The 119423-nt window shown below is 37.9% G+C and overlaps 5 protein-coding genes, 3 long non-coding RNA genes, 1 other non-coding gene and 1 pseudogene across 21 annotated transcripts; 6 read left to right on the top strand and 4 right to left on the bottom strand.

Moving 5' to 3' along the window:
- Window positions 1-1084: 1084 nt before the first annotated feature.
- On the top strand, window positions 1085-10579 carry LOC126632919 (uncharacterized). Of its 6 annotated transcripts, none has more exons than XR_007626872.1 (4): window positions 1085-1442; window positions 8265-8424; window positions 8530-8598; window positions 9296-10579. It is a non-coding gene; the product is annotated as an uncharacterized LOC126632919 (long non-coding RNA). The 6 variants fall into 6 exon arrangements; XR_007626875.1 differs by lacking the exons at window positions 8265-8424; window positions 8530-8598 and adding an exon at window positions 1791-1859 and having other exon boundaries at window positions 1085-1685; window positions 9296-9457; window positions 9506-10579; XR_007626873.1 differs by lacking the exon at window positions 8265-8424 and having other exon boundaries at window positions 1085-1685.
- Window positions 2633-6909, top strand: LOC126632920 (uncharacterized). Its single transcript, XR_007626876.1, has 2 exons — window positions 2633-2718; window positions 2767-6909. It is a non-coding gene; the product is annotated as an uncharacterized LOC126632920 (long non-coding RNA).
- A 443-nt stretch (window positions 10580-11022) lies between the features above and the next one.
- LOC126631395 (probable sucrose-phosphate synthase 1) lies at window positions 11023-109297 on the top strand (annotated as a pseudogene).
- Window positions 15389-15478, top strand: LOC126633641 (small nucleolar RNA U54). The gene has a single exon (XR_007627121.1). It is a non-coding gene; the product is annotated as a small nucleolar RNA U54 (small nucleolar RNA).
- On the top strand, window positions 21521-22904 carry LOC126632480 (probable glycosyltransferase At5g11130). Its single transcript, XM_050302905.1, has 2 exons — window positions 21521-21874; window positions 22242-22904. Exons 1-2 carry the CDS (start codon window positions 21530-21532, stop codon window positions 22902-22904), a joined length of 1008 nt encoding a protein of 335 aa, XP_050158862.1. The 5' UTR covers window positions 21521-21529.
- Window positions 44931-48170, bottom strand: LOC126632911 (ACT domain-containing protein ACR2-like). Of its 2 annotated transcripts, XM_050303449.1 has the most exons (7): window positions 47916-48170; window positions 47375-47446; window positions 47115-47281; window positions 46904-46971; window positions 45952-46695; window positions 45579-45683; window positions 44931-45433 (listed from the first exon to the last, which is right to left on the bottom strand). In XM_050303449.1, exons 2-7 carry the CDS (start codon window positions 47443-47445, stop codon window positions 45077-45079), a joined length of 1512 nt encoding a protein of 503 aa, XP_050159406.1. In that variant the 5' UTR covers window position 47446; window positions 47916-48170; the 3' UTR covers window positions 44931-45076. The 2 variants fall into 2 exon arrangements, with proteins under 2 accessions (XP_050159406.1, XP_050159405.1); XM_050303448.1 differs by lacking the exon at window positions 47916-48170 and having other exon boundaries at window positions 47375-47906.
- On the bottom strand, window positions 50823-59225 carry LOC126632908 (uncharacterized). 2 transcript variants are annotated; one of them, XM_050303441.1, is made up of 10 exons: window positions 57704-59224; window positions 56686-57159; window positions 56291-56592; window positions 54705-55427; window positions 54347-54625; window positions 54002-54163; window positions 52949-53887; window positions 52636-52851; window positions 51682-51942; window positions 50823-51483 (listed from the first exon to the last, which is right to left on the bottom strand). In XM_050303441.1, the coding sequence occupies exons 1-10, from the start codon at window positions 59115-59117 to the stop codon at window positions 51136-51138; spliced, it is 5118 nt and encodes a 1705-aa protein (XP_050159398.1). In that variant the 5' UTR covers window positions 59118-59224; the 3' UTR covers window positions 50823-51135. The 2 variants fall into 2 exon arrangements, with proteins under 2 accessions (XP_050159398.1, XP_050159397.1); XM_050303440.1 differs by having other exon boundaries at window positions 56291-57159; window positions 57704-59225.
- LOC126632922 (uncharacterized) lies at window positions 65943-70450 on the bottom strand. 2 transcript variants are annotated; one of them, XR_007626879.1, is made up of 3 exons: window positions 70253-70450; window positions 69699-69807; window positions 65943-66799 (listed from the first exon to the last, which is right to left on the bottom strand). It is a non-coding gene; the product is annotated as an uncharacterized LOC126632922 (long non-coding RNA). The 2 variants fall into 2 exon arrangements; XR_007626878.1 differs by lacking the exon at window positions 65943-66799 and having other exon boundaries at window positions 69543-69807.
- Window positions 72739-75623, top strand: LOC126632914 (protein FAR1-RELATED SEQUENCE 6-like). Of its 5 annotated transcripts, none has more exons than XR_007626869.1 (3): window positions 72739-72895; window positions 73384-73532; window positions 73632-75553. XR_007626869.1 is itself a non-coding variant. In XM_050303454.1 (2 exons), exon 2 carries the CDS (start codon window positions 74812-74814, stop codon window positions 75529-75531), a length of 720 nt encoding a protein of 239 aa, XP_050159411.1. In that variant the 5' UTR covers window positions 72739-72895; window positions 73632-74811; the 3' UTR covers window positions 75532-75623. The 5 variants fall into 5 exon arrangements, 2 of the variants coding, with proteins under 2 accessions (XP_050159411.1, XP_050159410.1); XR_007626867.1 differs by having other exon boundaries at window positions 72742-72905; XR_007626868.1 differs by lacking the exon at window positions 73384-73532 and having other exon boundaries at window positions 72748-72905; window positions 73632-74218; window positions 74352-75553.
- Window positions 75695-77580, bottom strand: LOC126632915 (vesicle-associated membrane protein 711). The gene is made up of 4 exons (XM_050303455.1): window positions 77190-77580; window positions 76904-77094; window positions 76619-76782; window positions 75695-76061 (listed from the first exon to the last, which is right to left on the bottom strand). The coding sequence occupies exons 1-4, from the start codon at window positions 77404-77406 to the stop codon at window positions 75971-75973; spliced, it is 663 nt and encodes a 220-aa protein (XP_050159412.1). The 5' UTR covers window positions 77407-77580; the 3' UTR covers window positions 75695-75970.
- Window positions 109298-119423: the final 10126 nt, after the last annotated feature.

The raw sequence follows: 119423 nt of genomic DNA, 5'->3' as shown, positions 1-119423 counted from the left end.
TTAGAGCTAGACTATAAAGGGACAACACCTCTCTAACGTATTTTATCAAGCAGTTGAAGGGCATATATGAAGGGCAACTCCAACCTTCAAAGGGGCAACACCCAAGTCATCCATGGAGATTCACTGGAGTTTGGAGGGTTAGTTAACCCCCCCTTGCCCCTAAGTCGGTTCGCCCCTGCCTGTGAGGACCTTTGAGTACCACTTAACAATCTGGGCAAGTGGTGAAAGAGAGAAGACGACCATGACTTTGTGGATATTGTACAATAAAAGCTTTGAACCAAAAAAAAGATCTAATTTCAGATGAAGAGGATGATCATCATGGCTATGCTCTTGGACCTTGGTTCCAATGAAGAAGAAAGACGTTCTTTATTCATTTCCCACGCGACCAACTCCCAATTTTTCTTGTTCTTTTTTAATTATTGTTCAATCAAATTGTGCCTCCTAGCATTTTAATTAATAAAGGTATGGTGTACTACTCAACCAGTACTTTTTTAAATCACATGTTTGACACCTTTAGTTCATTTAAAATTTACTATAAATTCATATGGCATGTGAAAAATATATCGTAAAGTACTACAAACTCGTAATTACTTAAACTTTATTCTCATACCATCAAATTCACTAAAATACTAAACTCACCATCTCCCTCTTAGTGTAAATACTATGGTCTGTTAAAAAAAAAAAACTCAAACATTAAATGAGAATATGCTAGTAAACCAAAATTTAAGCTTATCTACAACTCCATTAATAAAATCTTCTTTGTCAACCAAAATAGGGTATAAAGACAATTCTCTCTAAGAGCATCTCCAAAGGAGATGCCAAAATATACAAATAAGTTATAATAGTAAAAAAAAGACCACACTAATATTCTCCAACCGAAGTGTCAAATCCTATGTGGTGATGACATATATTGGCAGCAAAAGAGGTTGCTGTCAAATTTGATTGCAGCTTCAAATGTTTTTTTATTAATTATTAAATATATTTTATTAATTTTTAATTAGTTTAATCATTTATTATAATTAATGTTGAGTTGACCGATGCAATTATTGTCACAGCCCGTCCCGGAATTTTTAATTCTGAGGACATGAAATTACGAAAATGTCCCTAATACGTGACTAAGGTATAATTTTCACGTTCGTTATATCTAAGCTCCAAAAAAATTTGGTAATTAGAGTGGAGACTTAGACTTAAATTTTATGATGGAATTTTATGAAATTGGGATTGGATTGGACATGTGGGATCCCCACACCTCAAAACCCTCCCCATTTCCCGTATACTGTCCTTCATACTCTCTCTCTTCCTCAGACCTCACTCTCTCTCTCTCTCACCCTCTCGAACACACAGGCAACCACCCAAAACCACCTAAAACTTATACCAACGTCGGATTTAAAGCTACCATGGCATTCCTGAGGACTCCACGATCACGTAGACACCAATTTCAGGTAAGTTTTACTTCGGAAAACCTAGATTCTAAACTCCCCGTGAAAGTGCACTGTTCATGATCTTCGAATTGACTTTGTTTTAGGACAATCCAAGCTCATAGAAAGCTTGGTGAGGTCCCAAGGAAGCTCGGAGTGCTTCGTTGGAAGTTTTTGGACGTAAGAACACGGAGATCGACAAGTTCAAAGTTTGGCCGGAGCTTTCGAGGCGTTTTCCGGCGAATCCCCGCCGAGTTAGGAGTCAAGGTAGGTATCAATTTTTTCGTCTCGTCAAGTACTACAACTTTCCTTTTTGTTTCACTCAATTTCGTTGAGTATTGAAGAAGTTATACTCATTTGAAAAATACCCAGTTTCCGGCGACCTCCGAGGCTTTCGAGGCAGTTTCCGGCCAAACCACGGCGAACTAGGTGTTGTGCAAGGTACCATTCTCTTTGTCTCTTCAAGGGCTACAACTTTCGTTTTTGAATCACTTGATTTCGTTGAGAAATGACAAAGTTATAGCAATTTGAAAAACTGCCCGGAAAACGGCCGCCGGAAAAACCAGTCCGGCGACCCAAGGAAGAAGAATGTGCTACAGTAAAAATAAAAAATAAAAATAAAATTATTTTAAAAATATGTCGACGTCCGTGACGTCGAGTAGATCACTGTGGTATATTCATATACCTAAATTGAACACCGTATGAGAAAGTTATTGAGGATTGTTGGTTAGGTGTTCAAATAACGTTTTATAGTTTTCACATTAGGTGAAAATGTGAATTGATGATCCGACCGTTGGATCATCACCAAACTTTGATACGTTGTAATACGTAATATTTGAGGATTATTGGAACTTACAGATTGGGAATCCGATTTGCGGATCTTCCGGAATTGGAATTGTAAGTCCATAATATAAAATGTTAACCGTCACTTAGTTTTGGAAATTGACGGAGATCCGACCGTTGGATGGTAATGAAATTTTAGGATGTTGTCCTAGAGGTATAATGTGGACCTCTGGAAGTTATGGATTTAAAATCTGAGGGGTGGATCTTCCGGATCAATCTACGTAGTGACGTATTTTATATAAGTTATATATTCTATCGGTATGAATTCTGAGGTTGGAATTGATTATTGTTTTAGGCGCCGATCGTCATGACGCCTTGGCGTATTGTGCTAGGGAGTTGTAGGGCGAACTCCAGGTGAGTGGGCCGTTTTGTTTTCCGTATATATATATATACTTGACGTTTCCCAGAAATTGAATTGAAATGAAAATATGTTTAAAATGAAATGCATATGAGTTATGTGGAAAAACGGGAAGTGAAATACCATGCATAGAATTGATATGAAAAGTATATAGAAATGTGAGTTGAAATGCCATGCATGAATTAATATATGATGCATATGTATGAATTGGTGCGGTGGACGCACAAGTAAGAATTGATTTATGATGCATATGTATGAAATGGTGCGGTGGACGCACAGGTGAGTATTTAATTACTGTTATGATGATGATGATATATATTGAGCTCAAATCCTGCACCATGGTTTAGTGCTTATAGTATTCACCGCATCGCACGCTCGCCTTGGATCCAAGTAGATGCTAGTCGTACAGTCCACGCGGAGTGGGTACGACAGACCAGTCGCGAGAGTGTTAGTGAGATTCCGACTGGTGGGTGACCTTAGATTATGTGCACAGATGATTTATGAGAAGCACTAGAGCGTAACTTGCGTGCAGAAGGCCGGACGGGTCACAGAGGTGACTCCGGTAGAGTGATAATGATAGATTTTGAGCTCTAGGTTCAACCGTACAGGGCTATTAGAGGGCCTACGGTTGATTACTTTCTTGCACCTGATATGATTATGTTGATGCATTCATACCTTATTACTGTTGAGATGATGTGGCATGGCATAATTAATATGAGAAATGTTGAGATGATGTGGCATGGCATAATTAATATGAGAAATGTTGAGATGATGTGGCATGGCATAACTGATATGAAAAATGTTGAAAAAGTGAAATGAAGTATTGAGAATATATATGTATATTTATATTTTACATTTCTGGGAAAGTATACAGGTTTTACGGAGAGGGGTTACAACGTTATGAGAAATGTTTGGATTTGGAAAAGAATTGTTTTACTGACCCACTCAATTTTGGTTTTGCGCCCCTCCAGGTTCAGGAATCATAAAGGTGTGGTGACTACGAGGAATACGGCGGGGTTCTGACATATTGGACAAAATTAGGACTCACCTTCGGGTGTATCAACTTATAAATTGTATCTTAAAGCTTCCGTACTGTGCAAATGGTTACGTCACTCTCACGTGACGGCCAGCATGCCCTCCTTCGGGACGGGGTGTGTCAGTTGGTATCAGAGCATGGTTGCAATCTTGGACATCTTGAGAAGTTTCTAGTGAATTCTGTCAGAACTACACCGCCTCGTAGCAAACCACGTAGTTAGAGGAATTTAGTCTCCCTAATATAGCGGTTTTGGGGGAAACTATTACTATGGTGATTCAGTCTATTGTCTAAAGGGGCATTTTAAGATGGGTTATGAGTTGAATTTGAATCACTTAAGAGAAATGATGAACCTGAGGGAGCGAAGTAACGGTTTAACCATTTGGAAAAGATGTTTCGGATTATGCAAGTCAAAGGAATCTTCCTTCTGACAAGGGGTCGAGATGACTACCTGGTTTGAGTTATGAACGTGTATCCTGATGGAAGCAGGAGTATTAATTGTTGTCACCAGAGGAATCAGTCGATTTAAAATTGTTTAAGGACTTGTTTAAGGAAAAGTTTATCCCTCCGGCATTTATCGATGGTAGTAAACAAGAGTTTACAAATATGAGACAAGGAAGGTGATGATCGAGGGATATTATAGAAAGTTTTCAGACTTGCCTCGTTCCATCCAGATATTGTTGTTAATTTGGTGGAGGTGTTATGTTGTTTTAAGCTGGGTGGCAAAAAGGGAAGTGGTATTTTGGGTGACCACTATCCATTATACTTCTTACCAGGAATATACGAGATGCTGTTGAGTCTTGAGGACTCTGAGAACATGAGCAACGAGAATAAAGAAGAATAAGAAATGAATGGGAATTAAAAGAAGACGATAAAGTTAATGATTCGTCATATCAAGGAGATAGAAAGATTCAGAGCTTCGAAAGAAGTGAAGCTAGAGTTAATTCTTCCAGCTGAGGTTTTAATGTCGCTGGTCAGAGTAAAAGTGATGGATATACTGGTAATCCCAGATATTTGAGACAAGGTGTCTCGAGTAAAGGAAATGTACCTTGTGCAGCAGGTACAAAATTAACACTTTGGGAAGTGTGAAATTAATGAATGTGTTTATGTGAACAGAGGGGACACAGAATTGTGAATCGTCCCTAGAATCAGTTGTACCCAACAGTTTTCTATGACATCATAGTGTTGATTCAGCAGAGTTATGGATTTAGTAGTTTGGTCGGATTGACCGTGGGTACAGAGAGATTTGATGAGTTATATGTTCAGTCGTACAGACCATGAGAAGTGGATTCGATTGACACATGAGAAATTGGTGAGTTATAGGCTCGGCCGTACCGACCACGCGGAGTGGATCCGGCTGACGTATTATTGAGATAAGAGTTGAATCAGCCGTATTGGTCATTCTAGTTGACTTCGGCTGATATATTTCTTATTATGTATGTTATTACCTAGAGAGTAGTAAATAAATGTAGTTGAGACGAGTGTATGTATTTTGCCTTGAGTAACAAAATAGTAATGTTATATCTTTGAGAGTGGTTGCCTACTTATCGAGACAACGATGATTTATCAGTATTGCGGGCTGCAGACCGTAATATTAATAACTCATTCGTGGATTCGTTAAGCAAGCAAACCGGTAGGTTATTTTATGTTAGTGTTGTACTTATTTAGAATGCTTAATAATAATAGAATATATATTGTATCAGTTAATTCTGTTCCATTAGATTGGTTGGTTATAATTGTGACAAGACGGAATGTTACGGGAAACCAGTACTTTCCATCGATCTGGATGACCAGAGATTACTTTTGTAAGTATGCAAAGTGGATTGAGTCAGACCGTTATTTATGCTGTGAGAGCAAAGAGATTGTTTTCGAAAGGCTGTCAAAAATACTTAGCTCATGTGGTGCTAAATGATGTTGTTTGGAGTAGTGTGAATAATGTCGAAAGAGTTAGACTTTTCTTGATGTCTTCCTTGAAAGTATACCTGGATTGCCTTCAGGCAGAGATATGAGGTTCATTATTGATTTGTTGCCAGGTATAAATTTATATTGGAGATTGGTTCAGGATGAGTTAAGGGAATTGGAAATTCAGTTGAAAGAATTGGTTGATAAAAGTTTCATTCAACCTAGTACAACACTTTTGAGGAGCCCCAGTTTGTTGGTGAGAAAGAAAATGGACTTAGAGATTGTTCATTGATTATAGACAATGAAGTCGGGTAACGATTAAGAACCGTTATCCATGGTGATGTACTGATGTTTATTTAACCAGCTCAGAAGTAATTGCGAAGATTCAAAGATTGAATTGAGATATGGTTACTACCAATTGAATATTAACGTTGATCATAAGATGGTTTCTGGACTTGTTATGGTCCTTATGAAGTTTGGTGATGCTATGTGGATACTCATGCTGTTTTATGAGTTGATGGATGAAGTATTCCAATAATGCCTTGATAGATTGATATCATTTTCATTGAAGATATTCTGGCATATTCTGAGCCAGAGCAGAGCATGTAAACGTATTAAGTCGGTGAACCAAAGATTGAGAGAACGTTGGTTGTATGCTAAGTAGCAAATGCTAAAGTTAGACGAATCAGGTGGCATTCTGAGATTTGTTATATATTCTTAAGGTATTCAAGTGAATCCTTAAAAGATAGCAGAAATTGAGAAATTGGAACAACCACGAGCTGTAATTGAGATTCGGAATTTCTTAGCTTACCAGGCTATCTTGGATGGTTGTGAAAGATTTTTCAGTCATTGCTTTGTCATTGACGAGACTGTTGAGAAAAGAGGTTATGTATGAGTGGGAAGGAAATTGTGAGCAAAGGATTCAACAACTGAAGTATTTCCTCACTCATGCACGTATTTTGGTATTCCCAAAGAATAATGGTAATCATAAATTTTTAGTGATGTTTCTTGAATGGTATTGGAGGCATGTTGATGCAAATGTTAGGGTGATTGCATACGTTTCACGATAAAAGGAACCTCATGAGATGAATTACCCTACGGGTGACTTGGAAGTCATGATTACCATTCTTGCTGTGAAGTTATGAAGGCATTATATTTGATAAGAATGCAAGATTTTACAAATCAAAAGAGTCTTCAATATCCATTACTTGGAAGGATTTTGATAGGAGGCAGCGAATGTGAATTGTATTGCTTAATGAACATGATTGTACGATCAGGGTGATCGTAAAGTTTGTTCTAGCTCAAGCACTTGGTGAGAAGACTACAGTAAGATTAATGTCTGGCACGTTTGCCAAGAGTATCATCTTGTGGATTGAAAACCAATGGAAGAAAAATTAAAAATGCAAGATCGAGAAGAAGTTATACTTGTTAAATTTCAAGTTAGGCATTTTTAGTAAGTTCGTACTCGAAACTTAAATGTTTGACGAGGAAATTTAAGAATTAACCAAGGCAGAGAAAGAAGGGAAAAAGAATGAGTACATGATTCGTGAATCAAATGGTATGTGGATACATGAAAACAAAAAGTATGTGCCTAATGCTGAGGATTTGAAGCAAGCAAATATTGGACGAAGTTCACTGTTCAACTTCTGCAATATTCCAAAACTAATAAGATTTATCATACCATTCGACAGTTTTATTTGGTCAGCAGATTGAGGCAGAAAGAGATAAACCTTTGGATTGAGATAACTATTTTCTGTTTCGCAGTGGAAATGGAAAGATATTACTTTGGATTATGTGTACAAGTTTCCTTGTACATAGGATGGTTATGATCGAATTTGAAGTGATAATTGGTCAATGTACCAAGTTAGTACAATTACTCCAGTGTTGAGTAATAAATTTTTTTTCAGACAGGGCAACGGTACTTAATGTATTTGTGTTCGATGCGTTGTCACTAGGTGGCACAGTCGTCTCATGGAATTCTGGTGCAACTATTGAGAATTAAATTGGATTCGACTTGATAAGGAACCAAGGACGACTTTGGATTGGAAAAAGAAGGTCCTGAGAATTAAGACAGAGTAAGTAGTAAAAGCTTTGTGAAGGAAATCATTCAGTAGAAAATTATGTGGGAGAAAGAGAATCGGATGAGAGAGATTTATCCGAGGCTATTGTATGAGTATAGATGATTTAGTTGGTTGCTGGAATTTCGGGGACGAAATTCTATAAGGAGGGGAGATTGTCACAGCCCGTCCCGGAATTTTTAATTCCGAGGACATGAAATTACGAAAATGTCCCTAATACGTGACTAAGGTATAATTTTCACGTTCGTTATATCTAAGCTCCAAAAAAATTTGGTAATTAGAGTGGAGACTTAGACTTAAATTTTATGATGGAATTTTATGAAATTGGGATTGGATTGGACATGTGGGATCCCCACACCTCAAAACCCTCCCCATTTCCCGTATACTGTCCTTCATACTCTCTCTTCCTCAGACCTCACTCTCTCTCTCTCTCACCCTCTCGAACACACAGGCAACCACCCAAAACCACCTAAAACTTATACCAACGTCGGATTTAAAGCTACCATGGCATTCCTGAGGACTCCACGATCACGTAGACACCAATTTCAGGTAAGTTTTACTTCGGAAAACCTAGATTCTAAACTCCCCGTGAAAGTGCACTGTTCATGATCTTCGAATTGACTTTGTTTTAGGACAATCCAAGCTCATAGCAAGCTTGGTGAGGTCCCAAGGAAGCTCGGAGTGCTTCGTTGGAAGTTTTTGGACGTAAGAACACGGAGATCGACAAGTTCAAAGTTTGGCCGGAGCTTTCGAGGCGTTTTCCGGCGAATCCCCGGCGATTTAGGAGTCAAGGTAGGTATCAATCTCTTCGTCTCGTCAAGTACTACAACTTTCCTTTTTGTTTCACTCAATTTCGTTGAGTATTGAAGAAGTTATACTCATTTGAAAAATACCCAGTTTCCGGCGACCTCCGAGGATTTCGAGGCAGTTTCCGGCCAAACCACGGCGAACTAGGTGTTGTGCAAGGTACCATTCTCTTTGTCTCTTCAAGGGCTACAACTTTCGTTTTTGAATCACTTGATTTCGTTGAGAAATGACAAAGTTATAGCAATTTGAAAAACTGCCCGGAAAACGGCCGCCGGAAAAACCAGTCCGGCGACCCAAGGAAGAAGAATGTGCTACAGTAAAAATAAAAAATAAAAATAAAATTATTTTAAAAATATGTCGACGTCCGTGACGTCGAGTAGATCACTGTGGTATATTCATATACCTAAATTGAACACCGTATGAGAAAGTTATTGAGGATTGTTGGTTAGGTGTTCAAATAACGTTTTATAGTTTTCACATTAGGTGAAAATGTGAATTGATGATCCGACCGTTGGATCATCACCAAACTTTGATACGTTGTAATACGTAATATTTGAGGATTATTGGAACTTACAGATTGGGAATCCGATTTGCGGATCTTCCGGAATTGGAATTGTAAGTCCATAATATAAAATGTTAACCGTCACTTAGTTTTGGAAATTGACGGAGATCCGACCGTTGGATGGTAATGAAATTTTAGGATGTTGTCCTAGAGGTATAATGTGGACCTCTGGAAGTTATGGATTTAAAATCTGAGGGGTGGATCTTCCGGATCAATCTACGTAGTGACGTATTTTATATAAGTTATATATTCTATCGGTATGAATTCTGAGGTTGGAATTGATTATTGTTTTAGGCGCCGATCGTCATGACGCCTTGGCGTATTGTGCTAGGGAGTTGTAGGGCGAACTCCAGGTGAGTGGGCCGTTTTGTTTTCCGTATATATATATATACTTGACGTTTCCCAGAAATTGAATTGAAATGAAAATATGTTTAAAATGAAATGCATATGAGTTATGTGGAAAAACGGGAAGTGAAATACCATGCATAGAATTGATATGAAAAGTATATAGAAATGTGAGTTGAAATGCCATGCATGAATTAATATATGATGCATATGTATGAATTGGTGCGGTGGACGCACAAGTAAGAATTGATTTATGATGCATATGTATGAATTGGTGCGGTGGACGCACAAGTAAGAATTGATTTATGATGCATATGTATGAAATGGTGCGGTGGACGCACAGGTGAGTATTTAATTACTGTTATGATGATGATGATATATATTGAGCTCAAATCCTGCACCATGGTTTAGTGCTTATAGTATTCACCGCATCGCACGCTCGCCTTGGATCCAAGTAGATGCTAGTCGTACAGTCCACGCGGAGTGGGTACGACAGACCAGTCGCGAGAGTGTTAGTGAGATTCCGACTGGTGGGTGACCTTAGATTATGTGCACAGATGATTTATGAGAAGCACTAGAGCGTAACTTGCGTGCAGAAGGCCGGACGGGTCACAGAGGTGACTCCGGTAGAGTGATAATGATAGATTTTGAGCTCTAGGTTCAACCGTACAGGGCTATTAGAGGGCCTACGGTTGATTACTTTCTTGCACCTGATATGATTATGTTGATGCATTCATACCTTATTACTGTTGAGATGATGTGGCATGGCATAATTAATATGAGAAATGTTGAGATGATGTGGCATGGCATAATTAATATGAGAAATGTTGAGATGATGTGGCATGGCATAACTGATATGAAAAATGTTGAAAAAGTGAAATGAAGTATTGAGAATATATATGTATATTTATATTTTACATTTCTGGGAAAGTATACAGGTTTTACGGAGAGGGGTTACAACGTTATGAGAAATGTTTGGATTTGGAAAAGAATTGTTTTACTGACCCACTCAATTTTGGTTTTGCGCCCCTCCAGGTTCAGGAATCACAAAGGTGTGGTGACTACGAGGAATACGGCGGGGTTCTGACATATTGGACAAAATTAGGACTCACCTTCGGGTGTATCAACTTATAAATTGTATCTTAAAGCTTCCGTACTGTGCAAATGGTTACGTCACTCTCACGTGACGGCCAGCATGCCCTCCTTCGGGACGGGGTGTGTCAATTATCCTATTTTTCATCTTCTTTTCAATCAAGGAAGGTGAACACCTTACTGATTAAACTTTAAATGTCCCTTATTAAATTTTAATTAGTTTAATAATTTATTTTATAAAATAATAAAATAATAATTTAATTTGACATATCGATTGAAGAATAAAACTTTAAAAGATGTTAAAGTGCCACATAAGTTGTCAAAATTTAAGTTTTATGTTCAAAATTGGGAGATTGTCTAATTCACATACAACGCAAGGAGAGGCCTAGAAACTTGTGTAGTTGCGCCATGTGGATTGTTTACTTTGTAGCAGAAAGATGAGTGTACATCAAGCAACCCTTAATTTGAGACAAGGACATATAAGTAAATGCACTTACAGATTTTCAAAAAATTTATAAATAAAAACCTTTTCTCTTTCTGTCCAGAGAAATCCCAAACTCGCGGAAAATTTCTCCTCTCTCTCCCCTTTCTCTCGTCCCTCTCACTCTCTACTCCGTCATTGTCAGCAAATCACCATAACCGTCTCACTCTCTCTCTCTCTCTCTCTCTCTCTCTAACTTTCTCTCTCTAAGATCTCCATATTTATATATATATATATATATATATATATATATATATATATATATATATATATATATATATATATATATAGCTGGGAGCAGAGCACTCTGTTTCATGCTCCGTGTAGCCGACCAAGACCGTTGCAATGGCGGGAAACGACTGGGTGAACAGTTACTTGGAGGCGATCCTCGACGTCGGTCCGGGCCTCGACGACGCCAAATCGTCGCTCCTCCTCCGCGAACGTGGCCGTTTCAGTCCGACTCGTTACTTCGTCGAAGAGGTCATCACTCGCTACGATGAGACCGATCTCCACCGCTCCTGGGTTCGGGTACGATTCCTACTCACAACGCCATTTCCATTTTTGAATCGATTTGGATTTTCGACATTTCGTAATTTTATTGATTTGTTTTTGCTAATTCGGTGGCTTTGATTTCAGGCTGCGGCGACGGCGAGGAGTCCGGAGGAGAGAAACACCAGGTTGGAGAACATGTGCTGGCGAATTTGGAATTTGGCTCGCAAAAAGAAGCAGGTTCTTAAATATATATGTTTTTTTTTTTAAAACAATTTGTCTTTTCTGTTGATGATTTCATTGTATTCAGCTGCTAAATGCGTCAATTGAGCGTGTGTTTTTTTATTTGTAGCTGAGCAAATGAAAATAAAAATGAAACCTTAATAAAAAGTTAAAAAAAAAAGTTAAAACAGAACGAAAATTGAATCATACAATGCCGGATTTTGCTGATTACATTGAATCAATGTTGTTCACAGTTAAGATTTTGCCTTATGGTACGAGGAGATTTAGACACTCATCCCTTTGTTTTTGTTTCTTAATTCTCCTTTGATTCATTTATTTTTTTAATACAAGCGATATTACTTTTATTTACACTTGGGGAGTGGGGAGGGTTTGGACCCAAGACACGCTAGGTTGCAGAGGATGGCCCTGACTGCAAGGGCAATCACCGGTTAGCCTCCTTTAATTCATGTTAGAAAAGAAAAAAGGAGTGGAAATAATTTCATGTTGCTAATTATTGTTCAATTTATCAAGGGGAAGACTTGTGCTTGTGAAAAAGCACAAGTGATTACCGACAGGAAGTGAATTTATTTTATTATTTACTTTGAGAAGGGGGCCGCTTTTAAGTTTTTGGCTTTAAAATGTTGCCGTTTGCTTTGCTAATTGATCAGATTGAGGGAGAAGAAGCTCAGCGTGTGGCTAGACGTCGTCTTGAAAGGGAACGAGGCAGGAGAGAGGCGACTGAGGATATGTCCGAAGACTTGTCTGAGGGAGAGAAAGGAGACACGGTGGGTGACATTTCAGCTCATGGTGGTGATAGCACTAGAGGAGGAAGAATGAAAAGAATCAATTCCACTGATGCGATGGAGAACTGGGCTAGTCAACAAAAAGAAAAGAAATTCTACATGGTGTTAATAAGGCATGAGCCGAACTTTTTTATGCATTTAAACTTTTAGACTTTGATTTCATTATCTATAATTCTTCATGCAGCCTTCATGGCCTGATCCGTGGAGAGAATATGGAGCTTGGTCGTGATTCTGATACTGGTGGCCAGGTAACTTTTGGGAATAGAAATTGTTAATTACGATATTTATCTTGACGTGGTTGTGCACTCAGTTGATGATTATTGAAAACATTTATAAACTGGAATTAAAAGCTTCCATATTACTTGCTTTGGAGTATAAATGCTTTCATCATTATCAGGTCAAGTATGTAGTAGAACTTGCCAGGGCCTTAGGTTCAATGCCTGGAGTTTATCGGGTTGATTTGCTTACAAGACAAGTGGCAGCTCCAGATGTGGATTGGAGTTATGGGGAACCAACTGAAATGCTGAATCCATTAAACACTGAGAATTCGAAGGAGGAGCTTGGGGAGAGTAGTGGAGCTTATATAGTCCGTATACCATTTGGCCCAAGAGATTAATATGCCCCAAAAGAACTTCTTTGGCCCCACATACCTGAGTTTGTTGACGGTGCACTTACCCACATTATACAGATGTCCAAAGCTCTGGGAGAGCAAATTGGAGGTGGGCAACCAGTTTGGCCCGTTGCAATTCATGGACATTATGCAGATGCTGGTGATTCTGCTGCTCTTTTATCTGGTGCCTTGAATGTCCCAATGGTATTTACTGGTCACTCACTTGGACGAGATAAGCTTGAACAACTTTTGAAACAAGGACGTCAATCAAGGGAAGAAATAAATACAACATACAAAATAATGAGACGGATAGAAGCAGAGGAGTTAACCCTAGATGCCTCTGAGATTGTTATCACAAGCACTAGACAGGAGATAGAATCACAATGGCGCTTGTATGATGGCTTTGATCCAATACTAGAACGCAAACTAAGAGCAAGAATCAAAAGGGGTGTAAGCTGTCACGGAAGGTTTATGCCTCGCATGGTTGTAAGTATCAAATATTTTTCTCTTCATATTATTTTTATCAAAATTTTGCCCTTCTTTCTTGAAAAGGATAAATATTAAGTGATAGAAATGTTATTCAGTTTCCCTTGTTTTGGTTAGGTAATACCTCCAGGAATGGAATTTCATCATATTATTCCACTGGATTCTTTGACAATATTCTAAAAGGATAATACTCGTTCAAAATCTCAACAAAGATAAAAATTAATGCATCTAGACTGTTAAATTTAAACTATAATATTTGTATTTTTTTTACAATCGCAATACTAAAAGTGAAACATATCAATCACAATACCGTCCCATATTATAATGTAGGAATACTTTGAATGCGGTCCCTAGTCTCTAACATTCTTTGACTAAAACTTTAATGGTATTCAAAGTTTAATCAAAGTCTTTTGACTTTGTACACTTCATTATATTACTATTAATATTTATATTTTTATAGTTTTGACATTAATTGTTTGATATTTTATGAGATTTATAATTATATAAATTTAAAATCCCTCATTATAATACTATTAGAAACGACTACAATAAAAAAAATTCAAACATTTTAATTGAATAAATGGATAAAAACTATGTAACAATAAGTTATAATAAAAGGAAAACTAATTAAAAGGGCTGGAAAATTTTAAATTTTAACCAAAAACCATGTTAAAAGTTTATTTAATGGTTAGTACAAAACCTAATATCAAATCAACCCAATAAAACTGGCCCAACCAAAATAATTTATTGTGCTTCCAATTGTACCCCTAACGTCAAGTTTCCTCACCCGTTTATTTGGTCCGTTTCCTTCATATGCAGAGAAAAAGTCTATAAACTCAGATTACTTTATGTAATTTTCTCATTACATCTTGCCATCATCCGATCTTCTCCGTCAAACTCTGAAACACCCGAGAAGGCCTTCTAAACGATGATTTCTTGGAAGAGTGTATCTCTATGACTCGCAACCCTCAACAACACCGTCCTTTCTATTGTAAAAGATGCCTACTTGAAAGAGTCAAGAATGATGATTGTTTAGAACCATGCAAGGGCCACTTAAAGAGGCAATTTATTAAAGAATGCTGGAGCAAGTGTGGCTGCCATAGACAGTGTGGAAATCAAGTCGTCCAGAGAGGCTTAAATTGGAAGTTGCAGGTTGGAATCTATTTAAAATGCTCTTTCTGATTATTGTTACTTGATGGAGTGGGGAATTTGTTTTCTTATTAATGTAAATCTGTACATATATTGTTCATGAGTTTTAGTCGTTATATTCTCGAAAGATGTGATAAACAAGTGCAAATCTTGGTTCGGAAAAAAGCGGAGATGTTGTATGACTTTCCTAATCTACCTTTCGTCCGAAAACTAGCTAGTTGGATCATCGTTGCCGTACCTGAGGTGCAAGCATTACTGAATACATCCTTCATCATCTGTTTATGCCCGTCCCCTTGGATCCTCACCGGCATACTTCACGGCGTCCTATGCTATCTGGATATCGTTTCTATTGCGCTGTGACAAATCCAATATCGGCTGCCGACCAGACAGAAGTCGATATTCAAAGGACATTAGTATTTGTGCTATTGAATTTTGATTTGGAAATATTGATTATTTTTCGGTTCTTAATGTTCGGGTTGTGATATTTTTTGTTTTTGGGTGTTTGAAGTTTTTGGTTTTTAAATTAATTTGCAAATTTAGGGTTTCAAGTGTGATATGATGAGGAATTATTGGTCCATGTTTCTGATTTAACCATGACCGACAACCCTTAACCATCTCTGATTGTTCTTCCATTTTTACCAATTTCAAAATTTCATTTAAAATATTTTTAGTTTTAATTTTTTAATTCTGTTTGAATTTTGTGTTTATCTTGCTCTGTGATTATGTGCCTACAATGGGCAATATACATTATTCTGATTCAGAACATGACTGGATAACTTTTGAGAGAAATTATGAGAGCAATTAGTTTCTAATTGTTGTTTAATTTTTGTTTTTGGGTTTAATCTTTATTTTTTTTACAATTTAATTTTGCAAATTAAAATTTTTGTTGCTGGGCTTTATGAGAGCAAAGAAGTTGCCAAGAGAGAGGTTCTTCAATGCATTGAGCAGGTGATTGTGTGCTAATGAACTCTTGATACAGTTTGTAGTATTTAGACTTGTTGAGTCACTAAGAGAGAGTGATTAGGAAGTTAATTGAGCTTGTTTCACATTCTCTAACTTAAATTACAAATAATATGCACTTCCATAAGTTCAATTAGGTGGACTTCACTTGCAGTTCAACATGGGCTAGCTGCAATTGGTCAAAATTGATTGCCAATCGTTTTCCTTTAGGCTTTCACATCTCGAAATGCAAATGGCTCAAAATAATTTCAACTTTTACAAGTATGTTTATTTTGTGATCCAAATGCAATCTTCAACCCTCTTAACTATTTTTTTTTTTTTTTTTTTTTTTGCACACAGCCAAATGGAGATGACCCAAAATTTCCTAATTGTAGATTTATCCAGATGCAGTCTTCTTTTGTTTGTCCTATTTCTTAAACGGAACACTAATACTATCATTGTTTCGTAAACTAAACACTGACTATTTCTTAAACGGAACATTAGTACTATCACTGTTTCGTAAACTAAACACTAACTATTTATCAAACGAACACTAGTACTATCACTGTTTCGTAAACAAAATCGAACACTAGTACTATCACTGTTTCGTAAACTAAACATTGACTATTTCTTAAACGGAACACTAGTACTATCACTGTTTCGTAAACTTATCACTGTTTCGTAAACTAAAAACTGACTATTTCTTGAACAGAACACTAGTACTATCACTGTTTCGTAAACTAAACACTGACTATTTATCAAACGAACACTAGTACTATCACTATTTCATAAACTAAGCACTGACTATTTCTTAAACGGAACACTAGTATTATCACTGTTTCGTAAACTAAACATTGACTATTTCTTAGATGGAACACTAGTACTCTGGAAACTTTATTGTGTAATCTCCTGACTATCTCAATATATATATATATATACATATATAACTAAATACTGACTATTTCTTAAACGGAACACTGACTATTTCTTAAATGTAACACTAACTAATTATTGGATCTATCTCCTGACTATCACTGACTCTCAATAAAAAGTGACATTATTGTGTAGTCTCCTGACTATCTCAAACACATAAAAAGTGACTTTTTTTTCTTAAACGAAACACTAGTATTTTGGAAACTTTATTGTGTAATCTCCTGACTATTTCTTGAGACGAAGCTCCTTTTTTTATTTTTTATTTTATATATATACACACTCACACACACGAGTTCAACTTTATAATGTGATAGATCCAAGGCAATTGCATGAGACTTCCAAACATAATTCGGACCAAACATAATCATAAACTAGTTTAAAAAAAACAAAAAACAAAATCATAAACGTTGATGTGAGTCTCGCACTTTTAAGTTTCACTGATCCAAGAAATCTTCCCTTAAACATTCGTTGGTAATTTTAGTGCATTGAGGCCCTTTAACTCCACATCACCTTGCCACACTGTTCTCGAGGGCCTCCTTGTTGAGCCCTCTCACATAGTTCCCCAAGTACCTCTGCAGAAGGTTCGCCACTTGATCCTCCAACATAATCTCTTCGGCCGTCCAATCTTTCTTCCAAATCGCTATCTCATTCCAACCGACTGAAGTTGGAAGAAATCGCAAGGTGAGAGGAAGCTGGTTCGTTGGAGAAGGTAGGCAGCTTTTGAATGACATCTGTTTGGTGGATTAATGAGGAAGTGGCATACTTGTAAATAAAAAGAAGTTTAATTATAACAAATTGGCTGACAGAATGGGAGGCTGGAAAAAAAATTTGTTTCGTTTTGGGCTTTTAATTCATCCCATGTGGGTTTAATTGTTGTGCGCCTCAAATAGATTAGTTTTGTCCTTATAATTAAATATGAAGCCCTTTTGATTAAATAATAATATATGATGGTTTTTGGTTAAATTAAACTTTGTCCAAGCCCTTTTCATTAAAGCTCCCTATAATAAATGGCAAAAGAGTGTATCCATAGTGTTAAAAAAATTGGTACATTTCACATATAACAAAGTGGTACATTAATAAAGAAGAATGTGTACATTCACTGCAAAAAAACTTGCTAAATACGACGCTAAAAACTCGTCGTGTAAAGTCATGAAAGCGTCGTTTATGCGTTTTAACGACGCTCATGCGACGCTTGTGATTGCGTCGCAACAAACCCGTGTCGCAAAAGTTTTCACAACTTATTGTGACGCATTTCAAGCGTCGCAAAGTTATTTTACGACAGCTTTGCAACACAATAGTTAGCGTCGCAACTGCTTTGATGGTGGAATTAAACAAAATATTTGGGACATGTTTGACACGTCATAAATGCTTTTATCCTTACAACTTTTTTGTTATAAATACAAAATGGTTGGAAATGATATTTGTTCAATGAAAGATTGGGTTGCAATTTATAATCTTATTCACAATTATCCTAAGTTCAAAAGTAAAATAATATATGAATCAAAGAATTGTGCTTTTAGAATTCCTAATAACATTGAAAGTACACCATCCGTATATCCCAATACATATAATCCTGCTAGAATCAAATATAAATAATCTCGTCTCAAAAGTTATGAACATATTTTTTTATTTATTTCAAATATGCTCCAACATAGTTCAAGAGTTTAATTATGATCAAGACTCTTCATCACAATCTCCATGCAAACCTGAAAAAATAAGAATTACACAACCATCAATAACATGTGTCAATTGAAAGCTTAATCTTTAGTATAATGTTTTCTTTACAAACCTTTTATGAAAGCAATTGTTTCTATGCTTCTGGGTCTAACTGAGGTTGCTGCTCATTACTCCCATATGTTTCTTGTAGATGGCTTGATATATTTGGAGCCTATATTTAACACCAATAGGACAAATAGAAATCAAAATTGCTCAAATTTTCACACTAATTTATTCTAATAAATTGAAAAGAGAACAAAATCACATTCGAATGTACCTGTCCACTTCCGCTTGGTGTCGTGTTAACATGGAAACCAATATGAGTCATCACGAGATGGAGTTTCGAACTGACTTCACTATACTTGGATCGGAGATCTTCAATTTCAGATTCATGCTTAGCCTTAAGATCATCTATCTTAGTCTTATATTGTCTTTCTACCTTTTCTCGTATGGTGTCCTCATTAACATTGGAAGATCTTGAACTTTGATAAAATACTTGAGATGGAGTTCTGTTCCATACATGTGAACAGGTCCATATGCATCAGGTCCCATAACTCTAGTAAACACTTCCTCTCGATAATCCTTGTCTTGCTCATCCTCTTCCCTTTCTTCCAAGCATTGATTAAATTGATTCTACAAAACATTACCCAACCAGTTCAAATGACCAAAAGATAAAAATAATGCACAATCCAACTAATTAAAACGATGTGAATATGCAAAGTTTTTACTTTGTGAATATGCAAAGATTTTACTTTTAGTGAAAAATATATAAACTAACTGATCAAACATATCATCCACAAAAGCTGATGGAATGTTATTCCCAATACCTTGTTCTGAATATAATGGTTGGTTTGTGTCTCCATGATGAATCCAATTTCTATAATTTGGCATAAACCCATCAACTATTATATGAGCTCTTGCTACTTCCCTTGTAACAAAGTATCAATTGTAACATTTTTTGCAAGGACAATAAATCCTTGTATGACCCTTGTTGTTATCAAATGCAAACTCCAAAAAAAGTTCAAGCCCATAGTTAAATTGATCAAATGACCTATCATTTAAATCTATCCAACTCTTGTCCATACCTAATGTCATCCGAAAATAAAGAAACAACACATTATGTCATCTATTAAAAAAGGGTAGTTATGTTTAACAAGAAAAACAACAACAAATGTAGAAAAGAATACAAAGAAAGTAAGTAAAATTAATCAAAATTTTATTTAAAAGGTGGATAGAAAACATACCGAGCTAAGAATTAAGCACCCTTGATCTGATCTCTATAGTTAATCCAAAATATTTGAACTACAAGAGAAATGTCAAACACTAAGCAATATGAGATAAGTTGTCAATCCAAACTATTCCAAAAACAATATTCTACTTTTGTTTTTTCTACTTTAACACAAAAGAATATGCATTAACGCATGATAATGTGTGAGCTCGAAATAGGCGATACACATACAGAGTTATGTATCCTCTGAACTTTGGGCAACTTTGACTTTTGCATATGATACTTAGAGAAAATATATCTAGAATTTCAAGGAGTGTCACAAATAAGAGATTACTCCAAAGTAAACTTTTAGTCAGCACAGAAAAAAACAATCCTACATCATCCACCTTACTTGTGCGAGGGCCTTCTCCAAGATCTTCCCAATCTATGGAAAAGCAACGCCTGTAAAAGATACACTCTAATCATTCACCATATTTATAAGGAAGAAGAAGAAGCGAAATATTGTTGCAAATGACAACAAAATTACAAAAGAAAAGAAAAACAAAATTGGACAATATGTCCACGAATAAAAAATAAAGGCACATAGAAAATCAAGAAGCACAATCCCCCTAAAGATAAAGTATCTACAAAGACACCAAATATTTATCAACAAGCACAATCGCCATAAAAATCAATTACCATTTGTGTTGTAAACATAATAAGAAAACAGGGTTTGTTTTTAACTAAAATTTTCTGTTCGTGCTGTAAACATATTAAGAAAACCTGCGGCCCAAAACGCATGCGTTGTCCAGTCCAAATTAATAATTGGAAACGGAAACGGTTGCGGGAGAGAACTAAGGTTGAGGGAGAGAACTAAGCAAGATTTATGGAATCACTTAGCAATCAAAGGCGTGGGTTGGGGTTTAACAAGGTACTGAGGAAGATCATCAAACCGATTCTAAGCAGAATGGGTGGAAAAAAGAAAAACATGCCAATCCCAGATGCCAAAGACCCAGGTTTTGGAAGACATTTAGCAGATCTGTGCGCCTTTGACAGAAACCCTATAAATCACTTAGCAAGACTAATGAAATCAGAAAAGAAAGAAGATGGAGATGGTTGTAGTGGCTTACCAGAACTCTGATTGTGCTCCGTAATCTCCGATACAACTCCAAAATTTTTGATTGAATCTCTGAGAGAAAAGGAAAAGGAAACGGAAATGGTTGAGGGAGATAACTAAGGCTGCGTTGGGAAAAAGAAAAAAGGAGCGTGCGAGCTCAAACCCTAATTGCCCAATTTGTTCCCGCTTAAATTCTATCCGTCGTTAGGGGCGTCGCAAATAATCTGTTTAAGACGACATATATTACTGTTTGCGACATTATTAGCGACGTTACTTATAGCAGTGTCGCAAATATTTTCGCGCTAACAAATACCGCGCTAATTTCCTTTTATTTGCGACGGCAATGTAATTTGACGCAAAAACCGTGTCGCAAAAAGGCCTTTTTCTTGTAGTGATTATAAATAAATTAGGGTACAAATAAAAGATTAAAAATTTATGAGTACAAATGAAATTTTAAAAAATATGGGCGCAAAATGAAATTAATACATGGGTACAAATTAAAACTAAAAATAAAATTTTGAAAAGTTTATTAAATTTTAAGCGGTAAACTAACTACATCTGGGTTTTTACTGGAATTATTTGAGTTTAAACTCTAGGGTCTTGGGCGTAGCCAAAAACCCTAAGCACCAAGGTGATTTTACACCATAAGGTAATCAATCTTGTTAAACGGGATTAGAAATGATATAATTCACCATATGTATCCCACCGTGCTAACTTGGGTTGTGCTTAATTAATAGGTAAAATAATGATGGACAAGCCTAGGGTTTATATGTGCAATATTTAAGCTTTTCGAATTGATGCGTTTAGGTTTTTTTGCAGGTATATCAGGTACCACATATAGTGTAATGTTTATTATTTAAACACATAAGCATCATCAATTAATATCTATAATTGATTCATTATCGTTTTGTGTATGTATGTTTTAGGAGCCACATAGAGATGGAAAAAAGATTTCGAATTTGGTCGTACGAGGAAGGAGAGCCACCACTCTTCCACAAAGGGCCGATGAACGACATTTACTCCATTGAAGGTCAGTTCATGGATGAGTTTGAGTTGAGTGGGAAAAGCCCATTTGTAGCGAAAGACCCCGACGAGGCTGTCGCGTTTTCTCTTCCAATCAGTGTTGTCAACGTTGTGAGATTCGTCTACAGGCCTTACACCACCTACTCTCGTGTCCGGCTCCAGAACATTGTCGAGGACTACATCAGCATCATATCGAAGAAATATCCATACTGGAATAGAAGTAATGGAGCTGACCATTTTCTGGTTTCTTGTCATGATTGGGTATGCCACTCTATTTTTGTCCACCTTTTCAGATTGATTTTATAGTGCTACCACCAAAACTTCATTGTGATTCAGATTTCATCTCATAAATCTCTTAACCTAATCAATAAAACTATTTGCACCATATTTACTGATCACATCTAACACAAAGAAAAAACTCAAGTATGTACGTTAGTTTCACATGATTCTTGTACGTGTACAACATGTGATTAATGATCAGTTTGGTAAATGTAACATCACTCAAATGTGATTACTAACACATTTGAATTTGAAGACTTTTGTTAGTTATGACCTGAATTGTTGTCAACTTTAGGGCTTGGCCAAGTTGAATGAGTTAGCGATTCTCCTTATTCGATTGCATTTTTAGGCACCTGATATTTCGGCTGGACACCCTAAGCCTTTCAAGAACTTCATTAGAGTACTCTGCAATGCAAATTGTTCAGAAGGTTTCCAACCAGTCCGAGATGTATCCCTGCCCGAAATCAAACTCCCTTTCGGAAAGTTAGGCCCTCCCCTCCTTACCCATTCCCCTAAAAACCGTTCAATCTTTGCTTTCTTCGCTGGTGGTGGTCATGGCGACATAAGAAAGATACTATTCAAGCACTGGAAAAACAAAGACAATGAAATTCAAGTCCATAACTACCTCCCCAAAACCCTAAACTACACACACCTAATGGCGCAGAGCAAGTTTTGCTTGTGCCCTAGCGGGTATGAAGTTGCAAGCCCTAGAGTGGTTGAGGCCATATATGCAGCTTGTGTCCCAGTGATCATTTCTGATTCCTATGCGTTGCCGTTCAGTGACGTACTTGATTGGTCTAAGTTTTCTGTTCATGTTCCGGTGGCAAGGATACCGGAACTGAAGGCAATTTTGCAATCAGTTTCCGAGCATGAATATTTGAGAAAGCAAAAGAGGGTCATGCAAGTGCAGCGCCATTTTGTGATCAATAGGCCTGCTAAGCCATTTGATATGTTGCATATGGTGCTGCATTCAGTGTGGCTTCGGAGGCTAAATCTGAGGCTGTTGAAATGATGCCAAAGTGGGGGTTTTGTACAATTATGTAGAATTTATACAATTGTGTTTTTGAGTAAATAAATTTTGTATTATCTCAGAAACAACTGCGCTGTATTAGCCATTTAATTAGCAACGTGGAGAAACAAGAATTATTGATTACAATATTTGTGAACAATTTTTTGCGGAAAATTGAAATGTTAATATTGCAGCACGGTATGTGCATTTGTACGTTTTAGGTTATGTACCTACAATAATAGTGATTGAGCGAGTTTGGTGGCTACTTATTCCAATGAGTCCGGTCATGTTTGGTAGAGCCTCTAATGTCGAGTACATATAAGTGGTGGTTTTAGTTCTTATCACACCATTAGGCGTGCAGAGAAGTGACGGAGTCGGGATTTCGTTGCAATGGAGCATAAAATATGAATTTCAATATATTGATTATTGTACTTTCATTTATTATATTTCGGTATGGGTTCTCATATTTTATATGCCAAGTGTGTCCTAGATATAAGTTTAATCTCGTCAAAGTTGAAAGTTATAAAATCATATATTTGACTCCAATTTGATGGTGAAGGTTGTACTAATTCCAACACGTACAGAGGCAAATTGGATCAGCTTTCGGGGCCAGCAATATTTGGTGTGGTTCGGGGAACGTGATCAGCTTTCCAAGTTTAAATTCGAGACGACCTTGTTTAGTATCGACTTGCAACTTTCTAATATACAACTCTATCACTCCATTCTTGTTCATGACAATCAGGAGGTGCACATGCGAGTTGATTATGGCAGCTCACGAAGAAGCAGAAGAAGAACAAGGAAAAAACCTATATGTTTTGGCGAAATGACACGGTTTTTAGAGAAGTTTAAAGTTAGGCATTTTTTTTAAAATACTAAAAGGCCTACCAACTCTCCCTCCTTCCAATCTTCCTATAATTTGAGCTCCGACCCTCTATACACACACACACGCATATATATATACACACACACACATACATACATACATATATATATATATATATATATATATATATATATATTATTAACTACATTGGAAGAGGCATGAAACTATCGAAATTACAAAGAAGAAGAAGATGAAGGTTTAGAAGGAAATCAAAGCTTGTATATCAAGTGGAACAGATTACAGAAAATGAGAGAGAATTTACAATTTATACTAGCCTACAAAGTAACTAACTCTAACCTTCTAACAAACTCTTACTAGACCAATCTCCACCATACATCTATCAATACTCCCCCTCAATCTCAACTGGGGTATCCCAGTTTGAGATTGCTGTTGGAAGTTTTGAGACTCTTGTCCCACATTGGGGAAAACAAGATTCTCAAGGGCCTTTATATAGATTTAGTGCTTTAGTCTAGTAATTAGAATATGAGCCATTTGAAAATGGATTGAAGGCTTGGGCCTTATGGTTGTGTGGATTAGGCTTGTATAATATAGCCTAAATACAATTAATATTAATTAATCAAGACAAGGGCCTTGGAATTTAAAATTAATCTGATTCATTAATTTTAATTTTCGGATTAAGTTTTTAATTAATTTATTATTAATTAAAAACGTTTTGATTAAAAGACACAGCTCTTAGAAAAGAGTTGTGAACCTTCAAATACACTGAACTGGTATTTGAAAGGGTGTGAAACAGCCTATATATCTGCAATCCATGGTATCCAAATGAATCATCTTTTCTTCTTCCTTTTCTTCCGTACAAACTTTCCAAAGAGAGTAAACACACAAAGCAATTCGCTAGAATTCTATAATCCAGTGCGGGTTATAGGATTAGGTAGTTGTATCCTGGTCGAGCAGACGTTATAGAACCACAAGCACAAGAGTGGGACAGAATTACTGTTCAAAGGACATAGCTTTTACGCTAGCCTCTACCTTCTGTAATCAAGTTAGTACCGTTGACATTCTTATATTAATTTCTGTATTTATTGTATACTTTTCATTATGTATAACAAGTACCTTTTGTGAAATAAAAATTGTGAATTTCAAGTTCTGTTTATTTCTGTTATTCTGTTTATTTCTGAATTGTTCTCCAACAATTGCAGCATCTCAAATAACAAACACTAAAATATGGACTCATTGGAGAGTGTTCTTATTCCATTAAATGCATGCATAGGTACTGGAAGTGAAGTGATTTATGGGAGAGAGAAATTGCAGCTTTGGTGATGGTTTCTGATTAAAAGAATTCTTGTTGCCCTGAGATTGCAACAATGTGAGCTTGCTTTTGGTCCTCATTTTCTTCCCTAACTGTGGTCTCCCATATGTTAGACCCCCAAACCAAGCTCGTGGTCAATGGCCAAAATCAAAACGGATGTCCATTGCATATGTGGCACTTTGACTAGAGTTACCAACTTTTGGATTAGCCTGCTACAAACAAGAAAGCACCTTGTCTTCATCCCCAGTTTCTTCACACAACGATATGACATAGAGTAAGCACCCACAAAGCCTATCATCTGGTTTAACCCCTTTTTCAACTGCAACGCCAAATACTCGAACCATATCACAGAATCTTCCCAAAGAGTTTCAGCCGCTCAAACTGATTTCTACACCTCTGTAGCTACTGCAAACCAAATAGAAATTTGCACAACTAGCTTGAAGGCATTTTAAACCACAAAAATGTACATAACCAACTAGTGCTAAACAGAACCTTGTATCATCCTTTCAAACACAAAAACAGAATGAATTCTTCTAGGCAACAAGAGAATGATACTCTTGACAAATTCTATGGAATTAAAGAAAGAATGATACTTTCTTAACCATCAAGAAAGAATGACACTTTCTTGAAATCTTGTAATTCAACAAAATCACTGAATGAAACAGTAGTTTATCTCATATATCTTCAACATAAACCCATATATCTTCAAGAAACTAACTATAAATTCCGAAACACAAAAATACAACAAAATCGCCAGAAAACCACACCAAGAATGTAGAGCAGATATCACCTGAGAAGATCCTATATCACAAGGCAGACACAACAGAGAATCAAGAAACTGACAACATCTTAAATTTGCAAGATCTCTCCACACTAGAGAAGGGAACACGGAGCAGTGACAAATATACTCAGAGAGCTGATTTGCAAACACCACTAAGAAGAAAGAAATAGACCAATAATCTTGCACAATCTTACACCAAGAAACCAACAAAATCACTCTTTGACATTTCATCAAACAGATAATGTGCAAGAATGCACTTGCCAATTAAGAATGACATTTAAAGAAGTTCTTGATGCCGAATTTGATGCGGAGTCAATCATCATAAATGGTGACCCAAATGTAATAACGACATTGTTGGGTGATCGTAAATTGGACACCAGAGGGCATTTAGTGTTCGAAGTCAGGAAGTTGATGATTGGAAACAGGATGAGTAGCAGCAGACACGGTTGAAACACCCACCATAACAACACTCCAAAGAAAAACCAATGCGAGTGGCTTCCCTAACTACGATCTGTGATCCGACATCTCAGTTCATAGCCCAGAAAAACCTTATCGGAATATATTGTTCACAACCCAGAAGTTACGGAACGATTGCGGAAGCACTAAGGAAATTAACGGAAGACACAAAAAATGAAACTAATGAGAAGTGGAACCATCAGAATAGCCTGGTGGCTCTGATACCATATTAACTACATTGGAAGAGGCATGAAACTATCAAAATTACAGAGAAGAAGAAGATGAAGGTTTAATAGGAAATCAAAGCTTGTATTGATAGTTGAACGAATTACAGAAAATGAGAGAGAATTTACAATTTATACTAGCCTACAAAGTAACTAACCCTAACATTCTAACAAACTCTTACTAGACCAATCTCCACCATACATCTATTAATAATATATACATATATATATATATATATACATATATATATATATATATATATATATATATATTTAACTCTTTATTTTATAGGAACTGTTATTAGCATTCCAAAAATCGTATTCTACACTCCTCACAGGTATATTTTTCTTTCTAATTATGGAAAGTTTGGAGTATTGAATGAGACTTTTGGAGTACTAATAACAATTCTCTATTCTATTCTTAAAAACATAATTAAAAAGCATTAAAGGGCTAGAATGTATGCTACACGCATAATGGTCGGCCAAGTTCTCGACAAAATACATCACCGTAAAAACTAGAATTTTTTTCCAGATAATTAGAGTTTAATCTTTACATAAGATATATTTTTTTTATCATGCCTAGTTTTGTACATTGTGATTTCAAGCCTAGTTTTAATTTGAATTTTTTAAATCTAATTTTTAGGTAGAGTCATATATGCACATAAAAGAAAACCCTTATTGCATGTAAACGTACATACTCATGAATATGTTGATATGTCTAAAGAGCTAGATTTAATTATGTACTTACATACATACTGTGGATGCAAATTTCCACCTTCTTCTTTCTGGATGAAAATGCACCTGTAAAACAATTAACATCTTAGGTCAAGGCAAAGAGTCTCACTCACCCACTATGAATGGGGGGAGGGTTTTGGCCGAAGAACCTCTGATGCCAAAGTTAGAATTTGAGGGAAAAGTGTTTAGAAAAAATTGGAGAATTTTGCAAGAGAATTGGAATTAGGTTTTTGGGAGAAATGGGACCTATTTATAAGGCAATGTGGGCCTTGCCGAGGGTGTCTGCTACGGTTGCTTCCGTGGTGGCTGCCACAATAGAGCCTCTTGGTGGTGGTGCCGCTCTACTTTGTTAAACCCCACCCCCGAACTTATATGTAATTTTATATTTTCCCAAAGTTTTATTGAATTTATCATTTTGGTCCCCTAGCTTGACTAAATCTAGACCCTTTATCTAGATTCCTAAACTCCCTCAAACTGCCACGTGGCAGCACCCTAACAAACCTCATCTCTCTCTTTGTCCCCCCCCCGATGACTTCTTCTTCTTCTTTCTGTTTTTACTTTCGCTCCCTTCTCTCTTCTTTCCCTCTTTCACCGAGACACCCACACATACACCCACTCACACCCAACTGCATTCCCTGCTTGAGGAAGACATAACCATCATCATCATCATCAAAACCTCTTCAGTTCTCTCTCTCTCTCTCTCTCATGTTGCTGTAGGGATGACGAAACCCCAGAAACCTTCGGCAAGATTCCTTCATTGTTTCCGGTTAGGTAAGAATCGGGTATATTTCTATCCGTTATAGATCGATGTTTGGATGTGGTTGAGTGATTATATTTCGTTATTTTCAAGGTTTAGATCGAAATCAATTCGGGAGAAAGCTTACCCAACTCCAGCGAGCCCGTGAGTGTCGAAGAGCTTTCCGTTCATCTCAGGCCGTTTCACGGTGAACCAAAGGTATAATCACATTCATCTCAACTTCCTCTTCTTGTTGGTAGCTAGATTGGACCCTAAAGGCTACGTTTACAGTCGGCTGGAGCTGTAGAAGCTCCAGCGTTCTTCTCTATTGGTTTCCGTCGACACCAGGCCCTTCAGGCCACCCACGGGCCTTAGCCCGTATTTAGACCAGCCCAGCTTTCTTTGTTTTGGTTATTTGGCCTGCGGGCCGTGCCTTGCATGGGCTACATGTGTGTGTATGTGTGTGTGTGCTGTGCATATGTATGAGTGTATGCATGTATGTGAGTGCGTGTGAGTGTGTGTGGCGCACGTGTGTGCACGTATGTGGTGTGTATGTGTGTGTGTGTGTGTGTGTGTGTGTGTGTGTGTGTGTGTGTGTGTGTGTGTGTGTGTGTGTGTGTGTGTGTGTGTGTTTAGTGCATGTGTATGTGTATATGTGTGAGTGAATGTGTGAGTGCATGTGTGCATGTGTGCATGAGTGTTGTGCATGCATGTGTGTGTGTATGTGTGTTGTGTGGGTTTGGGCTCAAGCCCAAACCACCCTCTTTGTTCCTAATCCGGATCCAAACCCAAGACCCATTTCCATTTCTTGAAATTCTATAGTTGGGTAGTTTGATAAATTGTACAATTTTGTGCTTAGGTGAAGTTGCAAGTGGGGATTTCCCTAATCCTCTTCCGCACAATTCTTCTGCTACGGAGTACTGTGAGTGGACCCCTTCTAAAATTTACATGATTTCATAGTTTAATTGCATAAATGAATAGCATGTCTTACGAGTTTATGAACTGGTTTTATGTTAAGCATGTTTATGGAATATGTTGTTTATCGTCTCGTTTTTTGTGAGTAATTAATTATTAGCCTATATTAAGCTATAGTTTGATATATCGTATTTTCTATAAAAACCATGAACTGGTAGACTATCTGATGGATGACGATAGGATGCTAGAACATGTTTTAGAAACCCCTCTTTATAATATAGACGATTAATGACTTTATACTATGAAATGGTTATTTATGAGAGGCATAACTATTTGTGCGTACCTAGTGGACACTATGCCGCCTGGGGCGAGGATCTGGTGTTGGCAGATAGGCCGGGAGAAATAATCCCTAGCTACGGGCTGAGGGACACGGAGCAGGCATTGGCCCGAGAGTTGGTAATCTCTGGCTACGGGCACAGAGACCACGGTGTTAGCATAGGGTCGGGAGTTATATTTATTCAATGATCTTTCTAGCAGCACACCGTGCTTACGAGATGATCTGTGAGACGATTGATGTTTTGATTTTCGCGATGTGTCATTAGAGATGTTTTTGGCATGCTAGGGTTTTCAGTAAAACTAGTACTTATTTTGTTAGTAGTTTTCTGTATATAAACTGTGGGGGTTAGTATCTTGATAACTGTTTTATTATTACTGTACATATGAACTTGGTCCACTCACCTTTGTTTTGTGCCCCCATTCAGGTCTTAGAAACAAGGATTACGACACAACGTACGAGGCATACAATCCCGGCATCCAAGCATTTCCGCATCGGTATCTTCGAGTCCTTTCGATGTAGGACCCACTCCTTTGTTCAACCAATTTTTTATATTAATTCTTTTAGTGTTTTAGATTAGATGTGTGCTCTGAACACGTTCCTTAAATGCATATTCTTTATTCTTTTACATTTATAAACCTTATCTTTTCCTTATTCTCAGCATTTGCATTCAATCAATGGCTTTCATCACTTTCGGGTGTCGGCCAACACGTGCCTATCCTGGTATTCAAGGAATATCGGGATCGGGGCGTGTCACACTTGTTGTCACGTTTAGCCTCGTGGATCGTCATGGTCCAATTTCTTGAATGTTGGAATTTCCGTTCGTCGAGATTTCCGAATCTCTTGTCATTGTACTTCTCTTTTACATTTTATCTAAGAATTTTTATAAATAAAAATTCCAAGAGTAAGAACGTACGAAAAATCTACAATTGAACAAGAAAATGAAAAACCTTGAATGCGAGAGTCTTCTACGAGCGTGTGACTCAAGCTCTCAATGAACTCACTAATTTGTGGATGCAAATTTCCACCTTCTTCTTCTTGAACGAAAATGCACCTGCAAAACAATTAACACCTTAGGTCAAGGCCAAGAGCCTCACGCACCCACGATGAATGGGTGGGGCTTTGGCCTAAGAACCTCCGATGCCAAAGTTAGAATTTAAGAGAAAAGTGTTTAGAGAATTTTGAAGAGAGTTGGAATTAGATTTATGGGATAAATGGGAGCTATTTATAGGGGTGTGGCCGGCCCCTATTTGGAGAAAAGGGGTCTGGCCACTTATGGTGGTTTTTGGGTGTAATTGCAAGGTATTATGTCAAAATAATATTTTGCAATCAATTAGGAAATTAATCAATTAATTTAGGTAATTAATCCTAATTTGAATGAATAATTGAGGGTTACCTTGTGGCGATGATTTGATGAGGATGGATGAAATAGGGTTATGCTCGTAAATTCGCTATTATATATTTAATAATTCTCCTTGTTTACACCTTTGTTTTACTCTTCTATATAGAATTTACATTATATTTGTGTTTTGTAGGTTGTAACAAGCAAAGAGTACAAAAGGAGCTAAAAAAGGCTTTTACAATCCTATGTCATCAGCACAGTCTATGCAAAGCAGTCGAGTTCGTGGATTAAACTGTATTGACTCGGGAAGAACTAGGAGATGTTCCATATATTATTGGAAAGCCACGGATGTCTATTTTCCGAAGAATTTTACGGTTCCTGAATATCATTTTTCTAGAGGGAGTTATGGCAGTTTTAGTACATGAATATCAGGCTACGCGCGAATACGAAATTTTCTACATATGTGTTTCAATGTGGCAGATTAAATGAAGATTAAAATTCCTATTTATTAGGAGTTTTAACTAGTTGGAAGAAGCTAAAAAGTCTGTAAGGAAATAAATAAGAAGACTAATAAGATGGGACTTTAAAGCCCATTGAATTAGAATTAAGAAAAGAAGGCTATTCAAGCCTTGGGCTGTTACAAATGAAAATGGGGGTTTTTATCCCTCTTTAGCGCAGCAGCAGGTCAGTGTGCAAAAACAATTAGAAGAAAATAAAAAAAGAGCAGCCACAGTAGAAGAGAGAAAGAGGAAGGACCGGGGCACCATTCCGCAATTCATCATTGAAGAGTTTTTTCTTCTCCTTTTACTTTCTGTTTTGTTTGTCTTTGCTACCGATTAACATTATGAGTAACTAAATTTCATAGTTGAGACTTGGTTGAAGTCCTAATCATGTTTCCTTGAGTATTTTCGATACACTTTTGTTACAAGACAATTTGTTGATGCTTTAGTGATTAATTCCAGTTTTAATTCCAATCTTATTGAGTTATTTTATGCTTGATCACCATAGAATAGCCTTGTAATTGAGTTTGTTACATGGGTAAATTTGGATGATCGAGTCTTATACCTATGCCGAGTAACAAGAGAACTAGTTACGGTTCCTGGAATTCATTATCACGGATAACCGGAATAGATACCATGTTCTAGGATTCGATTTCCATTGTATTATGCTTTCTCGAAGTGCAACTTAGTAGATACCATGCTAAATACTTCAAGAATGAAAAGAGTTAGTGTAGACACCCATGCCTAATTCGTTGTTTACGGAAATCAATAGCTTAAGGAGTAGATACCATGCCTTTAGGTTGACAAACATAAAGCATCAAAAATCTGTTTTGTATCATCGTGTGTATCGGTTGCTTAGGCAAAAAAGGTTAGAGATGGATACCAAAGTCCTAACCGTTCAAACATTATTTTCAAAACCCTTATTGCTAATTACTTTTATTTGCCTACGTTCTTTATATTGTGTTTTACTACTTAAACTTAAGACATCTCAAACTATTTGTTAAACCTTTATGTGCATATTTGCTAGTTTTTGTGAATTAATTAATTTAAATTGTTAGAAATCATGCTCTAGATACATATTAGTGCAATCCTCGTAGGAATGATCTCGTACTTGCTTTCTATACTATGTGTTTGATCTTGTGCACTTGCAAGTTTAAAACGTACGATTAGTAGCTTAATATTTAGGTTGTTAAACACATAACAGCAATCAATTAATTTAGGTAATTAATCCTAATTGGAATGAATAATTGAGGGTTACTTTGTAGGGATGATTTGATGAGGATGGATGAAATAGGTCTTGAATAAATACTTGTTTTGATCACTTTTGACCTTGATTGAGCCGTGATTGTTCGCTACTTGCTCGTGGGAGTTCCAGTGTGCCTCAATGGTAATTTTGTCTTTTTAACCCAAAAATCCACGTGTCGCCTCCATATTTTTCTTGATTATTTTTTGCTCCACACACACACACACAAGGCATATCGGTGACACCACATTTTTTACACAAGTTTTGATATAAGTTCTAGGCCATTAGATTTGTAAACTTTTAATGGTTGAGATGTAATCCATTTAATTCAATTAATTTTTTATTAAAATAATTATGGATTAGGAATGAAATTCTAAAAGTCTTTTAATTAAGATTTTTTTTATTCTCTCTCCATCTCATTAATTGTTTTTTATTAATTTTCTTCCTTTCTTCTTTGACCCTTTCTCTTCATTCTCCTTCTTCAGGGTTTTTTTTAACTTTAATCCTTGAAGAAGATTGAAATTTAATAAAAATTTGGTGTTAGATTATATATTGATTATAGTCCCATGGTGAGTCCTGAATTCAAATTAATTAATGCGTATTTCATTCAATGTCTTCCATTAAATAATTAAATTTATTAATAGGGAAATGTTATTGGCACTCAAACAATCTCATTCTACACTCATCACAAGTGCATTTTTCTGTCCAAATATGAAAGTTTGGACTGTAGAATGAATTTTTGGAGTGCCAATAACAATTCCCTATTAATAAACACATTTAAATTTATTTTTTGACAAAAAAAAACAGTTTTTTTAATTTATTAATTTTATTAAACATTCTTCAAACTTGAAAGACTCAACTAATGTACTTAAATGTTAGTATTGAAATGTATGTCCCAAAATATTAGTACTGGAATGTAATATACTCAATTAATGTACCTAAATGTTAGTACCAAAATGTGTCATATTAAATTAATGTACCTCAATGTGTGTACCGAAATGTATGCACTGAAAATGTATGCACCCAAAATGTATGTATCGAAATGTATTATATAATTAATGTACCTACATGTTTGTATCGAAATGTATATACTGAAATGTGTGTACCTAAATGTATGCACCGAAATGTATTATAATGAATTTAATGTACCTACATAAAGAAGACAAAGTGTATCAAAATATATTGTATAACAAAAATTAGTTTATTTAAAATGTGTATAGCAAAATATATTACGATGAATGAAATGAAAAATATAATTATAATGAAATATAATCAACACATTAAAATTAGAAAGAAAAAAAGAAATAATTAAAACATCAAAATATAATTAATAAATGAGATGATTAATGCATCAAGGGACTAAAATTAGATTTTAATCTTACTCATGGTTTTAATCTAAATGTCATATTTGCCAAGATTTAATCTAATGTATCAAGTTTCTTCTCTTTTCTTTCTTTTTAAAGTTCATCTCGAGTTTATTTTCCTTTTCAAATTAACTAGAATTTTAGTTATTAATCTTTTGTTTACAATCATATTCACGTCCTTTTCTTTTTTTTCAAAAGTGAACGACATAAGTCATACCCTAGTCTAGGAAGAAAGAAATTGATGAATGTTTTGCACTGCAGATTTTTTTGGTTTGCAAAGACTTGAAACGAAAGAGACGAGTGGAGAGAGAAAGAGAGAAAACGAGATGAGGAAATAGGGACAAGGATTGTCTGCCCTCCACTTCCGGTGCCCTCCCCGTGCCCTCCTGTTTGTGTAGTCACAGTTAAGTCACGTTAACATTTTATATTACTATTCATTTTTGTCTTATTATCTCTATAAAAAAAATATAAAATGTTGACGTGGCTTAACCGTGATCACACAAAACATGAGAGCACGGAGAGGGCAAGTGGAGGGCAGACAATCCTTGTCTAGGAAATAGAGGGGAGGAGAGAGAAAAATGTTTTCCTTTAATAATTTGTTTAAATCAAATTGGATTTAATAAAGAAAATTAATAGAATTACATCTCAACCATTTAAAGTATACAAATCTAATAGCCTAGAATTGTCAAAACTTGTGTAAAAAACTTATGTGCCTATGTATATATTTGCGCACCTATAATGCCTATACATATCTATTTGTGTAGCTATATATTTTTCTTTTTTGAAAATAATTTTTGTACCTATATGTATGTATGTGTATGAAAGTTACATTTGTGGCGCCCTTGACCTAGCTCATCCTCTGAGGGACTTTGTGTCCGATTATTTGAGGGTGGTTTCTGTGAGGCACAGTTTTGGAATAGGACTCTTGGGGCGGACCACTTCATGCTCGCCTGTCGTGACTGGGTTAGTTTCTCTCTCGAGCCCTCTCTCTCTCATCTCTTCCTTTAATTGATTTGTTTTGCTTGTGTAATATGCTTTGGTGATCAGAACTTTCTTGGCATGCTTGAATAAATAGTTATGGGGTAGGATGTAAAATGACGTCGTACTTTGAAGTTTCTGAGTATGTAACTCGAAGCATGGGAAAGTTTATAAGTGGAATGGTCATCTAATTAGTGGGCTCTGCAATGGGGCCGAAAAGTCTTGCGGCCTTCCATATTATCATTAAAAATACTGAAACTAAATTAACCAAAATTGTTTGAAACTAAAAAAAGGGAGAAAAAAAAAAGAAATTTGGTATACCACTCTCACATGATCATAAGTAATTATTAGTACTGTGTGAGATGCTTGAAGCTCATGTATTTAAGAATATTTATTCATACATTCAACGTCATTATTTTATTTCTCTTTCTAATATTGCTCATATAAAATAAAATAAAAAGGGGTACGTTATCTAGTGGAAAATTATTATTTACAAACAAAACTAGTCGTTATGTACATCATTATTGAAAATTGCGTCATTGAAAAGAAAAAGTGCAATGAGGACTATCTTAGGTCATATAGTAACTTATGGAACGAGCTTACAACCATTGTGATATTCTGTTACAATAATAATTTGTCATATGAAGAGAAAACAACAACAACAACAACAACAAAGCCTTTTCCCACTAAGTGGGGTCGGCTATATGAATCCTAGAACGCCATTGCGCTCGATTTTGTGTCATGTCCTCCGTTAGATCCAAGTACTCTAAGTCTTTTCTTAGAGTCTCTTCCAAAGTTGTCCTAGGTCTTCCTCTACCCCTTCGGCCCTGAACCTCTGTCCCGTAGTCACATCTTCGAACCGGAGCGTCAGTCGGCCTTCTTTGCACATGTTCAAAATCACCGGAGCCGATTTTCTCTCATATTTCCTACAATTTCGGCTACTCCTACTTTACCTCGGATATCCTCATTCCCAATCTTATCCTTTCTCGTGTGCCCACACATCCCACGAAGCACCCTCATCTCCGCTACACCCATTTTGTGTACGTGTTGATGCTTCACCACCCAACATTCTGTGCCATACAACATCGCTAGCCTTATTGCCGTCCTATAAAATTTTCCCTTGAGCTTCAGTGGCCTACGACGGTCACACAACACGCCGGATGCACTCTTTCCATCCAGCTCGTATTCTATGGTTGAGATCTCCATCTAATTCTCCGTTCTCTTGCAAGATAGATCCTAGGTAGCGAAAACGATCGCTTTTTGTGATCTTCGCTAGATTGCTCCGGTCATTAGTGTGGATAAGTATATAAATGGATAGAGATAGGAAAGCAAACACAAGATGTACATGGTTCACCCAGATTGGCTACGTCCACGGAATAGAAGAGTTCTCATTAATTGTGAAGGGTTTACACAAGTACATAGGTTCAAGCTCTCATTTAGTGAGTACAAGTGAATGATTTAGTACAAATGACATTAGGAAATATTGTGGGAGAATGATCTCGTAATCACGAAACTTCTAAGTATCGGAGTGTGGTGTCGTCTTGACTTGCCTTATCTGTCTCATAGGTAGATGTGGCATCTTCTCTGGAAGTACTCTTCCTCCATCCAGGGGTGGTATCTTTAACTGGTGGAGATGCACAAGGTAATGTATCAATTTCACTTGAAGCTTACTTGTAGTTTCAGGCTTGGTCAAGCGCGATACAAACCATGTAGTAGGAGTCCCCCAAGTCGCCGAGCTAGGGGGTCTGCTGAAAGAGGTGACAGACAAGGTAAGCAATCAGAGCTCCGACTGATTGTTCACCTTCTCCCCATCTTGCAGCAGCATGAAGGATAAAGAGAAGAAAAATGAGAAGAGATGATATGAGATACTTTTGCTTTTGAAGAAGTAACTTTCCACAGGCTTATTCTTGAACTGAGCTGGAGGGTTTTCTGGTTTCCTCCAGAGTATAAGGCCGACTGAAGAATTTGAGGGTCAAAACAAGTCCATCAAATCTAGAGTACGTTCCACCCTGCTGATATGGGATACTTTTGCTTTTGACAGAGTAATGAATGTATCGGCACGTGTGCTGTTACGCTTGTCTCCACATGCTTCCTTGTATCCTTCGCACTTGCCCTATCTGTTCCTCAAGCAGATGCGGAATCTTCCCTGGAAACATAAGATGTTGAAGATGAGTACTCGAGAGCAATGCCAGGTAAGTAATCAGGTAAGGGGTTCCAGGCAGTCAGTTCCTGGCTGGAAGCTTGATTCCAAGTGCTGACTGATTGCTCTCTTTCTCCTTGTCTTGCAGGTAAAAACAAGGCCAAAAGAAAAGACAGGGAAAAAGCATGATATGGGATACTCTTGCTTTTAACCCTGATGATATGAGATATTCTTACTCTAGTATAGCTTGTTTGCAGAGGTATTATCGGGGGGAAAGAAAGCTGAATATTTCGAAAGGCTTCGTTGGGAGTGCCCTCTCAGATATGATGAAGGGTTGAGCATTTTTGCAGGTCTGCCTGTCCGTTGGGGATGGAGGTCGACATATATAGGAGTCTCCCTAACAACAAGTAGTAATGCTATTCCTTTACCCTGCTTGGTCATAGCACGGTAGTGGGAGCTGCCAGTTTCACATGTTTTAACTCTGTCATAGCACTTTGAAAAAGTGGTCTGTGGTATCTGGCTCTCGAGATTCGGAGAACGATGCCTCTTCGATTTTTGAGAAAGCAATCATGCTGGGGGTATGACTCTCGAGATTCGGAGAGCAGTGTCTCTTCGATTTTTGAGGAAGTAATCATGTTGGGAGTCTGGCTCTCGAGATTCGGAGGGCGGTGCCTCTTCGATTTTGGAGCAAGCAATCTTGTTGGGAGTGTTGTCTCGAATGTGAGTAAAGGTTGGGCATGTTTGCTAGTCTACCTTGCCACGAAGCACAAAGGTTGACACATAGGGACTTTCCAATTATCCAGCAATGGTACTGTTCCTTTACCCTCTCTTCGATTTTGAGAAAGTAGTCATGTTGGGAGTCTGGCTCTCGAGATTCGGAGGACGGTGCCTCTTCGATTTTGGAGCAAGCAATCTTATTGGGAGTGTTTTCTCGAATGTGAGTAAAGGTTGGGCATGTTTGCTAGTCTACCTTGCCACGAAGCACAGAGGTTGACACACAGGGACTTTCCAATTATCCAGCAGTGGTACTGTTCCTTTACAGTTGTGGGTAATAATATGGTAGCTAGACCTTCAAAATTTATGTGTCCAAACTTTTGTTAGTGCTGTTTCTTTGCTATTCTTTTACCTTTCTTGGTCAGAGCGATGTAGTGGGAGCTGCAAGCTTCACGTGCTCAACTTTGGCAGAGAACTTTGGCAAAGTTATTTGTGGTACCCATGAGCTATTGTTGCGTGTGGGAAGTGGGTGATTGAACAGTAAGATTCATGTGCTTTCTACTTCACCAGAAGTCTTCGACAGAATGCCTATAATTTCTGCAAAGCTGAGTGTGCGTGTGACAGGTGCTGACAAGGCTAGAAAAGTAGGTGCCTCTTCGATTTCTGAGATCGGCCCTCGTGGTCTCTGAGCAGCCCAGCTTTTGAGAAAGCGAGCGCCTCTTCGATTGATTCGGAGAACGATGCCTCATCGATTTTTGAGAAAGCAATCATGCTGGGGGTCTGGCTCTCGAGATTCGGGGAGCAGTGTCTCTTCGATTTTTGAGAAAGTAATCATGTTGGGAGTCTGGCTCTCGAGATTCGGAGGGCGGTGCCTCTTCGATTTTGGAGCAAGCAATCTTGTTGGGAGTGTTTTCTCGAATGTGAGTAAAGGTTGGGCATGTTTGCTAGTCTACCTTGCCACGAAGCACAGAGGTTGACACACAGGGACTTTCCAATTATCCAGCAATGGTACTGTTCCTTTACCCTCTCTTCGATTTTTAAGAAAGTAGTCATGTTGGGAGTCTGGCTCTTGAGATTCGGAGGACGGTGCCTCTTCGATTTTGGAGCAAGCAATCTTATTGGGAGTGTTTTCTCGAATGTGAGTAAAGGTTGGGCATGTTTGCTAGTCTACCTTGCCACGAAGCACATAGGTTGACACACAGGGACTTTCCAATTATCCAGCAGTGGTACTGTTCCTTTACCCTTATGGGTAATAATATGGTAGCTAGACCTTCAAAATTTATGGGTCTAAACTTTGTTAGTGCTGTTTCTTTGCTATTCTTTTACCCTTCTTGGTCAGAGCGATGTAGTGGGAGCTGTAAGCTTCACGTGCTCAACTTTGGCAGAGAACTTTGGCAAAGTTATCTGTGGTACCCATGAGCTATTGTTGTGTGTGGGAAGTGGGTGATTGAACAGTAAGATTCATGTGTTTTCTACTTCCCCAGAAGTCTTTGACAGAATGCCCATAATTTCCGCAAAACTGAGTGTGCGTGTGACAGGTGCTGACAAGGCTGGAAAAGGCTGGAAAAGTAGGTGCCTCTTCGATTTCTGAGATCGGCCCTCGTGGTCTCTGGGGAGCCCAGCTTTTGAGAAAGCGAGCACCTCTTCGATTTTTGAGATCGGCCTTCGTGGTCTTTGAGCAGCCCAACTTTTGAGAAAGCAAACGCCTCTTCGATTTCTGAGATCAACCCTCGTGATCTCTAAGCAGCCCAGCTTTTGAGAAAGCAAACGCCTCTTCGATTTCTGAGCAGGCGCCTTTTCGATTTCTGAAGCTTCGTCGAGTGCAGATTTTTATAGGGGCTGGCATTAAGTTCCAAAGCACACTTGAATCTCCACCAATAGAAGCTTCATTCTTGCACTTCTAAGATCTTGATTTGTCCGACCTCTTCTCTCTTCAACACCTTTGAAAATGTCTGGCCCCTCCGACCGTCGTTTTGACTTGAACCTTGTTGAAGAGGCAGCCCTGCCTTCTCCAGACAACATATGGCGCCCATCCTTCGTCTCCCCTACTGGTCCTCTTACCGTTGGGGATTCCGTGATGAAGAATGATATGACCGCTGCGGTGGTGGCCAGGAACCTTCTCACTCCCAAAGATAACAGACTACTTTCCAAACGGTCTGATGAGTTAGCTGTTAAGGATTCGCTGGCTCTCAGTGTTCAGTGTGCAGGTTCTGTGTCTAATATGGCCCAACGCCTATTTGCTCGAACCCGCCAAGTTGAATCATTGGCGGCTGAAGTGATGAGTCTCAAACAGGAGATTAGAGGGCTCAAGCATGAGAATAAACAGTTGCACCGGCTCGCACATGACTATGCTACAAACATGAAGAGGAAGCTTGACCAGATGAAGGAAACTGATGGTCAGGTTTTACTTGATCATCAGAGATTTGTGGGTTTGTTCCAAAGGCATTTATTGCCTTCGTCTTCTGGGGCTGTACTGCGTAATGAAGCTCCAAATGATCAACCTCTGATGCCTCCTCCTTCTAGGGTTCTGTCCAGTACTGAGGCTCCAAATGATCCCCCTCCGGTGCCTTCTCTTTCTGGGGCTCTACCGACTGCTGAGACTTCTCCTAAGCAACCTTTGTGAAGGCTCCCTCTTGTGTGCTTATTTTGACTCATGTATATGTACATATTTGTAGCTTATCGGGGATATCAATAAATAAGCTTTCCTTCATTTCAACGTATTGTGTTAAATACACCAAAGCCTTCTTCGCTAAGTTCTTTGAATTTTCTTTTGTTAAAGCTTGTATGTTGAAGCTTTCTGAGTGGAGCATGTAGGTTGGGGTAGTGTTCCCTTAATTTCCCGAGTGAGGAAAACTTCTCGGTTGGAGACTTGGAAAATCCAAGTCACTGAGTGGGATCGGCTATATGAATCTTAGAACGCCATTGTGCTCGATCCTGTGTCATGTCCTTCGTTAGATCCAAGTACTCTAAGTCTTTTCTTAGAGTCTCTTCCAAAGTTTTCCTAGGTCTTCCTCTACCCCTTCGGCCCTGAACCTCTGTCCCATAGTCGCATCTTCTAATCGGAACGTCAGTAGGCCTTCTTTGCACATGTCCAAACCACCGTAACCGATTTTCTCTCATCTTTCCTTCAATTTCGGCTACTCCTACTTTACCCCGAATATCCTCATTCCTAATCTTATCATTTCTCGTGTGCCCACACATCCAACGAAGCATCCTCATCTCCGCTACACCCATTTTGTGTACGTGTTGATGTTTCACCGCCCAACATTCTGTGCCATACAGCATCGCCGGCCTTATTGCCGTCCTATAAAATTTTCCCTTGAGCTTCAGTGGCATACGGCGGTCACACAACACGCCGGATGCACTCTTCCACTTCATCCATCCAGCTTGTATTCTATGGTTGAGATCTCCATCTAATTCTCCGTTCTTTTGCAAGATAGATCCTAGGTAACGAAAACGGTCGCTCTTTGGTATTTCTTGATCTCCGATCCTCACCCCTAACTCGTTTTGGCCTCCATTTGCACTGAACTTGCACTCCATATATTCTGTCTTTGATCGGCTTAGGCGAAGACCTTTAGATTCCAACACTTCTCTCCAAAGGTTAAGCTTTGCATTTACCCCTTCCTGAGTTTCATCTATCAATACTATATTGTCTGCGAAAAGCATACACCAAGGAATATCATCTTGAATATGTTGTGTTAACTCATCCATTACCAACGCAAAAAGGTAAGGACTTAAGGATGAGCCTTGATGTAATCCTACAGTTATGGGAAAGCTTTCGGTTTGTCCTTCATGAGTTCTTACGGCAGTCTTTGCTCCTTCATACATATCCTTTATAGCTTGGATATATGCTACTCGTACTCCTTTCTTCTCTAAAATCCTCCAAAGAATGTCTCTTGGGACCCTATCATACGCTTTTTCCAAATCTATAAAGACCATGTGTAAATCCTTTTTCCCATCTCTATATCTTTCCATCAATCTTCGTAAGAGATAGATTGCCTCCATGGTTGAGCGCCCTGGCATGAACCCGAATTGGTTGTCCGAAACCCGTGTCTCTTGCCTCAATCTATGCTCAATGACTCTCTCCCAGAGCTTCATTGTATGACTCATTAGCTTAATACCCCTATAGTTCATGCAATTTTGTACGTCGCCCTTATTCTTGTAGATAGGCACCAAAGTGCTCATTCGCCACTCATTTGGCATCTTCTTCGTTTTCAAAATCCTATTGAAAAGGTCAGTGAGCCATGTTATACCTGTCTCTCCCAAAAGTTTCCACACTTCGATTGGTATATCGTCTGGGCCTATTGCTTTTTTATGCTTCATCTTCTTCAAAGCTACAACCACTTCTTCCTTCCGGATTCGACGATAAAAAGAGTAGTTTCTACACTCTTCTGAGTTACTCAACTCCCCTAAAGAAGCACTCATTTCATGTCCTTCATTGAAAAGATTATGAAAATAACCTCTCCATCTGTCTTTAACCGCGTTCTCTGTAGCAAGAACCTTTCCATCCTCATCCTTGATGCACCTCACTTGGTTTAGGTCCCTTGTCTTCTTTTCCCTTGCTCTAGATAGTTTATAGATATCCAACTCTCCTTCTTTGGTATCTAGTCGTTTATACATATCGTCGTAAGCCGCTAACTTAGCTTCTCTGACAGCTTTCTTCGCCTCTTGCTTCGCTTTTCTATACCTTTCACCATTTTCATCAGTCCTCTCCTTGTATAAGGCTTTACAACATTCCTTCTTAGCCTTCACCTTTGTTTGTACCTCCTCATTCCACCACCAAGATTCCTTTTGGTGTGGGGCAAAGCCCTTGGACTCTCCTAATACCTCTTTTGCTACTTTTCGGATACAACTAGCCATGGAATCCCACATTTGGCTAGCTTCCCCCTCTCTATCCCACACACATTGGGTGATTACCTTCTCTTTGAAAATGGCTTGTTTTTCTTCTTTTAGATTCCACCATCTAGTCCTTGGGCACTTCCAAGTCTTGTTCTTTTGTCTTACTCTTTTGATATGTACATCCATCACCAACAAGCGATGTTGATTAGCCACGCTCTCTCCTGGTATAACTTTGCAATCCTTACAAGTTATACGATCCCCTTTCCTCATTAGAAGAAAATCTATTTGTGTTTTTGACGACCCACTCTTGTAGGTGATCACATGTTCTTCTCTCTTCTTAAAGAAGGTGTTGGCTAAGAAGAGATCATATGCCATTGCAAAATCCAAGATAGCTTCCCCATCCTCGTTTCTCTCCCCAAAACCATGGCCACCATGAAAACCTCCATAGTTGCCTGTCTCCATGCCCACGTGTCCATTTAAATCTCCTCCTATAAATAACTTCTCCGTCTGAGCAATTCCTTGCACCAAGTCTCCAAGATCTTCCCAAAATTTCTCCTTCGAACTCGTATCCAACCCTACTTGAGGTGCGTACGCACTAATCACATTGATAAGTTCTTGTCCTATTACAATCTTGATTGCCATGATTCTATCTCCTACCCTCTTGACATCTACAACATCTTGTACCAAGGTCTTGTCCACGATGATGCCAACACCGTTTCTCGTTCTATTTGTGCCCGAATACCAAAGTTTAAACCCTGAGTTTTCTAGATCCTTTGCCTTACTACCAACCCACTTAGTTTCTTGTAGGCACATAATATTTATCCTTCTCCTCACCATAACTTCCACTACTTCCATAGATTTTCCCGTTAAGGTTCCTATATTCCACGTTCCTAAACGCATTTTGCTCTCTTGAACTCTACCCTTCTGTCCTAGCTTCTTCACCCTCCCCCGTCTAATAGGATCAAAGTACTTCTTTTGTGTGTCCCGGGTAAAGTTGATAGGAGCATATGCTCCCAAACAACTTTGAGTGGAGTCGTTCGAAAAGAAGTTTCTATGGCCCCCTTGCTCATTTAACACTGCATCCGGGTGCCGATGGAGATACAGCGACCCTTGCTCACTTATCACTGTGCTCAGGCCACACAGCGCGCCACTTACGGGTGACGCCCTAGCTTTAGCGCGATTTTGTTCTGGATTCATTTTCATAAGGATTCGACGTGATCATGGAGTGCCGGCTGTCGACTACCTGACGCCCTCCCCCTCCTCCTTTATCCGGGCTTGGGACCGGCCATGTAAGACATAGGCAGAGTTGTCATATGAAGAGAAACTACACATAAAAATGCATTATTGGAAAAACGTCACATGGCGATGAATTTGTTGCATATAAGTCATTCTTTTATCTTAAAAGATAAAAAATCAAATCGACCCAAAGATAAAAGACTTGGAGGGGGATGGGAGGGATAAAGGGTTTGCTATTGGTTCTCATGAAATGAAACTATTGTACAAGAGATTAAATGAAAATTTTCCAACTAAATTTCAGGCACCGCAGCAGGAAACCCACTCCTCTACGACACATCAATCCGAGTCCTCTGCAACGCCAACACCTCCGAAGGCTTAACCCTCAAAAGGACGTTTCCTTCCCTGAAATTACGGCAGCAAAGTCTCCTCCAAACTCATCTCACCGCCGCCGCTCCACACTCCGCCACCCTACCTGGCCTTCTTCGCCCGCGGCCTCCACGGCCCGATAAGACCCATCCTCCTGGTCCACTGGAAAAACCGCGGCAAAGACCTTCAAGTTCCCGATAAGACCCATAGGCCTAGACTACGACTCCATGATGCTCAAGTCCAAGTTTTGCCTGTGCCCTAGCGGGCATGAAGTGGCCAGCCGTAGAATTGTTGAGGCCATTAATGCCGAGTGCGTGCTGGTGATTGTATCGGAGCACTATGCGCTGCCGTTTAGCGAGGTGCTGAGGTGGGAGGTGTTTTCGGTTAAGGTTGAGGTTTCAGACATTTGGCGGCTGAAGGAGGTGCTGATGGCTGTTCAGGAGAAGTATAAGTGGCTGGTGGAGAATTTGAGGGTTGTGAGGAGACATTTTGAGTTGAACCAATCGGCTAAGAGGTTTGATGTCTTTCATATGACATTGCACTCCGTTTGGCTTTGGAGAATTAACCTTGGACTTGCCGGGATAATTATCTTCTTTTGTTTATATATATGGTAATTGATTACTGAATAACATCACATGCATATAGGTGCACGAATTAAAAGATATAGATTTTTACTTTCCTATATAAATCCGACATGTATTCAAATTTACTAATTACTTAGGGTTGTAAATAATGTTCTTAGGATATTGAAGGATAATGCTTCCCTTAGGATATGCTCAATATTCACATTTACTAGTTACAACCCTAACACGATATTGAAGGATTATCCTAAGAGCATTACCCATCAATATGTGCTCAATATTCACATTTACTAGTTACAACCCTAAGAGCATTATCCTTCAATATCCTTCAATTATCCTTCAATAATTTGAAGAGTTGTATACAATTTTCACTATTGATAAAGAAAAAAGGAAGGGAAAAAACAATATGTACTCAATTATTTTTGTACAAACCTTTGACATAAAAAAAAATTAAAAAATTAAAAAATTAAAAAATTAAAAAATTAAAAAATTAAAAAAAAACTGTTTTTGTACAAACCACATATTCAACCTAGTCCTCCTATTTGATCTTGACAAACTTGTACGAAAATCGTTCAATCTGAGATTTTAGCATGTCTCCAAAATTAGAGAGAGGGGACGACCCTTTTTCAAGTGAGTTCGGTCTCATCCATGTGTCATTCTTGACTTGAAAATCTATTGGATTTTCACCCACTAATTCTCTCTTCATCGACTCGATCAAATCCATGTCTACTACTTCTTTGCCTGAAATATCCCTGACGTAGAAGGCGTTTACGGCCTTTTTTCCTTGCGTTGCTACATCTGCTCGAACAACCGCAAGTCCATTCTCTCGTAGAACCCTAGTTATATCCGAGAGCAACCCTATCCTATTGTCTGCGCATAGTTCTAGCCGAACACCCTGTTAAGTTATATACATAGAAATCAGTGCTGCTTCTAATCAGTATTACTAGCTACTATCACATAGCGCATATATATATATATATATATATATATATATATATATATATCATCTCTTATCTCGTAAATGCGAGCTCCGTACTCACCTCACAAACCCGACGCTCAATAGCAGCCTCTAAGCATTTTATTACTCTTTCCTTCTCACTCTCAGTACACAGGGCATCCCCGTCGATGTGTCGAATAAAATACTCCTATACAAAGAACATTCGTTAGTTAATTAGTCTCCATTAACATACTACATTGTGGTCAATTTACAAGTAAAAGTACAAATTCAAGTGCATAGGGTATACGAAACTATTTGAACAACATATATCGACCACAATATTGCTGATCACTTTTCTAATTGAAGTCAGACTCAACTTCTACTAATTAGGTTGGCTGTGAGGAACGCGGTTAGTAAATGTGGTACAAATAGCAACACTTGCTTGTAGTGCAGGAATCGTGATGATATGAATTTACCTGAAAGGAATAACCTTCTTGGGCACTAGCAGAAGCATGGAAAATTACATATTGCATGTCAGTGAGAGTGCACACAGTATCAAACATGAGCCTCGGCCGATCCTTGCACTCGATAGTCACCATTGAATACCCTTTTTCCTTACAACTCTCAATCCAAACCACTGTCTTCCGACTCTCCTCCTCACTATCCAACCCCAAGGGCGTCCTTGGCGAGCTTGCAGGCCTCAAGTGAGGCCCATCAAAGTCCCTCACAGAGAGCATGAGCTGGTGCAACCTACGGTCCACATTAGTACTCATGCTGCCTTGGTGAATATTATGATTACTATCTCCTCCTCCCATAAGCCCAGAGGTCTTCACTTCTTGTTGACAATTGGGTTCCTTCCCAAACGGGCTGAGGGCTGTGGTGGCACGGAGGACGGTGATGAGGTGGTCTTCTATGGTGGCAATGCGTCGGGGGTCGTGGATTGGGGTGTCGGTAGATGTATCAGATATTTGAGCAACACATGCCAGGCGAGCATTGTGGCTCCATGCATGCGCTTCTACTATGTTGCATTGGAGATCCGCCAGGGCAGCGGAGATCTCTGAAAACAAACCGGGCCGGTCTGTACCGGTCATTTCAATGGTAGTGTGCTCGCTAGGATTTTCACTGGTGTGTTCAATAGGGTTTTCGGGTTCGAATAAAATAGGGTTGTTGTTGGCGTAGGACTTGGCCAAGTCTGGGGGACCTGTGGCTGTACCTATGGCCTGCATTAGTCATTTTATAACTTTCATCAAATTGATAAGCATATTTGTGTGTACTTGTGGTTCTACATAGATAAATCATCTAAGGGCCGGACTCACTGCTTAAGAGATACTCAACAATGTATTCAATAAGTATGATACAAATAGCATTAATTATTCGAAATGTGATTCATGAACAAACCAAAACAAACCAATTAACCAAATTAATTACCTGTTGAATATAGTTAAGGACATTCTGGTCTGTAACTTTGTTGCCAAGTTCATCTTTCACATGAAAAACTGCAAAAGCGTGCACAAAATTAGTGATCATAACTAAGATAGTGATAAACAAATTAAAAAAAAATTATACAGGGGGTTTCTATATATATATTGAGAAATTAATTTACGGGGTTGATGGGTGATGAAGTTTGATATGTTCATACCATCCATGAACCATCCAGCATCAGAAGAAATGTAACTTTTAGTGATGGTGAGGTTCATGTCTGTCAAAACTTGCACCACTTCCAGGAGAAGCCCTTCCTTGTTCACGCTATCCACCTTTACTACTGTGCAATCTTCCATTCCTTCGTTGTCGATGCATACTTGACAACTGCGGAAATTAATTACCGAGAGATCACTTGACGATCAAGAAGTCTTGTATGTGAATGCAATTAATGATCAAATTAATTAAGAGATTACTTACGCAGGGCCATATATCCTCTCTGGGAGATTATCAAAGTCAGGATCAAAGTAAGGCCAACAAACTTTCTTCATGCTGCACATATGAGAGAGAGAGAGAGAGAGAGAGAGAGAGTCAAAACATGAGGGACCAATAATTGGTCAAAGAATTTCCAATAAGGGTTTGAACTTTGAGGCTGTGAACTATTCATGGTTATAGCGCACCACAAATATTAGCCAAACAGATCAACAGATGCTTAAATAAGAAGGTCAATAAAAGTTAGAGCCAAACTACAAAAACTTTCACGATAATTAATGCAACAATTTCGGCCAAACTTAAGAACAAAAATTGGGACGATATCCAATGCTCCAGTAAATCCTCCATGCTAACTATACTTTTTTTTTTTTTTGGCCTCGAAAAACTAATAACATTTCTTTTTTGTTGCAAATGACGGTTTCGAACACTGTATCTCTAGCCTATTTCTACTCCATGCATCCTCTAAACTAATAACTATTAAATATTGAAGAAAAAACTAAAAGGTCCAAGTGAGGTAACAGCAGCTTACACAGGTAATCAAGCAATAGTGGAACAACAAGCGAAGCTTAGCTGATGACCAATTAACCAGAAAAATATTGGGAATGCTAAAAGAGAGAGAGAGAGAGAGAGAGAGAGAGAGAGAGAGGGAGAGAGAGAGAGAAAGAAAGAGAGAAAGAGAGGGAGAGAAAGGGAGATAATTAAAGAGAGAATTTCTGGTTCCTAGTTGCTGGCTGGCGATTAATATTTTGGGGTTGTGGATGATTAGCTTAAATAGGTTGGAAAACTGATGACCGATTCGTGTGGAAGAGATGAGTTCGAAGAAAAATCTATATAGAAAAGATTAGGACACGTACAAAAGTCAAATGAGATTTATCAAGTTATGTTTGTTTTGATTGTTTCTTCTTCCCAGTTATCGTATATATATATATATATAGACCTAGCTAGTTAACCTCCATGCACATATTTTCCACGTTCGTGTATCCCTTCTTTCCACATACATGGAAACCCTCGTGCAAATAACTCACACACGTCACCAAAACACGTCAACGAAACATGTCACCAAAATACCAAATCACGTTGCAAGAATCACTCTTCCTTTCGATAAACTTCAAACTATGGATAATACTACATGCATTAACTATAAGGAAAACTAATGAAAATGGCTTGAAAACTTTGAGTTTTAATGATAAGGACAAAATAAAGGGTAAAGTGAATAGTACCAGGATTGACTTTTTAGTGTAAAAATGTGGTTTTTCGTTAAAGTGAACAGTACCGGGTGTTTTTCGTTAAAGTTCCCTTAACTATATCCCAACTATGTGACACATAATTATTGTTATTTATTGATATTGAATATATGAGGTTCACATGCAGTAGGTGCAAATATAGCCGACACACGTCACCATACTATGTTGCAAGAATCACTCAATTTGTTTTTTTTTTTTTTTTTTTTTTTTTTTTGATAAACTCCAAACTGCCTCATTATTGGATAATATAACATTCATCAACTATTATCTTAACTGAATATGACACGTAACATGATAATTACTTGTAAATATATCAAGTATCAACCCTAGGCCTATAGCTTAAACATAGTAGTACAAATTTGTGAAGAATATGTCCATAATTCAAATTGAGATAGACCGTCGACTTTTTGCAAAAGATTAGGATGTAAGGTGTGCTGCAGAATATTGCACTAAAGCACTTTTAATTGATAATGTCTTTGACAAAAGCACTTTTAACCAAAGCCTTAACCAGCTGGAATTAACCAAAATTTCCGATTAATTATATATATGTTTATCTCTATTTGCACCATGGAAAGTTTAACTTGTCTACCTTTTAATCATTACCCTCGCGGTACGCTAGCAATCTAGTCAAAGATAACGTAATCCAATCCATCTGATCTGTTGGTTATCGATTCATCCGGTTGAGTCATACCTTAGCCGTTGATTAGTGGCGATAATATATTAATGGAAAAATTAGGTTCATATCCTTCTTTTTGTTATTCCATTGATTAAAATCCTATTCATTTTCAATTTTTTATCAAGGTCCTTGGGTATTAATAACATCATTAATTATTTGAATAATAAAATATTTTTATTTTTAAATATATTCCTTTAATGTTAAAAATGTTACAATTAGTATATTTATATTTATAGCTAAATTTTTTTATCATATATTTTTATTTTTAGTTTGTACCTATTTTTAATTTGCAAATATTTTTTAATTTGTACCAATTTTCTTTTCATTTTTAATTTGTACCCATATATTAGTTTTTTTTTCCCCATATTTTTTAAAGTTTTATTTGTGTTTGTACCCATGTGTATACCGTCACGTTATATTGTATATTTAATCAATGATAGAAAAATTACATATGGTATATTTATGTTTTATGCCTAAACTTTGTATCATATATATTTTTAGTTTGTACCCACTTTTAATTTGCAACATTTTTTTTTTAAATTTGTAGTATTTTCTTTTTAGTTTTATTTTGTACCCATGTATTAATTTCTTTTAGCGCCTATATTTTTAAAAATTCATTTGTAGTCATAATTTTTAATCTTTTATCTGTACTCCAATTTATTTCTAATGTACCCATTATTCTTTATTACCACTTTGTTATATGTGAAATGTACCAATTTTTTTAACACTATGGATACATTCTTTTGCCATTTATTATTTCTTATTTTTATATAGTTTTTATCCATTTATTCAATCAAAATATTTGATTTGTTTTTATTGTAACCGTTTCTAATAGTATTATAATGAGGGATTTTAAATTTATAGGATTATAAATCTCATAAAATATCAAACAATTAATGTCAAAACTATAAAAATATAAATAGTAATAGTAATATAATAAAGTGTACAAAGTCAATAGACCTTGATCAAACTTTGAATACTATTAAGGTTTTAATCAAAGAATGTTAAGGATTAGGGACCGCATCCAAAATATCACTATATTAATATATTAGACCTAAGTCTCTCATTTGACCATAGACTAAAATTACTTCAAAAGAATCTTCCCGACTATTTCTGGAAGAGTAGTATTTGAATACATGGTACTGACCACTTGAAAAGACTAAATTTTGTAAACTAAATAGTATGAAAATTGATAATTAAATTACTACGACTTAAGTATTGATTAACATGCTTATTTGTTATCGATGACACATTATTTAATTTACAAATTTAATTTATCTAGCATTACTCTCTTCCTAATGAAGATGGACCCCGTTGATGCATGTTAGATATTAGGACATGGTCTGGTTCGGTTTGCCTTATCAAAGTGATCAGCAACATAATCAGTAAATATGTCATGTCGCTATTCTAGCAAAAACGCTTTATGAAGCGGTGGATAAACCAGTTGATTTGCCTCTGTAACACAACAGAAGAACTACATCACACCCAAAAAATTTAAATAAACCGAACACCGGAATAACAAAAAATTTAAATGAATAAAAAGCCTATAATTGACTTCAAGGGAACAAAAAGGGGGCAAATGAGTATTGGCATTTGCAACTGTTACTTCTATTGGACTCTCTTCCTCACATTTTCTTAAACCCTAAACCTAACTTTCATCATCTTATTCCTTTTTCCTTCTCCTTTCTCTTTTCAACTCGGTTCCGACAGTTCCAACAGCCAAAATGCCAACAAACCGATGCAAAAAATAGCAATTTCACCCCATTCCGTTGGGCGAACCAATGCCGACATTGGAACAAAACAGAGCTGTGAGTCTATGACCCAACCATCTACGAATGGTTGAACCAGGGTCCAACATTACCATTCACATGCCCATTGCTGTGGATTCCGACACCATTTGGGATCAGAGGACGAGGCAATCCTACGGCCATCTGGGGTGGTGTTGAAGGATATAACCCATGACCGTGTTGGAGGGCGTGAGGGCTCACAAGGGGACTGCCGGCTGGACTGCCTTTACGCTGCTGCTGAAGGGTATGGATCTGCCTGAGACCTTCTTCATGGATGCTTGAAAGTGTCTCCAACTCCTTCATTGATAGAGCTTCCAAACCAGCCCCATACAGAGGAGCATGCCGCGACATTTCTTCCTGAAGTGAAGCCTCGAGGGTGTGAATATATTGCTACAGAAGATATGGAGAAGCATTAATAGGAGCGATATTATCCTGAATATTAGATAAATCAAAATATGAAGCTAAATTCAATAAGCACCAAAGCTAGCTGCTTCTGGTGATATACAAATAATTAGAAGACCGGGAAGATTATGGTGACTCAAAATGAACAAAGGAAAAATAGAGCGTTTGCTATTTTGAGGCAAAAACCTGGCAGGCCTGTAATTTTGATTCCATCCCATCAATATACGCCTCACACCGAGCAACCTGCTCTTCCTTCGCCCGTTTCTCTCCTTCTGTTTGCTCCACTGTTTGTTTCAATCGCCGTACTTCATCCTCAAGAGACTGTCGAACTTCCTCTCGGGTTACATTCTCTGTGGCATACCGTTTAAGTTCTTCATCAAATCTTTTACGTGCACCTTCAGTGCTTTTCAACCTTTCAGCAAGAGCATTTTTCTCCTTCACCAATTTCTGTCACATTCATCCATTGTAGTTAGAAAAAGGTATGTCTTAGTAGAAAAAGCAAGACAAAAACATCAAATGAAGAAATAATAAAAAACAAGGATCAAATAATTATGCCTACTAATACTTTCTGCGAGTTCAAAATGAATGAATACTCAAAAGACTTTCGCATGAAAATCATTTAAACATGCAGCTTCTGTAGACGAGATACTGAATCCAAGTTCATATTACCAAAACATGCTCCAGACATAGGAAGGCAAAATCCCTATTGCACAATCCAAAATCACAATTCATAACACGATGTCAACTGAATATTTCAAAACTCAAATGGCATGCACACAAAAATTGAGCGCATATCATAATATATATATATATATATATATATGCTTAAATATAAAGAAAAACTAATGAAAAGGGTTTGAAAACTTTGAGTTTTAATGTTAAGGACAAAATAAAGGGTAAAGTGAATAGTACCATGTTTGACTTTTTAGTGTAAAAATGTGGTTTTTCGTTAAAGTGAACAGTACCATGGCTTTTCGTTAAAACTCCCAAAATATAAAAAGCTAAAACCAATTTTTGATGCATCAAAAACCTGATATGAGAAAGAGCCTTTTGAGAAACTATCAAATACATAAGAACACCAGCTTAGATAAAAGGTGTGAGCTCATTTGAGATGACAAGAAAGAAAAGCAAATTTGACACCTTCAATTCATCACGTTTTCGGGACTTCAATTGAGAGAGTTGTGTCTCTGCATCATGAAGACGATCCTGAAGCACTTTCCTCTCTGTAGTGAGCTTTCTGATTTCATCATCTCGCTCAGAGCGGTACCACTCAAGCTGACTCTCAACTTCTTGTATTTGTTCGGATAGTTCCTTCTTTTCTCGAGCAAAGCGGTCAATCTCAGCCTTCATTTCAGACTGCCACATCATGACATGCATCAATTCTAAAATTCTCCGAAAAGAATAAACAAGATGCAATAATCGTAGCCATATCACCAGTTAAGACGACAAGTACCTTAAGACGAGTGTTAGTAGCTTCAGAGTCACTTAGTTTTTGCGATAGAACAGCTTTTTCTTTAACCATAGTAGCATTTTCGGCTTTCCTTTCTTCACGCATGCAAATTATTTCATCTTCACTGGCACATAACTGGTGCCACAGAGCAGCACGATCAACGTTTGCAAGCTCAGCAACCTCCCGCATCATACTCAAAACTGGTCTGATAATTTCTTGTTCTTCAGAAGCCAAGGTCACCAAGATATCCAAATCTAGATCAACTTCACGGCTACTATCTGTAGTGCTAGTGGCTTGATCTACAAGTCTCTTTAGCATTCTCCCTCGATAAGTCTTGTCAGCATACCATTTAAATAATAACGTATACAGCATCTTCACAAATCCCTTAATACACGGATCTCTAGAGAGGGCCAATGTTTCAGCAAGACCAAGAACGGATGTAAAATCGTCTCGTTGGACTCTCAGCTGTTCATTGGCATCTTCCTCTGCTGCAACATCAGTCTGCTGAAAATTATCCCCAACAAATCTAGCATCAAGATTCAATCTTTGAGCAAGGCGCCTTTCCAAAACCATGGCCACAGAATGAGCCACAATGGCACCACGAGCTACAGCTCTCTCAAATGTTTGAGAGGCTTCAACAGCCAGACAAGGTATGGATAACATCTCAATCAAGATGTAAATGTCAGAAAAGTGACGACTCGCGTGGAAAGTCTGCTTATCCACCAAATGAAACCGTTCAGAAATTGGTCCATGTTCACCAAACAAGAAAAGACCAGAATACAATGTCGAGCAAGTGTCACCAAAATCATCGTCACAATCAATATCTCTCAGTATGGTTTCAGCAACATCTCCCCAGCTATTTACAGTTCTACTCAAAAATTCAAGAACACAAGGAGAAACGTCGGCACCCAAATTCCTTAGCCTAACACGAACCGATCTGACCTATAATAGAGAATAATGATGGTTACAAATGTGAAGAGAAAGGAATGCCAAAAGTAATACAATAATATAAGTGGGCTTTTTAATTTTGAATTAAGAATTACAGCATACGCATACCGCTTCAGGCAGGTGTTGGCACTGGGATGCTGCTTTAAATATAAAATCTATGGTTGCAGCAAGAGGCTCATCATTTGAATCTGGCAAAAACTCAAGAGATTGAGATAAAACTCGTTCCCACACTACACTGCCACAGTCCAGTTGACTAAGAGCACCAAAAACCTGAGAAACAAGATAAAGATACCTTAACAGAAGAACAACATCGCAATAGGCTAAGCTGTGCAAAGTTGCACATGCTAGCTAGATTCCATAGTATATGTAAGATGCTCTGTTTTAAAGAGATATAAATACACATCTGGGGAAAGCAAATTATCTTTGAACGACAAAAAGTAAATAAATCTTAACAGGTGTCCGCAAAGCAGGTTCTGCATCTGGTTTTTGAAGTCGTTCTATAAGTGCAAAAGCAGCAAGTGGATGCTCTGAGTGCTCAACCAACTTGGGCACCAAAGCAACAAGATCGGGCTGCAAATGCTTCGGCGCTTTATCCAGTACAAGAGCGATCTTTTGTGCAGACTGAGGCCGACGTCTTGGTTCAGGACATCCTTGTGGAACAGCTCCATCTAGAGCTCTCAATGAGTTTACAATCAATCCTAAGAGCTCCTCTGATTGCTCAGGCCACTTAGTCTACAATTCAATTTGTTAAAACAGGTCAATACTATCACTTAAGCTACATATTAAATACTAGAGCAACAATGTACTGTACCTTTGAGCGAAGGGTGACATTTTCTGACACCCCGGCAGATGTTTCTGGAAGACAAATTGGTTTCCCAGGAAGAGTTTTTCCAGGTACACCAATCCCATTCACGTCAGAGCTCTGAACAGCCGAAGTGCTGCTGCTAGTTTCATCAGCGCTAGTATCCAATCTTTCACACACAGGACAATCCGAAGATTCTGTAGCTCCATTTTCTCTATCGGATTGCAGCGGACTAGCAGCTCCGCTTCCATCTGGAGACTTTGAGTTTGCATCAGACAAGTCACCATTAGAAGTCCCTTCTGTAGGTTGGCAACACTCAACCATAATGTCCAGAAGTAAATCAATGATCGCCTGCTGCAGAACTTTGACTCCCATTAGCAAATTCATCAAACTAGGGGAAGATTCATCATTCTTTATGACCTTCATTCCATCGCCGCTACTAGAAAGCTTGGTTGGAAGAAGCAGGCGTTTTACTTTAGCAGGGTCATCAAGATAAACACGGAGCCCAGTCAGAAAACCAGCAATAGCACCAGCATCCATCAGAAGCTTTTCTCGTAGAGTGACCTGTGGCTGTGAAGGATTATCTCCGTATGTGAGGTGAAATCCAGCTCTAGAAAGTAGGTTTCTAAAGATATCTTCTTCATCACCACCAACTCCTTCACTATCTTCAGAATCAACTAGCTCATCAGGATCTGTTGTTAATGCATCCTGATCATCATCCAAAGCAAAAACCTGACAGGCAAAATGCATATCAATAGGCAACCACTATGAAAGCGTAGAAGGGAAGTCAAATTCAGTGGTCTAAAAAATGAGCCTTGAGACACGCCTAGGCAGCCTTTGAGGCAGGGTGGTGAGGAAAACACCTCTGCCCAGGGGGAGTAGGCTTCAACTCGCGCAAGCCTGGTCAAGGCGCACGTCAGCTGGGGCTTTTTTTTTTCTTTTTTTTTTTTTTTAAGGTTAGGGTTTCCCACCTACAGAGAAGAAATTTTTTACTTGACTGTTGATTATTCTTCTATAATGTTTGATTTCAACTCTATTGTTGATTATATTATATATATATATATATAACATATATTAATAATTTAACGTCCCGTAAGGCTTCGCCTCACACCTCAAGGCTTTCGCCTAGGCGGGGCTATCCACGAAACGCCTTGGCTTCATCTTCACATTTTAAAACATTGGACAAACTCATTGCTACAGTGGCGAGTTGAAACGTATAGACTGCTTGAAGTTAAACAGAAATTTTATTGCTCAAGGCAGACAGAGACAATAACAGTTAAAAATAAATAATGTACCCTTGTTCTAAATTAAATGTTACACATTTCTATTATTTATTGTTTTTCTTCAAAAAAAATTAAATGTTACACAGACAGATGACGTAGGCAAACTGACATCGTATATCTCAAACAATGTTAGCAAAGAAGAGTAAAAATTAAAGAACCACAAAATACTTCCCAGAAAATTATAAATTCCTTATCATAAGCTCAAGATGGGTGAGCATTAAGAATCAAGAAACTTGAACATCAGATAGACAATATAAATACAACCATGATTAGCAGGCAGAGTGTAACTGAAACAGGCATGTAAACACTAACCTCTAGATCTGAAAACTCAAACCAAGGACAGCAGTCCAATATTTCGCAGACAAAAACAACAGTATCACGAACAAGAAACCCTGCATCTGCTTCCAACATATCTGACACCTTCATGAATTGCAAAACAGAATTGTTCCAAGTCTTTGTACATATAGATGATTCCTTCCACACAGTTTTAGCAGGGTTCTTTTGATTCACAACAGCCATCCTGTATCTAACCCAAAAGTTTTTATCCAGATCACTACCAACTGACTGGTCACTCTCCAAATAAATACATATGGTGTCAAAGGACTCATATACACCTGCATCAAGGAAAACACATGTCAGTAAGATTATGAAATGCAAACAAATGCGACCACCCTTTTTAGTGGAGAAAATGTGTGACTGCTGCTTACCAATTCGAATTTCACATCCACCAGCTTGGAAGAATTTGCTAAAGATTTTTCTAGTCTCCATTATTTCCTTAAAAGACAGGAAGTTCTCCACCTTCCATGTGAAGGAACTTCTTCTCCCGTTCTTATCAATCTGCAAACCGGCATCGCTTGACGCATTATCCTGATCAGTAAACTCCTGCATTATTGATGTCTCCTTCAATATAAGGACCTCCGCGGAGAATACAACAGTGTCCTGAACTAGAAACCCTGAATCTTGATCAAATAGACTAGTAAGCGTCACAAATTCACGCCAGCCCCAGTCCTTTGCAGCTTTGGAGTAGCGGTTCTGAGACTCCTTTGTGACAGACTTCTCCTCCATCCTCTGGTTAACAACCGACAAACGATGGCTCACAAAACAACTCCAGTCACTGGAAGTATTCCGTGAATCAGTAACTTCAAGAAACACTGAAAGGTGGCATGGTGGCTGAGACTGCCCTGATACCACCAAAGATATGGAAAATTTTCATCAGTTCACTCTCTAAAACACAAGCTGAATAGTTGTTATGTTGTCTAACACATTTATAAAACTGTATCATTCCACCATATGGAATTTCAAACCGTTCATGACATACACAATCCTAGGAAAAAATGAGCACGCCTAAGCATAGCTCAAGTAACATCGAGCACAAAGAGCAGATTATAAGCAATATATGCAAATCATGGTGGCTTACGCTAACTTGGCTGCATTCATACATACCATATTTGCAGTGGCCCATGATGCCAAGTAACTACAGATGCAGCTCCCCTACGTTCCCCTGCGTTCAAGTGCTGGGATTGTAGGGAAGGACATGTAAAACCATTTTCAAATAGGATGATAAAGGTACAACTAGTCCTCAAATATCTGTATGAGAATGGTGTATCGCAAGGTTTCATAGCTTTGTAACACATTAAATTCACAAAAGAAAGAGTTATTGATGGTTACAACCGATTATTGCGAATAAAACAACAGAGAATCCTCTTGTGCAATAATGAAGCATACCTCGGGGATAAACTATGAGTCGACAGTCTCGATTTCCAATCTGAAACCTCCTGCTCTTGATGCAGAGACCTGTTATCTTCCTCTTCTTTAAAAGATCCTTCAACCTAGTGAAGTTTTCAATCCTCCAATTGAATTTCCCAATGTGACCATCCAACTTCCTTGCCCCACTACCACTCCTCCCAGTAATTAATCCTCCATTCTTCGAAAAGCTACTAAATTCCTTTATCACATGAAATGATGTACTAAACACTGCAGTATCATCCAATAAAAACCCCGACTCAGTCCCAACAAAATCCGACATCTTCATATAATCATTCCACCCCAAACTAGTGTTATCCCCACTCTTATTATCGGCAGCAAATCTCCCATACGAGTCCCTATGCATGTGATTAGTCGCAGGCTTTTGGTTCAACACCGACATTCGAAACAAACACCAACAACTCCTATCAGACAACACAACCGTCTTGTCCGTGTCCTTGCTCTCCAAACACATTGACAAATACTCCACGCCGTTCACCGAGCTCTGGTACACACTAATCCTCAAATTACACTCTCCAGCAGGAAACACCGGGCTCATTATCTTCTGATTCTTAACCATCTCCTTAAACAAACTAAAGTTATGAACTTTCCATGTGAACTTGCCACTCAACACATCGGAAACCGGCCCGGCCACGGCGGAACCAGACATCATCGAGCCGGCGGACGATTGGAGCTCATTGTTATTGTTATTACTATCTCGCGTAAAATTAACGGACTCATTCAATATCAAGATATCGGCGGTAATCAAAACGGAGTCCGTATTGAACAAATAACCTAATTTCGATTCAAAGACAGTTGAAGAAGGCGTAAAATCGCACCAACCGTGAGATTTCTTCTTGCTCGAGAACCGATGCCAAGAATCGCGATGAATGGTCTTGGAATCGTCGGCGAGGTTAACGATGGCGAGCCGGTAACTCGCGAAGCAGTCCCATTTGGACGACGACGTGCCCCGCGGGTCCATGATTTGGAGGTATATCGAGATGTACCCCGGCAGCGCCTGTGAGTCACCCTTAGGGTATATTAGCAACCGGCAATCGTATCCCCCTACCTCGAAGTAATTGCTCCACAGTGCCCTAGCCTTGATTCTCGGAAAGTTCTGGACCGTCCATCGGCAGACCGCAGAGTACTCGCCCCGCCGATCGACGGTCACGCTCTCTTGTGCCCCGCTGCCGTCCCTGGACCCCACAGCGAGGTCCTCCTGTGCCGCCGCAGGTATCGACGAAAGCTTTTCGGAGGCTCCCGAATTCGGCGATGAGGTGGCGGGCAGCGAATGGTCGGCTGCAGTGGATACGGCGGAGGAGGAGGAGGACGACGACGACGATACCACCTCAGACGATGATGAGCTCTGCTGCTGCTGCTGCTGCTGCTGCTTCATTAGGGGTTTCGTTTCGTTTCGTTTCGTTCGCGTTTCTCTTCTCCTCTCTCTCTCTCTCTCTATCTTTCTCTCTCCTCACTCTCTGGTTTTTATATTCAATTTTTTATTTTTTATCAATTTTTTGGGAGAACAAAGAAGAAGAAGAACGGAGGGCATTTTGGACAACAAGCGGTGCATCGTAGTTAACCTGCGCCGTCGCTCTGCCTTCCCTTTCCTTTTTTTTTTTTTTTTTTTTTTATGTACTAGCCACACATTCCTTTTTACTTCTCACATGCCTCTTGTTAATTTTTGTCATTTGATCGTCTTCAATTCATCCGATCCGATGATCGAAAATTAAAACGGTGTGTAAGAAGTAAAAAATTGTGTGTGGATATCACACCCTTTTTTTTTGTCTTTTTTCCTAATTTTGCGTCTTTAAGGTTTGGCTAGTTCTGATCGTCTACATCCAGGTGTTATTTCGCTACGTGTAAGGCCGTTGATCTGATGATGTATTTGCACGTGCGATGGGGCCCACGTGGGCGGTAGGTCCAATCAGGGGTTATTACAGCACGTGCTGCAGAAGATCCGCTACGGCCATAGCCGTTTTCTTCCTGCTGCTCTAGGGCAGTCATCAGTTCTAAAAACTCTTTTTTTTTTAGGTGTGATATTCACACACCATAAATTAACAAAGGGGGTATGAAAAGTAAAATAGAATGTGTGGATAGCACATCTTTTTTTTTTTGGGAAAAAAGTAATTTCATTACCAACGGGAAAGGGATCCTCTCCAGATAGCTTCCACCAAATCCTACCAATCAACAAATTTGGGCATTGAAATTTAATCCAACAGCTAAAAACATGGAGCTCCTTTAAAAATTGGCTAAATTGGATTAATGGTCCCAGTGATGAGAGGGTAATCGGAAGATAGCCCCCGTGGTAAAAAAATTCGGATTTCAACCCTCGCGGTGAACTCTGTTAGAATTTAAGCCCAAAATTAACATCTTTCTCGTCCGTCTCTTAACCCATTCAACCTTTGTTTATACCATATTTAGGGTCTCGTATTTAGATCTTGTACAAATATTCGAGGAACTTAAATGTAATTATGTGATAAAGGAATGGGCAAATATGTAATAAGTGAGGAGTCCTTATTCTATAAAAAGACCAATCACCCTCACAATTAGGGGAGGCCATTTATGGAGCCTTCTCACCCCTCTCATCCCCTCTCAAAGCTCTCACTCTCATAACTCTCTCTCCCTCACTTCTCAGAGAAATACAATACAATCAATGTGGACGTAGCCCAAACCTTGGGATGAACCACGATACATCTTGTGTTGTTTACATTTCTGCAGATTCACAGTAGGATTTACATTGTTCCAAGACCTCCGGTTTTGTGCATCAACATTTGGCACCATCTGTGGGAAACGACACGAAAAGCTATATCGGTTCTCTTTCATTTTTTTCACATCTACTGTGAATCTGCAGAAACTTAAGAAATAAAACATGGGTTCTCCTGCAGTGTTTGTGCAGCTCTCAGTCCTATTGAGCTGCTTCACTGTCTTCGGTAATGCAATTACCACTTTACCCGCCATTCTTTCACACCACACAGAGCTATCCCAATCGGGGATATCCAAATCAGGGTTCGGACTATCCTAATTGCGGATATCCTAACCAGATTAACCAGAGTCAGAGCTACCCACAACGCGAAAACTCGAATCAGTGGAGTTCGGCTCAAGGGGCAGGGAAAGGGCACTCATCAGTATCAAAACCCTAACCCCCAAAATCTACACTCGTGCAATCTTTCTCGCTCTCTGAAGTCATGGACCGCAGTTTCACGGCCAAGGATATCAGACAAGCCCAACCGAACTCCTGTTTGGGATCCTGACTCGTATCCCTTCGTATGGCTTCAGCACATAACTGCCGCAGTTCCGAGGTAAGAAGAAAGAAAAAGGGAATGTTGAATGTTTTCCGTCAACTAGAACTTGAAAAAAAAAAAAGCTTGTTGAAGACTCCCTGAGTCTGACTTAACCCAATACTTCAGCTTCAAAGAAGAAGGAATCTGCTCTGCTCGAGATTTTAGATCCCTACTTCGAGAAATCAAGCAGCTCCCCACTCTCAATGGCCTCCTCCGCTCGACCCGCTTCAGGCCGGGGCTGAAACTGGACGGAATTGTGTCCTCGTCGTCATTCACGTGAACGTCGAACTTCACGATGTCGTCCACTACGAACTTGAAGCCCTGAATCGCCAACACCTCCTATTCCGCCCCCTTTTCCGCCTTGGTCCTAGACTTCTTTGGCCGCGGCACGATCACGCTGATAACCGAGTCCAGAGTGAACGAGAACTCATTGAGTTCGACGACCCTGTTTGGAGTAGTCTCGACAGTTGCCGATTCACCGAAATTCCCTGTGATTTCACTCATCTTTGATCCGCCGTTTATTCCTAGCCCTCCGATGAGAATGTCTCACCTTGCAAATTGTGGTTTATTCGATGACGCTTTGGATGCAAAGCAAGGATTGGGATTTCGAATGAAGGAAATTTGGGAGTGGGTTTTGGAAATGGGAGAGATTAAAGAAGTGGGTAGGCTAGGAATTGGTGTAGAATGCAAGGGCATTGAGAAAGAAGCCATGGATGATAGCTCGGTGATAACAGCATCTCGGTCCGGCGTTCTCCATGGATGTCGTTGTTCTTTTCCAATACCTACTTTAGTACATGGTGCACATGCATGATAGCTCAGAGACATAAAGAGAGGAAAGTGAAAAGAAAAAGTAAAAGCAAATCTGCTTCTGCTGTTCCACAGGCTCGCAAAGCATCATTGGTTATGTTTTTGGAGATACGCGGGGGAAAGAGAAAAGCAGAAAAGAGGTGAGCCCTATTAGGAGCGGGGAGATCAAGAAAAGCAGCAGTGGAAAACAAAGCAGAAAAGAGAAAGCAAAAAAGCAAAAGAGAAAGCAAAAGCAAAGAATAAACACCCTACTAGAATGATGTGATTTGCTTTTCTTGTTTTTGTATAATGTAATTTATTTTTCCTATCTTTCAGAAACATCTGTATAAACCCCATCAAAGGGTAAAAAAAAAAAAGGGCAAAGCCCATTTATTATGGAGTGCGAAGGCCCATAAGCCCAAAATAGCAGCAACCAGGTGATCAAAAATACGCCCAGTACTCCAAAATTATTCAACAACCTGCCATTATTACCACCAACCAGGTGATGAAATGTACAACCTGTACTCTCCTTCATGCCACCAACCAGGTGATCAAAAGTACGTCCAATACTCCAAATTATACATGAGCATTACTCATGTCATTCATACATAAACATTTATGAGCATCACTCATGACAATCATACATAAACATTCATGACCATCACTCATGTTAACATTCATGAGCATCATTCATGACAACATCCATGAGCATCACTCATGTCAATCAACATAAACATTCATGAGCATCACTCATGTCAATCAGCTTCAAAAGCTTTATTCACAGAGCTCTAGCTTCAAAAGCTTCATTTACAGAGCTCTAGCTTCAAAAACTTCATTTATAAAAGCTCCAGCTTCGAAAGCTTCATTTACAGAGCTCTAGCTTCAAAGCTTCACTTGCAAAGCTTCACCTACAAAGCTTCAATACAGGGTATACAAATACCGCATCTGAACAACCGCCACTTCGGTCCATACATGGATTCAATTTGAAGTCTCCAACCAACAAACTCTATTGACCGAAGACTTGGGGACTACATTATGTACCATACATTGGGCCTCAACTGGGCCTCATGAAAAATACTTGGGGGACTTAGCCCATCACTTGTGTCTTGAGGAGCGAGCCCTTATTCTATAATAGGGACTCCCTCACCTTCATTAGAGAGCAACGCCGCCAGCTGAGCAACCACCTCGCCGCGAACATCAACTCTTAGCCCATCACTTATGTATTGAGGAGCGAGCCCTTATTCTATAAAAGGGACTCCCTCACCTTTAACGCCACAAGCCGAGCCAACCAAGGCAACATAAGCCACGAGCCAAGCAGCCTCACAACATGTGCTACTTCTAATTAAGCATCATATCAGATTGAGCATTGCTTCATATTGAGCATCAGTTTAAGACAACATCTAGTTACTTCGGCCCACACATGGACTGAATTTCAAGTCTCCAACTCTCTTGACTAAAGACTTGGGGGACTACTGTTTATACCATATTTAGGGCCTCGTATTTTAGATCTCGTACAAATACTTGAGAGACTTAAATGTAATTATGTGATAAAAGAAGGGGCAAATATGTAATAAGTGATGAGTCCTTATTCTATAAAAGGACCCCTCACCCTCACAATTAGGGGAGGCCATTTTTGGAGCCTTCTCATCCCTCTCATCCCCTCTCAAAGCTCTCACTCTCATAACTCTCTCTCCCTCACTTCTCAGAGAAATACAATACAATTCGTGTGGACGTAGCCCAAATCTTGGGGTGAACCACGATACATCTTGTGTTATTTACATTTCTGTAGATTCACGGTCAGATTTACGTTGTTCCAAGACCTCCGGTTTTGTGCATCAACAACCTTCATAACCAAAAGAGAAAAAAACTCATTCATCCAAGGCTATGAATTCGTTGAACCATGCTACGATTCCATTCAAATACTGAAAAACGAAATATTGGGTTGTGAAAACTAACTTACAGATTGAGGATGGTGTGGTTGGAGCCTCTCTCCAGTAAAAGAACCTTCAGGATTTGTAAAAATAAGAAAGAACCACAATTTTGGGTGGTAAATATAAACTTACTCAAACTTTACAAAATCTAAAGGTTAATAAATTACAAGGGATTGGAGCCAAAAGCTTGAAACTTCACAACCCATATCAAATCTCAGCCGCAGATGCCACCTGAGCGTGAAAGGAAGCTCATTTTTCTGGTTTTACCGTAAAGAAAGCTCCTTTTTTTTTTCTTTTGGGTATCCTACTTAGAGAAAGAGCTGAAATTTAAAAACTTGCTCGGATTGAATTAACCCAGAGAACACAAAAAGTGATACTGCTTTGGACCAGAAAATTTAAAATCCAATGAAATCTTTGGGGGAAGGGTGAGATTGTTAATTTTGGGTTAACGGAGAGTTCACATAAATGTTAATTTTGGACTTAAATCCTAACGAAGTTCACCACGAGGGTTTAAATCTGAATTTTTTCACCACGGGGACTATCTTCCGATTACCCTCTCACCACGGAGACCATTAATCCAATTAGTCTTAAAAATTATAATAACTTTAATCGTTGAATCAAATTTCAAAGACCCGAATTTATTGATTGGTAGGAATTGGTGGAAAGGATCTTGAGAGGATCCCTTTCCTTACCAACACATCAAATATACAAGGAGGAGGGCAAAAAACATGATAAGCATAAAAGAAAAAAGAAAAAGAAAACAAACGAAAAGTCTAAAAAAACTTTAGTTTTAATGAAATATGACAAATAAAGGTGTAGTGAATAGTACCAAAGAAAGGTAAAAATGTGGTTTTTCGTTAAAAGTGAACAGTACCGGAAGTGTTAGTAAAACTTCCTAAGAGAAATGGACCTCCAACAAAACAAAGTAAAAGACTGAAACAGACACTTGAGCCCAACAAAACAACCAAAACAAACCCTAACAATCTGCACACAGCACCGTCGTCAATGCACTGTAGTCTCTTTTGAATGAGATTAAAATTTCAAAGCATATTAAAAGTGCCAAAACCATAACACATTATAAATTTATAATATTGAACAAGTGCGAAAAATGTCAAAAAAAATATGCAAACGCTCGTTATTGCATCCTTTAAGCTTTGACTAAGCGTTTGGATTTTTAAAACCCAATAAACCCTCATGAACAGTATTTTTTTTGGAGTTCAAAATAAAGAAAATTTCATAATAATAATGTATAGGTGTGCAAAATGTTAAAAGAAATGCAAACCCACATGATTGCATTCTCTACGCTTAGATAATGGTTACATTATCGTTTAGATTTTTAAAACCCTCCAAACCCTCATGAATAGTGTTATTTTGTCACATCCTGGCCCGGGTCCACCACATCCCGGGTCCATTCCACCACTATAGCACAATATTGTCCGCTTTGGGCTTACCATTCCCCCACGGTTTTGTTTTTGGGATCTCACAAGCAACTTCCCAGTGGGTCACCCATCCTGGGAGTGCTCTGACCTTCATCTCGCTTAACTTCGGAGTTCCTACGGAACCCGAAACCAGTGAGCTCCCAAAAGGCCTTGTGCTAGGTAGGGATAGAAATATACATTTAAGGATCACTCCCATGGGCGATGTGGGATGTTACAATCCACCCTCTTAGGGGCCCGACGTCTTCGTCAGCACACTTCCGGCCAAGGATTGACTCTGATACCAATTGTCACATCCCGACCAGGGTCCACCACATCCAGGACCCATTCCACCACCGTAGCACGATATTGTCCGTTTTGGGCTTACCATTCCCTCACGGTTTTATTTTTGGGAACTCACGAGCAACTTCCCAGTTGGTCACCCATCCTGGAAGTGCTCTGGCCGGGCTTACCATTCACTCACGATTTTGTTTCTGGGAACTCACAAACAACTTCCCAGTGGGTCACCCATCTTGGGAGTGCTCTAACCTCCTTTTTACTTAACTTCAGAGTTCCTATGGAACCCGAAGCCAGTGAGCTTCCAAAATGCCTCGTGCTAGGTAAGGATGAGAATATATATTTAAGGATCACTCCCATAAACGAAGTGGGATGTTACATATTTGTTTTAGTACAAAATTAATAAAAATTCATAGTAATTAATGTAGAAATATGAAAAATGTAAAAAAAAAAATATATATATATATATACACACACACACACACAATCATTCGTAATGACACGCTTTACAAATTTGTGAACAAGTCAACCCTAAAATTCAACATCATAATCCATAAACTCTAGATTTTTATTTAACCCCTATGCTCTATTTTTCTCACTGGATTTTATTTTTTAGATTTTCTTTTTTTAAAATGAGATCTTTTAGCGGATGCAAAAAAATGTTCGATTCATATTGTTGATATCACGTTTCAATGTTTACAAATATGAGTCAATGTTATATAGTTTCTAAAGACTTATAAACTCCAAGCAATATTTTCACTAACCGTAAAAATCTGAACGTGATATTAATGATCCAAACAATTCTTCTTTCCGCATCCACTAAAAAAAATCATGTTATCAAAACGAAAATTTGAAAAAAAAAAAACGAAATTCATTGAGTGATCAAGCGAAGCTTCATAAACTCTATTTACATGCATGTCACTTAATTGGATGATCCATATGCTTGCAATCTTCCTCTTCATGATTGATCACATAAAACTCCCCAAATGTTGAGACTCTTAAGTGTATCTATACTGATAAATCTAGCAACGAATGATGGAGTGATAAATTTGATGTGCTAGCCCCTTGGATCAATATAGAATGCTTAAAGTTTTTCTCTCTTTTCCCTAGTGGATAATTAAAATGAACAACCTTTGCATTATCTTTCTGAGAGGAAACACACGAAGTATTTAAAGACTCCTTGCCGTGCCCCCTTTAGCCGTACCTCCCTAGGGTTAGGTGACATGGACTTATCATATAAACAGTGCCTGACATTATACGTCAATCCCACATTTCTTGTATTCCACATAGAAGCACCTAGAGAACTGATCGTTATACTTGAAAAACAACCACTTGAACTGATCGATATACTTGAAAAACAACCACCTGAACAATAAGCACAAATGGATCCAAATCAAAAGAAACAATAATGCACGAAACAACGCGAATGGCTTGTAGCTTAGTTTGTTTTTTTGGAAAAAAACTTGTAGCTTAGTCAAGAGAAAAATGAAAAAAGGAAACCAATTTATCTTTGCTCTAAATATGAAATCCAAATTCAAAAGAAACCCATCATAAAAAAAACCAACAAATTTCAAGAACTTTCATTCACAAATTTTAGAAATAATGACTTGCCTGATAAAAGAATAGCTTTAGGGTGTTGTGGAAACGCAACCAAGTTGATGTGAGTTTTAGGAGAGTAATCTGAAATCTTACTTTGTCAAATGCTTAGAGAATTACACATTCAACAGACCATAAAAAATTTAAAACTCTAACCTATAAATAAACAAATAAAACAATCTATAACCAAAATATGGGATAAAGTGTCGATGGCTCTTCGAGCTTTTACAGCATTTTTTTACGGTTGAATCAGAATATTCAAAAGAGAAAAACAATACAATTAGTTTTACATTAATTTAAGCTAGCTTAGATATAATTGTAAGATTTGAATTGAAAAAATAAGAGACAAATCAAGAATAGGTTTTGCAATTAAAAGTTGAAATAATATCAAGGGTAATTCTCATTTTGAAATAAGATTTCAAACTTTCATACATCAAGTTTTTTTATCCCAATTTCATACCTAGAGTGAGAATTGTGGGACATTTTCATATTTCTGATAGACTTGTCGTAAAAAAAACTCCGTCAATGTGTGACGTAACACCTATGTGGACAATGAATGGATGCCACGTATCATTGTGGGCACATGTGCACATTAAAAATTAAAAACTAAAATAAAGAAAAGAAAATAGCAACAACCTCTCTTCCCTCCTGCCTTTCCCACTGCCACATCTCTCTCACCCATCGTAAACTGCAAACCACATTAGTCACACCATTTTCAACCCCAATTCAGCCCCACCCTCATTCCCAAACAAATTCCTCTATAATAAACAACCAAACCCATAGAACTCCACCTCAGAACTCCAAAAATTCAAAACTCAGAACGAAAAACTTCCAAACCCTAGTACTACAAAGAAGCGGGAGGAACTCCAGGAGAATGTAGGTGATTTTAATTTTCAACACAGGTTCCAGGGAGGATATTGTTCCTATTTTTTTTTTCTCTGTTTGATTTTTAATTTTTTTTTGTTTTTTAATTTTTAATTTTTTGATGTCCACATGAAGCAACAGTGACACGTGATGTCCAATCATTTTCTAAGTGGATGCCACGTCACGTATTAAAGGAGCTTCTAACGAAAGCCTAACAAAAGTATGAAAGTGTCTCACAATCCTCACTTTAAGTATAAAGTTGTGATAGAAAAAAAACTTGATGTATTTAAAGTTTGAAAATATTAGAGAATATTGTTTCATTTCCATTGATAAAAGATGACAAAAGTTGTTCACTGAAACACCAAAAGAAGAAAAGAAGAAAAGAAAAGAAAAACAAAAAGAAAAGGGTGTCATCCATCTACTTGGACAACAAATAAAATAAGGAAAGAAAAAGGGTTTTTATCATAAATGATCCCTGACATTGATCAAACACATCATTTTGGTCCCTGACATTGAAAATCAATAGAAATGGTCCCTGACATTGATCAAACACATCACAAATGGTCCTTCTGTTAAAAACTTTTTGGGCAATTTTCAAAGCTTTGTAATTCAATCGTTTCTTAACCAAATTCGACCCATGATATATCAAAATGAAGATAGAAAAGTGTAGAACAAGATTATACCTATTTGGAAGCCCAATGGTTGCCGGCGATGTCCGGAAAATAGCCTCAAATGTGACTGGTCCGCGAAAACACTGCAAAACTAGCCTGAAATGGGGTAAACTTTAAACATTCATAACTTCTTCAATACTTAATGAAATTGAGTGATTCAAAAATGAAAATCATACTTCTCAACGAGACAAAGAGAATGGTACCTTTATTGACTGCTAATTTACTGTGGTTTGACCGTAAAATGGCTCGAACTTGGATAACCATTTTCGAGTTAGCCAATTTCGAGTCGTTTTCCGGCCAAACTACGATGAGTTAGCCATCAAGAAAGATACCATTCTCTTAGTCTCATCTAGAAGTATGATTTTTGTTTTTGAATCACTCGATTTCGTTGATTATTGAAGAAGTTATGAATGTTTAAAGTTTACCCCATTTCAGGCGAGTTTTCCAGTTTTTTTGTTGACCAGTCACATTTGAGGCTATTTTCCGGCCATCTACAACAACCATTGGGCTTCCAAATAGGTATAATCTTGTTCTACACGTTCCTAGCTTCATTTTGATATATCATGGGTCGAATTTGGTTAAGAAACGATTGAGTTACGAAGTTTTGAAAATTGCCCAAAAAGTTTTTAACGGAATGACCATTTGTGATGTGTTTGATCAATGTCAGGAACCATTTCTATTGATTTTCAATGCCAGGGACCAAAATGATGTGTTTGATCAATGTCAGGGACTATTTATGATAAAAACCCAAAGAAAAAAGATAAAGAAGAGATGGCAGCTAATGACGTGGGATTAATGTCCCACTTTTGACTTGACCTCACTTGATTCTTCTTCTTCGTCCGGTCTGATAATTGAGAGAAAAACATAGAGCTCTCATTCTCTCATCCATATTAGAAATAAGAGAAAATTTGAAATTCTCTCCATACCTCACTGAATTTGGTCTACAAATTCATGGGGAAGAGTAGTATACACGAAGGTAAATTAATCTTGGTTTCGGTCCAGTTTCAAATTATGCTCAATTTCAAATTAAGACGGCCCAGTTTGGAAAAAGAAAGATGCTTTAGCCTTCAGAAATCTGAAAGCCTCCAACGAATTGAAAGCATAGTTCCTAAAAAAACAGGAATCATACATACATGTCAAACTGGGAGTAATCTGGTTGAAGATGTGAGAGACCATTCATTTATGTGAAACCATCACAAGTCTTACTCATCTGCCCCCCAATCTCTTCCACTCCTCCATCATCTGTATTAATGAAACAATCAAAACTTAAGTGACCATCTTGTAGGAACTCAAATTCAAAACAAAATATTAAGTCTCATAAAAAAATATATGAAGTCTTCCTAAAATTCATAGATGTATATGTGAACCCAGATAAAAATTATTCAATTAAGATAAAATTCATAAATGGGTCATCTAGAATCAGAACTATAAACAAACAGCGTACGCAAAAATAAAAATTACTAATAAATTTATAAACAAACATCATAACCCACAACCAACTAACCTAAAAATGCACAAAATCAAAATAATAATCCAAGAAAAAAAAAACGAACAAATCGCACAGAAAACCCAGTAAGAAACAAAACAATCTAACAAATCCCACACAAAAAATCCAAATAAAAAAACCGAAAACAACAAATTATTCACTAATTATTCATACAAAGCTGGACAAAGGTATTTAACATACCGATTGAAGTGAGAAATCCGAGTCCCAACGCTTGCTGATTTTAAAAATTTGTATATACACGAAACGAATTTGTGCATGCAAAAGCTTGAATGTTCACAGAAATGTCGAGGATCGTGGTTTTTTTAGAAAGAAGAACAACGGCGATGGCTTAGTTTTGTGAGAGAAGAAGAGAGCAGCGCCGATTTAGTTTTGTATGTGGAATAAGAGGTGAGTAAAGTGCCACACGTCCCACTAAACACGCGTAAGGATTCCCAGCCAACAACTCACTTAAGGGAAAAATCGTAAATTCACTGTGTAACAATATGAAAATGCTGGGTATGGAAGTAGTTGGAGGGGCTTTGTGAATGCATTGTTGGTGAATAATGTTTCTCAACTGAGTTTTAGTATAGTTATAATGTTGTGACCTAAAATTTAGAGGGTGAAGAATAGGGGTGCGCCAAGAAGGAAGGGAGGGGTGTGAGGAATTGTAGTTCTATTCCTCATGGCTTGTGCCTTTATTTATAGTAAACAATAGGGAGAAAGAAACTTGCTTCCCAAGAATACAAAGTATAATAGGAAAAGACTCTCCTAGACTACATAGTTTCTAAATCAAATCTATTATGAATTTACACAATCATATCATATAAAATATATTTATAACACTCTTATATGCAAATACTTAAGTAGTAGTCGGATAAGATCTTTATGCAAATGTAGAATTAGTTGATGAAGTCGTCTCTTCTAGTTGAAACCAATGGCAGAGCTAGGAAATTTTTACCATATGGGCTAGCTTAAAGATTTAAACAAAGAAACTTAATATTGTATTTTTCAGAGTATGCTCTAGCTTAAGAAAATTTCACAAGGTGAGCTGAGAATTTTCGTTATTAAACAAACACGTGTTAAAATTCAAACAAATCCAAAGTTGTACATGTACAATAAGCGATGAGAAAAAGGATGTAACAAAAAGAGATCGTTTGTAAACTATATTACATAATTTTATATGGTTAAACCAAGAGAATTAAGATTAGTAACTAAATATATAATGGGTTACATTCGAAAATCAATAAAAATTACATGTAAAATATTAGTTTTTTATGAAAAGCTACCTGGGCTATAGCCTAAGGTAGCCCTTAACATGGCTACGCCATTGGTTGGAACAAGTAGCAAGCGCGATTATCATATATAAATTGCAAGTAGGAGTAAGTCTCACCAAAACATTCTATAATACAACCAAACGGGACAAAACCGGACATAAGTACCCAAAAAAGCATACAAGGGTATGACCATCCTACAATGATGTCTCGCCAAAACCTCTTTGGGTTAGCAAAAACCCAGTGGGAAAAGCTCATGATCTAAGGGAAGAAATGTATTAAGGTCAAGTAAGTATACTTCCGGATACTCCCCTTGAGAACTACAAGTATTGAAAATGAGATAGTTACGAATGCCAATTCCTCGAACAAGCTTCTGGAAGGTTGATTCCAGCAGTGACTTCATAAAGAGGTCGACAATATTGTCTCTGTTACAAATCTGCTTGACTTCAATCTTCTGATGGTTTGTTGATGTGATGTAAATGCAATAAGCTTGGTGTTGACTTTGCTGATGCATCATTTCTTGATCACCATACATGCAACATTGTCTTCATAAACCATAGTTAGGACTTAAAGATGGATGAAAATTCCGTAAGTGCTTCAAATATGCTCAATGACGGCTAATATCCACTCACGTGTGGCATTGTGAGGAAACCTATTTCGTCAACAGTGGAATAATCTGGACGTCGTGATCAAGGAGACATGTACTACACCTGCAGGTGTAGTGATGGTGGTGCTCAAGGTCTATACCTATCTCGAAGCCTCGAATTTGGTTGAGGAAGATGGCAAAAAAAAAAAAAAAAAAAAAAAAGCACGGATGAAGCATTGATTCGAACTAAGGTCTATTTCGTGGACCTCCAAAATATTGCTATGTTTGTAATGGTAAATACATAAACCAGTTGGGAACGTGCCTTGTGTTGATTAGACAAGTAACTGGCGTCAACAAACTAACAAGACAAACATCATTTCAGAGACCAAGAGGGTGTGGTATATTTTGAGATGCAGGGGGATAAAATAAGCCTAAATTTGTAGTAAAGGAAGAATGTCTTTAACACTAATTCAATGGTTTCATATGGAACTTCGGGCCTCATAACCTCTACAAAAGTTTCATTTACATCTAGCGTACGAACAACAATGGATTTACTCAAAGATGACACCTACTGGGTGTAGTTCAACTCGTAGACCAGAATACCATCAAATAATATTTTTGTTAAGTACTTGTAAGCATTGCATTCAGTTCACAAATGTTAGACAAAAAGGACAAACTTCAAATGGAAAAATGAAAACATACCCAGGGCAAACAAACTTTGAAATGAATAATTGAAGATCAATAGACAAAAATTAACAAGGTGTGTGAATAACACTGTCTATAAAAACGAATCCTATTGGAAGAGAGAATATAATGAGGTTTTAGCCCACGTGTCAGCGCACAGGGTTGATAGATTTGTGGAAGCTCTGCAATCCCTAGTGTGACTCGCACTTTTCCTTCACCAGCAGCTAACTCGGAGCGCCCCGACTCAGCCCTAATCCTACGAGTCTCTGACAGTTGGTTTCCCGCCCCGGCGACTCCGACCTGGTAAATCGCTGTAAGATCGCCTAAATTCTCACTTTATTACCCTAATTTTCCGTGTTTTAGCATTTAGTTATGAGATTAAGTGGATCGTTTTGACCTTGGACTTGGATTATTAGCAACTGTTTGGATGCCGAGAAAAGGTGGGAAAGTGAAAGAAAGTTAAATTGTGTGTTTAATCTGTATTTTAGGTTTAGAATAAGCAAATTCAACGGTAAATAACGGCTTTCAACTTCTTTAATCCTTAATTATGGGGTTATCGATTGTGCATTTGTCTGTGAAATTGTAAATATATTTTAAATTTTTTGGTTGTATATCTTACTGTAATGTTGTTACTGCTGCTGTGGATTGAAAGAATTGTTTGAGTGGATAAAAACTTTTACCCTTTGTTACTTTGGAGTTTTCTGACAAATGCATGCTCAAAGTGATGAGATTTTCATCCTTTTACTATTTAGATTTTACTACTGATGTACAAAAATGGATGTTTTGTATAGGGTTACTTTTATTGATTCCGTCGTGCCTTAGCCTGAAAGGGGAGGAGGGTTCGTTAGGCACGACGGAATCACTTTCCTGTTAGGCATGACGGAATCACATTCTGTCATGCCATATGCCGCTGGGCGCTCAACTGTCTTCGCAATTCATTGTACATCGTGAAACTTTGAAATTCAAGGTTGCATATGTTGTTCAAACTTTTGGTTTAATGGTGTCTGAAAAGATTTTTCTTGTATGATTGTTATTTCAGATGGAACAAGTTTCTCTTAACACCGAGCCTGTATTTGACGAAGGGGATGACTATGAATTGAAGGGAGATTTTACCGAGCATGATAATGGAACTGGGGAAACACACAGAAAAAGGACCCCTGAGAACCTACGGTGGGTTTGGAGTTCGATTCATCTGATGAAGCCTATGATTTTTACAATATCTATGGGAAAGAGCCGGGATTTGGCATCAGAGTAAGCAATTCATGGTTCAGATCAAAGAGAAAAGAGCGGTATCGAGCAAAGTTAGGTTGCAGCAGTGCAGGTTTCAAGAAAAAGAGCGAAGCCAATAATCCAAGACCCGAAACAAGAACTGGTTGTCCTGCAATGGTAGTTATCAGGCTGGTGTACTCCAAACGGTGGAGAATAGTCGAATTAGAGCTTGAACACAATCATCAGGTGAGTCCCCAAATCAAAAGGTTTTACAAGTCACATAAGAAAATGATCCTTGCTGTCAAAGTGCACAACCGCCACCGGAGCCTGTTACAGAAGTTCATACTATCAAGCTGTATCAAACACCTGTTATGGACGTTGGGTGCAGTGGATACTCAAAGTTTAGCGAAACTGAAGGTTTGAATTCGGCTGATCTCTCTAATCACTTGGAACTTAAAGAAGGAGACGCTCATGCAGTTTACAATTACTTTTGTCACATGAAATTGACGAACCCTGATTTCTATTATCTAATGGATCTTGATGACGACAGATGCCTGAGGAATGTGTTTTGGGCTGATGCTAGGTCCAGGGCTGCATATGGCTACTTTTGCGATGCAGTTGCAATTGATACAACATGCTTGGCAAACAAATTTGAAATCCCCCTGATTTCATTTGTTGGCGTAAATCATCATGGAAAATCAGTTTTGTTGGGCTGCGGCTTCCATGGGCAAGAGTCAGCGGAAAATTTTGTTTGGATGCTCAGGGCGTGGCTCAAATGCATGCTCGGGGGCCCTCCACATGTCTTCATTACCGATCAATGCAAGCCCCTGCAAAATGCAGTGTCTGAGGTTATCCCGAATGCTCGCCATTGCTTTTGTTTGTGGGATATCATGCAGAGAGTTCCAGAGAAATTGGGAGGGCTGAGGGGATACAACGAAATCAAGAGACATTACACAACGCAGTCTATAATTCCTTGAAGATGGCTTCAGACATTGTATGAAGATCGGCAGATGTGGGTTCCAGTGTACGTAAAAGACACATTTTTCGCAGGAATGATCCCTATCCGAGAAAACGAGAGCTTGACTCCATTTTTTGATGGTTATGTACATACGCATATGTCGTTTAAGGAATTTGTTGATAAGTACGATCTAGCGCTACATAGGAAGCGCATCAAAGAGGTGGCGGCAGATGTGGAGTCGAGAAGTTCAATCGTTGAACTAAAATCGAGATGTAATTTCGAAGAACAGCTACGGAAGGTATATACGAAGGAAATTTTCCAGTTGGAGGTTGAGGGCATGCACTCCTGTTTCAACACAAGGCAGGTGAATGTGAACGGGCCTATGCTAACCTACATAGTCAAGGAACGGGTTGAAGTTGAAGGAAACGAGAAGGAAGTCAGATGCAATGAGGTTTTGTATGAAACAACACAGGTCGATATCCGATGCATCTGCAGTTTGTTCAACTACAAACGTTATCTATGCAGGCATACGTTGAACGTTCTTAATTATAACGGCGTGAAAGAAGTCCCATCGCGCTACATTCTGCCGCGTTGGAGTAAAGATTTCAAGTCCAGGTATCTTCTCCATCACGGCTCCAGTAATATCAATATGTATAACCCAGTGTACTGGTATAATCATCTCTATAAACTTGCCCTTCCCGTTGCGGAAGAAGGGGCACAATCGGAAGAACATTATAAGACTACCTTACACAAGCATTGGTGGAGTTATTAAACAAGCTTCATCTTGTAGAGGATATCCAAGTGTAACATACAACGGTATGTAGATATATCCTCTTGAAAGATGACTCTGCTGTTTCTTTTCAATTGCATTCATATGCTCACTCACGAACAAAGCTCTTCGGTCTATTAATCGAATTCATAATGCACGAAAGAACTAGATAAATAAGACCAGCCATAAATATAATAAGCTCATCAAGCTATAGTTTTCAAGAAACATACAACCTTGCGGCCAAAAGATAAAAAAGAAAATACAAGCCCAACCAGTTCAAAACTCCCACGGACTACACACACAAATGAGCGATTTGAAATCACATAAACACAAGAATCTCACAACTTACGTCAGTGGAAGTTCAATTTGAAAAATCTCATATACCCAGATGAGGAAGAAAACGAAGAGAAAGCACGTTCCAATCTCACTTGTTTGTCATTCACTACTTCAAGCAGGAGGGTAGTGCGAGGCCATGGCAAACGAAAGCCAGCACAACATAAATTACTATTAGCACAAGGAATATCAATGCAACCCTGCAAAATTCAAAGCACTTAGGTAACTTGCCAGAAAATTTACGATAAACTGAAGTTTGAATACGTAGTTGAATTGACTTGACAGTCAAGCAATCTAATATGCCAGAGTGTCAGATATAAAACATTACCCGTTACACAAAAGTATAAAACGCTCTTGCCAGACAATCTAACACAAACTGTGGTTTGTATACATAGCTGAATTGACGGTCTAGACTAGCAACATAACATTCCATACCGGCTGACATAAAAGCATCACGGTTGCATAAAACACTCGTGCCAGACAATAGCACAAACTGTGGGTTGAATACATAGTTGAATTGACAGTCTAGCAACGCAACAATTACATAAAACACTCTTGCCAGATAATCAAACACAAACTATGGTTTGAATACATAGATGAATTGACAGTACAGTAATGTGACTGTCTGACATGAAAATGTAACCATTGCACAAAGTACACACAACTCTTTCAAATCATAAGATGAAAAGAAACGAAAAATTGATAATTTCGAAGTTTCTGTAGCTATTGAATTGAGGTTTGAGCTTAGAAAACATACGTGAGCTTAACATTTCTCCACCACACAGTGCTTCTGAAACGGCGAGCTTGCTTTCTGAACCGGAAGGTATTGCCTTGCATATTAGCAGTTTTATCAACCAGCAACTCCAAGCGATCCCCTCTTTCCAAAACTTTGTCAATGTTCTCAATCATAACATTTCGCACCTACAAATCCGAAAACTCAATAAGAAATCAAACCGCAATCAATACGAAAAAGAACAAACAAATTGGAACCAAATTCCACAATTGAACTTGATCAGTTGGTGACAAATTGACATCTTTTTACCTGGCTCATTTCGCCTTTGAGTCGATTGATCCTATCGGCATTAGGATCATTGGAGTAATACTCCATCTGCTGGCTCAAAACCCTAGAAAACTCATCGTTCATGCCGTAAGCCTGAGCCGAATGAACAGCGCGGCCGTAGGTCCTCACGAACCTCTGATGAATGTCTTCAAGAAAAGCGAATGGCATTCTCCCTGCACAAAAAAATCGAACAAAATAAAAAGAAATTAAAAAAAAAGAAATTTGGAGAGGGGAATTGAGAATTGGGTCAAACAAAACGACGACGTACGGGCGGCGGTCTCGTCGGCCATACAGAGGACGGTGAGGCCATCGGTGCGCTTGACGTGGAAGATGTAGCGATCTTGAGAGTAGGAGACGTGGGTGTCGCTGTCTCCGGGGATTTTTTCGAGAATTTGCCTGGAGATTGTGCTCGCGTTCGTCGACGTGCCGCTGAACTCCGCCAGCACCACCGATCCTCGTGCTACCAGCGCGTACAGTATCGCCATCTCCCCACCACCACAACCACCGCCAAGATCAGCTCAAATCTCTCTCTAAAAAATTATGGTGAGCTCGCGACGTCGACCGATTTTCTCGTAACTGAATCAGCGATCTTCGAAAACGAAAGTTAAGAACTTTCACACACACGCACTCTCTGTAAACTCTGTTTTATTTTTTTTATTTATATTTTTCGGCGGAAATTGGTGAAATTCTGGTTGTTTATAGAGCCGGTTCGGTACGGTTACTTTATTAAATTTTTTGTACCAATTATCGTATTACATTTTTGATTTGGCAAAATTTATTACCATTACCGTATCAAACTATTCGTATACTGAAGTTCGGTATTGCCAAATAGTTCGGTTGATATGGTATGTCAATGATAATTACCACTTTAATGGAACAAAATCTGTTTTGTTTTTTTTAACCCAATTCAAGGGCAAAACTTTTTTTTTTTGCACCTTTATCTCATACATTGTAGCCTAAACTCATCTATTATTCATCATTTGCAATTCACACACACAATAATTCAAATGATATATCAAGATTCATGATGAAAATTAAGCTTACAATCCAAACAGAAGTTACGAACCAAAACAAATAGAAGTTAACAATTCAAATAGAAGTTAAAGTTTCAAACCAAATGAAATTGGAACTAAACTTCAAAAAGTAAAATTCATTAATCAATTCTTCAAGCTTGAGATGTTGAAGCTTTTGGAGGAGGCATTGAACTTGTAGAAGATTGAGTTTGTGTCAAGCCTACATTACAAACAAAGAAAACATATTAGTAGCAAGAAGAATTAAAGTTGAAAACCATTTAATAAATAATTTACTAAAAAAATCAAAGTATATCTTACTTGTTTTCACTTCTTCCATTTCCCTGTAAAATTGAAGCATATTTTTCGTTGGTTCCTTGTAGAAGTTTACTTCATTCGCCCTAAGTCAATAGCTAGTACACACTAGTGCATCTACCATTTTAGGAGTCAAGGATGCCCTAAAAGGGTTCACAACCCTCCTCCCTAAGCTAAATGCATTTTCACTAGCAATGGTAGAAGTGGGGATTGCAAAGATATCCTTGGTTATTTGTGAAAGAATTGGGAACTCTTTTATGTTTGATTTCCACCAACTAAAAAAATCAAAGTCACCAACAACAATGCTAATATAAGTAGAGTTTTTTTTTTTTTTTTTTTTTTTTTTTTTTTTTTTTCCAATTATAGAAAATTTGGAGTGCAAAATGAGATTTTTGGAGTACCAATAATAATTTCTTATTATAAATGTGTGTTACATAATTATATATTATATTATATTTTCGGTACGGTATGGTAATACCGTGGTAATGGTATCCATTACCAATACCGTGCCATAAAATTTGGTACGGTACAATACCATACCATTACCGATTGGCACAAAATCAGTATGACATGGTTGACAATTCGGTTGGCACGACAATGTGGTAAAAAAAAATCCACTTTGTAGTGTTTGGCTAATAATTGGAATAATAAAACAGAAGATTCAACGAATGATATGTGGACTATTAAATTTTTTTTTTAACAAACGATATTATTTACACTAAGAGAGTGGGGAATGAACTAAACTTCATAACGGGCTAGTAATAATGTGGTTCAATTCTCATTTGACGAGAATCGATTTACCTACCAGTGAAGAGAAATATCACTAGATCGTAGTATTAAGTGGTGACTATCAATGATTTAAATTAATGAATTTGATACTTGTCGAACCTTAGTATTTGAAGCCTAAGGACAAGGACATTTGGTCTTTAGTTTGTGTGAGAAAAATTGGAGCTCTTGGTTTGTATAAGGCGGACCAGCAGAAGTAAATGAAACATTTAGATTTAATTTGAGTGGTCTAAATTGCACTATCCTTAAGCTCCGAACAGTAAAATTTGTGATGAATATTTGTCCTAAAATCATCTTAAAAGACTTGCTAAACATAGCGGTTGTCCAACTTTATGCGGATGAATGTGTACTGTTGATTGAGTGAGTCAATACAAACGCCTAGAAATTTCCATTGGCCATGCCTTTTGGAGGTTTGGTCCTACCTCACAATGAGTACTTGTTTGGCGGTCATGACTAATGCTAATAACATTTCAGATAACCAAATTACTTGTCACTTCGAACTATAGTTAGTGATATTTTTCTTCACTTAATAAGTGAGAGGTCACAAATTCTAATGTCGTGAATGATAAATTAGATACTAATATATTTTTCCTGCTCGTAGCGTAAATATATCATTGAGAAGCCCGTATTGCCTTTGAATTAGGATAATAGGACTGAGAGACCTAGGGGTGCAAGTAAGAGTGGTGTTTCCGATTCCAACAATAAAATTTTCGAATTTGAATACTTTCTAAAAAAATTAGAATGGAAATTGGAATGCATTAACATATTCTGAAAATTCTGAATTTTTCTTTAATTGTTCCAAACTTATCCTAATAAAAAAAATCTGAAATATTATGATTCTTTATACTTATTTACTCAAATTATATATTTGTAACCAACTTTTGTATTTTATTATGAGTTTTAGATGCATTTTGTTCATTATTTTTATATTAAACATACACTTACATATTAAAAAGGATAAGCATACTTTGGTATTAAATATATGAATTCCGAATCATGTTCTGAAATTTTCAAATTTAAAATTTGTGATCCGAGCTAATTCTAAAATTTTGGAAAAAAATTGAAAATGTTTTTTCTGTTTCGAAAAACACTCGTAGAGAGACCTGTACGAATGAATAATACTATTTATCTTTCAATAAATAATAAGCAACAACACGAATTAAAATTGATTTAATTAAGCCACTTCGTATAAATATATAATTGTGTAAAATAATTATTTAATTATTTTCACAAAAAATTTACTTAATTAAACAGAAAAAAAGTTAATTTATTTATTTGTGTGTTTCTCTAGTTAATTACACATCAATAAATAATCACAAAATGGAAAAATAAGTAAGAAAAGTTAAGTTTGAAACGTATGGGCGGCCAGCTCATGGTTGACTCTCACTGGCCCAATTCCAAGCGGAAAGGCGGGTATGTGAATGTCATGGTCCCATCCCATGGCTTTATATTTCTCCCTGGCTGTCAAATAACCCGCGCATGCCCCATCCAAAAGGTCTTCAGCACCCTCTACAGTGTAGATATTTTATGTAAGATGTTCTTTTATAAAACGATATTTACGCTAAGAGATTTTAAAAAAGGAAAACTAATGAAAAGGGCTTGAAAACTTTGAGTTTTAATGATAAGGACAAAATAAAGGGTAAAGTGAATAGTACCAAGATTGACTTTTTAGTGTAAAAATGTGGTTTTTCGTTAAAGTGAACAGTACCGGGTGTTTTTCATTAAAGTTCCCTTTTAAAAATTGACTTTAGCAGCTCTTTTACGAACTTACAACCAAAAATCTCTCTCTTAGGCTTTTCTTAATGAAAAATACCCCCAAATTACTGTTAGCTTCATACTATCAACAGATAAAAATAAGTAAATACTTCGTAAGACCAAATATTCTTGCATTTTAAAATCATTCATGTGTCACTTAATACTACGGTCTACTGATATTCCTCTTAAATGATAAGTGAAAGATCTTAAGTTCGATTCTCGTTAAAAGTAAATTTGAACAACATTATTGCTAGCCTATTGTGAGGGTTTAGCCCACTCTCTCCTTCTTAGTTTAGTGCCATCAATGTGATGACAATACCATCTTTCTTTCTTCTTTCTTTTCTCACACGTCTTGTTCCATATCATCTGACCTGTCTTCCTTCGTCAATCTTTTGTATACTTCTCTATATATTTAGGGGTTAGGGCTCTAGTAATTGTATCCAACCAAGGCTGCCGTGATTGTTTTTGTTGTATCCTTTCCTTCCCCTTTGTCTCGGAAAGAGTTGCAATGCTTCCGGGCCATATGACTACTACTTCCAGTTTGTTCAGCAATCCCCTTATGTATTCTCCTTTAAGCAATCGAAACTACAATAACCGGCCTCTGCCATTTTTCTTTACAATACACGGCATGTAGCTTCGATTGCTTAAGGTGATCGGAGACTGCTAAGTAAACTAGAAGTACTCGTATGGCCTGGAGGCGTGGCAGCTCTTTCAGACAAAGGTGAAGCAAAGAGTGACAAACCAAACCATCATATACCATAAGGGTTCGGTTTTAAGAATTAGTAGGAAGGAAAAGTTTGGAACAAAACAGGACTATGAAACAAAAGGTAAATAAAAATCAATTGGAACAACCAAATACAAGGTTACATGTTGTGTATTTTTTCTAGGTGTGAAGAAATCAAATTGTATCCAACCAAGAATCAAAATCATCGAGTTCTTTAGACCTTGTACCTGAAATAGACGATGACGGAAAATCATGGACAGCCTTTTCTTCTTGAGTTTGAGACGGACCACGTTCATTAATTAGTATCGATGTTTCATTTATCAAGTTGTCAAGCTCATCATCAAGGTTAGCAGATGAATTTAGGACTTTTCTTTGAGGCTGAATTGGCGCCAGGGAAGCTTCTACTTGTACAGAAAAAATACTACGAGACTCTAAACCAGATGAATCGTTTATCTTGGTCTCACCAAATGAATCAAGAAGCATATCCAGTTCCGCCTCTGCAGTTGATGACTCAAATGATTTTACGCTGATTTGTTTTTCCGACTCTGGCAATTTGTGTTGATACCCTGATTTGCCAAGTTTAGGATCTGATGACAACACTGCACAAAATCAAAGACAGGGAATGAGATTACCAGGAAAATTGAAGAACCAAAGAACACAGAGATATCTTGGGTTGAGTCGCGGACAATGTCGCTTTAATTAAGACGTTTTGCGGCTCTGCCCAAGGTCTGCAAGCAGTCACAAGTGTCACGCCGTCCCCAGGATAAAACAGCCTAGAATCACAACTGAATAGACCTTTCTTTGCATTGAGAAATATTCAATCAAAGCTTTCACCCACTCTACAACTCAATGTTTTCAAAATATTTTTCGTTTTTCAGTAGTGTATTTCCCGACTAGAACCCTAGCATTTATATACTACTTAGAGAGATATTAACGTTGGGATGGTTGAGGAGAAAATGCTCACAAAATCCGGCCATTAAATCAGGAAGCAAATCAGTTAGTTGAGAAAGAATAGGTATTCTTAACAAAACAAAACTTTCTGTTGCAAAAAGATTCTCCATAAAATTAGGAATCCAACGTTAACCTATCTGACTAATTCTAAGTTTTAAATAAACATACAATCCTAACAATCCCCCACTTGGTTATTTAAACTTGAACATTGAGTAAACTGTGATAGAGTCGTGCATAAATGATGGTGTTATTCAACTTGAACCAAAACATAGTGACATTGCTCCAGAATAACAAGAGTAACACTTAGTTTGGAACTCAATCTCTAACAACAAAGCACACACGACTCCTCTTGGGTGAAGCTCGAGGCCAGCACAGTTTGGCCATGTGCTTGTATCCCAGTTTAGTGATAGTGCTAGAAGTTAGCCCTAGGAACTTCATAGTGGCGGCCTCACCTTTACTATCACAAAGGTGAAACTATCAAGGATACTCCTATAGCTAAATATCCTACTCAACTAGAGTATAGTTTTCATTAAGAGTTTCATAACTCACCCTTTACTCGTGCTACAGGATTTCATGCCTTTGCAGACAACTTCTACAAAAAAGTATGGCATGAGTCCATATGACTTCATGACTTGTTATTACCTATTGAACCAATTTCTTGGGATCTCCAGTCCAAAGGTTAGGTTACCATCACAAGTGACTCAACTTATCAAGGGCTTTAACCCCATTCCTCTAGAGGTTTTCCAAACTTTTTCTCGTGCTAATCCTTTCGTCAAAGAGTTAGCAAGATTATCTTCAGACCTGACATGAACTATTCTGACAGTCCATTTGGAAAGAAACCCAGTTACCGTGCTATGTTTTCGACGAATCTGTCGTATTTTTCCATTAAAATATCGATTTTTCACTTTTGCAATAGCTACTGTGCTATCACAGTGAATAAGCATAGCAGGAACTGGTTTCTCCTACAATGGAATGTCTGACAGAAGATCTCTTAACCATCTTGCTTATTCACTAGCTATTGCTAGGGCAATCATTTCAGATTCCATTGTTGATTGAGCAAGTATGGTCTGTTTCTTAGACTTCCACAAGACTGCAGCTCCAGCTATATTAAAAATATAGCCACTCGTGGCTTTAGAGTCTTTTGATATTGTATTCCAATCAGCATAGATATATTCTTCAAGAACAGCGGGAAACTTTTCATAACATAGACCAAAATTGATGGTCCTCTTAAGGTATCTCATTACCCTTTCAATTACATACCAGTTTTCCATATTGGGACTACTCGTGTACCTACACAGAACCCCAACTACATAGGCTATGTCTAGCCTAGTGCAATCAATAGCATATCTGAGGCTACCAATGATGTTCGCATACTCAATTTGCCTAACACTTTCACCAGTGTTCTTAAACAACTTCAAACTAGGATCAAACGACCAGCAGGCTTACAATCAAAATATTTGAACTTCTTAAGATTTTTTTCTAAATAATGTGACTGACTTAGAGAAAACCCCTTCTCAGTTTTGTTAACCTTTATTCCAAGAAGTAAAATTGCCTCTCCTAAATCTTTCATATCAAAGTTATTACATAGCATGGCTTTTACTTTATTTACCAGGTGAATATTAGAGCAAAAAATAAGCATGTCATCAACATATAAACATATTACAACACATAGATTACCCTCAGTTTTAATATACATGCACTTATCACTATCATTAATTTTGAAACCATTATCAAGAAGTAAACAATCAAATTTGGCATGCCATTGTTTAGGTGCTTGTTTTAAACCATAAAGTGACTTATTTAATCTACAAACTTTATGCTCTTGCCCAGGTATTACAAAACCATCAGGTTGATCCATGTAAATTTCTTTCTCTAGTTCTCCATTTAGAAAAGCAGTTTTAACGTCCATTTGATGCACAACAAGATTATGTAAAGATGTTAATGCAAACATGACTCGAATGGATGTAATTCTAGAGACTAGTGAGAAAGTGTCAAAGAAATCAACATTCTCTCTTTGCCTAAAACCTTTAGCTACAAACCTGGCTTTAAACTTGTCAATTGTGCCATCGGATTTTAGCTTCTTCCTCAACATCCATTTGCAGCCAATGGTTTTGCATCCTGGAGGTAGCTCAACCAAATGCCAAGTTCTATTCGATTCTAGTGAATCCATCTCATCATTTATGGCTTCTTGCCATGAGTCTGCATCCACAGAAGACAAAGCCTCTTGGAACGTTGAAGGATCTTCTTCCAGTGCATAAGTTTGGAAGTCTCCCCCAAAATCCTTAATGACTTTGGTTCTCTTACTTTTCCTTGGTTCGAAACTAGTTTTGACCGAATCATTTAGAGCATGACTGCTCGTTCCATCCTTCCTTAAATTAGTTGAGGTTAAACCCCCACTATTCCTTGACATGAAAGGAAATTTGTTTTCAAAGAAATCAGCATCATTAGATTCAATAACAACATGGTTCTTTAAATCATAAAATCTATATGCTTTACTGTGGAATGCATAACCAATAAAAACACACTCAAGAGCTCTACTCTCTAGTTTTGACCTTTTTGGGTCAGGTTTTCGTACATAAGCTAAGCAGCCCCATGTTCTTAAGTAGGACACATTAGGCTTCCTATTTCTCCAAATTTCATACGGTGCAATTTATTTTTTGAGGAGGGAACCCTATTGAGAACATAACAGACAGTTAAAATAATTTCACCTCACCAATATGAAGCACAACTAGAGTTAAAAAGCACATCAACTGTTAATTCACAAAGTGTCCTATTTTTTCTTTCTGCTTTGCCATTCATTTCTGGGGAGTAAGGTGCAGTTGTTTCATGTAATATGCCTAGATTTTTACAATGATCATTGAAGGCAGCAGATTCATATTTAAGTCCCTTATCACTTTGAAGCCTTTTAACTTTTCGATGAAATTGATTCTCTACTTCAGTTAAGAGAAGTTTAAACATGTCAAGTGCTTTACTCTTGTTTTTCATCAGGTAGACAAAGCGATAGTTTGAACAATCATCAATAAAGGTGATGAAGTAACGTTTCCCATTTCTTGTGATTACATCATCAAACTCACATATCTCAGAGTGGATTAAGTCAAGTAGTTCAGTTTCTCTATGTACTGAATTGTGTGGTTTTTTCATGATTTTTGCATGATTACAGTATTCACTTTTTTCAAAATCTTTTACTGAGATTTTAGAAATTAGTCCTAAGCTACTCATCTGATTTACTAACCTTTTATTTACATGACATAACCTAGCATGCCACAAATTGAAAGAAGATAACATGTAAGCAGAAACAACAGTTTTATTCATAGCATCAATATTGAGTTTGAACATTCCATCAGTGGCATACCCCTTTCCCACAAAGACACCATTCTTTGTGAGAGTATACAAGTCAACCCCAATAGTTTGTGTGAACCCAGCCTTATTGATAAGGTAACTGAGACCAAATTTTTCCTGATCTCTGGAACATGTAACACCTCTTTCAATATTACAGTTTTTCCTGAAGTGAACTTAAGCTCCACTTCTCCAACTCTAGCAACATGTGTTGAGTGAGACTCATGATGCGAAAATTATCTTAACACACAAATTTAACCCTCTTTTGATAATTGTAGTACAAGTATAAGTAGGGATCGTTCTGGACCGGGGATTAGGACGCTTGCTAATAACCTCTAAACTGACTCAAAAACATAAAACTAAACTTAAAAACAATTAACAAGACTCACAAGACTCAAAGCAAACTTAAAATATTCAAAACAGCTTAAAACAACCAAATAAACTTAAACTAGACACTAGGAATGACTTTGGACGAAAATTGACTTTTACTTGAATCAAAACACTTAAAAACACAAACTAAAACAGATTTGAAACACTTTGAAACAAGAAACTAAAAGGGGGGTTTTGATTTGGATGAAGTTGAAACAAACAAACAAGTATAAAAAACTAGACAGATTGTAAAACAAATGTGAGAAATAAGATGATGGATGGGATAGCTAGAGACTTTTTCTCCACACATGACATGTATGCAAATAACTCGATTTCTAGTTACTACTTCATTGACTTATGACTGAAAATGCCTCAAATTAACCGTGACATCCCTAGTTAACTCTCAAATTTTCCTTGTTTTATTGGATTGGATGACATCATTCGACAACCCAAAACATTCTTCAAAAGTTCCCTACATGACATCATAATAGAGATACAATCAAAGATCATTACGTCTAATGAAAATCATAAGCATTGACAAAGCACTTGCAACTATGACATCATGTCACTCATGCTAGGAATTGAACTTAATGTGATCGTTTATAAGCGACCTTCACTACATGTGAATATAAGTTTGTAACGATTATGTGAAACTTCCTTATATTCTAGCAACGGATTTATGCATGCCAATTAAGTGTCGACCCTTAATTAACAAGTACAAATAAGTTATCAATCAAATAGTTAAGCCAATTGCATTCACGATTCAAGAGTTCATAACTGGAATTTATCAAATTATATTGCACACATAGTCATGGCTTTGAAATCACCCCTAGCCAAAAGGGGTTTAGCCACTCATATTTACAACAAAACGAAAGGAAATGAATTTAAACATTAGAAACAAAAGAAAGAAAACACCTAAACACTCCAACGATCCAAGTTGGACAACAAGCACGTCCAAGCACTTTCCTTCCCTTCCTTTGTTACGGCACAAGGTGTTGGTGAGTGTTTGAAGGTTTGTTTGTATGGAGGAATGGATGTGAAGATGAATGGATGTGTTTGGATGAAGGTTGTGTTGAAATGGGAGTGAATGATCTAACCAAGTATGAACTAAATTTATGTTACACACACTTCCTTTTATAGAGGAAGTGCATGGCAATGGAGGGGAACATGGAGTGGTGTAGCAATTGAGTGCAATGATGCATGAAATTTGAAATGATGGAGGGAACAAGGAATGGTGTAGCAATTGAGTGCAATGATTCAATGTAATGATGCATGAAATCTGAAATGGTGGAGGGAACAAGGAATGGTGTAGCAATTGAGTGCAATGAGTGGTGTTTGAAATGATTCAAGGGTGAAAGTGAAGTGATGATGCAAAGCATGGGGGTAAAATTGAGTGGTGTTGCAGCTAGGGAACATGAATGATTGTGCACATGGTAGAGAAAGGAAAGAGAGGTGGAATGATGCAACAAATGAGTCAATAGAGGGAACATGGATGATGATGCATGGCATAGGAATCCAAAGGGAGTGCAATGGTGGTGCACGACAATGATGGAAAGGTGAATGATGGAGTGACACCCCTTTGTGGCTGAGCTCTTTGTCCTTTTTATATTAATTCTTCTTTCTCTCTAACACATTCTTAGCCTCTTTAGTCTTCAATTTCTTCCATCCACCTTGCTCCATGCATGTGCTATTCATTCTAAGCCCAAAACTGCTCCAAAATGCACCAAAATGCATCTTATTGCTTCATAAGGCCTATGGACCTACAAACACACGAAAATAGCTTAAAATACATAATTAAATAAGAAATAACAACATAAATGCATGAGAACAAGCTGACTTAGTCGCATAAATATGCTCCTATCAAATTCCCCCACACTTAGCTTTTGCTAGTCCTCGAGCAAAACAAAACAAACGAAACAAACAAAACACAACCTAGACCTTCCAACATTTGCCTCAGGGATTTTTAATGAAACATGACATGTTAAAAATCATCATTCCCACACATTTTGGTCATATTTACACTTGAGCACATACTTAATCACAGTCACCACTTACTAGTTCACAATTAACCAATTAAAACGATGTTTAGAATGTAGTAACATGCCTTAGAGAATTTGCTCATTTTTTTACAAGATACTCTCTATTTTCACACACATTTTCTGACTACACATCCTACACTAGTATATGTGAGAAGATTAATGTAAACACGAAAGACTAGGACTCACATATGTTATAACAAAGAAAGCAATTTTCTGGAGTTATTAAGCATGTTTAGATATGATCTCATGAATGGAATGCTACTACTTAGATGCGAGAACCAGTGACACCATATGCTCATACCAATTTCGAACTCCACAAATTGAAACACACAACACTCAAGATTGAAGTCAAGGGTTGTAACAGGGCTTGGGGGTAATGGCTAATAAAGAAAGGATAGGAATAACAAACGTTCTTAAAGCGATAGCAAGCAAAACAATGAAATAGACACTTGGAATTCACTTTAGAATGCAGAATCAACTTTTAAATACAAAGGGAAGATTCATGCAACACTTAGGGCCGAATTCAATGTTTTGGACCCTTTTTTAACAAACTTTTTTCTTTTCACTTTTTTTTTCTTTTCTACTTGTGCCTTATTAAGGACTTTGGCACACACACACACACACAAGAATCACTTCCCCCACACTTGTTTTCTGCAATACGTTGATAAAAAAGGAGTTCATTTTAAGTCATGCTTTACTATGCTTCAAGAACAAGGGTATGGATGGTCCTAAAACTAGGCTAGGTAAGGATAGTGTGGATTAACAAAGAACATAGGCTTAACAAGGCTCAACAAGGTTAAACTTAAACACATAATGAAATAGGGGCACGTCAATTTGGCTTTGGTGGTCACTACACAACTTCATCTTGAATATGTGTTATGCAAATCAATAGCATGCTTTGAATGAACTAGGCATGAGTTCTAGCATTTGGAACTAAATGATGAAACGTCTTCTAGGTAGCAACCAAGCAAAGAATAATGAGATCATGCTACGACTTTAGAAAACAATGATGCACAGATTATTAACTCTCAAAATAAACGTTTAGGCTCAAGTCTCACAAGGTTGTAGCGTTCATTTGAGTTCCTTCCTTCAAGCATGTTACAAAAACTGATTTTTCCTTTATGATTGCATGTGAATTCATAAATTATAGTCACAACCAAGCATACACTAAAGAGTAAATCAAATTTTCATCCATGTTTATAACTCTCTTTAACAGTCATGTAATTAAAAAGCAAATCCTCATCATTGTGTTGGAAGGTACCCTAAGACACAAATAAACACACGAAAACAACTCTTTTTGGGTTTTTCAAAACAATTTTTTCAAATTTTTATGAGATTTTCGGATTTTTATGTCAAAACACACTAAAACACTCCAAAACAGCTTAAAAATACTTACAAACAGCAAGGAACAACACTAGAAGTAATGGGTGATAAACTCCTACGAATTTTATGCAAAACAACTTAGCTACCCCCCCCCCCCCCACACTTAAATCAAACATTGTCCTCAATGTTTCAAGCATAAACTCACACAAAAACAAGCAAACAAACAAACAACGAATAAACATGACAAGTAAGTAAAAACCAGACAGAGTAGAGTTTAAGAACGCAAATCTGGTTTTGGAGATAGATGATCTTGTTGACTTTCCACAGCTTTGATCTCAAATTGGTTTGGAATTCTGAGTGTGGAATATCAGAGTTCCTTGGTTGTGCAGTCTGCATTCTTCTCTGCTTGTTTCTTCTGCACGGCAGGCAGACACAAGGTAGAGGTGATGGTCTGTTTCTTTCTTCAATCTTTCCAAGTGCCCACCATTTGCTTTCTTTCTCCTTGTCCCTAGCTGAGGATGAATTAGCACATTGTCTCCACATGCTTCGAGGTATCATTTTCACTTCCCTTATCTGTTCCCCAGGCAGATGTGGTAGACGAAGAGGAAGCATAAGATGCTGAAGATGAGTACTCGAGAGCAAGGCTAGGTAAGCAATCATGAAGGGGTTCCAGGTAGTCGGTTCCATATCGAAAGATTGATACCAAGTGCTGGCTAATTGCTCTCTTTCTCCTTGTCCCGCAGATGAAAACAACAACAAGGAGAAGGACATAGAGAAAAAATGATATGAGATACTCTTGCTTTCAACCTTCATGATATGAAATACTTTTACTTTGGATGAGTTGTTTGCAGAGGTACCCTAAGGAATAAGGAACACTGAGTGACTCGAGAGGCTTCGTTGGGAAGGCATTCTCGGAGATGAAGAAAGGTTATGTATGTCTGCCTTGCAATGGAGGGTGAAGGTTGACATTTATAGGAATTAATAACCGGTACTATTCTTTCACTCTTGTCGGCAACCGTTGGATAATTTAACACTAAACTTCACGTGCTTTCTACTTCACAAGAAATCTTCGACAGATTGCCCGTAATTTCCGCAAGGCTGAGTGTGCATGTGACAGGCGCTGACGCGTCTGGAAAAGCAAGTGCCTCTTCGATATCTGGAATCGGGGCTTCGACAAACTGCCCGTGATTTTCGCAAAGCTGAGTGTGCATGTGACAGATGCTGACACGTTTGGAAAAGCAGATGCCTCTCTGATTTTTGAGCTTGCCTCTTCGAGTTATGAGCTCGCCTCTTCGAGTTTTAAGTTCCGTCAAGTGCAGAGGTTGCATGTGACAAGTGCGGACAAATCTGGAAAAGAAGATTGGCCTGTTGTTTCTGAGCAAGCCCAGCTTTTGAGAAAGCTAGCACTTCTTTGATTTTTGAATTGGCCTCTTCGATTTCTGAGCTCGCCTCTTCGATCTCTGAAATCCCGTCGAGTGCTGATTTTTATAGAGGCGTGCAGTTCGTTTCAAAGCACACTTGAATTTTCGCCTGTAGAAACTCCCTTCATTGCACTTCTAAGATCTCGATTTGTCCGACCTCTTCTTTCTTTAACACCTTTGAAAATGTTTAGCCCCTCTAACCGTCGTTTTGACTTGAACTTTGGTGAAGAGGCATCCATGCCTTCTCCAGACAACATATGGCGCCCATCTTTCATATCCCCTACTGGTCCTCTTACTGTTGGGGATTCGGTGATGAAAAATGATATGACCATTGCGGTGGTGGCCTGGAACCTTGTCACTCCCAAAGATAACAGACTACTTTCCAAACGATCTGATGAGTTGGCTGTTAAGGATTCTCTAGCTCTTAGTGTGCAGTGTGCAGTTTCTGTGTCCAATATGGCCCAACGTCTATTTGCTTGAACCCGTCAAGTTGAATCATTGGTGGCTGAAGTGACGAGTCTCAAACAGGAGATTAGAGGGCTCAAGCATGAGAATAAACAGTTGCACATGCTTGCACACAACTATGCTACAAACATGAAGAGGAAGATTGACTAGATGCAGGAATCTGATGGTCAGATTTTACTTGATCATCAGAGGTTTGTGGGTTTGTTCCAACAGCATTTGCATTCGTCTTCTAGGGCTGTACTGCGTAGTGAAGCTCTAAATGATTAGCCTCTGATACCTCCTCATTCTGTGGCTCCGCCGACTGCTGAGGCTCCGTCAACTACTTAGACTTCTCCTAAACAGACTTTGTAAAGGCTCTCTCTTGTATTTTTCTACCTCCTGTTCATTTTCCATGAATTTTAATGTAAAAGTACGTTGCATATCTGTCAATGTTTCAAAAATAAACCCACACAAAAAACAATTAAACAAGCAACAAATAAAAATGACAATCATGGCAAAATAAAAATGTAGAAAATGGAAGGTTTTTAGGAACGCAAAACATGGGTTGCCTCCCAGGAAGCGCTTGCTTTAACATCTTGCAGCCGAACGAAACTTCCTTCTAAGCTTGGATAGGGCCCACGGCACTGAGTATGATTTCTTCCACAATTTGCCCCACATCACTCTCATAGTATAGTTTCAGGCAATGCCCGTTCACTTTGAATTCATCGTCGTTCCTTAAGCTTTTAACTTGGACTGTATCATGGGGAAAAACATTAGTGACAACAAATGACCCAATCCACTTAGACCGTAACTTACCAGGGAACAATCGTAGACGGGAATTGAATAGTAGCACTTTCTGTCCAATTGAGAATGTTTTTCCCCGAATCATTTTGTCATGAAACGCCTTTGTTTTCTCCTTGTAAATTCGTGCATTCTCATAGGCTTCGTTCCGTATCTCCTCAAGTTCATTTAGTTGGAGCTTCCTATTCATTCCAGTAGCATTTAAGTCCAAATTGAATGTTTTCACAACCCAGTGCGCTTTGTGCTCCAGTTCCACAGGTAGGTGACACGGTTTGCCGTAGATTAGTCGAAATGGAGACATCCTTAGAGGTGTTTTGTAGGCAGTGCGATATGCCCATAGTGCATCATCTAAATGCAAGCTCCAATCCTTCCGGTTTGGCCCAACAGTCTTCTCCAAGATTTGCTTGATTTCTCTATTTGAGACTTCATCTTGGCCACTTGTTTGAGGGTGGTATGGCGTGGAAACCCGATGCTTCACATTGTACTTTTTAAACAGCGCCTCAATGGTGTGATTGAAAAAGTGGGAGCATCCATCGCTTATAAACACCCTCGGCATGCCAAATCGGGAAAAGATGTTAGCCTGGAAAAGATGTTATCAAAAGATGAACCTGAGTTATTTTGGGCAGGTTGTGTTTGGGGTTGTGCGGGTGCATACGGCATTTGATAGAATCCCAGAGGTTGTTGTCTGAATGTACTTTGTTGTTGGGTTTGTTGGGGCTCCCTCCATTTGAAATTTGGATGATCTCTCCAACCTAGATTATATGTATTTGAGAATGGATCATTCTTTGGTTAGTTTTAACTCCCAAAACCCATAGCGTTGGCAGATTCCCACCCTCCGTTCTCGATCAATTGAGGGCACTTATCCGTGAGATGTCCATTCATTGAGCACACGCCACAAGCAACTACACTTTATTCTTTTGGTTTTTCAACCACCTGTGAAAGAAGAGTACTAAAATTAGCCATTTGATTTTGAAGTTTGGAAATAGCACTTACCTCATTAACTTGTTGTTGCCGTGGGTTGTCTCTTTGACCAACGGCTTCATATTGTTGGGCATTCAATGCTCAGTTAGCAATTAAGGTCTTGGCAGCCATGGGTGTTTTGTCCACCAAAGTTCCTCCCGCTGAGGCGTCTAACATTTGGCGTTCAATTGATAGAAGCCCTTCGTAGAAATATTGAAGAAGAAGCTCATTCTTCATCTGGTGCTGTAGACATGAAGCAACAAGGGTTTTAAAACGCTCATAGTAAGTGGGAAAGGATTCACCTTAGTTTTGCTAAATGCCACTAATCCTTTTGCGTAGTTGAATGACTCGAGAAGTTGGGAAAAACTTCTCAAAAAATGCCCGTTTCATACTCTCCCATGATGTGACAGTTTCGGGGGCTAGCTCGTACAACCAATCTTTAGCCTTTTCTAAGAGAGAAAAGGGAAAAGCCTTCATTTTCAGAATGCTCCCATCAACATTCACAGGGGTCATGCTCGAGCAAACAACCTCGAACTCCTTCAAATGTTTATTAGGATCTTCCATGGACAACCCATGGAACTTAGGAATATGATGCAATAAACTGGACTTTAATTCGAACTCGTCGGTCTTGTTTTGGGCCGCCCTTGGATATTGAATGCATAAAGGCAGAGCATTGTCCAATCCCGAAGTGGAAAGCTCCTTGATTGTTCGATTGTCTACTGCCATATCTTGGACTTCTTCAAAAGTCCTTGCCGTGGCCTCCTCTTGCTCTTCTACTTTGTCTTCTTCAAGACCTGGTGCAGGTTGAGATGGTTGGGGATCTTGTTGATTCCTTGCTCGTCTCAAAGTTCGTTCAAAATCGTCGTCAAAGTCAAAGATGTGCTTATGAACAGGTTGAGAACTTCGAGTCATAAACCACCTAAAACAAGAAAGCAAGTAAAATCAACAACTAGGAACAAAAACACATGAAAATAAACAAAAAGAAATAACAAGGGATTAGCAAAGTTTGCTAATCCCCGGCAACGGCGCCAAAAACTTGATGCGAAAATTATCGTAACACACAAATTTAACCCTCTTTTGACAAGTGTAGTACAAGTATAAATAGGGATCGTTCTGGACCGTGGATTAGGAGGCTTGCTAATAACCTCTAAACTGACTCAAAAACATAAAACTCACAAGACTCAAAGCAAACTTAAAATACTCAAAACAACTTAAAACAACCAAATAAACTTAAACTAGACACTAGGAATGACTTTGGACGAAAATTGACTTTTACTTGAATCAAAACACTTAAAAACACAAACTAAAACAGATTTGAAACACTTTGAAACAAGAAACTAAAATGGGGGTTTTGATTTGGATGAAGTTGAAACAAACAAACAAGTATGAAAAACTAGACAAATTGTAAAACAAATGTGAGAAATAAGATGATGGATGGGATAGCTAGAGGCTTTTTCTCCACACATGACATGTATGCAAATAACTCGGTTTTCAGTTACTACTTCATTGAATTATGAATGACAATGCCCCAAATTAACCGTGACATCACTTGTTAACTCTCAAATTTTCCTTGTTTTATTGGATTGGATGACATCATTCGACAACCCAAAACATTCTTCAAAAGTTCCCTACATGACATCAAAAAAGAGATACAATCAAAGATCATTACGTCTAATGAAAATCATAAGCATTGACAAAGCACTTGCAACTATGACATCATGTCACTCATGCTAGGAATTGAACTTAATGTGATCGTTTATAAGCGACCTTCACTACATGTGAATATAAGTTTGTAACGATTATGTGAAACTTCCTTATATTCTAGCAACGGATTTATGCATGCCAATTAAGTGTCGACCCTTAATTAACAAGTACAAATAAGTTATCAATCAAATAGTTAAGCCAATTGCATTCACGATTCAAGAGTTCATAACTGGAATTTATCAAATTATAATGCACACATAGTCATGGCTTTGAAATCACCCCTAGCCAAGAGGGGTTTAGCCACTCATATTTACAACAAAACGAAAGGAAATGAATTTAAACATTAGAAACAAAAGAAAGAAAACACCTAAACGCTCCAATGATCCAAGTTGGACAACAAGCACGTCCAAGCACTTTCCTTCCCTTCCTTTGTTACGGCACAAGGTGTTGGTGAGTGTTTGAAGGTTTGTTTGTATGGAGGAATGGATGTGAAGATGAATGGATGTGTTTGGATGAAGGTTGTGTTGAAATGGGAGTGAATGATCTAACCAAGTATGAACTAAATTTATGTTACACACACTTCCTTTTATAGAGGAAGTGCATGGCAATGGAGGGGAACATGGAGTGGTGTAGCAATTGAGTGCAATGATGCATGAAATTTGAAATGATGGAGAGAACAAGGAATGGTGTAGCAATTGAGTGCAATGATTCAATGTAATGATGCATGAAATCTGAAATGGTGGAGGGAACAAAGAATGGTGTAGCAATTGAGTGCAATGAGTGGTGTTTGAAATGATTCAAGGGTGAAAGTGAAGTGATGATGCAAAGCATGGGGGTAAAATTGAGTGGTGTTGCAGCTAGGGAACATGAATGATTGTGCACATGGTAGAGAAAGGAAAGAGAGGTGGAATGATGCAACAAATGAGTCAATGGAAGGAACATGGATGATGATGCATGACATAGGAATCCAAAGGGAGTGCAATGGTGGTGCACGGCAATGATGGAAAGGTGAATGGTGGAGAGACACCCCTTTGTGGCTGAGCTCTTTGTCATTTTTATATTAATTATTCTTTCTCTCTAACACATTCCTAGCCTCTTTAGTCTTCAATTTCTTCCATCCACCTTGCTCCATGCATGTGCTATTCATTCCAAGCCCAAAACTGCTCCAAAATGCACCAAAATGCATCTTATTGCTTCATAAGGCCTATGGACCTACAAACACACGAAAATAGCTTAAAATACATAATTAACTAAGAAATAACAACATAAATGCATGAGAACAAGCTAACTCAGTTGCATAAATATGCTCCTATCAACTCACCCAATAGAACCTTTTTGTCTTCCACCTCAGTGTAGGACTTTAAAAGTCCACGATCATAGCAGACATGGCGTGAAGCACCAGTGTCCAGCCACCACCCCTCAAATCCATCAACTAAGTTGATCTCTGACACCATTACAACAAGCTGATCCTCTGTGAGATTGGCTTGAGTAAGCATGAAACGCATCTTGTTCTTCCATCGGGTGAAATTTGATCCATCAAATTTGTCTAACTTGTAGACATCTTGATTGATAATCTTCAAAGCCATGTTATCAGATTTGTTATCCATGACGAAAATAACACTTTAAGAAATATTCCATTTTTGTTCTTGTGTTTGAAAATCTTGGTCAAAATCCTCTTCGTCCACTTCCATTTCTTCCCCATCTTCTTCCGCTTCCATGCTTGATTGAGGCATTATATAAACAAACCAACCAAAATAACATAATCATAAAGAAGTTAACAAATACCCAAGTACCAATCCAGCCACGAATTTTTTACATTAAAACCATGATTCAATCTATAGACGCACACCACATGAACAACCACTAAAAGATCTATAGTTTAAACAATGAAGAATAACATGAAATGAAATATGATGAAAAACCATTCAGGATTCTGTAAGTTTTTGCACCGTCCATACTTGCAATGAACTTAAAACTTGACTCTGCTCCTCCTGATAACGTGTAAGTTTTATATGTTTATGTCTTCATATCTTGTAAAGGTGAAGATTAGTTTGTGTTATTGCTGCAGTAAAATGTTTCCTAAATTGATTAAATTGGATACTGTTTGTGTTTAAGTTCTTCTGGTGAAATGGACAATGACACTTATCTCTTTGTAGTTCTTCTGACGAGGAGGACTACAATGAAGAAAGGCCAGTTGATAATGAAAGACGGAATGAACTCCACTATACCATATGATGGTGGAATTATTTTCACGTTTAAATCATTTATCCATGCTAATGTTCAACTGCATGTGATGTCATTTTTTTTGTACATATTCTTTTAACTTACAAGAACATTTTGATTTGAAACAATGGAGAACTAAAAACATACATTAGGAACTAAACCCAAATATATTTCCAATAAAATAGAACAATTTTTGAATTCTTAAGTACCACAGGTATATATTACTAAATAATAAAAACCCATTAAATTTATCCAAGTTTAAATATTTGGAACAAAATATCAAAGTTCCTCACACGGTGCAGTGTACTAGTAGAAATGGTGATAGTTATATGTATAGAAATATATGTGTGAGAAGGAATATAGCTAGGTAGCAAGCGGCGGAGCACGGGAATTGGTCCACTTCCTTTTCATTGCATAGGTCCAGTGGAGCTGTGCAACAAATAATCATACAATACAAGTTGGGAAAAGAAAGCATGAATATTGCGAGAGGAAGTCTGAGAGAGGAAGACTGTTCCACTTCTTCTGTGATGAACGTGAAAAAAAAATCAGATGGGAGGGTTGGATTCTTGGTGGTATTTGGTATTTATACCACCCATCCTCAAATCCATCAAAATCCATCATTTATTAAAATCCTAACAAATCTTTAGTATTCTCACAACTAGGGCCGGCCCTGAGTATTGAGGGGCCTTGTGCAAAACTTAGATGGAGGCCCTTCATTTTTTTTAATATTATATTTCTTTATTATTATTATTATTTTTTCAATTTTTTTCATCTATAAAACTAAAATATTACAAGTTACTGCAACAAAAATAAGTTGTTTGATTAGGCAGGTGTTTTTCCTTACCTTCAAAGGTCCTGAGTTCGATACTCCTGTTTACAAATTTGCAAAAGCTTAAAATATAACAAAACAATATCACTGGGACCCAACACATGGGCTATAAGAAAGAAAAGGTAAACCGCTTGTGCTCGAACCACAAATAAGATTGTCTTTTGCATCTAATCTATTTTATGTGCATCTGTATACTTGTAATGAAAATTTAGGGGCCCTTCCAAATCGGGGGCCTTGTGCGGTGGCACCGGTTGCACACCCTCAGGGCCGGCTCTGCTCACTACACCTAGATTTAGGTGGACATTTTTAAAAATATAATGGGGTGCAATCAAATGAGGATTTTAAAGGATTTTAAAAGAATTTAGAATAGTTAACTAGGATTTCAAAAGAGTCTATTCAAATACAGGGGTAGTCAATTAAAGGACTTTAAAAAGCTTTTTATAGAGTCTATGCAAATCTATAGGTATTCAATATTTCATAAATTTTTAAAGATTTCTTTCAGTAAGAGATTTTGTAGGATTTTGCAAGGGATGATAAGCATAACAAAAGCCTACCTCTACCCCTAGAATTTCTTTTCAACCCTCTCTCTCTCTCTCTCTCTCTCTCTCTCTCTCTCTCTCTCTCTCTACTATGCAACTCGATCTTTCTTTCTCACTCTCCATTTTCTTCCTGACCATAGAACCTGCCAACTTGATTTCCTTTCACGCTCATCCGTCACCATCCTGGTTACACCTGCAAGTGAAAAGCTTCGTTTTTTTAATTTTTACTTCTGTAAACTTGAATTTTTGAATTGTATAGTATTTTTTGAATTTTTTATTTCCTTTATTTTGGACTGTGTAATATCTTTATGTTCACGCCAGACCATAGAATTTGATGGTTCGTGGTGGTTGATCCACAGGGGAATCACACCTTCATTATTGTCCATTGCATTGTTCTCGATGTTGGTTCTGTTAATAATAGTATGAAGCTAGCACTCGGAGAACTCATGAATATGCTGCCTATGTTAGTAATAGTATTTGCTATAATGTTTTGATGGGAAAAGGAAAGACATCACACGTCAAATGAGAAAGTTGATTGGTTTATATTTCCATATCAATAAAATAAAAAAAATAAAGATAAAAACTCTATATTGTTGCAATCTTATTAGATTAAGAATGTGATTGTATAAATCCTAATGTCTTTAGGGATATCTTGGAATATTCTCTAGGGTTAGATATTATCCTATTAGAGTTGTAATCTTATTGGGGTAAGGATACTATAAATAAAGGCACAAATGAGTGATACAACATACACCTCACAATTACACATCTCTCTCTTCTCTCTATGTGCCCCCTCTCTCTATGGCCTCTATAATTGTTCAGTAAATTATGTCTACAACACGTTATCAGCACACTCTTAACGATACGCTAAAGAGAGTTTGACCTTCAATCATGGGAGTATTACATTTTAATCATTCATTTTATGATTATTTTATTATTTTATTGAATTGATCTACATGTTATTGATTTAATTTAATTTTTTTGTGTTGAACGTGATATAACGCATTGGAGATGCAATTCTGGTTTTCCGAGAAGGATCTTCTACAAATTCAAAGGCTTAATTGTTTTCGAATAAAGTAAAATATTTGAAACGACCGTGAAGCATGAAAGCATTCCGCATGATGCATGAACCCCCTACATTTACATTTACCTTCCGATATATATTGCATATGTTTCATATATTTGTCAATATATATATACGTTTCTTACATTATGCAATTTTTGCTATGTGAAATTTGTGAGTCAAAGTATCGAAATAAATTAAAAACAATTAGGATTTTCAAACCCTTAGTAATTTCGAAAAAAAAAAAAGGAAATTTAATTTGGGAAATCTGCGGCTGATCAGCGGCCTAGAGCTGTGCCACCACGCAGACCTGACGCCAAAGCCAAGCCTGCAGCTCAAGGCTTGGGTGTTGGAACGACGTTTTACCTAGGGGTGGATTTTTTTGCCAAATTGCCGTGCCAACCGAATTGCCAACCGTGCCATACCGATTTTGTGCCAAATTTTTTGTACCAATTGGTAATGGTACGGTATTGTACCGTACCGAAATTTCATGGTACGGTATTGGTAATGGATACCATTACCATGGTATTACCATACCATACTGAAAATACAATATAATTTATAATTTATAATTTATATAATACATAATTATATAACACATATTTATAATATTCCAATAATTTGAAAATAAAACCCCACTTATATTAGCATTGTTGTTGGTGACTTTGATCTCTTAAAATTGTGGAAATCAAACACAAAAGAGTTCCTAATTCTTTCACAAATAGCCAAAATATCTTTGTAACCCCCACTTCTACTATTGCTAGTGAAAATGCATTTAGTCTAGGGAGGAGGGTTGTGAACCCTTTTAGGGTATCCTTGACTCCTAAAATAATGGAGGCACTAGTGTGTACTAGTGGTTGGCTTAGGACAGGTGAAGTAAACTTCTACAAGGACCAACAGAATATATGCTTCAATTTTACAAGGAAATAGAAGAAGAGAAAACAAGAAAGATATGCTTTAATTTTTTTAGTAAATTTGTTATTAAATGGTTTTCAACTTTAATTCTTCTTGCTACTAATTAATATGTTTTCTTTGTTTGTAATGTAAGCTTAACACAAACTCAATCTTCTACAAGTTCAATGCCCCCTCCAAAAGCTTCGACATCTCAAGCTTGAATAACTGATCAATGAATTCTCCTTTTTGAAGTTTACTTCCAATTTTCATTTGGTTTGAAACTTTAATTTCTATTTGGATTGTTAACTTCTATTTGTTTTGGTTCGTAACTTCTATTTGGATTGTAAGCTTAATTTTCATGATGAATCTTGATGCTTCATTTGAATTATTATGTGTGTGAATTGTGAATGATGAATAATAGATGAATTTAATCTATAATGTATGAGATAAAGGTACAAAAAAAAAAGTTTTGCCCTTGAATTGGGTTAAAAAAACAAAAACATATTTTGTCCCAAAACAAAATGGCAATTACCATTGCCATACCATGCCAACCAAACTTTTGGCAATACCGAACTTCGGTATACTGAAAGTTTGGTACGGTAATGGTAATAGATTTTACCAAACCGAAAGTTTGGTACGGTAATTGGTACAAGGATTTTGGTACGGTAACCGTACCGAACCCACCCCTAGTTTTACCGATGTCCCTGTGAGGCAGCAACCCTTTGGCCTTTTCTGCGTACATAAACCAAACCCTCCACCTTGGTTTTGAAATTTGCTGGGCCCGCAGCCCTCCAAGCCGCATACTAGTAACTTGTTTGCTAGGTCTCTTCCTCACTCCAGCTCGCCAACATGTGATGGGCTTGCTTAGCGCCTCCAGCCCGCCATCTAGCAAGCATAACTTGCTGGGCTTGCCTTGCATCCCATATGCTGGGCTACATAGCAGCCTTTCCAAGTCCATTAGTAACTTTTTTTTTTGTTTTTGCTTTGATGAGCTGTTTACCTCAGCCCGCTACCAACTGTAGCCATCTGGGCTGCCTTGCAGCCATGTCCCCAAGCCCAATGGCCTGCAATATTTTATTTGTTGCAGGGCCATGTGTTGCAGCCAGCCCACACATGCTAGGTTGTATTCTTTTTTCGATCCAATGCCATATTTGGCATCCCCTACTTCTTAACCATACCCAAATATTTTTGGGATGTTTTTTTGTTAAAGCTAATTAAGCTATAATTCACTTGTCACTTGGCTCACCGCCAATTGAAGCTAATAAGACCCGCATGTCATTATTTTGCTTCCACAATCGACCCTGAATGATCCTGATCTTTTGAATTAATTAAAAGTGACCAACAATCTATTAATCTGACAAGACATCCAAAATTATTGGCCCGAATATCACTTTTGGACATTAATGATTCAATAATTATATTTCTTCTTTGAACCGTTGACATCTTTTCGTAGTCCCGAAGCGCTCACACTTGAGTTCCTGAAGCAACTCAAAATCCACTACACTTAAATTAGCATATTGTATTATGTGTTCGTGAACCTCTGTTTTTTGAACTAACCGTTCATAAACAAAATTGAACCTGTAGTTTTGAATTTAGTGCCTTTGAAACTCGAAGTTTTCATAAAACAATACACCCATGAAAACCCAACGTTTTTCAAGAAAACCATGTCTTAGAACTCGAATGTTCTAACTTTGATGCTTATGGATGATTCATTCACATAGCACCAATCACGATCTTGTTCCATCCAATTCAGTGGATTTTCGAATCGTCACAAGTTCGATTTCCTTTATTTGGACGTTTCTATTAGAAATCACTTTATGTGGGTACAAAATGTGAATCTCCACTTGACTATCAAGTAGCTGAGAAACCATTGAAGCCAACAATGGCATGTTAGAGCTGGATAAGCCTCCACCATGCTCTTCATTCGAAGACTTATGCCCAAAGCATTACAAACGGAAGTACCTCCCAAACTAGGATTTTATGGCTCGTTGGCTCGCTCCTACAAATCGTCTGATCATCCGAGATATTGCCTGAAGCACACCATGATTACGTCCATGAATAAGTACGATTCTAAAGTTTATAAATCTGATCGAATTTTGATTAAAGAATACTTTTCTCATCCTTCAATGTTTCTAACTCGCTCTTGAAGTAGTAGTGTAGAAAACGGAAGTTTACTAAATTCTTGGATCTGATTACTACCATAAATGTGAGAAAATGGTATCGACTCAGCTTCGACTGGAGTCTACTGAACGGTGGTGCACTGCTTAATTTGGCAGAGGTGCACCGAATGATATTGCTCTGCTTTGACAGATGCAAACTGAACAAACTCCTCCAGCTTCTGCTAAAGCCTACCGAACCCCAGTCTGTGTTTGTCTCTCACAATCAAATTTTGAGTTTATTTTTACAATATATGGTAGAATCAGGGCTTGCCAAGGTGTGGCATCATGCCCAAACTGTGATCCTTGGACCTAGGACCTAAAACTTCAAGAATAAAGGATAATATTTCCAAACCTTAACCCTGCAGAATCTACTCCCGTCTTGATGGAATAGATAATTGGTTATGCACATATTCGTGCCCCTACCAATGTCATTGAGGAGTACCATTCTCGTAGTCAATATGTGAGACTAATTTTGCTCTACCAAACATCGTTGGAAGAGCAGAATTTGGCACGGATGGCCTTGTTCCAAATCCCCTTAGTAAACCATTTACTTTGTGAACAATTTTTTATGTTCTTGGATTCAAATTTGGTGTTTGTTTTAGTTATGCATAATCTTATCGATATTGTCCTCAATATAAGTTAATTGAATCATGTTTCTTAATACATGTGACGAAATTCAGTTAAACATGTGAATAGGTAGGAATGTGGGAAAGTTAGTTCTCTGGATGAATGTGATACTATGCACACTAACTTTATACCTAAATAACATGTCTATCAATGACTTCAGGTCCATCCAACCTGATTAAGAGCACTGGCATGCTCCTCGTTGTATGAATGGTACTAAATTACCATTTAAGAGACCTTATATTCTTCCCATTTTGGAAGAATGTCGTTGAGTTTTAATGGTATTCAAAATGACAATTATCATAAATGAAACCACTGATGAAAAATATAGCAGAATATCTTTGCACCATCTCCAAAAATGAGCCTGAAGCTTTGCATTGGGGCTAATGGGCTGCTTCCCAACTAGGACCACGCATCATGTGGCCAGCCTAGAGTCGGCTAATTTGAGCGATTTACTTTCTTTGGCATAACCATTTGGGACACTTAGGTCGAACAATGATGCCACGACTCATCTTCGTACCTGAAGTAAGGATCATGTGCTTACAAGCACACTTTGCCAAGCATGCTCGTTGAGAAAATTAATTTTCTAAATCATCCCTAGCAAAGATATGAAATGACTCTTTTTTCACAGTGGATTCAAGGGAATATATGTGGACTAATCCAACCAAAATGTAGACCATATAAATAGGTATGGTTTTGGTTGATGAATCGACAAACTGGTCACATGTTTGTCCACACACATTACTGCTAAACCTCCTGGCAGATTTTAAGGGTTCACCACCCTACTTATCCCAAAAAGTGTGGAAGACTGGATAATGCCTGAGAGTTTATATTGACGATTTTCGATAAGTATTGCATGTCTTTTAGGTTTATAATTGAACATCAAATTCCCATGTTCACCCCAAATAGCCTCGCCTAGTGATCATAAAGCATAATTTACATGATCGCCCGAACCTTGGTGAACGTACCAAGTTTTTGGTTTTTGCCTACGGCTATGCAATCTTGTACGCAGCTATGTTGGTCCGCCTTGAAACCCATTGCCATCCAACCTATTCGACGTTACAGTTGGTTATTGGGTATGAACCTGATATTTCATACTTACGCATTTGGGTGTGCATTCCATATGCCAAGTTGCACCGCCGCAACATACCAATATGGGCTCTTAAAGAAGGATGTGAATCTTTGTCGATTATGATTCTCCTTCACACTAGCTCTCTTAGTGCATGCAATCTCTTTACTGCTCATTTGCAGATTGTCACTTCAATGAGATAGTTTTCCCGCCATTATAGGGAGATAAGAATGTCAATGTTCTTGTAGAATGACCCGAATTTGTGTAGAGGTTACCCACTATGTCTCATCTCTATCCTTATACCGCACAAGTGTGATAAGCAAGTACGATGAATTCTAGCTTTCAGAATGTTGCTCCAGATGCATTCCTCTGATCTAGCTAAAGTGACGATATCATATACCAGCTACAAACATACCTGTAAGGATAGACGTACTTAAAGGACGTCAAGTCAACATCCCTGAAGGGTGTGCCACCCCTGTTGGACAGTTTGACCGCCTCTGTTGGATGGTACGGTACATTGGCGGATAACCAATCAATCTGTCTTGTCCTGAAGCACAACAGGTCACTCAGTTCATAAGATTCACTTCCCTAGAAAAGAAAGGTCACATCATAAAATGAATCCATACTTGATCACTGTTTTAAATCATTTCCATCTCATGAAATTAATCCGGATTACTCCTGAGACTTGAAGTTCTTGGTCCAGTATACTAGTTTGGATAAGATAAGGGAATTGGAATGAGATTATCATCGATGATGTTTTCACTTATATGGTAGCTACCGACATAAATGAAAAACGACGATATCGAAACGTGTTCCGTTGATTAGTGACAATGTAGAACTTATTGGACAACCAAAACTATAATCCAGGTTAAATTCCTTACCAAAGTGTGTTTTGAATCTACTATTCTTACTGCCCAAGGTAACAATGTTGTGTTATAAGTGGGAAAGTAAAGGTAATGAGATGAATGAAATAGTGCGATATGATGCACGTCTTACGATGCAAGGTTTCTCTTAAACACCCTATGATTGATTGTAACATTACGAATGTGGTTAGTGTTTCTCCTTAGGGATATAGATACGGAGATTTACATGTAAGTTCTCGAAGAATTACATGGACTGGTTCAAATAGTTCCAAACCACGGAACACCCTTTCTACTTGTTTAAGACGCTCACTTATGGATTGAAGCAATTCGGCGGATGTGGTATACCCATCTAAGTGATTATTTGATCAGTCAAGGATATGAATTATGCCCTTGCATGTTAAACTATGAAGTTTTATTCCGAATTGCTAGAGTTACAATTTATGTCAATGACATGAATCTCGCTAAGACTCTAGAAGAGCTTGAGAAAACAGCCTCGCACCTGAAGACAAAATTTAAGATGAAGGGTCTTGGAAAAACTCGTTTATTTCTTGACCTTTGAAGCATTGTTTTGATGGTACTTTGGTATACCAGTCGAACTACACCCTGAAGGTGTTACCTTTAAGTATATACCTATGATCTTCCATACGCTATATGCAAATGAGACCCTTGAAGAGGTCATGGAATTTGAAATTCCATATCAAAAGTTCAACTTTACGATTCGTTGTACTTAGCTCATTGTATTATATATGACATCTCCTTCACTATTGATATGTTGGTAAAGATACCGTACCGTGCTTACATGCAACCACTGAATTGGTATTAAAGACGTTTTTCACCACCCTGAAAGTACTACAGATTTGGGCAAATTCTAACGCATCCCAAACAGATCTAACCCCCTTGATCCTTGGAATGATGTTTACCTTGTTTGTTATGCTGACACAGAGATATTGCAATATCTTGGAGCTCCATGATATGACCTTAGTTGTGAAATCTTTGAATCATTCCAAGACTCACCTCACTTCACTATGCCACAAGTGAGACATGGTTAGGAGTTCTTGTTGAGTATATTTGAACTACTTGATGTTTTATCCATCGTTGAGTTTCTACGACGATCCATAAAGACTATGCCGCATGTATCAACTTGACCAAGACATGGTACATCATCAAAGTCAACGCCAAGACATATTGCATCTACATCACATTAGTAAAGCATCAGGAGATTGAAGTCATGCAAGCTGATCCCAAACAACCTTGTTGACCTTTACACGACATCACTGCTGAAGTCAACCTTCTAGAAGCTTGTTTAAGGAATTTGCATGCCTAACTATTCGTATGCAATGCTTGTAGTTATTATTTGGAAGTTTTGTTAAACTCAAAGGGAGTATCCAGAAGTATACTCACTTGATCTTAATGTACTCTTTTTCCCTACGATTAGGAGCATTTTTTCCACTGGATTTTTTCTACCTAACTAGGTTTTGACGAGGCACCCATCATGGGCTCGTCATACCCCTATTAGCTCTTATACTTGCATCTAGAAGACGTATAGTTTTGACCTAATGCAACTTCTCACTTTTCTCCTTAGTCTGTGGTTTTTTTTTACACCTTGGATTTTACCATAGTGAGGTTTTGTGAGTTTTACCTTTTATGCATTCTTTTGTTGATCTGAGACTTGCGTTGGCTCATTATGCTGATGACTTCATCAACTGTACTTACCTCATTGCTCAAGACTTGATGCGCTATTTGTTTGAGTATTTACACACTCAAGGGGGAGTGTTGCAGTCCTATTAGATTAGGAATGTGATTATGTAAATCCTAGTGTATTTAGGGATATTTTGGAATATTCTCTAGGGTTTGATATTATCCCATAAGAGTTGTAATCCTATTAGGGTAAGTATTTAACCTTCCCTACTACTATAAATAAAGACACAATGGGGTGAAACAACACACACCTCACAATTACACGTCTCTCTTTTCTCTCTATGTGCCACCCCCTCTCTCTCTATGGCCTCCATATTTGTTTAGTAAATTATGCCTACAACACATATCAATATATATATGTGTACTGAGAAAGAAATTTATGTTGTAGGAATAAAAAATGAAATTCTAAGAAATCCTTACAAATTCATAGAAATCTATAATAGAAACCCATAATAAATTGTCAAAATTTATATGAAATTGTAGAATCTATTAAAATCCTTTGAAATCTGTCACATAAAAAAGTCTATTAAAATCCGCCAAAATTCAAATTGACTACACCCCGCAATTGACTACCCATGGATTTTAATATATTCTTTAAAATCCTCTTAGGAGGGTATAGTCAAATTAAGATTTGAAAGGATTTTAAATGATTTTCAAATCAAGATGTAGTCAAGTAAGATTTTATTTAAAAGTCTTTGAAATCATGTTGCAATCAAAGTAAGATTTAACAGGATTTAAAGAATGCATCCAAATTTAAAAGTAGTCAGGGAGTACCCAAGTATTATCCAAACAAATAAAGAAAAAGTTCCTCGAAAGGAGGATATGACGGCTCACCAAGGTTAGGGTTTGTGGAATGACGGCTCCCTAGTTACGAGTGACTAGTGATAGGGGTGGGCTCGGTTTCATTCGGTTCGATTTTTTGCCAAAACCGAAATCGAACCGAAGTTTCGGTTTGGTTTGGTTCAATTTTCTTTTGGCTTTTTTTTGGTTTGGTTTTGTTCGGTTCGGTTTCAATACGATTTTGGTTTTTTTATTTTATAAAACTTGATCTTTTTTTAATATGAAATTTAGAAAAGAGGCTTGCATTGGTATACTAATAATAAGAAAATGGGGAAAGTGGAAAGTGGGAAGCTCTTCCAAGGTCATATAAACCAATCATATTTTATCAACAACCTCAATTGCAAAGAAAAATGATCAGCGTATCAATTAAAAAAAAAACAAAAAACAAATAGAGAAGCTCTTCCAAGGTCCAAAACCTTCCAAAACTCTCCTCTATAACCAATGAAATATATTCCCTAATTGAACCAAGTATGCTCCTTGAAAAGGCCCTAGGTTAGTTTCAAAATTGGCAACAAAGTTTCACAAAAGAAACATCATGGGCATACATTCGTAAAGTGTAAAGGGATTTGGTTCGATTCGGTTTAGCTTGGTTTCCGAACCTCCAAAACTGAAATTAAACCAATAAGATTTGGTTTGGTTTTTTCTTTTTCGATTCAATTTTTTTTCAGTTTTCATTTTTTTGATTTCGGTTTGGTGTTCGGTCTGTTTTTTTTTTTTCGGTTTTTGATTTTTTGAAGCCACCCTTAACTACTGATTCAATATTGTGCTCTTCGGTATGTACCGTTGTTCGAGTGGGCGATTGGTTTGGGGTGGCTTTGTGGTTTTGGAATGAACTTGGGGCTTTTCACGTGGCACGGGATTAGGGTTTTGCTTGACTTGAAGTGCACATAATTAGTAGTGTGGTAGTGGAGTTGTTATGGCAGGGGAGAAAGGTCTAGACTTGAATGATTTAGGATCGAGGTTTAAGGATAATTTGAAATTCTCGGAGAATGAGAGAGAGAGGTTGTGGAAAGACTGCTGTTGAGCTTCCAATTCAGTTTAGTCACGGAAGTGTTCACAAAGAGGTTAACGGTGAGGTCTTTATTGACTGTTTCACGTCTCTCTAGAGAGGAAGGGAAGAGGTATCTATTAGGGAAATGAGGGATCGACGTTTCCTAGTGAGGTTTGTAAGACAAAGAGATATGCAACGTGTCTTGGATGTAGATCAACCATGGTTATTTAAAGACGATTAGGTATTGGTTGTAGACAATACAATGCGAGGGAACAGCCGATGGGATTCTCTTTCACTTAGAGTGTTCTAGGTACATATTCATAATGTTTCTCCATTGAGCATGATAGCAACGATAGCACAATTTATTAGGGGGTTAATGGGACGGTTATGAAGGTGGATACTACAGTCAGTAAGGATTGTATTGGGCAATTTCTGAGGGTGAAAATCCTCTTTAGAACCACTGATGCGGGAATTGTTGTGAGTTTTCTTGATGAAGGCACATTATGGGTAGATTTCAAATATGAATTGTTACCTAAATATTGTTTAATATGTGGAGAATTGGGACATGTCACCAGGGCAAGGAACTTAAGGTGGAGATGGGGGAAGAGCCAGAGGAGTTTTATCCTTTCAAGGGTTTGGATGCTAAGGTTGATCTTAGAGGAAACTTACTTGATCTTGGATTTTGGAAGTTAGGCTCGGGTGGTTCGTGTGGGGGCGTTTAAGTTCGAGAAAGTCGAGGAGTGAATGGTCCAGAGGGAGAAAGTAGTCTAAAGAAGAGGGAAAGTCATCGAGTTCTAGTTGGAGGAAGCACTTGATGAACGAGAGAATAGATGAGCAGGGCAATGGGAAGGGGAATAAGAAGATGTATGACAAAGAATTAGAAGATACTGCCGTGTCACCTAGTAAGCCTTGAATGATATTACAGGGTACTACCGACCACAATCGTAGCCTTACAAATAGAATCTAGAGGCAAAGGAATGAGGAGGAGAAGGCTTATAGAGTAAAGGATAAGGCTTTTGATGCAGGTTTAATTGGGCCGGACGGAGTGGTTGCGTTGGAGGTGGAAAATGTAGTGCTAAAAACCTATGAAATGGATGAAGCAACTAATAGAGTGAGAGCTTCTCTGAATGTGGCGGTTCAAGCCAATGAAAAGGAACATGTTAATTTAGGGTTAGAAAAATGGCATTTGGTTTCTCTGGTGGATGGGGTAGTGGAACGGAATTGATTGTCAATATGGATGATGATCCGTTTGATATGGATTCGATTATTGAGGCGTTGACTAGGGAGCATAAAGGGAAAAAAAGATCGATTCAGGAGGTAGAGATTAAGCCATGGGAGGTGCTTGTGGATGTTAGATGTACTCGTTTGCAGAAAATACCAGTATTTTCAGAGACAAATGAGACTAGCCTTGAGGGGCCTCTTAGGGCACCATGAAGCTAATATACTGGAACTGTCAAGGGATCGGGGTAACCTGATAGTTGACGATTTGTTGGAGGAAAATAGGCTTCACACCCCACACATAGTGATTCTTCTAGAAACGAAAAATTGGAGTAATATCTATGCCTATTTAAAGAGACGACTCGGGATGGATTTTAGGCACGTGGTGGAACCTAGGGGTATTGGTGGTGGGATTTGTATTTTCTGAAGGGATTATAATCTTGTGATGCTAGTCAAATATGCGAAGTTTTTTTTATTGAAATTGGTGTATGAGACAATAATGTGGATACTAATTAGAGATTGTTTATTGTGTATGTTAGGGGTGGGCGCGGTGCGGTTTGGTGCGGTTTCGAATGAAACCACAACCGAAACCGAAACATTTTGCGGTGCGGTTTTGAAGCCAAAACCGAAATGAAACCAAACCGTTCGGTTCGGTGCGGTGCGGTTTCAAATGGTTTCGGTTTGGTTTTTGAGAAAAAAATGTACAATTTAAAATATAAACCTATTTATGCATAAGACGGTCTTATTTTCCTCGTATATTAATTAATGAATATGCAATAAAATTGAAGCAAAACTGCATAAAAAACAGCAGCAAAAACTGCACAAAACTGCAAAAAAACTGCACAAAATTGCACCCAAAAATAATGCAGCAAAACTGCATAAAAAAAAAGCACCAAAACAGCACCAAAAATTGCACCAAAACAGCCCCAAAACTGCACCAAAAAACTGCACAAAACAGAACCAAAAATCTACACCAAAAGTGCAACTAACTTGTACCAAAACTGCAACAAATGACAACTACTAAAATTGAGACAACATCCAATGCATCAAAGGATTTAAACTTTAAATCCTTATGCATCACATCTACTAAAATTGAACTTGATCACCAATCACAATACTTTACAACCCCAATTAAAAGGTTAAGTTTGCCATAATACAAACCTATAAGTTATAACCTAGTTGAAAAGTTTAAAATATAAGTTATATAACATTTATTTATTATATGGTGCGGTTTTGGCTTCGGTGTGGTTTTGAAAACCCAAAACCGAAACCAAACTGTTTTGTGTGCCATGGTTCGGTTTTGAAACCGAAACCGTTTCAAAACCGCAAAACCAAACCGTTTGGTGCGGTTTGATTCGATTCGTGTTTCGGTTTCGGTTTTCGGTTTCAAGTGCTCACCCCTAGTGTATGCTAGCACGGACGATAACAAAATGAAAGGAACAATGGAGGATTTTATTGAATCGTATTGAGGCGGCGGGGGATAAAAGTTTTGTTATTGGAGATTTTAATGATATTGTACATGACTCGGAAAATGAATGTGGGGATTACCGATCGATTGTGAGCACGAGGGATTTCAATGAATTTATAATGAATTGTGGCCTGCTTGATTTAGGTTATGTAGGTTACCCGTACACATGGAGGAATCGACGGGATGAATGACCAATACAACAACGGCTGGATAAAGGTCTTGCTACGAAGAGGTGGATTAAGGTGTATCCGGAAATTAAAGGTTATGCAGGAGGTTTTGGAGGGATTGAATCACGCTATGCTTAATTTGAATACGGATGCTCCAACACCACAACAGAATAGGCACTTTATGTGTGATCCGAGATGGGGAAAGGAGAAGTGTCGGAGAATTTTGGAGTCAAATTGGAGAAGGGGTTTTGTTGGATCTCATGCATTCCAGGTAGTGGAAAAGCTAAAATGGGTGTGGAAAGGTTTGAAGCAGTGGGGGCAGGATCATGGCCAGAATTCTAAGAGGAAAATTTAAGCCCTTAAAAATGATATATGTGCAGCCTAAAAATCACCTATATTTGCTAGTGAAGAGGTTAGACAAAATGAAAGAGAACTAAAAATGGCTGTTAGAGAGGAGGCATATTGGAGATTGAAATCTAGAACTCAATGGATACAAGAGGGGAACAAAAACATGAAATATTTTCATGCCCAGACCGCAAATCGGAGGCTATGTAATAAAATTCTGGGTTTGGAGGACAGCCAGGGAGTGTGGCGTGAGGAAGTAGAACAAGTGGATAGGATTGTTGTACAATAATTTGAGGAGTTATTTCTTTCTAGTTCTCCTCAACGTATTTCGGAGATTACAGGTTGCGTGGATGGTATGGTTACGAAATAGGACAATGGGAAGATGACAAAACCATTAGAACACAACCAAGATGATTAAACCAAGAACAATCACACAGATATGAACAATGGAAGCTTTCTTTCTTAATCAATAAAGAATTACAAAAGAACTCACAAACTCTCTCTCAATTGTTCTTCTACCTTACAAGTCTCTCCAAAATTCACACACTAACGTTAAGGCTTACCTATATATATACTAGATAACCAGCCACAAACCTAATCCTAAACTAATTCAGAATCCAAAAGAAAATTTGAATCTTGCGTCCAAGCCTCCTACACACATTACAACTCGGATTTCTATCTTAGTTAGGAATACAAACTTGATTTCATACCAACTCCAACAATCTCCACCTTGGTAAGAAATCCACATCAGAGACCTTCATTTGCTTCCATTGCTCCACCATTGTCAAGTTTTCAAACTTGTATAACGTGCACCAAATCCAAGCAATGCTTGAACTTTGATACACCAACTATCTTCGTTAACAAATCAGTAGGATTGTCAGCCGTAGCAATCTTCTTAACTAGAATTTCACCTTCAGTTATAACCTCTTAAACAAAATGATATCTCACATCTATATGTTTGGTCCTTGCATGATGTACCTGATACTTCGCCAAGTAAATGACACTTTGACTATCACAATACACATCCAACTTGTGTTGATTTACACCAAAATCTTCTATCAATCCAAGTGTCCAAATAGCTTCCTTAATAGCCTTAGCGATTGCCATATATTCAACTTATGTGGTTGATAAAGCAACGGTTGGTTGTAATATTGATCTCCAACATATAGGACCTTTTGCCATAGTAAATACATACCTTGTTGTAGACCTTCTATATATTGTCTAAATCACTAGCAAAATTAGAGTCCACATAACTAAATGAGAACTTATCAATTTCTCCATCATTCCTTTTAAAAAAACATCCATGTATTTCTTGTTCCATGAGGATATCTCAGTATCCATTTAGTAGCATCTTAATGCATTTTTCCAGGATTAAGCATAAACTTACTAACAATTCCAACTGCATAAGCAATATCGGGGCGAGTGCATACCATAGCATACATTAACCCTCCAACCAAACTAGAGTAAGGAACATCTTTCATCTTGGCTTTTTCTTCATCATTTTTAGGGCATAGTTGAGTGCTCAATTTAAAATGAGGAGTAAGAGGTGTACTTACAGGTTTGGTTTCCCCATTAATGCCAAACTAATGCAGTAGTTTTTCCAAGTATTGTTTCTGCGATAAATGCACTCGTCCCTCATTCCTGTTTCTTGTGATCTTCATCCCCAAAATCTTCCTTGCTTCACCAAGATCTTTCATCTCAAACTCTTTCTGCATATGAGCTTTAAGCTTTGTAATTTCGGTGATGTCACTAAAGGCAATAAGCATATCATCTACATAAATTAATAAGTAGACATATGTACCTCCACTTAATTTCTTGTGGTACACACAATGGTTAGTCTTGATCCTTCATAAACTTATCAAACCTTAAATACCATTCCCTAGGTGATTGTTTTAAACCATATAGTGACTTGTTGAGCTAGCAGACAAAACCCTTTTTTTCTTTTTCTTCATACCCTTCAAGTAGCCTTATGTAAATCTCTTTAGACAAATTTTCATGTAGGAATGTAGTTTTTACGTCCGACTAAACTAACTCCATATCAAACTGTGCCACTAGTGCGAGTAAAATTCGAACAAATGAGTGTTTCACTATTGAGAAAAGATTTCATTATAATATATTCCTTCTTTCTGAGCATATCCTTTGGCCACTAGTTTGGCTTTGAACCTCACCGGACTTGCATCATCCATTCCATCATTCTTTATATATGTCCATTTGCATCCAATAGCCTTTCTTCCCTTAGGCAACTCCACTAATATCCAGGTTTTATTCTTCTTGAGTGACAACATCTCGTCATCCATAGCTTCATGCCATTGCTTTGCTTCTCCACTACTCGCTGCTTTAGTAAAACTTGTAGGAATATCAACTTCGATCACTGGTAACGTGTATGCCATACATGTAACGCAATCTTTGAATTTGGCAGGAAGCACACTCACTCTTTTTCCTTTCATCTTGGCAATGCACTCATCTTGTGTTTGAACATCATCATTCACAGCTTCTTCATCTTGTCTTTCTTCTTGGTCAGCAAAATCTTGTTCTTCACTGTGAACATCATTCTTGGTGCTTGAAATTTCAAAATTATTTGTTGATAGCTCCACCTCATGGACATCATTCCTATCCTCTCTAAGTTTCATATGAGATTCATTGAATGTCACGTATCTGCTCACTACTACATTCTTAAGTTCTGTGCTCCACAACTTGAATCCCTTGACACCATTATTGACCCAAAAAGATAGCTTTCCTTGCTCTTGGATCCAGTTTGTTTTCTTTCACGTGGTAGTAAGCATCGCACCCAAAAACCTTAGTTTTCATAATCTTGAGCTATTTTTCCTGACCATAATTCCATTGGAGTCTTACCACTTAGAGCTGCAGAAGGTAGACGATTCAAAATATGGCATGCATAATTCAATGCCTCCGCCCAAAATATTTTATGCAATTTTACTTTTGAAAGCATACATGTCACCTTTTCCAACAATGTTCGATTTAACCATTTTGCAATACCATTTTGTTGTGGGGTTTCTTTAACACTAAAGTGAAGAGTAATACCTTCCCTTTTGCATATCTCAAAGAAAGCATCAGAAGTATATTTCCCGCCATTATCACTTCTTAGGACTTTCAACTTCTTGCTAGTCTTCTTTTCAACCATATTTTTCCATTCCAAGAAAATATTCAACACCTCATGTTTGTGCTTCATCATATAAATCCATGATCTACGTGAATAATCATCAATGAATGACACAAACCATCTCTCCTTCCTAGAGATTCATTCTTTGCAGGTCCCTAGACATCCGAGTGTACATAATCCAATATCCCCTCAGTTTGATGTATTGTAGTGCCAAATTTTACCTTTGTTTGTTGCCTAGAACGCAGTGTTCAGAAATATCTATTTTCCCACTTTTGGCTCCCTTTAGAACCCCTTGTTTAATCAACCCTTGCAGTGCTTTGTTTCCCACATGCCCCAATCTCATATGCCATAGAGAAGATGAATTAGCTTGATCACCATCTGCCACCATAGCCACCTGTTTTTCCAAGGTATTGCCCTCCAACAAATAGAGCAAACCTTTTCTAGGAGCCTTCATCATCATTAATGCCTCTCTAGCTACCTTAAGTATATTATTCTCAGAATAAAATTTGCAACCTAGAGATTCAAGGGTGCCTAAAGAAATTAAATTCTTCTTGAGGCTTAGGACATACCTTACTCCTTGTAGCTCTCAAATTACACCATCATGATGCTTTATCATAACGTTGCCAATTCCTTGCGTTGAACATGGATTATCATCACCCATATACACAATTCCAGTGAGACTTTTGAAAAGCAAAAGTCAAAATCCTAAACTAAGTCAAAATCCAAAAACAACAAGTATTTGAAGATATGCCTAAAGTATATGGTGTAGCTCTCGAATTACACCATCATGATGCTTTATAATTCAGCCGCTACCATTCCTCCTTCTTTATCGACATAGGCATATCTCCAAGCACAACAAGTAGTCATTGTTGTATTAGCACATCATTAACTTCCCACTACCACATAACGAAGTTATTGGTCCCAACGAACTTCTCAATCTCGAACCTAGCACTTTTCACTGAGGTTTTGGTTACCTCAGTGCCCCCATCATCTCCACTCTTGCTGAAGTCTTCAAGCTTTGTCATTGTTTTGGCTTAATCACCAAACCTTTCTCTTGATACCACTTGTTAGAACACAACCAAGATGATTAAACCAAGAACAATCACACAGATATGAACAACGGAAGCTTGCTTTATTAATCAATAAAGAATTGCAAAAGAACTCACAAACTCTCTCTCAATAGTTCTTCTGCCGTACAAGTCTCTCAAAATTCACACACACTAACGCTAAGGCTTACCTATATATATACTAGATAACCTAGCCACAAACCTAATCCTAAACTAAGTCAAAATCCAAAAACAATTTTAAGCTTGCGTCCAAGCCTCCTACACACATTATAACTCGAATTCCTATCTTAGTTAGGAATACAAACCTGATTTCATACCAACTCCAACAAAACCGACTTTCCGTTAAGGAGATTCAGAAAACATGTTTCAAATTCCGGCTCTAAGCAGCGGAGTCTGGAAGGTTTTTCGGGAAGTTTTTTCCAGGAACATTGGGATGTGGTGGGTAATGATATTGTTGATATGGTTAAATCTTTCTGATATTTGGGCAAATTACTGAAGAAAGTGAACCACACTCATCTTGTACTTATTCCAAAGGTGGTTAGTCCTAGAAAGATGACTCAGTTGCGACCTATATTCTTATGTAATGTAATCTACAAAGTGATTGCGAAGCTGATAACAATCGATTGAAGAAGGTTATGGCCCACATTACTAGTGTGAATCAAACGGCTTTCGTTGCGGGAAGACAAATTCAGGGTAATATACTAGTGGTGCATGAGATTTTACATTCGCTTAAGCAGCAAGAAGATAGCGATTAGTCCTACATGGCGATAAAATTGGACATGGCTAAGGCGTATGACTGTGTTGAATGGCCCTTCCTCTTAGCCATGATGCGAGCATTTGGATTCTCGGAGTTTCTATGTTGACGAATTGAGGAATGTATTTCTACGGTTTCGTACAGTATCTTGATTAATGGGTCGTCTACTGGATTTATACAACCACAACGGAAGCTGCAACAAGGAGATCCTATGTCACCATTTTTATTTCTGATTTGTGCGGAGAGCCTTTTGGCTTTATTACGGAGGAGGGAGGAGGTGGGTGCCCTTCAAGGCATTAGCTTGTCTGAGGGGAGCTGCTTATCTCTCCCTTTTTTTTTTTTGCGGATGACGTTGTAATCTTTTGTAAGGCTACGGAAGATGAAGCTAGGGAGGTTATGAGTGTGCTACAATGTTACGCTGAAGGTTCCGGGCAAATCCTCAATAGAGAGAAAAATTCACTATTTTTCAGTGCTCATTACCCCAAGAAGAGGAAAAAGAAGATTGTGGGATGTACTAATATTAGAGGCAGTGATGACTTCGGTAAATGCTTGGGCTTAACAGTTGATTTTGGTCATTCTAAAACTGCAGTTTTTTAGGAGGTGCGCGAGGTTTTAAATGGGCGAATCAATGGATGGGCTGATCAATTTCTTTCTTTGGCGGGAAAGGAGGTTTGAATTAAGGCAGTGGCTATGGCTCTACCTAACTATGCAATGTCTTGTTTTAAATTACGGGTGAGGTTGTGCAAAGAACTAGAGAGTGTGGTTGCAAGCTACTGGTGGCGGCAGAACAAGGGCAATCAAGGCATGCATAGGATTTCATGGTAGAAAATGAAAAGGATGCAAAAGTGAATGGCTCGGGGTTTCGGGATATTATATGTTTCAATCTGGCATTCTTAGCTAAAATTGGATGAAGGGTGATGAGGAACTCGGACTCCCTACTGGCTAGAGTTCTCAAGGAAAAATACTATCCGGAGCGCTCCTTTCTGGAGGCAAACAAAAGGATGGCGATCATTGTGGGGTTGGAAATGTTGAATTATAAGTATTTGAGCTGAAAAGTTTTTTAGAATAAGTTTCTGTTTTGAATTGGTGTATTCACTTGTGCAAATGAGGCAAAGTGTAAATGTCTAGTTTTGTAAAAGGGCCATGAGTGCCATGTGTTGTTAGATCCATGGAATTAGAAAGATGTGTGTCTAGGATGAAATGTAGAGGTTTATGTGGTCCCAAGTTAAGGACCTTCAGTTAATGTAAAAGCACATTAGTGCTCCTTTTTTGAATACAGAAGATATATTCCTCTGCAAAACTTTCTGCAGAGAAGAAGAACAAAAAGAAACCATTCGTTTCCTCCAGTTTTTCATTCATCATTTGTTATTTCAGTTTTAGTTCCATCCACATCAAATTCTCTTTGATTCCAGAAAACACTAACATGGCCTCAGAGCCTGGTTGGATTTAACAATCTGGGCGTAAATCTGTGAAGTTGTCGAGCTCAATCGAAGCTCTCTTGAAACTCTGTGAAGGTTGTCGATTCAGATCAAAACCATGTCTGGATCTGGAGGCTCGGAAGTGAGGACTCCAATCTTCTCCGGTGAGAACTACGAGTTCTGGAGAATCAAAATGGTGACAATCTTCAAATCACATGGGTTGTGGAATCTGGTGGAGAAAGGAGTTAAAACGTCGGATCCGAAGAAGAAGAAGAAGTCTGAAGGATCGTCGGAGGATGATGGAGATGAAGAAATGTCAGCTGTGTTGATGCAAGACGCAAAGGCTTTGGGAATCATTCAGAATGCAGTCTCGGATCAAATCTTCCCTCGAATCGCCAATGCCGAGTCAGCGAAGATGGCATGGGATTTGTTGTATGAAGAGTATCATGGTGGTGATCAGGTACGATCTGTGAAATTGCAGAATCTTAGAAGAGAATTTGAATATGCTAGGATGCGAGACGATGAGTCTTTGTCTAGCTATCTTACACGGTTGAATGATCTAATAAATCAGATGAGAACATTTGGTGAATCTTTGTCGAATGAGAGACTAGTGCAGAAGGTCCTGATAAGTCTTAGCAAACCTTATGATTCTATCTGTTTGGTTATAGAAAATACAAAGTGCTTAGAGACTGTGGAATTGCAGGAAGTAGTTGCAATCTTAAAGAGTCAAGAACAACGGTTCGATTTGCATATGGTTGATGCAAATGAGAGAGCATTCTCTTCACTCTCTGTGAATCCAAAGGAGCAGAACAAGAGTGGTGGTCATTCGAGTTCATCTAGAACTCAGAGAAATTGGAATTCTAAAGGCAAGAAATGGGAATCAAAACCCAAATTTCAGCAGAAATCTCCTCTGCACAATTATCAGAGTGCAAATGCACCTCAGTCTGTGGGTCAGGAGGTTGCAAAGCCTCAGTGCAAAGTGTGTTCTAAGTATCACTTTGGTGAGTGTAGATACAAAGGGAAACCAAAGTGTTTCAACTGTGATAAATTTGGGCATTGGGCTAGAGAGTGTAATGTAGGCAGGTCAGTGCAAAAGGCAAATAATGCAAGTCAACTGGAGATGACAGGAAATCTGTTTTATGCAAACAACACTGTCACAGAACCAAAGGTGAATGGAGAGTGGTATGTAGACAGTGGTTGTAGCAATCACATGA

This window comes from Malus sylvestris, chromosome 8 (assembly GCF_916048215.2).
Source record: "Malus sylvestris chromosome 8, drMalSylv7.2, whole genome shotgun sequence".
In the NCBI taxonomy this organism is placed as follows: Eukaryota; Viridiplantae; Streptophyta; class Magnoliopsida; order Rosales; family Rosaceae; genus Malus; species Malus sylvestris.
The sequence above is the reverse complement of the archived record's forward strand: the minus strand, read 5'-3'. Positions and strand labels throughout refer to the sequence as shown.

What these genes read in the sequence shown, in the direction of transcription:
- LOC126632908 (XM_050303440.1), bottom strand. Translation starts at nt 59,117, where the DNA reads ATGAAGCAGCAGCAGCAGCAGCAGCAGCAGAGCTCATCATCGTCTGAG. An exon ending in ATGTCACCCTTCGCTCAAAG is followed by an intron (nt 54,626 to 54,704) that starts GTACAGTACATT and finishes ATTGAATTGTAG; the next exon opens with ACTAAGTGGCCTGAGCAATC. An exon ending in CAAAATTACAGGCCTGCCAG is followed by an intron (nt 51,484 to 51,681) that starts GTTTTTGCCTCA and finishes TATCTTCTGTAG; the next exon opens with CAATATATTCACACCCTCGA.
- LOC126632911 (XM_050303448.1), bottom strand. Translation starts at nt 47,454, where the DNA reads ATGTGCAGCATGAAGAAAGTTTGTTGGCCTTACTTTGATCCTGACTTT. An exon ending in GAGAGGATATATGGCCCTGC is followed by an intron (nt 47,282 to 47,374) that starts GTAAGTAATCTC and finishes TAATTTCCGCAG; the next exon opens with TTGTCAAGTATGCATCGACA. An exon ending in TCCTTAACTATATTCAACAG is followed by an intron (nt 46,696 to 46,903) that starts GTAATTAATTTG and finishes TGACTAATGCAG; the next exon opens with GCCATAGGTACAGCCACAGG.
- LOC126632914 (XM_050303454.1), top strand. Translation starts at nt 74,812, where the DNA reads ATGTGGGTTCCAGTGTACGTAAAAGACACATTTTTCGCAGGAATGATC.
- LOC126632915 (XM_050303455.1), bottom strand. Translation starts at nt 77,406, where the DNA reads ATGGCGATACTGTACGCGCTGGTAGCACGAGGATCGGTGGTGCTGGCG. An exon ending in GGCCGACGAGACCGCCGCCC is followed by an intron (nt 77,095 to 77,189) that starts GTACGTCGTCGT and finishes TTTTTTGTGCAG; the next exon opens with GGAGAATGCCATTCGCTTTT. An exon ending in TCAAAGGCGAAATGAGCCAG is followed by an intron (nt 76,783 to 76,903) that starts GTAAAAAGATGT and finishes TCGGATTTGTAG; the next exon opens with GTGCGAAATGTTATGATTGA.
- LOC126632480 (XM_050302905.1), top strand. Translation starts at nt 21,530, where the DNA reads ATGGAAAAAAGATTTCGAATTTGGTCGTACGAGGAAGGAGAGCCACCA. An exon ending in TGGTTTCTTGTCATGATTGG is followed by an intron (nt 21,875 to 22,241) that starts GTATGCCACTCT and finishes TTGCATTTTTAG; the next exon opens with GCACCTGATATTTCGGCTGG.